The 128,488-nt window shown below is 44.6% G+C and overlaps 4 protein-coding genes and 2 long non-coding RNA genes across 20 annotated transcripts in view; 3 read left to right on the forward strand and 3 right to left on the reverse strand.

The window, feature by feature from the left end:
• The window catches only part of TPM3 (tropomyosin 3), an 80,640-nt gene extending 48,749 nt beyond the window's left edge, over nt 1-31,891 (reverse strand). For 9 of the 15 annotated variants that reach the window (XM_060757941.2, XM_060757942.2, XM_067472295.1 and 6 more), the window contains exons 1-2: nt 31,603-31,891; nt 28,968-29,093 (exon numbers count right to left, since the gene is read on the reverse strand). In XM_060757941.2, coding sequence (XP_060613924.2) covers nt 28,968-29,093; nt 31,603-31,890 — 414 coding nt within the window. In that variant the 5' untranslated portion in view covers nt 31,891. Of the gene's footprint in view, nt 1-12,303; nt 12,504-28,967; nt 29,094-31,602 lie in introns of those variants that run through there. The other 6 variants (XM_060757934.2, XM_060757937.2, XM_060757935.2 and 3 more) reach the window with 5 other exon arrangements.
• Nucleotides 12,542-40,554, forward strand: LOC137097699 (uncharacterized). Its single transcript, XR_010910369.1, has 3 exons — nt 12,542-12,801; nt 15,161-15,851; nt 39,610-40,554. It is a non-coding gene; the product is annotated as an uncharacterized lncRNA (long non-coding RNA).
• Nucleotides 40,555-45,975: 5,421 nt separating this feature from the next.
• LOC137097700 (uncharacterized) lies at nt 45,976-47,516 on the reverse strand. The gene is made up of 2 exons (XR_010910370.1): nt 47,473-47,516; nt 45,976-46,290 (listed from the first exon to the last, which is right to left on the reverse strand). It is a non-coding gene; the product is annotated as an uncharacterized lncRNA (long non-coding RNA).
• Nucleotides 47,517-54,571: 7,055 nt separating this feature from the next.
• On the reverse strand, nt 54,572-67,301 carry C12H1orf43 (chromosome 12 C1orf43 homolog). The gene is made up of 7 exons (XM_060757946.2): nt 67,079-67,301; nt 64,973-65,074; nt 63,296-63,413; nt 63,124-63,177; nt 60,204-60,370; nt 60,063-60,121; nt 54,572-57,311 (listed from the first exon to the last, which is right to left on the reverse strand). Exons 1-7 carry the CDS (start codon nt 67,271-67,273, stop codon nt 57,116-57,118), a joined length of 891 nt encoding a protein of 296 aa, XP_060613929.2. The 5' UTR covers nt 67,274-67,301; the 3' UTR covers nt 54,572-57,115.
• Nucleotides 67,302-68,191: 890 nt separating this feature from the next.
• On the forward strand, nt 68,192-120,494 carry UBAP2L (ubiquitin associated protein 2 like). Its single transcript, XM_060757947.2, has 27 exons — nt 68,192-68,296; nt 76,422-76,551; nt 76,833-76,910; nt 78,025-78,135; nt 78,255-78,426; nt 80,252-80,347; nt 80,460-80,505; nt 84,841-84,953; nt 88,105-88,157; nt 90,192-90,277; nt 92,205-92,391; nt 94,502-94,754; nt 97,739-98,046; nt 100,836-101,008; nt 101,167-101,359; nt 103,278-103,332; nt 103,441-103,621; nt 103,897-103,969; nt 106,051-106,324; nt 109,747-109,835; nt 110,946-110,999; nt 111,315-111,396; nt 111,581-111,798; nt 113,426-113,531; nt 113,802-113,869; nt 115,441-115,638; nt 119,697-120,494. The coding sequence occupies exons 2-27, from the start codon at nt 76,462-76,464 to the stop codon at nt 119,790-119,792; spliced, it is 3,453 nt and encodes a 1,150-aa protein (XP_060613930.2). The 5' UTR covers nt 68,192-68,296; nt 76,422-76,461; the 3' UTR covers nt 119,793-120,494.
• A 2,141-nt stretch (nt 120,495-122,635) lies between these two features.
• JTB (jumping translocation breakpoint) lies at nt 122,636-127,820 on the forward strand. The gene is made up of 5 exons (XM_067472298.1): nt 122,636-122,744; nt 124,476-124,519; nt 125,786-125,871; nt 126,002-126,081; nt 127,234-127,820. The coding sequence occupies exons 1-5, from the start codon at nt 122,677-122,679 to the stop codon at nt 127,388-127,390; spliced, it is 435 nt and encodes a 144-aa protein (XP_067328399.1). The 5' UTR covers nt 122,636-122,676; the 3' UTR covers nt 127,391-127,820.
• Nucleotides 127,821-128,488: the final 668 nt, after the last annotated feature.

Below are 128,488 nucleotides of genomic sequence, written 5' to 3' on the forward strand. Positions count from 1 at the left end.
ATAGAAAGCTGATAGTGCTAGATCTAAGAGAGGCCTATCTTCAGGCCTTGATAGACAGAAAGTTGATAGACCTAAGAGAGGCCTATCTTCGGGTCCCAATAGATAGTTCAAAAACAAGCATATGTGAGATCAAAAGATGCTGGCAGTCTTTAGGAAGTCTTTTCGAAAACTTGATTGTTCCAGTGTGCCTTCAATGACTGAACGAACAATAATCCCTGACCTGACCAATCCCTGCAAAAATGCCCTCGGAAGCACTTTATTTTACCTGCTAGTCCAATTAATACCTATTTTCGTCCCCTGGACCCCCTGTCCGGATATATTACATTGCTCTCTTGCTCAATGTTTTTAAACTTTTAATCTTTGCAACCGGCCCTGCCCGACTGTGATCGTTCTTTTTTTCCTTTTTGTGTTCAATTATTGCGATTTTATATTGTTTTTTGTATTTTTTCTTTGTGTTTTACTGTTGTGTTCCTATGATGTATATTCGTATTGCTGTATTGTTGGCCTCCCTTGGGGGAGACGGTGGCGGGGTATAAATAAAGTATTATTATTATTATTATTATTATCAATAATAGGTACCTCTTTTTCGGGAAGGTAGCAACACTCCATGCAGTCATGCTGGCCATATGACCTTGGAAGTGTCTATAGACAACGCCGGCTCTTCGTCTTAGAAATGGAGATGAGTGTTAACCCCCAGAGTCAGTTACCTATATGGGTTTGAGATTCTGACACAATTTCATACGAAAGAAACAATTTCATACGAAAGCTGACTGGCACAACCTGGGGATCACAACCAGACATAGTGAAGGCATCTGCCCTTGCGCTGTGCTACTCTGCTGCTGAGTACGCATGCCCAGTGTGGAACACATCTCACCACGCTAAAACAGTGGATGTGGCTGTTAATGAGACATACCTCATTATCATGAGGTGTCTGTGCCCTACACCACTGTTTAGTCGGTATTGCCCCACCTGACATCTGCCGGGAAGTAGCAGCCAATAGTGAAAGGACCAAGGCAGAGACATCTCCAGCTCATCCCATGTTTGGATATCAGCCAGCACGTCAATGACTTAAATCAAGAAATAGTTTTCTAAGATCTACAGAGACACTCGCTGGAACACCTCAGCAAGCGAGAGTCCAAAAGTGGCAGGCTCAAACCCAGAACCTCAACCAATGGCTGATACCCAATGAGAGACTCCCTCCTGGGCACTCAGAAGACTGGGCGACTTGGAAGGCGCTGAACAGACTGTGCTCTGGTACCACGAGAAGCAGAGCCAACCTTCAGAAATGGGGCTACAAAGTGGAATCCACGACATGCGAGTGTGGAGAAGAGCAAACTACAAATTACAATGCAGTGTGAGCCCTGACACATGCGCAATGGAGGACCTCCTTGCAGCAACACCAGTGGCACTCCAAGGGGCCAGATACTGCTCAAAGGACATTTAATCCACGACCAACTTGCAAACTTTGTGTTTTGTTTGTTTATTTGTTAAAAAATGCAATACAACTGTTTGCTTTGCTCCTGACATGATAAATAAATAAATAACCCATTTCCTCCTAATTGCAAAAAAGAGACTCCAAAAATGTGAAGAAATGCCAATGGAGGGACCCCCCCCCTTGCCTTGTGGGGAAGACACTCGGGGGGTCCGGGAACCAGATGCCGATGCCCCACCCTTTCTGTGCCAGTCATGCCTGAGCAATCCCCCTCCCCGCATCGCCTGGGTAAAGGGAAGGGTCTCCGAGTGCCCCGCTTGCTTCTGTCTGGACTACTCCTTCCTGAGCCTGGAGGGGGGGCCCTGGGAGAGGAGACGGACAGAGTGCCTCCCTCTCCAGACTCGCTGTCTCCCTCGCCGAGATGAAGGAGAGCCGGCTATAAATCTTCCTCGCTCTTGGCGAGAGGCCTGCTGACAAGTTATTTTTCCCAGCAAGACGGAAAGCCCTTCCCTTCCCAGACTTGGAAACTTGGGGGGCGGGGCGGGGAGAAGAGCGGAGGAATGACGTGGGGAGAGCTTCTGGCCACCCTTCGTTTGGGAAAGTGGCACAAAGAGTGGGGAAGACAACCCTTCTCCTCCAATGGGAACCCAAGCAGGGAACAGAAGGACCTCTGTACTCCGGAACCAACAAGTCAAGAGCCCCGGGGGCCCAAGGGTCTCGGGGGGGGGGGGGAGGCAAAAACACCAGGAATTCAAGTCCCCTTGGCAAGGCTTGCATTGCTATCCATCCACAACAGTGGTCCCCAAGAACTAGCCCCCCTTGGTGGCACAGCGGATTAAACTGCTGAAATGCTGAACTTGCTGACCAAAAGGTTAGTGGTTTGTATCCAGGGAGAAGGGTGAGCTCCCGCTGTTAGACCCAGCTTCTGCCAACCTAGCAGTTCAACAGAGGGGAAACAAACAGGCACATAAAATCACTCTTGACAAAAGATTCCCCCCAGGCACTTCCAAGCCATTGAATGATAATCAAGGTGATCAGCTGAAACATTCACACCCAGCTCCAGCAGACAAAAGTCCTTTGTCCCACCCTGGTCATTCCACAGATATATAGACCCTTTTCCCTAGTTCCAACAGACCTCACTACCTCTGAGGATGCTTGCCATAGATGCAGGCGAAACGTCAGGAGAGAATGCCTCTAGAACATGGCCATATAGCCCGGAAAAACCTACAACAACCCAAGGACATCACCACTCAACAAAAGTTTGCTCCAGGCACTGCCGGGCCTTTATATGCTAATGAAGGTGGTCAGTTGAAACATTCACCCCTAGCTCCAGCAGACAAGAGTCCTTTGCCCCACCCTGGTCATTATTCCACAGCTATATAAACCCATTTTTCCTACTTCCAACAGACCTCACTACCTCTGAGGATGCTTGCCATAGATGCAGGCGAAACGTCAGGAGAGAATGCCTCTAGAACATGGCCATATAGCCCGGAAAAACCTACAACAACCCAAGGACATCACCACTCAACCAAAGTTTGCTCCAGGCACTGCCGGGCCATTATATGCTAATGAAGGTGGTCAGTTGAAACATTCACCCCTAGCTCCAGCAGACAAGAGTCCTTTGCCCCACCCTGGTCATTATTCCACAGCTATATAAACCCATTTTTCCTACTTCCAACAGACCTCACTACCTCTGAGGATGCTTGCCATAGATGCAGGCGAAACGTCAGGAGAAAAATTGCCTCCAGAACATGGCCATATAGCCCGGAAAAACCTACAACAACCCAGTTCAAAACATGCCAATAAAAATAATCTATATCAGCGTTTCTCAAACTGGGGGTCGGGATTCTGAGGGGGTCGCAAGGGGGTGTCAAAGGGGTCGCCAAAGACCATCAGAAAACAGTATTTTCTGTTGGTCATGAGGGTTCTGTGTGGGAAGTTTGGCCCAATTCTATTGTTGGTGGGGTTCAAAATGGTCTTTGATTGTAGGCAAACTACAAATCCCAGCAATTACAACTCCCAAATGTCAAGGTCTATTTCCCCCAAACTCCACCAGTGTTCACATTGGGGAATATTGAGTATTCGTGCCAAGTTTGGTCCAGATCCATCATTGTTTGAGTTTACAGCGATCTCTGGATGTACGTGAACTACAACTCCCAAACTCAAGATCAATGCCCAACAAACCCTTCCAGTATCTTATGTTGGTCATGTTCTGTGTGCCAAGACTGGTTCAATTCCATCATTGGTGGAGTTCAGAATGCTCTTTGGTGGTAGGTGAACTATAAATCCCAGAAACTACAACTCCCAAATGACAAAAACAATCCACCCCCAACCCCACCAATATTCAAACTTGGGTGTATCTGGTATTTATGTCAAATTTGGTCCAGTGAATGAAAATACATCATGCATCTCAGATATTTACATTACAATTCATAACAGGAGCCAAATTACAATTATGAAGGAGCAACAGAAATAATTTTGTGGTTGGGGGTCACCTCAACATGAGGAACTGTATTAAGGGGTTGGCATTAGGAAGGTTGAGAAACACTGATCTATATAAATAAAAATATAATGTTCGTTTGTGGGATTAACATAACTCAAAAACCACTGGGCAAACTCACCCCAAATTTGGACACAATACACCTATCAGGCCAACGTGTGACCACCACTCATAAAAACACTGAAAAACACAACGGAAGGGACTTAAAAAGCCAAAAAAAGCCCCAAAATTACATCACAATGCACGCACAAAACCACACACACCTATGCAAAATTATATACACACACATATACACAGACTGGGCCACAGCAACGAGTGGCAGGGGACAGCTAGTAATGATAATAATAATTATAATTATAATAATAATCTTTATTTATAACCCACCTCCATCTAACCAAAGGGGAGTCGGGCCAGCTAACATGCGGCCGAGCCCAAAACCAATACAGCATAATTAAACACAAAACAGAAAAATTACATCACACCAAAATACATAAAATAACAAAATAAAATAATAAGTGCAAAATAACATAATAAAAATTCAAACACAAGTGTGAGTAGATCAGTAGGTACCACTTCTGTGGGAAGGTAATGGCACTCCATGCAGTCCTGCCAGTGGCCACATGACCTTGGAGGTGTCTGCGGACAACGCCGGCTCTTTGGCTTAGACATGCAGATAAGCACCAGAGTCAGACGCAACTAGATTTAATGTCAGGGGAAACCTTTACCTTTACTTTACTAGCTTCAGCATTACTACACTGTTGCAACGAGAGCGACTGGTCTTGCAAAACCCTCTTACAGTGCCGAGACTGATTAAATATGGTTTTCTATGGGTGAGAGGAGATGGCAACTATTGGGTGGCATATGTTCCTATCAGAAGCTAGAGCAGATGTGGTCTATCCAATGCAATGTTCTGAACCAGCACCCCAAATAACGAAACTGAATCTCGTAAACCTGCTGGTACTAATCTTGGAGAGTGGTCCCAGGTCAACAAAAGGTAGGGAACCACTGTTCTACTGCTTTACATTGCATGGACAGAAGAAGGAGATCCGGATAATGAGGTGGATCTGTATGCCTAGGAGTAGGTGTGGCTGTTGTCACACGCTTAATCCAGCCCCACTGGCTGTGGGAGTAACCACACACGGAGGCCCCACGGGAACAATCCCATGCGCCAGGGCTGGGCCGGACCTTCGACAAGGATGCCACCCCAACCCACCCTTTTCCCAGGCAGGACGGCCAAGGCTGGAGAGCAGCGCTTCTCCAACCGTGCTCCTCCAGATTGTTGCAGACTTCAGGTCCCACAATTCCTAACAGCTGGTAAACTGGCTGGAAATCCAAAACACCTGGAGGAGCACAGTTTGAGAAACACTGCCGTGAACAATGGGAACTGAAGTCCAGCACACCTGGAGGGCACAGAGAAGCTCCTGGGATCAAAAATGGTCCCCAAAATGTGGTGGTGGTGTGGATAACTAGAAGAGGAGAGAACTTCTGGCTTTGAAAGACAGGTATGTCTTTCTCTTAAAGAGGAAAAACACCCCTGGTACCTATTGAGGAGTTGAGTTCTCCCCACAGAGTCAATTTGCTCTTTTGAGGGGCCACCAAAAAGTCCCTATGGAGCAATTTGTGGTCTGTGGACCACCTGTGGTCCACAAGAACTCCAATATGGTTCACAGCCGCACCATTACTACAAGAGTGACTGGTCGCGTGAAACCCTCTTATAGTGTCGAGGCTTACTAAATATGGTTTTCTGTGAGCGAGTGGATAACTGGATGGCATACGTTCTGTCTCAGAAACTAGAGCTGATGTGGCCCATCCAGAGCAATCTTCTGAATCACCTGATGTGGTCTATCCAGTGCAATTTTCTGAATCAGCTGATGTGATCTATCCAATGCAATTTTCTGAACCAGCTGATGTGGTCTATCCAATGCAATTTTCTGAATCAGCTGATGTGGTCTATCCAGTGCAATCTTCTGAATCAGCTGATATGGCCTATCCAATGCAATTTGCTTAATCGGCTGATATTGTCTATCCAATGCATTTTTCTGAATCACCTCATGTGGTCTATCCAATGCAATTTTCTGAACCAGCTGATGTGGTCTATCCAATGCAATTTTCTGAACCAGCTGATGTGGTCTATCTAATGCAATGTTCTGAATCAGCTGATGTGGTCCATCCAATGCAATGTTCTGAACCAGCTGACGTTGTCCATCCAATGCATTTTTCTGAATCAGCTCATGTTGTTTATCCTATGCAATTTTCTGAATCAGATGATGTGATTTATCCAATGCAATTTGCTTAATCAGCTGATGTGGTCTATCCAGTGCAATGTTCTGACTCAGCACCCCAAATAACAGAACTGAATCTAAAATTGACCAAAAACTGATTTGTAACCCTTTTGGACCTAATGTTGGAGAGCGGTCCCTGGTCAAAAAAAGACTGGGACCCACTGCTGTGGAGGAACCAAGGGCCAGCAAAACACTCTTGGAGGGCTGCCTTTTGCCCTAGATCGAAGAAGAGCGCTGCTGGATCAAGCAAAGCCCTGCCTAGCGCAGCATTCAATTCCTCCTCCAGCCGCCCACAAAACCTGACCAAACCGGCCATTAGATCCTCCACAGGGACTCTCAGAAGGGCCAAATTACACAGGAAGCGGGAGGCCCACAATGGATCTGAGCAAGCCAGAGGGGGAGTTGAGGGCCGGCCCCACTTCTCCCATGACACAAGCTCCTCCGGCGGACACATGTGCCCGAGGGCTCAGCCCCTTTGCTCCCGGCCTCAACCGCCACTTCATTTCCTGAGCCCTCGGCCACACCGCCCAAATCCCATTCGGCACTCGCTTTCCGGGAAACGCCTTGTGTGAAGAACGAACGATTGCAGGCCGCCATGCTCCCAAAGCGACACAAAGGGACAAGAGCGCAAGGTTCCCTTTCGGTCTCTCTCACTCATGCCAAGAGGAGACCGCGATGGGCACAGCCTCGGGCGTCAGGGCCACTTCACCCAAACGCACACACAACAGCATCACGCGCTTCTCCTGGTTTAGACTATCCCAAACAAATGCCGCTCTCACCCCTTCTCAAAAGCAGCTGGTTTTACATGTGCAAAGTCCCAGGAGAAGCAGGGAATTCCGAGAAGAGCTCCAACATCTCTAACGTCCATGCCAACTACCACTTCTCCATCAGGAAAAACCAAAACAAAGTCTTTGATGGAAACACAAAGTTGAACCATTTTCTCCCATCCACAGAGATCCTCAAACTAAAGCCTGGGGGCCAGATACGGCCCTCCAAGGTCATTTACCCAGCCCTCGCTCAGGGTCAACCTAAGTCTGAAACGACTTGAAAGCACACAACAAAAACAACTGGCCCAGCTTACTTATCCGAACTTATCTCTATGTTCCACCTCGTAATTTAAGATCTACTCTCGGTCCCACCGACATCACAAACGCGTCTGGTGGGGACAAGGGACAGGGCCTTCTCAGTAGTGGCTCCCCGCTTGTGGAATTCGCTCTCCAGCGAGATTAGAGCAGCATCCTCCCTCCTCACTTTTAGGCAAAAACTAAAGTCGTGGTTTTGGAGCCAGGTCTTCGACTAGTGGACGTAGCAGCACTTTAGATAGGTTTTTAAATGCTGTATGTTATTGTTTATTGTGTATTTTTTTGTTTTTGAGTTTTATTTTAACTGTTTGTATTGATTATTTGTTATTGCTTTTGTTTATTGATGTGTTGTGGGCTTGCCCTCATGTAAGCCTCCCTTGGGGAGATGGTAGCGGGGTACAAATAAAGTTGTTGTTATTATTGTTGTTATTATTATTATTATTATTATTATTGGATACTGAACCCAGACCATAGGATTGTTATGACAATTGGAAACGGCTATGTGACTTTGATTAGGCGACTACGTTAGTATTGGAGTATGTGATTTTAATTAATGCTACCCTTTTCATTTACTATGTATTTGATTTTACATTGTTGTATTGATATTATGGCATTGAATTGTTGCCCATGTTAATAATAAATGATAATAAACCTTTATTTATACCCCGCTACCATCTCCCAAAGGACTCGGTGCGGCTTACAAGAGGCTGAGCCCAAATACATCAATAAAACATAACAACAATACAATAATAAAAACTCATAAACAAAGCAAAAACATTAACAATTAAAACCTGTGGCAGGGCCAAATGTAATACTTAAAATCTTAAAAATGCTGGGCATGACCAGGTGAAATAGGATAGATATTTTAGGGATAGGTGGGGCGTGCAGGCCATTCTAGATCTCTAGTAAAATGCATTTGGGACATATTGCTTGGAGTTTCCTTATTCTGGGAAGGCACACTAGAACAACCACGTTTTCAAGCTCCTTCTCAAGACTGCCAACATTGGGGCATGCCTGATGTCCTTGGGGAGTGAGTTCCAGAGTCGAGGGGCCACCACCGAGAAGGCCCTGTCCCTTGTTCCCACCAATCACGCTTGCGATGTTAGCTGCCCTGAGTCCCATCCCCCCGCCTGGGGGTGAGAAGGGCGGGGTAGCAATGGTGTAAATAAATAAATAAATAACAATCCTATCTCACCAGCCAAAAGCAGGCCCACACTTCCCGTTGAAATACTACTAAGTTTATATTTGTTTAAATTGTTCTTCATTTTAATTGTTGTATTATTTTTAAGCGTTTTTTGCACTACAAATAAGAAATGTGTTACACGTTACGTGCATAGGAATTCATTCATGTTTTTTTTTTTTTCAAATTATAATCCAAGAGTTTGAGGGGCTGTGGCCTGGCCCTCTGTTTACAAAGTTTGAGGACCCCTGACCTAGACGATGCAACGCTGACCCGGGGACATTGATCTATCTACCCAGCCAAGCGGAGTTCCCAAGGAGCCTGGCAGGACTCTCAACGATTCCAGGCCTGCACTCGAAACGCATTGTTCCAGCATACAGAGCAACTCCTTCCTCTTCAGCAGGTCGAAGAAGCTGCCACTTTGCTTGCACAGTGAAGGCGGGGAAGTGGGAACGCCTCTGCCCTTTGACCTCTTCCTAAAACAAAATGGGAGGGGTGGCGAAACACTATGAATGTGAAGGGAGCTGGAACGCATCCAGCATCCCATTTCCCAAGGCGGGCAAGCAGGGCACGTTGAGATCACAAACCCACAAAAGGTTTTCCAGGGCAGCAAAGCACTGAATAGAAGCTCCCCAACTTAAACTGTACATAAAGTCCGAAACCAAGCAAAGCAAATGACTTTTCCTGGGCTACAGCTCAGACCCGGCGTCATGAGGAAGGGCGTGATCTCCATTTTAAGAAAGCTACAACTCATCCCTGAATGGGCCGAGGCTGCAAAGAAGTCTCATGCCTCCTCCCCTCCTGGAAGATTTCATTCCAGGGGAGACGCCCTTCTGCTTAAGGCATTCAGGGAGCCACTTGGACCAACCGAAAAGCATTCCGGGAGGAGGACGGCCAACATTGCAAGGGGTAGCTGCTGCACAAATAATAATAATAATAACAACAACAACAACAACAACAACCTCCTTTTGGTCTGTCCTCAGCTCTAGTCTCAAAGTGATTTATTGTCATAATAATTGTAGCTGATTCTAAATGCTTACATTTCTTTGATCTGTTTTCCTTGCAAAATTGAGGGGTGGGGGGCTCACAAATTCAAAAGAACACATTAAATTTGAAACACACAAAAAGGAAATACGAAAATTAGAGCAAAACTCTGTTCGGGGCAGAAGCAGCACCAGCTTCCCCCCCCCCCCCAAAAAATCCGGAATTCCCCCCAGAATCCTCTGGATTTTCTGGATTTTTTTGGGGGGGGGGGGGGAAGCTTGCAAAGAGTTTTGGGAACTTTTAGGACTGAGGGCAGGCACAAAAGAAGAGAAAAGAGAAAGTTCTGGGTGGGAATGCAAATATTTGGAGCGGGGGCCCATAGGACTGTTGGGGGGGGGGCACAGACTGTTCTGGGAGGGTGTCGCAGGGAATTCTGGGTGGGACACAACGACCCAGGGCTTTGAGTCTCATTGTGGAGAGAGAAAATGGGAGATAAATAAACATAATAATTATATTGTCGAAAGCTTTCATGGCTGGATTCACTGGGTTGTTGTAGGTTTTTCGGGCTATATGGCCATGTTCTAGAAGCACTCTCTCCTGACGTTTCGCCTGCATTTCTGGGAGGCTTCCGTAGAGGTTGTGAGATGCAGGCGAAACGTCAGGAGAGAATGTTTCTTGAACATGGTCAGAAGGCTACAACAACCCAATAATAATAATTTCTAGTGGGGGGGGGGGGGGAAGGCAAAGAGCCTTGAAGGGAATGCAAGGAATTCAGAAGGAGACACACTGGATTTTGGGGGAAGCAAAAGGGATTGTGGGAGGGAGGTGCAGAGCGCAAGCAATAGAACTGTGGTGCACGCAGGGGATTCTGGGAGGAAAAAGCAGGGCATTCTGGGGGAACACAAGCCTTTTTGTAGGGAACAAAAGCAGAGGGCCCTTTGGGGAATGCATAGAAGTCTTGGAGAGGTGCAGAGGATTCTGGGAGAAGCTTCAGAAGACTGAGGTCCCTTCCACACTGACATATAATCCAGATTACCAAAGCAGATAACAACATAACAATAATACATCTTTATTGATATGCCGTTTTTCTCCCAGAGTGAGGACTCAAACTGCTTTCCAACCATGTTAAGAATACAATGCAAAATCAAACAACAGTAAACAACGTATAGATATAAATCATTGTAAGCAATCAAAGGGGCCTATACTGCCTTGATATCCCAGGATCTGATCCCTGGTTCTCTGCTTTGAACTGGATGATAATCTGCCAGATAATCTGAGATCCGATCCTGGGATCTAGGGAGAACGCAGAGCTTTCTAGTGAGAAGAAAAGAAGATGGTCCTGAAGAGAAGGGAAACCATTCAGAAGAAGACACATTGGACTCTTGGGGAGGTGCAGGGGGTTCTGGGAGAAGATGTAGAAGACCCTTGAGGGGAGGAATCTGCTTACTCTCTTCCTTTTCTCCTTCCTCCCTTTCCTCTCTCCCTTCCTCCCTTCTTTCATCTCTGCTTCCCTTCCCCTCTCTCTACTTCTCTTCCTCCCTTCCTTTCATCCTCTCCCTACTTCCCTTTCCTTACCTCTTTTCCTCACTTTCTTCATTTCCTCTCTTCCTTTTCTTCTTCCTCTCTTCCTTCTTTTGTCTCTGCTTCACTTCCTCTCTCCCTACTTCTCTTCCACCCTCCCTTTCATGCTCTCCCTTCTTCCCTTCCTCTCTCCTTTCCCTCTTACCTCTTTTCCTCCCTTTCTTCACTTCCTCTCTTCCTTTTTCTCTTCTCTTCCTCCCTCCATTACTCTTTCCTCCCTCCCTCATTCACTTCCTCCCTTCCCTTCCTTTCCTCCTTCTTCCTTTCCTCCTGCCTTTCTCTCCCTCCCTCCTTTCTTCTCTTCCTCTCCCTTCGCCCTCCTTTCTCTACTTCTCCCTTCTTTTCTCTCTCCCTTCCTCTCCCTTCTTCCCTTCCTTTTTCTCTCTATCCCTCCCTTCCTCATCTTCCTCTCTCCCTTGCTCCTTCCCTCCCTTTCTTCTCTTTCTCCATTCCTTCTTTCTTCTCTTCCTTTCTCCCTTCCCTTCTCCCTCCCTTTCTCTTTCCCTTCTTTTCCTCTCCCTTCCTTTCCTCCTCCCTTCCTTTTTCTTTCAATTCCTCCCTTCTTGTCTTTCTCTCCCCCTTCCCTTCTTCTCTTTCTCCATCCCTTCCTTCTCCTCTCCCTTCTCCCTCCCTTTCTCTTCTTCTCCTTTTCCTCTCTCCCTTCCTTCCCCCTTCTTCTTTCTCTCTATCTCTCGTCTTACTTTCTTCCTCCCTCCCTTCTTTTCCTTCTCTACTTCTCCCTTCTTTTCTCCCTGCCTTCCTCTCCCTCCCTTCTTCTTTCTCTCCATCCCTCCCTTCCTAGTCTTCCTCTCTCCTCCTTCTCTCCCCTTCTTCTCTTCCTCCCTTTCTCTACTTCTCCCTTCCTTCTTCCTTCCCTCCTCCCTTCTTCTTTCTCTCTATCTCTTCCTTTCCTCCTTCCTTCTTCTCCTTTTCCTCCCTCCCTTCTTTCTTCTCTCCCATTCCTCCCATGAACTGGAGATGCTGAAGGGCCAAGGCGGGGTTGGGTGACCATGTTCTGCACACAAAATACATGTGGATGGAAGGGGAAAGGATCCAGAGGGAGACTCCCTCCTTCCAGAGCTTTGGGACTCCAACTCCCACCATTCCTCACAGCCTCAGGCCCTTTCCTTTCCCCCCTCAGCCGCTTAAGCGGCTGAGGGGGGAAAGGAAGGGGCCTGAGGCTGTGAGGAATGGTGGGAGTTGGAGTCCCAAAGCCCTGAAGGGTAGGCCCGAGTGAGGCCTGCTGTTTCCTGCCGGCCTACCTGTTCTCGGGCGCGCCTCTCGGCCTCGGCCTCTCGCTGGAGGCGCTCGGCCCTCTCGTCGGCCTCGTCGGCGTGCTGCTGCAGCACCTGGATCTTGCGCTTCACCGCCTCGATGGTCGTGGCTCCCGCCATGGCCGCCCCGAGAATGAGGGAAAGGAAGAAGGAGAAGACGCCCTTCGCCTCCCCGCCCTCAAATACCCGAACACGCCCGGGTGACGTCGCCAGAGAAGGGCGGAGGAGGAGGAGGACCCGGATGCTACTGCTGCTCCTCCTCACCCCATCATCACTCCCAGGCCGCCCCGTTGCCATGGAAACGGGCCTAGGCCGCACTTTTCCTTCACTCTCCTGCCGCCATTCCGAAAGTCTTTTACGTCGGAAATTTCCACACACGTCGGGAATTCTATATATACAAAAAAGAACAAATGGCTGGGGGCAGATTCAAGGATTCACTGGAGGCCAAAAAGGCAGGTCTGGGTTGGAAAGGCCTGACTAAAAAAGGTAGGCCTCAGTTGGAAAGACCTGACTAAATAAAGGCAGGCCTCAGTTGTCAAGGCTTGACTAAAGAAGGTAGGCCTCAATTGGCAAGGCATGACTATAATATCTAGGCCTCCTCGGTTGGCAAGACCTGACTAAAGAACATAGGCCTCAGTTAGCAAGGCTTGACTAAGGAACGTAGGCCTCTGTTGGTAAGGCCTGACTACAAAAGGTAGGCCTCTCTATGCAAATCGTGACTACAAAATCTAGGCCTTGGTTGGCAAGGCTTGACTAAAGAAGGTAGGCCTCAGTTAGCTAGGCCTGACTACAAAAGGTAGGCCTCAGTTGGTAAGGCCTGACTGCAAAACCCTAGGCCTTGGTTGGCAAGGCTTGACTACAAAAAAGTAGGCCTCAATTGGCAAGGCTTGACTAAAGGAGGTAGGCCTCAATTGGCAAGGCATGACTACAAAATCTAGGCCTCAGTTGGCAAGGCTTGACTAAAGAAGGTAGGCCTCAATTGGCAAGGCATGACTACAAAATCTAGGCCTCGGTTGGCAAGGCCTGACTACAAAATCTAGGCCTTGGTTGGCAAGGCCTGACTACAAAAGGTAGGCCTCGGTTGGCAAGGCCTGGCTAAAAAATTAGGCCTCGGTTGGAAAGGCCTGACTAAAAAAGATAGACCAGACTAAGAAAGGTAGGCCTCGGTTGGCAAGGCTTGACTACAAAAGGTAGGCCAGACTAAGAAAGGTAGGCCTCAGTTGGTAAGGCTTGACTAAAGAAGGTAGGCCTCAGTTGGAAAGGCCTGACTAAAAAAGGTAGACCTGACTAAGAAAGGTAGGCCTCCGTTGGAAAGGCCTCACTAGAAAAGGTAGGCCTCAGTTGGCAAGGCTTGACTAAAAAAGGCAGGCCTCAGTTGGCAAGGTTTGACTAAGAAAGGTAGGCCTCAGTTGGAAAGGCCTGACTAAAGAAGGTAGGCCTCAGTTGGCAAGGCTTGACTAAAGAAGGTAGGCCTCAGTTGGCAAGGCCTGACTAAGAAAGGTAGGCCTCAGTTGGCAAGGCTTGACTAAAGAAGGTAGGCCTCCATTGGTAAGACCTGACTAAAGAAGGTAGGCCTCCGTTGGCAAGGCCTGAGTAAAGAATGGTAGGCCTCCTCAGTTGGCAAGGCCTGACTAAAGAACATAGGCCTCAGTTGGCAAGGCTTGACTAAGGAACATAGGCCTCTGTTGGTAAGGCCTGACTACAAAATCTAGGCCTTGGTTGGCAAGGCCTGACTACAAAAGGTAGGCCTCGGTTGGCAAGGCCTGGCTAAAAAATTAGGCCTCAGTTGGAAAGGCCTGACTAAAAAAGATAGACCAGACTAAGAAAGGTAGGCCTCGGTTGGCAAGGCTTGACTAAATAAGGTAGGCCAGACTAAGAAAGGTAGGCCTCAGTTGGAAAGGCCTGACTAAAGAAGGTAGGCCTCAGTTGGTAAGGCCTGACTACAAAAAGGCCTCTCTTAGCAAGGCCTGGCTACAAAATCTAGGCCTCAGTTGGCAAGGCCTGACTAAAAAACGTAGGCCTTGGTTGGTAAGGCTTGACTAAAGAAGGTAGGCCTCAGTTGACAAGGCCTGACTACAAAAGGTAGGCCTCCATTGGTAAGGCATGACTACAAAATCTAGGCCTCCGTTGGCAAGGCCTGGGTTAAAAAATTAGGCCTTGGTTGGCAAGGCCTGGCTACAAAAGGTAGGCCTCCATTGGTAAGACCTGACTAAGAAAGGTAGGCCTCGGCTGGCAAGGCCTGACTAAGGAACGTAGGCCTCTGTTGGCAAGGCCTTGGTTGGAAAGGCCTGACTACAAAAGATAGGCCTCTCTATGCAAGGCGTGACTACAAAATCTAGGCCTCAGTTGGCAAGGCCTGACTAAGAAAGGTAGGCCTCGGTTGGCAAGGCCTGACTAAAGAAGGTAGGTCTCAGTTAGCAAAGCCTGACTACAAAAAGTGGGCCTTGGTTGGCAAGGCCTGACTTAAAAAGGTAGGCCTCAGTTGGAAAGGCCTGACTAAAAAAGGTAGGCCTCAATTGGCAAGGCCTGACTAAGAAAGGTAGGCCTCTGTTGGCAAGGCATGACTACAAAATCTAGGCCTCGGTTGGCAAGGCCTGACTAGGCCTCAGAGCTTGAACACAAGTCAACAATAATCCATGCAATTATGCATACAGGCCCTCCTCGGCATCAACTACAACCCAGCATTGGCATTAGCCGCCAATTAAAGCCGGCTAAAGATGCGTCCGCAGTGAGGAATGAATGCAGTTTGACACCTCTGTGCAGAGACCCTCACTGATTGTCTTCACAACTTTAAGGGTACTCGTGGCTATTCCAGCTTGCTCATTGCAACACTCTCTTCCAACAGGCAAGGGTTCTTCCCACCCTGGACATCATTCCACAGAGGACACCTCCAGGCAACAACAGCCAGGCTACCTCCATGCAGAGACCCTCACTGATTGACTTTGCAGCTGCGAGGCTACTCAGTGCTAATCAAGCTTGCCAAGTGCAACATCCACACTTGCTTCAAACAGAAAAAGCTTCTTTCTCCAGCCCTGAACATCATTCCACAGAGGGTGCCTCCAGGCAATAATAGCCAAGCTACCTCTCTGCAGAGACCCTCACTGATTGGCTTTTCAGCTTTAAGGCAACTTGTTGCTCTTCAAGCTTGCTAAATGCAACATCCACACCTGCTGTAAACAGACAAGGATTCTTCCTCCCACACTGGACATCATTCCACAGAGGGTGCCTCCAGGCAACAACAGCCAGGCAACTTATATGGAGATTCCCTCGCTGATTGACTTTGCAGCTTCACGGCCACTCAATGCTAATCAAAGCTTGCTCACTGCAACATCCATACTTCAAACAGACGTTTCTTCCTCCTACCCTGAACATCATTCCACAGAGGGTGCCTCCAGGCAACAGAGGCCAGGCTACCTCGACACAGAGACCCTCACTGATTGACTTTGCAGCTGCAAGTCTACCCAATGCTAATCAAGAGGAAGCAAGCGGTGGAGGTCTTGCGGATGCTCTGGACCACACAGACCCCTTTTTGGAAGGTGAGAAACGTATTCGCTTCCCTCAGCATTCACAATTGAGGCTGTGGCAGGCCAAGAAGTGTGTGCATGTGTGTGTATATATACATACATACTATATACAGCAGCCTTACCCTCCTGTATAGTAGCAGTGTTAGACTATATACTATCGTACAAATAGGGAAAAGTTTGCTAGTCCAAAAATGTAAGTAGTCAAAAGCTCTTGTGCCTGGAATCACTGGCTTGCTGTGAGTTTTTTGGGCTGCATGGCCATGTTCCAGTAGCATTCTCTCCTGACATTTGGCCTGCATCTGTGAGCCTTTCCACACAGCCGTATAGCCCAGAATATCAATGCAGATAATCCACAGTATCTGCTTTGAACTGGATTATCTGAGTCCACACTCTTTCTGTTGTCTCAGCCTTGTTCTTAACTACGAGTCATTTGTAAGTCAGATGTTTGTATCTTGGGGACGGCATGTATTCTTTCTTTACTGCCATCGTGTTTCTTCTTGAAAGGGAAGGAAGCTTTGAAATGTATTGCTGGGCTCTGAATTTCAAATTTGCAAAGGTTTGCAATGGTTGAACGCAAACATGAAATAGCAACTCCCACTGACACTGAAAGGTAAAAGGAAATGCTGCTGGTTGAACATGGCTAACCCAGCCATTCCACACCAGGAAAACATCAGGGGAGAATCAAAACAGTACTGACCACTACGTAGAAACATTACAGTTGGCCCCCAGTACCCACTCTTTGGAGGGTTTCAGAGAGCTTCCGTTCACCCATTTCAAAGATCTCTGCTTGAGCGGTGATGACATGATCATCAGCATAGATGAAATTCTGTCACTTCTGGCAGTGGCTGGTCATTTTTGTGTAAATGTTAAACAGTGATGGAGCAAGCTTCGGAGAGCTTCTCTTCAACCATCTCAAAGCTCCCTGCTTGAGCGGTGATGGCACGATCATCAGCATAGATGAAACTCTCTGTCCCTTCTGGCTGTGGCTGGTCATTTGTGTAGATGTTAAACATGGATGGAGTAAGCATGCTCTCCTGAGGCAGGCCGTTCTTCTGTTTCCGCCATCTGCTTCTCTGGCCCTGGAACTCAACAAAAAAGCTCCTGTTTTGTGTCATGTTTCCTATGAAGCGGGTGAGGTGGTAATCCTTTGTAATATTCCTTTGTGATAGTCCTCACATATATGAGAGAAGCTTCCTCGCAGGATTGTAACACATCTGGGCGTCCCCTGGGAAACGTCTTTGTAGACGGCTGATTCTCTCACACCAGAATCAGCATGCAACGTGTTGATGGAGTTGCAGCGATTACCACTACAACTGATACGTTTCTAATTGGGAAAATCTGTTGACAGTGATGTTTGTGGTGAACGCCATGGAGCAGCCACAGAGGAAACTAGGGAAGGCACAACTATAGTATGAGGGTTGAATGAAAAGTAATGCCTCTATCTTAATTAACTCCTCAACAGATGGCAGTACTGGTATGCGGCAGGTACTGGCTTGTTCAGTAGACTCTCCTCCACAGTTCCATTTTGGCCGGAAGCCTTAGCAGACAAAGTAATGCCTCCATCTTCGTAACTCCTCAACAGATGGTAGGACTGGTATATGGCAGGTACTGGCTTGTTCAGTAGACTCTCCTCCACAGTTCCATTTTGATGGGAAGCCTTAGCAATCAAAGTAATGCCTCCACCTTCGTAACTCATCAACAGATGGCAGTACTGGTATGCGGCAGGTACTGGCTTATTCAGTGGACTCTCCTCTACAGTTCCATTTTGATGGGAAGCCTTAGCAGACAAAGTAATTCTTCCATCTTTGTAACTCCTCAACAGATGGTAGGACTGGTATGCGGCAGGTACTGGCTTGTTCAGTAGACTCTCCTCTACAGTTCCATTTTGGCAGGAAGCCTTAGCATTGAACAGTTGTGTTGTTACAAAGGTACAAAGATGGAGGCATTATTTTTCATTCAACCCTCGTACATAAGGATTGTGAAGGGAAAATGTCCAATGATATTGAATATTATATATATATATATATATATATATATATATATGTCGTATGACACTCTTATTTATTTTTTATTTATTTATTTTTTATTTTTTGTTGTTCATTCGTTCAGTCGTCTCCGACTCTTCGTGACCTCATGGACCAGCCCACGCCAGAGCTCCCTGTCGGCCGTCACCACCCCCAGCTCCTTCAAGGTCAGTCCAGTCACTTCAAGGATGCTATCCATCCATCTTGCCCTGGGTCGGCCCCTCTTCCTTTTGCCTTCCACTTTCTCCAGCATCATTCCCTTCTCTAGGCTTTGCTGTCTCCTCATGATGTGGCATTCAAAGTACTATTATTCAAACGTATATGCCGCCACTTCCCTAGGGCTCGGAGCAGCTTACAAAACAAACTGGAATCTAACACAAATTAAAACAACAGATCAAAGGTCAAAAGCCTGTTGAAACAAATATATAAGCCTTATAATGATTTGGTTTGACCCGCAGTTTGCTAATAACATTGAATTCCCGTGTTGGGAAAGAATGCAGGTCTCAAAACATGGAAACTTTGGGAAGTTGTGGGTTCAAGGATAGCCTTGGCCAGCCTTCTGTCCCGGTGGGAAGCGGATGCCAGCGTTGTCGGAGGGACATTTTCTGAAGATGCCCTTTGACCCCGGGCCTGGTCTCAGCGCCCCTCTCTCCATCCATCACTGTCCCTCTGTCTCCACAGCCATGAAGGCCTCTCTGGTCTTCCACATTCCTGGGCCCTTTCCCACCCAATTCTCCTACCATGAAGACAAACCCTCCGGAGGGTTGAGAAAGCATCTAGGTACATATATGGGCATGAGGACTCGGTTTCACCTCTGCCGAGCGGGATCTGGGGCTTCCGCGGGGGGAAGGAGGAGAAGGGCTGGGGAGCATTCCATTCCGGTGAGCGCTTGCCTCTTGCACAGCACACATCGAGGCACACACGCACACAGCCTGCCCCAAACCGATCGTCTTCCCTGATCATTCGGAGATAGGAGAAGCCAGGCCCCTGGTGTGTTTCCTTTTACTTTGCAATGTGGGTGGGAGGTCCATGCCACACTCCGGATGGCCATTTCAAGTCTGCTTTCAACCATTGCAAACCAAGTTCGAAAATCAATATTCAGAGTCCATCCATAGGTTTCAAAGGGACCGGTTCTCCTCCTGACAGCTTTCTTCCCTGTCGAACTTTGAAGAAATAGGATGGCAGTAACAACAACAACAACAACAACAATACAACAGCCAGCAGAGTCATCTTGTTTGCTGTGGACTCATCTTGTTGTGTTTCTAATAATAATAATAATAATAATAATAATAATAATAATAATACAACAGCCAGCAGAGTCATCTTGTTTGCTGTGTGGTTCTACTACTGCTGCTGCTGCTACTACTACTACTACTAATAATAATAATAATACAACAGCCAGCAGAGTCATCTTGTTTGCTGTGTGGTTCTACTACTGCTGCTGCTACTACTACTACTACTACTAGTAGTACTAGTGATCATGTTTGCTGTGGATTCATCTTGTTGTGTGTCTAATAATAATAATAATAATAATAATACAATAAACAGCCAGCGGAGTGATCTTGTTTGCTGTGGATTCATCTTGTTGTGTTTCTAATAATAATAATAATAATAATAATAATAATAATAATACAATAAACAGCCAGCGGAGTGATCTTGTTGGCTGTGGACTCATCTTGTTGTGTTTATAATAATAATAATAATAATAATAATAATAATAATAATACAACAGCCAGCAGAGTGATTATGTTTGCTGTGGATTCATCTTGTTGTGTGTCTAATAATAATAATAATAATAATAATAATAATAATAATAATAATACAACAGCCAGCAGAGTGATTATGTTTGCTGTGGATTCATCTTGTTGTGTGTCTAATAATAATAATAATAATAATAATAATAATAATACAACAGCCAGCAGAGTGATCATGTTTGCTGTGGATTCATCTTGTTGTGTGTCTAATAATAATAATAATAATAATAATAATAATAATACAACAGCCAGCAGAGTGATCATGTTTGCTGTGGATTCATCTTGTTGTGTGTCTAATAATAATAATAATAATAATAATAATAATAATAATACAACAGCCAGCAGAGTGATCATGTTTGCTGTGGATTCATCTTGTTGTGTGTCTAATAATAATAATAATAATAATAATAATAATAATAATACAATAACTAGCAGAGTGATCTTGCTTGCTGTGGACTTATCTTGTTGTGTTTATAATAATAATAATAATAATAATAATAATAATAATAATACAACAGCCAGCAGAGTGATCATGTTTGCTGTGGATTCATCTTGTTGTGTGTCTAATAATAATAATAATAATAATAATAATAATAATAATAATAATAATACAATAACTAGCAGAGTGATCTTGCTTGCTGTGGACTCATCTTGTTGTGTTAATAATAATAATAATAATAATAATAATAATATCTTGTTGTGTTTCAAATAATTATTATAATACTAATTATTGTAATAATAATAATACAATACAACAGCCAGCAGAGTGACCTTGTTTGCTGTGGACTCATCTTGTTGTGTTTCTACTACCACTACTACTATATTATTATTATTATTATTATTATTATTATTATTATTATTATATTGTGGATTTTCTGCCTTGATATAATAATAATAATAATAATAATAATAATAATAATAATAATATATAGTGGGTTTTCTGCCTTGATATTCTGGGTTACATGGCAGTGTAGAAGGGCCCTGTTAAATTTGGTTGGGTAGGCCTCCCGGAAGAGAGAGATAGTTCTCCAATGGTCTCTCAAATGGGCTGCGATGGCTGGCCAGGAGGAAGAGTGGCAAGCCGAGAGAAACCTTAGCTGCCCACTTGGAGTGCCTCGGCCTGTCTTTAAGGAGGCGAGAGCAACCTTAGACGCCAAGGAATGTCTCACGGGCGGCGGACACTAATGTGCAAATGCCAAAGACCACTGGGAGACGTGAAGCAGGGAGTGACAGATGCCAAGGGCTTTGCAAGGAGGATTCCGCCAAGTCACTTCCTCCAAGCCGCTCCAGATGGTCAGGAGCCCCACAGACTTGTATTCCTGTCCTGCTGAATCAGAGGCTGCGGGAAAGGAAGGCATGCCAGGGGGAGATAGAGAAAGGAAGGAAGACCACCCCCTCCCCATTGCAAGGCCTAGCCTGGGCGTCAAGGGTCAGCCTGGCTAGTATTATTATTATTATTATTATCATTATCATTATTATTATGTTAGAGATCTTAACCTTTTGTCAAATATGATCTTCGCGTGAATTTATTTATTTATTTGCATTATTTCTACCCCGCTCATATCAGCCCGAAGGCAACTCAGAGCAATTTTATTATTATTATTATTTGAGTCAATATTATTATTATTATTATTATTATTATTATTACTAGTAGTAGTAGTAGTAGTAGTAGTCGACCCCTGCCACATGTTGCTGTGGCCCACATAGGGGTTCTGTGTGGGAGGTTTCGCCCAATTCTATCGTTGGTGGGGTTCAGAATGCTCTGTGATTGTAGGTGAACTACAAATCCCAGCAACTACAACTCCCGAATGTCAAGATTCTATTTTCCCCAAACTCCACCAGTGTTCACATTTGGGCATATTGTATATTTGTCTAGAGTTTGGTCCAGCTACATCATTGTTGGAGTCCACAGTGCTCTCTGGATGGAGGTGAACTACAACTCCAAAACCAAAGGACACTGCCCACCAAACCCTTCCAGTATTTTCTGTTGGTCATGGGAGAACTGTGTGCCAAGTTTGGTTCAATTCTATCGTTGGTGGGGTTCAGAATGGTCTTTGATTGCAGGTGAACTATAAATCCCAGCAACTACAACTCCCGAATGTCAAGATTCTATTTTCCCCAAACTCCACCAGTGTTCACATTTGGGCATATTGAGTATTTGTGTCGAGTTTGGTCCAGATCCATCATTGTTTGAGTCCACTCTGGATGTAGGTGAACTACAACTCCAAAACCAAAGGACACTGCCCACCAAACCCTTCCAGTATTTTCTGTTCATCGTGGAAGTTCTGTGTGCCAAGTTTGGTCCAATTCTATTGTCGGTGGGGTTCAGCATGCTCTCTGATTGTAGGTGAACTATAAATCCCAGCAACTACAACTCCCAAATGACAAAATCAATTTTTTGAGTGAAGGACATACATTGGGTTGTTAGGTGTGCGTTTATGACTGTGTTGTGCCCGCTCTTGACCCTCAAGAAGAGGCGAGTACACAATCAAAAACTATCACTTTTATCATCCTATGATGTGAGACGGGGAGTTGTGTTGTGTGCAACTCCCAACCCAAGCTGCAATCAACAGCAGGAGAATCAAAGTGTGTGGATCCTTTTGCTCCCTCTGCAGGATGGGACTGGAGGAGAAGCCCGCCAAGAAGGCTGCCTTTGGCTTTGCAGGGCCTTTTCGTGCTATGATACCGCTTGTCCCCTGGGTCAACCATCAAGGCCCACCCCACAAACTATCAATCCCCTGCAACGGGGTGCAGATTCACACCCGATGTGCAAGTGAGCGGAGAAGGAAGGCTTCCTCTGAAAACCCTTCTTTATTTCGTGGTTAGTTTGGCTCGATGCGGTTGGACTGCAATCAGATTCAGTTAACCACCTCTCAACAAAGGATTCGCCCAGACAGTAACAAGCGACACGTAAAAACTGGCCTCAAAGCATTCCGTCCTGATGTAAACAAAGAACAACACTCAAACACAGGGGAGCTCCAGACAAGAAACAAATAGGGACAGCTAATCACCTCTCAACAAAGGATTCTCCCAGGCAGTAACAAGGCACACCTAAAAACCGGCCTAGAAGCATTCCCTCCTGACGTAAATAAAGAACAACACTCAAACACAGGGGAACTCCAGACAAGAAACCATCAGGGACAGCTCATCACCTCTCAACAAAGGATTCCCCCAGGCAGTAACAAGCCACACCTAAAAACTGGCCTAGAAGCATTCCCTCCTGACGTAAATAAAGGACAACACTCAAACACAGGGGAAATCCAGACGAGAAACAATCAGGGACAGCTCATTACCTCTCAACAAAGGAGTCTCCCAGGCAGTAACAAGCCACACCTAAAAACTGTCAGGCCATTCAATGCTAATCAAGGTGGCCAATTGAAACATTCACACCTACCTCCAACAGACAAGAGTTCTTTCTCCCACCCTGGGCTTTCCACAGATATAGAAACCCAATTTTCTTACAACCTCAGAGGATGCCTGGCATAGATGTGGGTGAAACGTCAGGAGAGAATGCTTCTCGAACATGGCCATACAGCCTGAAAGACCTACAACAACCTAGTAATTCTGGTTGTGAAAGCCTTCGACAATACAAAGATGTTGTTCCTAAAGCTAGCCAAGGTATTGCCACACATGGACAGGGCACGTCTTAAGCATGACAGTGGAAGGAAAATAATAACATATTAGACAACCATCAATTTGCTGACCAAAATCTTCAGCCGGCGGCGGTTGCCTCTCCCAGAAACTATATGTTGCTTAGACTTGGAACTGGGACTCTTCAGTAATTCCTTCCAAGCTTTCACCTGCCCTCAACCAGCACTGAACAAAATTCCTTTGGGGGACTACAACTCCCATCATCCTCTAAGCTCCGCGAACCACAGAGCGGAGATGCTCCACTCAACTCTGGTTCCTGTGCCTGTCAAATGTTTTCAGGGCGGTCAATCTGGACAGATAATCCCCTCCAAATGCCAGGCGACAGCTGTGCCGGGCGCTGACAGCCCCGACGAGCTTGACCGATGGGGCGGCCAGACCTCCTCTAACTGGGAAACCCAACCCCATTGTTTTCCTGGAAACGGCCGCCAACAATACGGGAGAGAGTCACCCCGGAGAAAGGGAGCGCAACCCTGGCATTCCTTTCCGGCTCGTCCCCGGACCCTGCTGTGGTCTCCACTCATCCCGAAGCTCAAGTGACTCAGAGTTTCCTCGGGCTATGAATGTCCTGCGATTCCAATTACCGCGGGCCGCACACGAGAGAATCCACTTTTAAGGGAAAGACTTGAGGGCTTCAACAAGAGCAGGGATGCTGTGCTGGCTGAAACAGAGGTACCCGTCCTAGCCTGGTCAGATTCTGAGTGCTCAAAAGACGAGGAAGGGGATGCTGGGAGAGATTCAGAGGGCCCAGAGGGAGATAGAAGTGGCCCGGTGTTAGGGATTCCTCATCTTCGGAAGAGGAAGGGGAGCAGGGAAATGTGAAGAAGAATAAGATGAGGAGGGTTTGAAAGTACTCACATTTCTAGAGAGACAAAAAAAAAAGAGAACAGACGGCGTTCAGATTTGATAGCTGCTAAAAACGCTGAGCTAATTGGGAGACGCCCTAGCAACTCCTGCTATAAACGAGAGGCAGGAGCAGTCAGCTTTCGCTGGTAACAACGACCCTGATACTGATGTTTTCAATGGAATCTGTTTTGTGTCTGCTGCTAAGGACTTAGTTCATTGCCCGCTGTGTGACGGAGGACAGTGCAGCAGAGGAGACAACAAGTCAGTTCTCAAGGGAAAGGAATGTCATTGAGTTAGATAACGGCCAGGTGGAGTTGTCTTTGCCTGCTCAGTCTTCCCACGGTGATTTGGTCCAGCTGGACCAAACCAATAAAGAAGAGAGCATTGAAGATCGTGAATTAATGAGCAGGCAAGAACGCTTAGATTGGAGGGTCAGGAGGAGTTCTCGTTTAGCTAATAAGAAAGAAGCCAGGTCAGCAAAAGGTCATCGTAATGCTTTCATGATGGCAAAGGGTATTTAGGCTTCTGACTGACCAAGAGAGATTGTCAGTTTAACGTGGCTCTTTCCATGAAAGCTTCTATGGATTAATCTTGGCTTTAAGCAGCACGCTTTGGGCTTCCTGAATCTTGGTTTTTTGGGTCTTGTGTTTCACTGTTTACCATGGACTCTTGTTTGATCATTGCTTAAAGGATTATGCTTCATGTTTTTACCTGTGGATCTTTGGAACTTTGCTTTTGCATTTAACCTTGGTCTTTGGAACTTTGCATTGCTTACTCTATGTTTTGACTTTGTTTTCCCTCAATAAACTACAAAATCTACAGCTCTTGTGTGGTGGTGTTTGGGAGCAAGGTGAAGCCTACTCTGAGTTGCAACAGAAAGTGCATTTCTAGAGAGACAATAAGAGACAGAGCACAGACGGCGTTCAGCTAGAATAGCTGCTAAAAACGCTGAGCTAATTGGGAGACGCCCTAGCAACTCCTGTGTGGGGAATTCAGGGAAATAAATCAGAAGCAGGAGTAGTCAGCTTTCGCTGATAACAACGACCCTGATACTGATGTTTTCAATGGAATCTGTTTTGTGTCTGCTGCTAAGGACTTGGTTGTACAATGAAAGGCTGGTGTTTCTTTTGGGACTTTTTTAGAGACTTTGATTTGTGTCTGGATTAAGACTTCCTTGTTTTCTTTTGCACTTTTCAATTGCATTTGCTTATCTTTTGCTGAAGTAAAGCATTTTTCTTTCACTTACAACATTGTCTAAAGGCTGTTTTTGGAGGGCAACTCTGGACACGTGGAGAGAGTTGTTTAGGAATCTTCTGGCAGTTCCCGGGAGACTGGAGAAAGCTATATCAGTTCTCATGAGAACCTGCCAAAAGTGCAAGCGGGGAGAATGGAGGAGACAAATGTTTGTCTAGGTCAAGACGCTTGGAATTATGGAGACAGGGTATGCAACAAAGATAGACTTGCTTTTACCAGAGGCTTAGAGATAATGAAACTTGTGCGCCAGCTGCACCCGTACCTTGGGAAGTCTTCACTTGGCCATGGTGGTCCACACTCTGGTTACATCCCTAATAGACTCCTGCAGCGCACTCTACGTGGGGTTGCCTCTGAAGACTGTTCGGAAGCTCCAACTAGTCTAACACTCAGCAGCCAAGTTGCTCACGGAGCGGGGTAAAGGGAGCGCACAACTCGCCTGTTACACCAGCTCCACTGGCTGCCAATTAGCTTCCGAGCACAATTCAAAGCTGGTTTTAACCTACAAAACCCTATACGGCTCTGACATGGTTTACCTATCCGAACGTATCTTCCCCTATAAACCATCAAGGACTTTAAGATCTTCCGGAGAGGCCCTGCTCTCGGTCACACCACCTTTGCAGACACGTTTGATGGGGACGAGAGACAGGGCCTTCTCTGTGGTGGCCCCCCGGCTATGGAACTTTCTCCCTGGTGAGATTAGGTCTGCCTCTCCCTCTCTCCTGTCCTTCAGGAGGCAGCTAAAATCCTGGCTTTGGAGTCAGGCATTTGCAGATTGATATAGACTAAGAGTTAATGACCACAATGGTCTTGACTGAGTTGTTTATTAATGTGATTAATTGCTTTATATGTATGTATTTTATTATGTTATTTATTGTATTGCATTTAATTTTGCTGTTAGCCGTTCTGAGTCTCTCCACGGAGGTAAAGAAGTACAGGATATAAAAGTTATAAATAAATAAAGTAAATGAGAAGAGAAGCAGGTGTGCGAGAAATGATGTTATGGGAGAGATGGAGGCCTTTTAAAGCGGTTTGTGCTGGGAGCAACGTTGTATTCAGGTGAACAACTCTCGGTTTTTGCTCCTATGTTCTTGGAATTCGTGGATTCAAATTTCTAAGTGTGTTCTTGCTTCTAGTTCATATGTGGAAAAGGTTGCCTGCCTTGGATTCATGCTATCTTGCTTATGGATATATTTGTGGATTGACTCTGGAGACTGTGTGTGAAAGGACTTTGGACTCTCAACATGCAATAATCGTGAAGTGTGGAAGAGCCCTCAGTCTGGAGAGCAGTTGAAATTGTGCAAAACGTGGCCCGCAGGTTGGGTGACGTTGCTCTAACCACAACGTTTGCTGGAAGAGATAAGTCTATTTCTGGAAGGAGGGCACTTCCTTTTCTCTGCCCGTTGCCTCCCCACAGCTTCCGCTTCTCCTATCAAGGGGTCAGGGCACAGGGAGGGGAGCGAGAGGTCGCTTGGCCCATTTGCCCATGGCTACTCATTGCACGCTGAAGAGCCTTTGCACGAAAAAATGCGCTGCAAATGTTGAGGGGCCCAGAGTGGAAGCTGAGGCCCCATCTACTCTGCCATATGACGGAGTTCCAGAATGCACAATCAAAGCATTCCTTACAGATGGCCCTCCAGACTCTGCTAAAAAGCCTCCAAAGAAGGAGCCTCCACCACAAGAGAGTTCCACTGCTGAACAGCTCTCTCTCACAGTCGGGAAGAGGTGGCATCTCCTTTCTTTCCTGTCGTTTGAAGCCATTGCTCCATTGCGTCCTAGTCTCCAGGGCAGCAGAAAGGAAGCCCCCTCCCTCCTCCCTAGGACTTCCCCTCACCTCTTGGTCCTGTCTGCAAATGTGATGATCATGCCTTCTAACCCTTCTTCTAAGTCATGAATCGAGATCCTGAACAAGAGCACCTCCCCATAGCCGGAGTTGAGCATTGCCTCCAAAAGCCGGACATGAAAGGGGAAGCCTTTACCTCTGTTCTGTGTATTTGTGTATCATAGTTATTCCACTGTATTAAAGACATTGAATATTTGCATACCTGTGTAGTAATCTGCTCTGAGTCTCCTCGGGGAGATAAAGTGGAATATACATAAAGTGTTGTTGTTGTTGTTAGAGCGGAATATACATAGTGTTGTTAGAGCAGAATATACATAAAGTGTTGTTGTTAGAGCGGAATATACGTAAAGTGTTGTTGTTAGAGCGGAATATACATAGTGTTGTTAGAGCAGAATATACATAAAGTGTTGTTGTTAGAGTGGAATATACATGAAGTGTTGTTGTTAGAGCGGAATATACGTAAAGTGTTGTTAGAGCAGAATATACATAAAGTGTTGTTAGAACGGAATATACATAAAGTGTTGTTGTTGTTAGAGCGGAATATACATATAGTGTTGTTAGAGCAGAATATACATAAAGTATATACATAAAATACCTTGCAGACCGCATCTCGGCCTACGAGCCCACGAGGACCTTGAGATCATCTGGGGAGGCCCTTCTCTCGGTCCCGCCTGCCTCACAGGCACGCCTGGCGGGGACAAGAGAGCGGGCCTTCTCGGTGGTGGCCCCCCGGCTATGGAACTCCCTCCCTGCTGAAATCAGACAGGCGCCCTCCCTTATGGCCTTCCGTAAGGGCCTGAAAACATGGCTCTTCGAGAAGGCCTTCAATTGAGTGCTATGTTATCGGAATGACGACCGGAATGGACTACGACTATGAGATTGATTATGACCCCAAAATAAGACGAAGCGGATTTTTAGCTTAATTAGATGTTTGTATTAGTAAGATGTTGTGTTGTGGTCTTGACTCTTTGTAAATTGTTGTTTTTTCTATGTTTTGTACACCGCCACGAGTCGCCCTAGGGCTGAGAGCGGCGGTTAACAAGTGCAAATAATAAATAAATAAATAATAAATAAAGTGTTGTTGTTAGAGCAGAATATACATAAAGTGTTGTTGTTGTTAGAGCGGAATATACATATAGTGTTGTTGTTAGAGCAGAATATACATAAAGTGTTGTTGTTGTTAGAGCAGAATATGCATAAAGTGTTGTTGTTCGAACACAATATACATAAAGTGTTGTTGTTAGAGCAGAATATATATAAAGTGTTGTAAGAGCGGAATATACATAAAGTGTTGTTAGAGCAGATTATACATAAAGTGTTGTTATTAGAGCGGAATATACATAATGTGTTGTTGTTAGAGCGGAATATACATAAACTGTTGTTGTTAGAGCGGAATGTACATAAAGTGTTGTTGTTATATTAGTCTATACTGCCATATAAACCAGTTCAAAGCAGATAATTTGGATTTTATCTAGCAGTATAGATGGGACGTCATGTAATCCAGTTCAAAGCAGGTCATGTGGATTATCTGCTTTGATAATCTGGATTATATGGCAGTCCAGAAAGGGCCCGAACTGCTTTGAGTCTCATGGAAGAGAGGGAAGTTGGTTAATAACGATAATTATACTACTGCTACTACTCATAATAACCCTTTCCAAGGGACCAGGCCAACAAGGTCAAGGAGGGACCAACAACCATGGCAGAGTTGCCAAGACATAACAATGACTCAGAGTCAAGGCAGTGCGCATGTGTTGCTACGTACGTCCGCCGCCTTCTTCTCCGCCAACTCGAGCTTCTCCTGCGCGTCTTTCAGGGCCTCCGAGTATTTGTCCAGTTCGTCCTCCGTCCCTTTCAGCTTCTTCTGCATGGCGGCCAGTTCGTCCTCCAGCTGGGAACAGGAAAGCGGGATGGAAGGAAGGAGAAAGAGAGAAAGGGAGGTCTTGCTTAGTGCTTGGTCTATCTTGGGGGATTCCTCCATGTTCTGTGAAAGTCCTTTTATGGTGGAGGTCACCCAAGCTTTGGGACACATCAATGGAGCCATTTCCATCCAAGTCTGAGCTGGGTTTCCTGACATTGTCCATGGCAGGCATGCCCAAAGCTCGGCCCGAGGGCCAATTGCGGCCCATGTTCAAAGTTCCACTGACCCACAGCCTCTGCCATAAAAATCAATAATATGTAGCCTGCCAGCATTGTTGTCCCTTCGCTGCCTCTTTCTACCTCCTTCCATTCCTTTCCACCCTTTTGTCCTTCCTTCCTTTTCTCTTTCTTTGTTCCCTGCCTTCCTTTCCTTCCACCCTTCCGTTCTTCCCTCCCTTTTGTCTTTCCTTCTTTCTTTCTCTCCCTCCCTTCCTTCCCTCTTTCTACTTCCATCCTTCCCTTCCACCCTTTCGTCCTTCCTTCCTTTCCTTGCTCCCTCTTTCTCCTTTCTTCTTTCCTTCCTTCTCACTTTCCTTCACCCTTCCCTTCCTTCCATTTTCTCTTCATCCGTTCTGTCCTTCCTTCCTTCCTTCCTTCCTTCCTTCCTTTCCACTCTTTCTCCTTTCTTCTTTCCTTCCCTTTGGTCTTTCCTTCCTTCTCTCTTTTCTTCACCCTTGCCTTCCTTCCTTCCATTTTCTCTTCCTCCCTTTTGTCCTTCCTTCCTTTCCACTCTTTAGTCTTTCCTTTCTTTCCTCTTTCCTCCCTCTTTCTCCTTCCTTCCATTTAATCTTTCCATCCTTCTCTCTTTCATTTATCCTTCCCTTCCTTCCTTCCATCCTTCCCTTCCACCCTTTCGTCCTTCCTTACCTCACTCCTTCTTTCTCCTTTCTTCTTTCCTTTTTGTCTTTCCTTCCTTCACTCTTTCCTTTATTCTTCCCTTCCTTCCTTCCATCTTCCTCTTCCTCCTTTTCATCCATCCTTCCTGCCTTTCCAATATTTCCTCTTCCCTCCCTCTTTCTCCTTCCTTTCCTTCATCCTTCCCTTCCTTCCTCCTTTCCATCCATCCATCCTTCTCTACCTTCCTTTTGTCCTTCCTTCCTTCCCACTTTCCTCCCTCCTTCCCTTGCTCCCTCTTTCTCCTTCCATCCTTTTCTTCTACACTTTCGTCCTTCCTTCCTTCCTTCCTTCCTTCCTTCCTTCCTTCCCCCTCTTCTTCCTTCCTTCCCTTTTGTCTTTCCTTCCTTCTCCTTTTCCTTTATCCTTCCCTTCCATCCTTTTGTCCTTCCTTCCGTCTTTCCCCTTCTTTCTCCTTCCTTCTTTCCTTCCCTTTTGTCTTTCCTTCTTTCTTTTCCTTTATCCTTCCCTTCCTTCCTTCCATCCATCATTTTCTACCTCCCTTTCATCCTTCCTTCTCTTCCTTTCGTCCTTCCTTCCTTCCCTCTCTCCCTCTTTCCCCTTCCTTTCCTTTTGTCTTTCCTTCCTTCTCTCTTTCCTTTATTCTTCCCTTCCATCCTTTCGTCCTTCCTTCATTCCGTCTTTCCCCCTCTTTCTCCTTCCTTCTTCCTTTCCCCTTTGTCTTTCCTTCTTTCTTTTTCCTTTTTCCTCCCTCCCTTCCTTCCATCCATCCTTTTCTACCTCCCTTTCGTCCTTCCTTCCTTCCCTCTCTCATTCCTTCCCCTTCCTTTCCTTTTGTCTTTCCTTCCTTCTCTCTTTCCTTTATTCTTCCCTTCCATCCTTTCGTCCTTCCTTCATTCCGTCTTTCCCCCTCTTTCTCCTTCCTTCTTCCTTTCCCCTTTGTCTTTCCTTCTTTCTTTTTCCTTTTTCCTCCCTCCCTTCCTTCCATCCATCCTTTTCTACCTCCCTTTCGTCCTTCCTTCCTTCCCTCTCTCCCTCTTTCCCCTTCCTTTCCTTTTGTCTTTCCTTCCTTCTCTCTTTCCTTTATCCTTCCCTTCCATCCTTCCTTCCTTCCTTCCGTCTTTCCCCCTCTTTCTCCTTCCTTCTTTCCTTCCCTTTTGTCTTTCCTTCTTTCTTTTCCTTTATCCTTCCCTTCCTTCCTTCCATCCATCATTTTCTACCTCCCTTTCATCCTTCCTTCTCTTCCTTTCGTCCTTCCTTCCTTCCCTCTCTCCCTCTTTCCCCTTCCTTTCCTTTTGTCTTTCCTTCCTTCTCTCTTTCCTTTATCTTTCCCTTCCATCCTTCCATCCTTCATTCCATCTTTCCCCCTCTTTCTCCTTCCTTCTTCCCTTCCCTTTTGTCTTTCCTTCTTTCTTTTTCCTTTTTCCTCCCTCCCTTCCATCCATCCTTTTCTACCTCCCTTTCATCCTTTCTTCCTTCTCCTCCTCCCTTTCGTCCTTCCTTCCTTCTCTCTTTCCTTCCTCCTTCCTTCCTTCCATCAGGGAGTGCTCTCATGCGCCCCCCAAGTTGGAAAGTTTGCCCTGTCCTTCTTTCCAGAGTCCCGGCGTGACCCCTGCCCTCCTGACCTGCTTGCTCCTCTCCTCGGCCTGCTTCTGCTCGGCCTCGGCCTGCTCCGCCCGGTCCAGGGCGTTCTCCTTGTCCAGCTTCAGCATCTGCATCTTCTTCTTGATGGCCTCCATGGTGGTGGTGGTGGTGGGGCGAGGGGCTGGAGCTGCGCAGGGAGGCTGGGGGTCTCCGGCTCTGGCCACGGTCTCCCTCCCCTCGGAGCCGGGGACGGGGCTTTTATGCCTGGCTGGCACCCCTCCGGGCTGGCACCGGCCGAGGGCAGCGTGGGAGACGTGGGCCCTGGCCATATTTGGCCTCCCCAGGGGACAGCTGGGCACCAGGAATAGAATGACCACCAGAAGGGAGGGAGGGAAGGGGCCGCTGCTCCTTTGTCCACCCACCCGGCCCTTGTCTTTTCACGGCTCGGCAGGTGCAAGAAGGCCCTCCAGGGGAGTGCATCGGGCCAGGGCCTTGTCCTCACCACGGCCGGGTCAGCGGATCACAGGGTCAGAAGAGACCCCCAAAGAGGGCCAGCCAGTCCCACCCCCTTCGGCCAGGCAGCAAGGCACCACCCAAGCCCTCCTGACCAATGGTCTCCCAGCCTCTGGAGATAGAGAGAGAGAAATAGAGAGAAGAATACCATGCTAGAGTTGGAAGAGAACCCAGAGAAGGCCATCCAATCCAACCCCCTTCTGCCAGGCAGGAGGACACCATCAAAGACCTTCATAGAAAGATAGATAGATAGATAGATAGATAGATAGATAGATAGATAGAATCATAGAATCATGGAATCCTGGAGTTGGAAGAGACCTCCAAGGACCATCCAATCCAACCCCCTTCTGCTAGGCTGGAGGACACCACCAAAGACCTTCATAGAAAGAGAGAGAGAGAGAGAGAGAGAGAGAGAGAGAGATAGATAGACAGACTCATGGAACCCTGGAGTTGGAAGAGACCTCCAAGGACCATCCAATCCAACCCCCTTCTGCTAGGCTGGAGGACACCATCAAAGACCTTCATAGAAAGAGAGAGAGAGAGAGATAGAATCATAGAATCATAGAATCCTGGAGTTGGAAGAGACCTCCAAGGACCATCGAATCCAACCCCCTTCTGCCAGGCAGCAAGGCACAACCCAAGCCCTCCTGACCAATGGTCTTCCAGCCTCTGGAGACAGATAGAAATAGAGAGAAGAATACAATGCTAGAGTTAGAAGAGACCCCAGAGAAGGCCATCCAATCCAACCCCCTTCTGCCAGGCAGGAGGACACCACCAAAGACCTTCATAGAAAGAGAGAGAGAGAGAGAATCATAGAGTCCTGGAGTTGGAAGAGAGCTCCAAGGACCATCCAATCCAACCCCCTTCTGCCAGGCAGCAAGGCACAACCCAAGCCCTCCTGACCAATGGTCTTCCAGCCTCTGGAGACAGATAGAAATAGAGAGAGTAGCACAATGCTAGAGTTGGAAGAGACCCCAGAGAAGGCCATCCAGTCCAACCCCCTTCTGCCAGGCAGGAGGACACCATCAAAGACCTTCATAGAGAGATAGACAGACAGACAGACAGATAGAATCATAGAATCCTGGAGTTGGAAGAGACCTCCAAGGACCATCCAATCCAACCTCCTTCTGCCAGGCAGCAAGGCACAACCCAAGCCCTCCTGACCAATGGTCTCCCAGCCTCTGGAGATAGAGAGAAATAGAGAGAATAATACAATGCTAGAGTTGGAAGAGACCCCGGAGAAGGCCATCCAATCCAACCCCCTTCTGCCAGGCAGGAGGACACCATCAAAGACCTTCATAGAAAGAGAGATCGATAGATAGATAGATAGATAGATAGATAGATTCATAGAATCATAGAATCCTGGAGTTGGAAGAGACCTCCAAGGGCCATCCAATCCAACTCCCTTCTGCTAGGCTGGAGGACACCATCAAAGACCTTCATAGAGAGATAGACAAACAGATAGATAGAATCATAGAATCATAGAATCCTGGAGTTGGAAGAGACCTTCAAGGGCCATCCTATGAAACCCTCTTCTGCAGGAAAGGCACAATCCAAACCCTCCAGACAGATAGACTTCCAGCCTCTGCTTCAAGACCTATAGAGAATGAGATAGATAGATAGATAGATAGATAGATAGATAGATAGATAGATAGATAGATAGATACATAGAATCCTAGTGTTGCAAGTCGCCCCAAGGAATGTCATCCTTTCCAACCACGTTCTGCCATAAGAGATAGAAAGAGAAAGAATTCGAATCCTAGAGCCGGAAGGGACCTAAAGAGAGCCATCTAGTCCAACTACCTTCTGCCATAACAGAGAGAGAGAGAGAGAGAGAGAGAGAGAGAGAGAGAGAGGTGGAATCCTAGAGTTGAAAAGGGCCCCAAAGAAGGTCATCCAGTCCAACCCCCTACTGCCATAATAGACAGACAGACAGACAGACAGATAGAGTTGGAAAGGGCCCCAAAGAAGGTCATCCAGTCCAACCCCCTACTGCCATAGTAGACAGACAGACAGACAGACAGATAGATAGAGTTGGAAGGGACCCCAAAGAAGGTTATCCAGTCCAACCCCCTACTGCCATAATAGACAGACAGACAGACAGATAGATAGATAGAGTTGGAAGGGACCCCAAAGAAGGTCATCCAGTCCAACCCCCTACTGCCATAATAGACAGACAGACAGAATTGGAAGGGGTCCCAAAGAAGGTCATCCAGTTCAACGCCCTTCTGCCATAATACACAGAGAGATCGATTGATAGACCTAATCTTAGAGTTGGAAGGGACCCAAAGAGGGCCATCCTGTCCAACTACCTTCTGCCACAATAGAGAGAGAATCCTAGAATTGGAAGGGGCCCCAAAGAAGGCCATCCAGTCCAACCCCCTTCTACCATAATAGATAGATTGTGATAGATAGGTAGAGATGGATAGATAGATAGGATCCTAGAGTTGGAAGGGGCCCCAAAGAAGGCCATCCAGTCCAACCTCCTTCTATCATAATAGATAGATTGTGATAGATAGGTAGATATGGATAGATAGATAGGATCCTAGAGTTGGAAGGGGCCCCAAAGAAGGCCATCCAGTCCAACCTCCTTCTATCATAATAGATAGATTGTGATAGATAGGTAGAGATGGATAGATAGATAGGATCCTAGAGTTGGAAGGGGCCCCAAAGAAGGCCATCCAGTCCAACCTCCTTCTATCATAATAGATAGATTGTGATAGATAGGTAGAGATGGATAGATAGATAGGATCCTAGAGTTGGAAGGGGCCCCAAAGAAGGCCATCCAGTCCAACCTCCTTCTATCATAATAGATAGATTGTGATAGATAGGTAGATATGGATAGATAGATAGGATCCTAGAGTTGGAAGGGGCCCCAAAGAAGGCCATCCAGTCCAACCTCCTTCTATCATAATAGATAGATTGTGATAGATAGGTAGATATGGATAGATAGATAGGATCCTAGAGTTGGAAGGGGCCCCAAAGAAGGCCATCCAGTCCAACCTCCTTCTATCATAATAGATAGATTGTGATAGATAGGTAGAGATGGATAGATAGATAGGATCCTAGAGTTGGAAGGGGCCCCAAAGAAGGCCATCCAGTCCAACCTCCTTCTATCATAATAGATAGATTGTGATAGATAGGTAGAGATGGATAGATAGATAGGATCCTAGAGTTGGAAGGGGCCCCAAAGAAGGCCATCCAGTCCAACCTCCTTCTATCATAATAGATAGATTGTGATAGATAGGTAGATATGGATAGATAGATAGGATCCTAGAGTTGGAAGGGGCCCCAAAGAAGGCCATCCAGTCCAACCTCCTTCTATCATAATAGATAGATTGTGATAGATAGGTAGAGATGGATAGATAGATAGGATCCTAGAGTTGGAAGGGGCCCCAAAGAAGGCCATCCAGTCCAACCTCCTTCTATCATAATAGATTGTGATAGATAGGTAGAGATGGATAGATAGATAGGATCCTAGAGTTGGAAGGGTCCCCAAAGAAGGCCAAATTTTTTGTCAATTCGTCCTGTGGTTTTTGAGTGATGTTCATCCCTCAGACGAGCATTACATTTTTATTTATATAGATATAGATAGAATGATAGAACATTGCATGTTTTTGTATCTCTCTTCCAAAAGAGCTGATGGCAACACATTACATCTGGCAGTCTCCAAAGCTCTCCTCTGGGTGGGATTAATCATAATGCGAAGATATGCTATGATAACTCCACGCTCACATGGAATTAATGACGTGGTAGGGGAACAAACCGTCTTTGCCGCAAGAGTCAGATTATAGCAGTCGAGATCCAAAAGTCTTCTCTTGCCTGACCTGCATTAAGAGTGCTTCCAAAGGCAGGCCCATGGCTTGGATCTTTGTGTGAATAATCAAAGAATGCCGTTCTGAAATAAAAGGAGCATAACAGAGAGGGAATGTAGCATTTTGCTAGTTTCCGATCACGAGGGGAATTCTGAAACCTGTGGGTTGCCTCTGACTGGAGGTTGCTTGTGGCCCCAGAATAATTATTGGGTGTTGTGGCTCACTTTGAGCCTAAGTTTCCTCAGGATGAGGAGGATGATGGGTTACAGATTTCTGAACCAGTTCCTGTCATTGAGGCAGACAGTGCTGATTCTGAAGAAGAGACGGCATTTCTGTTCCCCAGGGAAAGAAATGTTGTTTTACATGAGATTGGTTATGATTCTACTATGAGACGAAACGGATTATTTAGCGTAACTTTGTAATTGTTGTATTGTTAATATGTTGTTTGTAATTGCCTTTTTGTAAATTGCCTTTTATATGTGTTGTACACCGCCATGAGTCGCCCTAAAGGGCTGAGAATGGCGGTTAACAAATGCATCAAATAAAATACATCAGCGGTTTTCAACCTGGGGGTCGCGACCCCCAGGGGGGTCGTTTGGCAATTTTGGAGGGGTCGCGAGGCCGCCTCCTTAGACCCCGCCCCCAATGCCGCGCCCAGCCGAGGGCCCTCCTCGCACGAAGTCTCCCTTCCGGCGAGGCCGCGATCCAGCCGAGGGCCCTCCTCATGTGGAGGCTTCCTCGGCTGGGCCGCGGTCATGCCTTCTGGCGAGGCCGCAACACAGCCGAGGGCCCTCCTCGCGTGGAGGCTTCCTCGGCTGGGCCACGGTCCCGCCTTCCAGCAAGGCCGCAACACAGCCGAGGGCTCTCAAAACTACAACTCCCCAATATCGAGGTCGGTTTTTCCCAAACTCCACCACATTTGGGTATATTATTTGTGCTAATTCTGGTCCAGTTCAATCATTGTTTGAGTCTACAGTGCTTTCTGGATGTAGGTGAACTACAACTCCAAAACTCAATGTCAGTGCTCACCAAACCCTTCCAGTATTTTCTGTTGCTCATGGGAGTTCTGTGTACCAAGTTTGGTTCAATTCCATCGTTGGTGGAATTCAGAATGCTCTTTGATTGTAGGTGAACTATAAATCCCAGCAACTACAACTCTCAAATGACAAAATAAGTCCTCCCCAACCCCACCAGTATTTAAATGCGGGTATATTAGGTATCCGTGCAAAATTTGATCCAGTGAATGAAAATACACCTGCATATCAGATATTTACATTATGATTCATAACAGTAGCAAAATGACAGTTATGAAGTAGCAACGGAAATAATTTTATGGTTGGGGGTCACCACAACATAAGGAACTGGATTAAGTGGTCACAGCATTAGGAAGGTTGAGAACCACTGTTTTAGATAAAGATAGTGAAACTTCACAGCTGCAGGTGGATGAGTCGGCCCCATCTGGTAGTTCAGGGCCTCTCGGTTCCCAGGGTGACCTGGCTCAAGATAATGAAGATGGAGACTTGATTAGGGAGGACCATTTGCAATTAAGGCTTCGCCGAAGTGCACGCCTTGCCAACAAACGTGAAATTCAAGGTCAACGTAATGCTTTCATGTTGCGGAAACATATTTAACGATCTGATTCAAGTCTGTCCGTTGTCAGTGCCATGTTGCTTATACCCTGTTAACTTCTCTGAAATTGCCTCGGCTTTTGGGGAATGCTTCTAGCTCTATGGTTTTACTCTTGATTTTTTGGGGACTTTGCTGCCACGGATTCTTGTTTAACCAATGCTAATAGAGTTTACTTCATGTTATTTGCCTCTGGATCTTGGGAACTTTGCCTGTGCATTTAAGACTCTGTTTTGGCTATTGAACTTTTGCAACTTTACTTCTATGTTTTTGATTTTGCTTTTTCTTCAATAAACTACAAAACCTACAGCCTTGGTGTGTGGTGGTGTCTTGAGCAAGGTGAATCTATCCTGAGTTGCGACATTGGGAGCCCTGTCGTATTATTATTATTATTATTATTATTATTATTATTATTATTACTTTATTTGTACCCCGCTAGCATCTCCCGAAGGACTTGATGCGGCTTACAAAGGCCAAGGCCTCAATACACAACATAACAATACACTTAAAGCAAATTAAAACAATTAAAGCAGTATTAAAACAATAAAACAAGACGCAATAAACAATACATCAAAACACGATAAAACTGGGCCGGGCCAGAGTAAAGGGTACAGGATTAAAAAGTGCTGATGTGACAGGTGATGTGTAAGGCTTCTAGGGCAAGTGCAGTGTGCAGTGTGCGGCAATCTTAATTCTAATAAAGTGCTTCTGGGACTTGGTATTGGAGATTTCCTAATCCGGGAAGGCACATCGGAACAGCCAGGTCTTCAAATTCTTTCTGAAGACTGCCAATGAGGAGGGTGTTCTAGAGATGGGGGGCCACCACGGAAAAGGCCCTGCCTCATGTCCCCACCAAACGCGCTTGCGACGCAGGTGGGATCACGAGCAGGGCCTCTCCAGATGAACGAAGTGAGCGCGTGGGTTCGTAGACGGAGATGCGGTCACGCAGGTAGGCGGGTCCCAAACCGTTCAGGGCTTTGTAGGTAAGCACCTGCACCTTGAATTGGGCTCGGAAGATAAACGGCAGCCAGTGGAGCTCCTTGAACAGGAGGGTTGACCTCTCTCTGTAAGGAGCCCCAGTTAGCATCCTGGCTGCTGCTCGTTGGACAAGTTGGAATTTCCGAGCCGTTTTCAAGGGCAGCCCCACGTAGAGCGCATTACAGTAATCCAACCTAGAGGTGACCAAGGCATGGACCACTCCAGCCAGATTAGCCTTCGCGAGGTACGGTCGCAGTTGGTGCACGAGTCTTAATTGTGCAAAAGCCCTCCCGGACACCACCGATGCCTGAGCCTCAAGCGTAAGCGATGAGTCCAAGAGGACTCCCAGACCGCGGACCTGTGGTTTCAGGGGGAGTGTAACCCCGTCCAACACAGGTTGCCACCCTATACCCCGATCCGGTTTGCGATCGACCAGGAGGACCTCTGTCTTGATCTTCAGCTTGTTCCTCCTCATCCAGATAGACACGGCGGCCAGGCTCTCGTCCAGCACCTGAGAGGCCTCCTTGGAGTTGGGTGGAAAAGAGTAGTAGAGTTGTGTGTCATCTGCGTAGAGGTGGCAACTAACTCCAAAACTCTGGATGACCTCTCCCAGCGGTTTCATGTAGATGTTGAAAAGCATGGGGGACAGAATGGAGCCTTGTGGGACCCCACAGGTCAAAGGCCAGGGGTCCGAGCAGGCGTCTCCCAGCTTCACCATCTGGGATTGACCCTCCAGGAAGGACTGGAGCCACGACAGAACCATGCCCCCGAGACCCATCCCAGAGAGACGACCCAGAAGGAGACCATGATCGATGGTATCGAAAGCCGCTGAGATGTCCAAGAGAACCACACTCCCCCTGTCCAGCTCTCTGCGGAGGTCATCCACCAAGGCAACCAAGGCTGTCTCGGTGCCGTGGCCCGGCCTGAAACCAGACTGTGACTGATCTAGGTCGTTGATGTCCTCCAAAAAGCCCTGGAGCTGGGAGGCAACCACCCGCTCCAACACTTTACCCAAAAAAGGAAGGTTGGAGATTGGTGTGAAATTGTTCAGCAATTGTTCGTACTTTGTTGGCAGCGTGGGAGGATGCTTCATAAGGGATCTCTCTGTTTTTGTAGGCATTGCGGAGCATCGGGATTCGAATCCACGCTGGGGCATGGAAAACCAAGCAAAGCACACACTCTCAACCTCAGAGGGAAGGCAAAGGCAACCTCCTGAGCACACCTTGCCCAAAAACACTCTGATAGATTGGCCGTAAAGCAGGAAGAGTAAGACGAGTAAGATGAGTCAGACCGCCAAGGCTTCTTCTGGAGAGGTTGCTGTAGGATTGCCTGAAATGTGAAATTACCCAAAGGCGCCCAATGCCAAGATGCAATTGAGGAGAGAAAGGGATCCAATGGCATATTTGAAGTTAAGTAAAACCATCTTTGCAAAAAAGCTTCTACTAGAAATACTTTCCCTGTGAAGTCTTGAAACGGCTGCCGGATCCCTTTGTCTCCTTTTATGCCGAACGTGGTCCCTCTCTCTGTCTCTCTCTCTCTCTCTCTCTTTGCAACCGAAAGCCATATTAAGCCACTCCGCAGATTCAAAGCAGCGAAAGCAAAATGAGAAGGAGTGGAAATGCCAATTGGATTAAATCATTACGGCGTTAATAAAAAGCCGCACTTTAGGTCGGCGCCAAAAGCCACGCCAACCCCGAGGCCGGCCTTTGGCGCGCTGGAGAAATGTCACTCCAAGCCCACATCGCATGTTGACATGCTTCTGCAAGCGGTTCCAGAGAGAATGTGGCATCGGGGTCCTTCTTTAGCCAGACTTTGCAGGGGCGCTTCAACGCTTCAAAGGGTAAACATTCTCCCTTTTAATAAACAGCAAGTCCATTTGGACCTTTAACCCTCAACGAAGTATTTTCTGTACATAATTTCCATCCATTTGGCCCTTAAATCCCCAACAAAGTCTGTTTTTAATAAACCGAAGGCTCATTTGGCCCTTAAATCCTCAATTAAGTCTTTTGAAATACGTAAATGTTGCATTGGGACATTTTTTTAAAATGTAAAGTCATGGAATTCCAGTTCAGCGGAGCGGTTTTATTCTTTTTCCCTGTCTCCGAATGAGACGGAGTGGGAAGGCAATGAGGCAGCTGGTGCTGGGGGGCTGCCAGGGGATCAGAAACATGTCATTTGGGCATTACGGCAAGGAAAGGGACAAGGCAGAAACAAGGCAACCAATACGGCATCCTCGGGGCACGTCCGCTCCCTTGGGCCCAAGCCAGCCCGGCGGCGACGCTCTGATTGGAAAGGCTTTCTGTGTAATGCGGGTGGCTTGGCAGCCGCGGCCGAGCCTCTAATTGCAATTTAATTGCCGGGCGTCGTCTGCACTCAAGGGCTTTGGCTTGGCAAGGGACCGTCCGGAGCAAACCTTAATGGGAATTCTTCCTCTTAAGAGAGATGAGGAAGGGAAGCATACAGCTATTGGACAACAAGTTGAGCGTGAGCCAACAGTGTGATGATGCAGCTAAAAAGGCCATTATAGTGTGTAGATCAGGCATGGGCAAACCTCAGCCTTCCAGGTGTTTTGGACCTATCTATTGGGACCTGAAGCTAGGCCTCTCTTAGGTCTATCGCTATCAACTTTCTATCTATCAAGACCTGAAGGTAGGCCTCTCTTAGGTCTATCTATCTATCTATCTATCTATCTATCTATCTATTTGGACCTGAAGGTAGGCCTCTCTTAGGTCTATTATTCTATCTATCTATCTATCTATCCATCCATCCATCCATCCATCCATCCATCTATCTATGAGGACCTGAAGCTAGACCTCTCTTAGGTCTATTGCTATCAACTTTCTATCTCTACCTGAAAACTATCCCAGTTATATCCTACTTTGTCCATGTCCAGCATTATTTTTTAAATTTTAAATAGGTTTTAAATGCTTGTTGTTATTGTTACTGTTTATGGTTTACTTTTGTTTATGAGATTTATTTTAACTATTGTATTGATTGTTTTCTTATTGCTTTTACTGTTGATGTACTTTGGGCTCGGCCTCATGTAAGCCGCACCAAGTCCCTTGGAGAGATGGTAGCGGGGAATAAATAAAGTTTTATTATTGTTATTATTATTATCTATCAAGACCTGAAGGTAGGCCTCTCTTAGGTCTGTCTATCTATCTCTCTATCTATTGGGACCTGAAGACAGGCCTCTCTTAGGTCTATTATTCTATCTATCCATCTATCTATCTATCTATCTATCTATTGGGACCTGAAGGTAGGCCTCCCTTAGGACTATTACTCTCTCTCTCTCTCTCTATCTATCTATCTATTGGGACCTGAAGATAGGCCTCTCTTAGGTCTATCGCTATCAACTTTCTATCTATCAAGACCTGAAGGTAGGCATCTCTTAGGTCTATTACTCTGCCTATCTTATCTATTGGGACGTGAAGATAGGCCTCTCTTAGGTCTATCACTATCAGCTTTCTATCTATCAAACCTGAAGGTAGGCCTCTCTTAGGTCTATTGCTCTATCTATTTATCTATCTATTGGGACCCGAAGATAGGCCTCTCTTAGTTCTATCTCTATCAACTTTCTATCGATCGAGACCTGAAGGTAGGCCTCTCTTAGGTCTATTACTCTGTCTATCTCTCTCTCTCTCTCTCTCTCTCTATCTATCTATCAGGACCTGAAAGTAGGTCTCTCTTAGGTCTATCAATCTATCACCCATCTCTCTATCTATCTATTGCAGTGGTTCCCAACCTGTGGGTCACCAGATGTTTTGGCCTTCAACTCCCAAAAATCCTAACAGCTGGTAAACTGGCTGGGATTTTTGATAGTTGTAGGCCAAAACACCTGGGAACTCACAGGTTGAAAACCACTGATCTGTCAGAACCTGAAGGTAGGGCTCTCTTAGTTCCATCACTCTGTCATCTATCTGTCTGTCTGTCTGTCTGTCTGTCTATCGGGACCTGAATAGATAGGTAGGTATCTCTTAGGTCCATCACTCCATCATCTATCTATTTATTTATCGGGACCTGAATAGATAGGTAGGCATCTCTTACGCCTATCTATCTATTGGGACCTGAAGGTAGGCCTGTCTTAGGTCCATCACATCTATCTATCTATTGGGATCTGAAGGTAGACCTCTCTTAAGTCCATCACTCTGTCATCTATCTATCAGGATCTGAAGGTAGGTCTCTCTGGGTCCATCACTCTATCATCTGTCTATCTATCTATCTATCTATCTATCTATCTATCTATCTATTGGGATCTGAAGGTAGACCTCTCTTAAGTCCATCACTCTATCATCTATCTATCTATCGGGATCTGAAGGTAGACCTCTCTTGTCCATCACTCTGTCATCTATCTATCGGGATCTGAAGGTAGACCTCTCTTAAGTCCATCACTGTCATCTATCTATCAGGATCTGAAGGTAGGCCTCTCTTAGGTCCATCACTCTATCATCTGTCTATCTATCTATCTATCTATCTATCTATCTATCTATCTATCTATTGGGATCTGAAGGTAGACCTCTCTTAAGTCCATCACTCTATCATCTATCTATCTATCTATCTATCTATCGGGATCTGAAGGTAGACCTCTCTTAAGTCCATCACTCTGTCATCTATCTATCGGGATCTGAAGGTAGGCCTCTCTTAGGTCCATCACTCTATCATCTATCTATCTATCTATCTATCTATCTATCTATCTATCTATCTATCTATCTATCTATCTATTGGGATCTGAAGGTAGACCTCTCTTAAGTCCATCACTCTATCATCTATCTATCTATCTATCTATCTATCTATCTATCTATCGGGATCTGAAGGTAGACCTCTCTTAAGTCCATCACTCTGTCATCTATCTATCGGGATCTGAAGGTAGGCCTCTCTTAGGTCAATCGCTCTATCACCTTTCTATCTATTGGGACCTGAAGATCTATCACTTTATTATCTTTGTATCGGGACCTGAAGGTAGGCATCTCTTAAGTCCATCACTCTATCATCGATCTTTTTATCAGAATCTGAAGGAAGGCCTCTTTTAGGTCCATCATCTAACTATATTTCTATGATAATAATAAGATCAGGGAGATTGGTCTAGATGTTTGCTCATGCCTGTTCTAGATCAAAGGAAGTCATGGTGGGCCTCTCTTCTGCTTTGGTCAGATCTCTTCACCTGGAATAGCACTGTGTCCAATTGTGGGTCCCACCATTTAAGAGAGATATTGACAAGATGAAATTATTATTATTGATACTAATATGTTTGTTAATGCCCTGGTTTCTCTCTCTGCAAGGAGACTCAAAGCCGCTTGCATTAAAAGCATTTCAGTACAATTAAAAATCTGCAAATATATAATTAAAGTTGTCCAGAGATGGGCCACCAAGATAGGAAAAAGGTCTGGAAACTAGGAATCCCCTTGAGGAACGGCTTGAAGAGCTGGGCATGTTTAGCTTACAGAAGAGGCGCTGGAAGAGTCTGAATGGCCATAGACAGGACTGGATGGCCCACGAGGTCTCTTCCAACTCTAGGATCCTATCCTTTGGTTTGAAATAGCTGCAGAGCAATGCCTCCGCTTGGGTGCCCGCTCTGCCTCGTGGTCAGAAGGAGCCCGGGCATTTTCATCCAAGGCCATTCATTGTGTCCGGCCACCCGATCCGGGCCTCGACAGGTGCTGCCCCCTCCCCACGCCCCCCCCCCCAAATGTCCCCAGATGCCCAGACAATGCCATCTGGTGCCCAGAGGAATGCCATGCCCACCCCTCTCCCTCCTCCTGGAACTTCAACCCAGAGAGAATGAGAGAGAGAGAAATTGCACACTGCAGATGCAACCGGCCTGCCTTGCTGGTCTTCCTCCAGGCCCAGGACCAAAGCCTCCCCTTCTTCAACTGGGTTCCCTGGTAAATAATATCGATTACGCCAGAAGAGAGAATAGAATACGAATGTAAGAGAAAGAACGGAACTATATATGGAAGCATGAAATCATAGAATGATAGAGTTGGAACAGACCCCAAGGACCATCCAGTCCAACCCATAATAGATCGATGGATACATAGATATATAGATAGGTAAGTAGATAAATAGATAAGTAGATAGGTAGGCAGATAGGTGGGTAAGAAGGTAGGTAGATACATACATACATACAAACAGAATCCTAGAGTTGGAAGAGCCTGCAAGGGCCATCCAATCCAACCCATAATAAATAGACGGGTAAATGGATTGATAGAGAGATGGATAGATAAGTGGATACATAGATAGATAAACACATACATACATACATACATACATACATACATAGAATCCTAGTATTGGAAAAGACTGCAAGGGGCAACCAGTCCAACTCATAATACATAGATAAGTAGATAGATAGATAGATGAATAGATAGATAGATAGATAGATAGATAGATAGATAGATGAATGCATGGATGGGTGGGTGGGTGGATGGATGGATGGATGGATGGATGGATGGATGGATGGATGGATGGATGGATGGATGGGCAGCTAGGTAGATAAGTAGGTGGATTGGTGGATGGATGGATAGATAGATAGATGAGAGAATGGATGGATGGATGGATAGATGGACGGATAGACAGACAGGTAGATAGATAGATGCATGGATGGATAGGTAGGTAGGAAGATGCATGGATGCATAGATGGATGGATGGATAGATAGATGCATAGATGGATGGATGATGGATGGATGGATAGATAGATAGATAGATTGATTGAATCATACAGTTGGAAGAGACCCCAAGGGCCACCCCGTCCAGCCCATAGATAGATGGATAGATAGAGTAGATAGGTAAGTAGATAGGTAGGTAGGTAGACAGACCTCACAACCTCTGAGGATGCTTGCCATAGATGCAGGCAAAACGTCAGGAGAGAATGCTTCTAGAACATGGCCATATAGCCCGAACAACCTACAACAACCCAGATAGATATATTTCTTGGAAGAGACCCCATGGGCCCTCCAGTCCAACTCATGATAGATAGATAGATAGATAGATAGATAGATAGATAGAGCAGATAGAGCAGATAGATGCATAGATAGATTGATGTATATATAGGTAGATGCATGGATGGGTGGGTGGATAGATAGATGCATATGGTTGGTTGGTTGGATGGATGGATGAATGGATGGATGGATGGATGGATGGATAGATAGATGGATGGGTAGATGATAGATGGATGGATGGATGGATAGGTGGATGGATGGGTGGATAGATAGACAGATGCATATGTTTGGTTGGTTGGATGGATGGATGGATGGATAGAGGAGAGGATGCAAGGGAGGAGAGCAGGACAGAGTCAAATATAGTTGCAGACACATTTACTGAGGAGGCCAAGCTGGGGCAAGAGGTCCCAATGTGACCGTCGAGCCTATAATAATAATAATAATAATAATAATAATAATAATACGATGTCACACAGTTTCCATTCCTGGGATACCAATGTCATTTCCTAATGTCTTGTAACATAAAAACACGGAAGAAAGTGTATTAAACTGCAGAATCTCTGTTTTGTTTTGTTTTGTTTTGTGGGGCCTCTAGTTTTCCAATGCACATCTCAACCAATCGAACCAAAACGAAGTTGTGTCCCTTTGCAGTCATTGGGATAGCGGCAAGGCGAAGGTTTGCTGGAAGGGCCGGTCCTGGTCCTGGTTGCGAAGCCAACGCCGAGAGGGCCCTGGCGCTGTAAGAATATGTTTGATATTTAGTTGGTTTCCCAGTAGAACAACCTAATATCAAACATATCAGACAGAAGCAGGGGAACCATCAGTCGAAGGGGGTCTGCGCAGGAGAAGGGCTCCGGATCTGGAACGAGAAGAAGGGAGGAAAAGGGAGCGTTGGGGTCCAAAGCCCACCCAGTCCAACCCCCTTCTTCCCTGGAAGGAAGACCCATCTGCCCCACTTGGGGAAGGACTCCCAAGATTCTGGCTTAAGACAGGATGGATGCATTTGGACCACAACTTTCGCTGCCCCGCCTCAAGGCCGTGGCAAACTGGGGGCTGTAGCATAGCGTTCTCAGCCGAACTACAGCTCCCAGGACGCCATAGCCTTGAGCCAGGGCAGCGGACGTGGGACAAAACGGCACTCCCTCCACAGTGTGAATGCTCCCAGTTTGGGAAAGGGAACAGCAAGGGACCCTTACCTGGGAACGTCCTTCTTCCTTCCTTCCTTCCTTCCTCTTTTCTCCTTCCTTCCTCTCTTTCTACAGTGTACACTTTCCAAGTTTTGGAAAGGTTACAACAAGGAACCACTACCTGGTACCTACCTCCCTTCCCTTCCCTCCCTCCTTTCTTCTTTTTCTCTTTCTTTCCTTCCTTCCTTTCTTCCTTCTTTCCATGCCTCTTTCTTTCTTCGCCTGTTTCTCTTTCCCTCCTTTATTTCCGTCTAACTTTCCTCCCTCCTCTTCCTTCGCTCCTTCCCTCCCTCCTTCCTTCCTTCTTTCCTTCCTTCCCTGTTCCTTTCTTCCTTCTTTCCTTCTTCCTTCCTTCCTTCCCTCCCTTCTTCCTTCCCTTCTTCCTTTCCTCCTTCCTTCCTTCCTTCCTTCCTTTTTCCTTTTAACTTTCCTCCCTCCTCTTCCTTCCTGCTCTCCCTCCCTCCCTCCCTCCTTCCTTCCTTCCTTTCCTCCTTTCCTTCCCTCTTCCTTTCTCGCTTCTTTCTTCCTTCCTTCTTTCCTTCCTTCCCTCCCTCCTTCCTCCCCCCTCCTCCCCTTCCCTTCGTTCGTCCTTTCCCTTCCTCTTCCTTCCTTCCTCACTCCCTCCTTCTTTCTTTCCTTCGCTCCCTCCTTTCGTTTCTTCTTTCCTCTTTCCTTCCTTCTTCCTTCCATCCTTTTCCTTCTCCCTTCCTTCTTTCCTTTCCTTTTGGTCTTTCTTTCTTTCCTCCTTTCTTTCTCCCTTCTTCTTTCCTCCTGTCTTTCTCCTTCCTTCCTTCCTTCCTTCCTTCCTTCCTTCCTCCCTTCCTTCCTTCTTTCCTTCCTCCCTTCCTCCTTACCTGTCTTCTGTGGCCCCCTGTCCCCCTCTCTCTCTCTCTCCACCATCTGATGCCAGCCTTGCCCTTGTTTGCCCCCCTTTATAGCCGGCCCTGCTTGCCCCCCTGGGTGCGGCAAGGGGTGGTCCCTCCCTCAGTGGCCTTTGGGGAAGGGGTGTGCGTGTCCCACACGTGGCTGCGTTCCCATTGATGCCCCCTCCCCTCCCCTCGATGCCCTTGGAGCCCCATTACCCTGATCAATAGCCTTCGACCGGATGCTCTGCACTCGCTCACAGGCCTCTGGGCCCCTCTATTCCACATCGATGGCCTCTGTTGCAGTGTGCCTTCCCTCCTGGGATGGGTTGGACTACAATTCCCATTGCCCAGCGATGAGGGTTGTCTTGCCATATCTCTGGGTGCATCCGCACTGTGGAACGAATGCAGTTGGACAGCGCATCCGTGCAGTTGGACCACAATAATAATAATAATAATAATAATATGCTATAGTATTATAATAATAATAATAAGTTATGGCTTTGCAAGGGCAAATCTGGGCCCTCCAGGTGCTTTGGACTTCAACTCCCACAATCCAATCCCTCCTGGCAGATGGCTATCCAACCATAGATGATTGATAGACAAGCTCGAGAGGGAGATGATAGATATATCAAGGAGTCCTAAAGATAGGGACCCCAATGGCCATCCAGTCCAATCCTATTCAGCTATGAAGGGAGACACGATTCAACCCCTCCCGACAGATGGCCATCCAGCCCCTGCTGAAAGACTTCTGGAGAAGGAAGGCAACTCCGCCAGGCTCCAAGGGACCTTCCTTGAATGTGGGCCTTGCCCAAACAGGAGGGAGCCTGCATGTTCTATGGCCCCCACAATCCCTCCGCAAGGTCACCCATGTGTCCTGCCTGGCAGAGCGTGCAAAAAGGCCGCGGGGAAGTCTCCATCGCTAGATGGCGGGGATCGATGCGCCAGCGCGGAGCAGCAGGAACAGACCGGAGGGCCCGGCATCGAGGGCAAGCAAGGAGCATTCGGGGAGGTCAGCGCATGGAATGTGGCCGCACACACAAAGATACGGCTATATACATAGATAGATAGATAAGTAGGTAGGGAGGTAGGTAGGTAGGAAGATAGGGAAATAGATATGTAGGTAGATGGGTGGGTAGGTAAATAGGTACATACATAGGTAGGGAGGTAAGTAGGCAGGTAGGGAGGTAAATAGGTAGGGAGGTAAATAGATAGGTTGATAGGTAAATAGGCAGGTTGATAGGTAAATAGAAAGGTAGGTAGGTAAATTGATAGGTACGTAGATAGGTGGGTAAGTAGGTAAGTAGGTAGGTAGGTAGGTAAATAGGTAAGTAGGCAGATAGGTAGGTAGGGGGGTAAATAGGTAGGTAGGTAAATAGATAAGTTGATAGGTAGGTAGGTAAATAGGCAGGTCGGAAGATAAATAGAAGATAGGTAAATTGATAGGTAGGAACATAGGTGGGTGGGTAAGTAGATAGGTGAGTAGGTAGGTAGGTAAATAGGTAGGTAAGTAGGCAGGTGGGTAGGGAGGTAAATAGGTAGGTAGATAAATAGGCAGGTTGGTAGGTAAATAGAAAGGTAGGTATGTAAATTGATAGGTAGTAAGTAGGTAAGTAAATAGGTAGGTAGGTAAATAGGTAAGTAGGCAGGTAGGGAGGTAAATAGGTAGGTAAACAGATAGGTTGATAGGTATGTAGGTAGGTAAATAGGCAGGCTGGTAGGTAAATAGAGAAGTAGGTAGATAAATTGATAGGTAGGTAGGTAAGTACATAGGTGAGTAGGTAGGTAGGTAAATAGGTAAGTAGGTTGATAGGTAAATAGGTAGGTAAGCAGGCAGATAGGTAGGTTAATAGGTAGGTAAATAAGTAGATACATGGGTAAATAGTTAAGTGGGTAGGTAGGAAAACAGGTAGGCAGGTAGGTAGGTAAATAGAAAGGTATGTACATAGGTAAGTAGTTAGATAAGTAGATAATTAAGTACACAGGTAAGTAGGTAGGAAGGTACGTAAATGGATAGGCAGATAGGTAGGTAGGGGGGTAAATAGGTAGGTAGGTAAATAGATAAGTTGATAGGTAGGTAGGTAAATAGGCAGGTTGGTAGATAAATAGAAGATAGGTAAATTGATAGGTAGGAACATAGGTGGGTGGGTAAGTAGATAGGTGAGTAGGTAGGTAGGTAAATAGGTAGGTAGGCAGGTGGGTAGGGAGGTAAATAGGTAGGTAGATAAATAGGCAGGTTGGTAGGTAAATAGAAAGGTAGGTATGTAAATTGATAGGTAGTAAGTAGGTAAGTAAATAGGTAGGTAGGTAAATAGGTAAGTAGGCAGGTAGGGAGGTAAATAGGTAGGCAAATAGATAGGTTGATAGGTATGTAGGTAGGTAAATAAGCAGGCTGGTAGGTAAATAGGTAGGCAGATAAATTGATAGGTAGGTAGGTAAGTACATAGGTGAGTAGGTTGATAGGTAAATAGGTAGGTAAGTAGGCAGATAGATAGGTTAATAGGTAGGTAAGTAAGTAGGTAAATAAGTAGGTACATAGGTAAATAGTTAAGTGGGTAGGTAGGAAAACAGGTAGGCAGGTAGGTAGGAAAATAGAAAGGTAGGTACATAGATAGGTAGGTAGTTAGATAAGTAGATAATTAAGTACACAGATAGGTAGGTAAATGGATAGGTAGATGGATAGAGAGGTAGATACTAGATATGTTGATTGGTAGATAGATAGGCAGACAAGAAGGACCCCGGGAGCAGCCTCATGCTGGACTGCTTTCTGGAGGATTCTTGCAAAACGATGCTGTATTGGTTTGAGCTTAATGCGCCATCGAATCTAATGCGCAGCTCAATTTTCAAAACCAAAAACCAAAGTATTTGCTGCTGAACAGAATACGCAGCAGCAAAAAAGTGCCCCCCAAGGTGCACCTTGGAGTTCAGTACTAAAGTGTTTGGACGCCAAAGCTTCCAGCGATGGAAAGGGAAACCTTGGGGTGCAGAATGAGTGCACTTGGATTGCCTTGGTTCAATGCAGTGGAGTCCTGGGAGATGCAGTTTTGCAAGGCCTTGAGCCTCCCCTGCCAAAGGAAGTGGATGCCTCACCAAACTACGAATCTTAGAACTCATTGAGTCCCTAAAGGAGAGGTGAGGTCCTTCCAGGAGGAGCTCCTGAAGCAGCACAAAGATCGTTGTATGATGCAGATTGGATCTGCAGCCTAACGTTTGGAGAGAGGTAAAGGAACCAAAGAAGGCGAGCATTAGAATTGGGTACATAGAATATATTGAAGAGCGGATCAAGAGCAGATCGTTGGCCATTGACCTTGGCGCGTCCTGGCTGCAGGGCCCATCACTCTGATGCCGGGTTCCAGTTATTGACAAGGCCTGGCCAAATGGGGCCGGCCCCCTCCGCGGTCATTATCCGCCCCGTCGAGTCCGGTTGCCGTCACTCAGCCCATCAGAGGGAGGAACGTGGGCCCCATTCCAAGCCGAACCCCATCCCATCAGGGGTGCATCTACACCGGAGACTGAATCCTAGAAGAGACCTGGTGGGCCATCTAGTCCAACCCCATTCTGCCAGGAAAAGCACAATCAAAGCACCCCCAGCAGATGGCCATCCAGCCTCTGCTTCAAAGCCTCCAAAGAAGGAGCCTCCACCACACTTTTTGTCATTTGGGATTTATAGTTGCTGGGATTTATAGTTCGCCTACAACCAAAGAGCATTCTGAACTCCACCAACGATGGAAGTGAATCAAACTTGGTACACAGAACTCCCATGACCAACTGAAAATACTGGGTTTGGTGGGCATTGACCTTGAGTTTGGGAGTTGTAGTTCACCTACATCAAGAAAGCACTGTGGACTCAAGAAATGATGGATTTGGACCAAACTTGGCACGAATACTCAATATGCCCACACTGGTGGAGTTTGGGGGAAATAGACCTTGGCATTTGGGAGTTGTAGTTGCTGGGATTTATTGTTAGCCTACAATCAATTGTTGTTTATTTCTCATATATCATAATTAAAATGTATACCAAATAAAGAAGAGAGAATGAATGTGGTCTGACGCTATTTGAACCATGCTGTGGAATCCTTGGATGTACTGTTTTGCAAGGTCTTTTGCCTTCTCTGCCCGAGTCATGGCATTGCAACCAAACTACAACTCCCATTGTCCCATAGCACTGAGCGAGGGCAACTACAAGTGGAGCCCAAGCTGTATTAATCTCCCCCCCCCCCAAGTGGGGATATTTTTTCCCCCAAAAGGCCATGCATTGCTGCAGGGCGAGCAAGCGTTGTGCGGTTCTTGCAACGAATCCATTCCTTGATCCAGGGCAAATGTGCTAGGATTAAGAATGCATGAGCACTCTAGCAATTGATGCAGTTTGGCACCACTTGAAGCTGAAGGAGATGGAGTCCTGGGAGTTGTAGCTTCTCAAGGTCAAAGGGTTTGCCTACACCAGGCATGAGCAAACTTGGGCCCTCCCTCCAGGTGTTTTTAACTGTAACTCCCACCATTCCAAACAGCCTCAGGCCCTTTCCTTTCCCTGCTGAACCGCTTAAGCTAGATGTGACAGATCTGACAGAGGACTACCTTCAGGTCCCGATAGAGAGATAGATAGATAGATAGATAGATAGATAGAGAGTGATGGACCTAAGAGAGGCCTACCTTCAGGTCTAGGTAGGTAGATAGATAGATAGATAGATAGATAGATAATGAGTGATGGACCTAAGAGAGGCCTACCTTCAAATCTAGGTAGGAAGGTAGATAGATAATAGAGTGATGGACCTAAGAGAGGCCTACCTTCAAATCTAGGTAGGAAGGTAGATAGATAATAGAGTGATGGACCTAAGAGAGGCCTACCTTCAGGTCTAGGTAGGTAGATAGATAGATAGATAGATAGATAGATAGATAATGAGTGATGGACCTAAGAGAGGCCTACCTTCAAATCTAGGTAGGAAGGTAGATAGATAATAGAGTGATGGACCTAAGAGAGGCCTACCTTCAGGTCTAGGTAGGTAGATAGATAGATAGATAGATAGATAGATAGATAATGAGTGATGGACCTAAGAGAGGCCTACCTTCAAATCTAGGTAGGAAGGTAGATAGATAATAGAGTGATGGACTTAAGAGAGGCCTACCTTCAGGTCTAGGTAGGTAGATAGATAGATAGATAATGAGTGATGGACCTAAGAGAGGCCTACCTTCAAATCTAGGTAGGAAGGTAGATAGATAATAGAGTGATGGACCTAAGAGAGGCCTACCTTCAGGTCTAGGTAGGTAGGTAGATAGATAGATAGATAGATAATGAGTGATGGACCTAAGAGAGGCCTACCTTCAAATCTAGGTAGGAAAGTAGATAGATAATAGAGTGATGGACCTAAGAGAGGCCTACCTTCAGGTCTAGGTAGGTAGATAGATAGATAGATAGATAGATAGATAATGAGTGATGGACCTAAGAGAGGCCTACCTTCAAATCTAGGTAGGAAGGTAGATAGATAATAGAGTGATGGACTTAAGAGAGGCCTACCTTCAGGTCTAGGTAGGTAGATAGATAGATAGATAGATAGATAGATAATGAGTGATGGACCTAAGAGAGGCCTACCTTCAAATCTAGGTAGGAAGGTAGATAGATAATAGAGTGATGGACCTAAGAGAGGCCTACCTTCAGGTCTAGGTAGGTAGATAGATAGATAGATAGATAGATAGATAGATAATGAGTGATGGACCTAAGAGAGGCCTACCTTCAAATCTAGGTAGGAAGGTAGATAGATAATAGAGTGATGGACCTAAGAGAGGCCTACCTTCAGGTCTAGGTAGGTAGATAGATAGATAGATAGATAGATAGATAATGAGTGATGGACCTAAGAGAGGCCTACCTTCAAATCTAGGTAGGAAGGTAGATAGATAATAGAGTGATGGACTTAAGAGAGGCCTACCTTCAGGTCTAGGTAGGTAGATAGATAGATAGATAGATAGATAGATAGATAGATAATGAGTGATGGACCTAAGAGAGGCCTACCTTCAAATCTAGGTAGGAAGGTAGATAGATAATAGAGTGATGGACCTAAGAGAGGCCTACCTTCAGGTCTAGGTAGGTAGATAGATAGATAGATAGATAGATAATGAGTGATGGACCTAAGAGAGGCCTACCTTCAAATCTAGGTAGGAAGGTAGATAGATAATAGAGTGATGGACCTAAGAGAGGCCTACCTTCAGGTCTAGGTAGGTAGATAGATAGATAGATAGATAGATAATGAGTGATGGACCTAAGAGAGGCCTACCTTCAAATCTAGGTAGGAAGGTAGATAGATAATAGAGTGATGGACCTAAGAGAGGCCTACCTTCAGGTCTAGGTAGGTAGATAGATAAGAGTGATGGACCTAAGGCCAGTTGTCAACCATGGACTTGACCAAATCTGTAATGGTGAAACTAACAAACTTGGAGGGTCAATAGGGTCCCAATAGTTAGATAGATGATGTATATTTGATTTTAATATGACAACTGGCCACTGTAGTTTTAAATATATTGTTCAATGTATTGTCGAAGGCTTTCATGGCTGGAATCACTAGGTTCTTGTGGGTTTTTTCGGGCTATATGGCCATGTTCTAGAGGCATTTCTCCTGACGTTTCGCCTGCATCTATGGCAAGCATCCTCAGAGGTAGTGAGGATGCTTTCCATAGATGCAGGCGAAACGTCAGGAGAAATGCCTCTAGAACATGGCCCTATAGCCCGAAAAAACCCACAAGAACCTAAATATATTGTTATTTTAAATGTGTTACTGTAATTGTGAACTATGATATTTTACTGATGGTATGTGTTTTTATGGTTGGAAACCGGGCTGGGTCCCTCAATAAGGTGAGAAGGTCGGTATAGAAAACTTTGAAATAAATAAATAAATAAATAAGTGGCTGAGGGGGGGAAAGGAGGGGCGTGAGGCTGTTAGGAATTGTGGGAGTTGGGATCCAAAACACCTGGAGGGCTGAAGCTGGCCCATGCATGGTCTACACAGTAGAACAAATGCAGCTCCACAATATGAAGTGATACAAACATAGGTCGAGATATGGACAGAGGATTGAAATTGCAACGAGACAGACACTGGATGAACTCAGTCAAAAAAGAAGCGCCTTTATTCAAAACCGTGTTGTATCAATGCCCCCCTTTGATCCCTTTTGGCTTTTTGTGAGAGAAACTAAACCCACCAAAGGGTCAGCACAGGATAACAAACAGTATAATTGGCTGGAGTGTTCTGAACATCGAGAAAACCAAACTGCTGTTCCAGCAGTCACCAGCCATCCCCTCTCCAATGCCAGAGATACAGCTTCATGGTGTCACATTAGGAAATGTGGACCATTTCCGCTCCCTTGGCAGCCACCTCTCCACCAAAGTCAACATCGACGCCGAAATACAACACCGCCTGAGCTCTGCAAGTGCAGCATTTTCCAGAATGAAGCAGAGAGTGTTTGAGGACCGGGACATCCGTAGGGAGACCAAGGTGCTTGTCTACAAAGCTATTGTCCTCCCAACTCTGCTCTATGCCTGTGAGACGTGGACTGTCTACAGACGTCACATGCAACTCCTGGAACGATTCCATCAGCGCTGCCTCCGGAAAATCCTGCAAATCTCCTGGCAAGACAAGCGGACAAATGTCAGCGTGCTGGAAGAAGCAAAGACCACCAGCACTGAAGCGATGGTCCTCCAACATCAACTCCGCTGGGCCGGCCACGTTGTCCAGATGTCTGACCACCGTCTCCCAAAGCAATTGCTCTACTCTGAACTTAAGAACGGAAAACGGAACGTTGGTGGGCAGGAAAAGAGATTGAAAGATGGGCTCAAAGCCAACCTTAAAAACTCTGGCATAGACACGGAGAACTGGGAAGCCCTGGCCCTTGAGCGCTCCAGCTGGAGGTCGGCTGTGACCAGCAGTGCTGCAGAATTCGAGGAGGCACGAGTGGAGGGTGAAAGGGAGAAACGTGCCAAGAGGAAGGCGCGTCAAGCCAACCCCAAGCGAGACCGCCTTCCACCTGGAAACCAATGCCCTCCTCACTGCGGAAGAAGATGCAGAGCAAGAAGAGGGCTCCACAGCCACATGCGGACCCACAAGGAAATCCATAATGGAAGACCATCTTACTCGTCCAACGAGGGATCGCCTAAGTAAGTAAGTAAGTAAGTAAGTGTGGGAGTTGTAGTACACCGAGATCAACTCTGCCACTCTCTGCATTGCAAGAACAAGAAGGGAAAGGGGACCCCTGCTGGCAAAACAAAGGCACAGCAGGCCCAACTCTGTTTTATTTATTGTGCCAGAAGCGAATTGAGAATACAGTTAAAGATCTATTTAAAAACATGATACTAAATGTCCTTTGAGCAGAAACTGGCCAGTTGGAGTGTGAGAAGGTCCTCCGTTGTGCATGTGGCAGAGCTCAGACCGCATTGTAGTCAGTGTCACATCCTCAGCTGCTGCAAGAAGATCACAGACAGACTCCAAGCAGAGGCACAACACCCTTGCTTGGATGATCCACTGGTAGTTGTGCCACAAAGACCACCTGCCTGCGACAAAGAACTGGTGGGATCACAAGCCAGAAATAGTTACGGAAAACAAACACGTCAAACTCCTCTGGGACTTCCGAATTCAGACTGACAGACTTTTGGAGCACAAGAAACCTGACCTCAACAACGTGGATCATCGTTGTTGCAATCCCAGCAGAATGGACAAGAAGCCACTGGAAAAGCTGACACGATATGAGGATCTGAAGATCGAACTGCAAAGCCAGTCAAGGGGGTCCCAGTGGTGATCGGCACACTGGGTGCAGTGCCTCAAGACCTTGGCCTGCACTTAAAACAATCGGCACTGAAAAAATCACCACCTGTCAGCAGCGTCCTTCACTGATACATCACACAGTCCTAGACACTTGGGAAGCGTCCGACGTGTGATCCAACACAACAGCCAGGAGAGTGACCTTGTTTGCTGTGGACTCATCTTGTTGTGTATTTAATAGTAATAATAATAATAATAATAATAATAATGTGTCCGACGTGTGATCTAACACAACAGCCAGGAGAGTGACCTTGTTTGCTGTGTGCCAATCTTGTTGTGTATCTAATAATAATAATAATAATAATAATAATAATAATAATAATAGTGTCCGACGTGTGATCCAACACAACAGCCAGCAGAGTGACCTTGTTTGCTGTGTGCCAATCTTGTTGTGTATTTAATAGTAATAATAATAATAATAATGATAATAATGTGTCTGACGTGTGATCCAATACAACAGCCTGCAGAGTGACCTTCTTTGCTGTGGACTCATTTTGTTGTGTTTCTAATAATAATAATAATAATAATAATAACAACAACAACAACAACAACAACAACATCACGCAGTCATAGACGCTTGGGAAGTGTTCGACTTGTGATTTTGTGATCTGAAATCCAGCATATAGAGCTTGTTTGCTGTGACATACTGTGCTTTTGTGTCAATAATAATAATGATAATAATCCCACTTTTTAATGTTTTCATAAATTTCATTCAGGGCAGAGGACTGAGTTCTGTGTAAAGGCCCAATAGGAAGGCGCTCTTCTTCTTGGAGAGAGAGAGAGAGAGAGAGAAGGGTAAATAAATAAAGGAGGCCAGAGAGTGTTGTCCTATGTCCTCAGAGGGTGCTCTCCAGCGTGTTGTAGTTGTCCTTGAAGCTCTTGAGCTCCAGGAAGTGCTTGGGCCGCTTGCTCTTCTGGCTGGACGGCAGGTAGGTCACCTGGATGGTGGGGCCCGAGAGGTCCGGAGACAGCGTCAGGTCCTTGGCCGCCGACTGGTGCTGCCGCTGGCTCCCACCGCCCCGGGCCTTGATGCTGCAGCCAGAGAGAGAGAGAGAGAGAAGGGCACTCAGGGGGGTCTCCCAAAGGCCATCCAGTCCAGCCCCCTTCGGCCAGGAAGGAGGACACCATCCGATCCATCCCACTCAGCCTCTAATCCCTCTAGCGAAGGAGACTGCATCATACTGCAAGGCACTCTACCTTCCATGACAATGGGAAGGGATCCCCAAAGACCATCCAGTCCAGTCCAGAGTAGATAGATAGATAGATAGATAGATAGATAGATAGATAGATAGATGATAGAGTGATGGACCTAAGAGAGGCCTACCTCCAGATCCCGATAGATAGATAGATAGATAGATAGATAGATAGATAGATGATAGAGTGATGGACCTAAGAGAGGCCTACCTCCAGATCCCGATAGATAGATAGATAGATAGATAGATAGATAGATGATAGAGTGATGGACCTAAGAGAGGCCTACCTCCAGATCCCGATAGATAGATAGATAGATAGATAGATAGATAGATAGATAGATGATAGAGTGATGGACCTAAGAGAGGCCTACCTCCAGATCCCGATAGATAGATAGATAGATAGATAGATAGATAGATAGATAGATAGATGATAGAGTGATGGACCTAAGAGAGGCCTACCTCCAGATCCCGATAGATAGATAGATAGATAGATAGATAGATAGATAGATGATAGAGTGATGGACCTAAGAGAGGCCTACCTCCAGATCCCGATAGATAGATAGATAGATAGATAGATAGATAGATGATAGAGTGATGGACCTAAGAGAGGCCTACCTCCAGATCCCGATAGATAGATAGATAGATAGATAGATAGATAGATAGATAGATGATAGAGTGATGGACCTAAGAGAGGCCTACCTCCAGATCCCGATAGATAGATAGATAGATAGATAGATAGATAGATAGATAGATAGATGATAGAGTGATGGACCTAAGAGAGGCCTACCTCCAGATCCCGATAGATAGATAGATAGATAGATAGATAGATAGATAGATAGATAGATGATAGAGTGATGGACCTAAGAGAGGCCTACCTCCAGATCCCGATAGATAGATAGATAGATAGATAGATAGATGGATGGATGGATGGATGGATGGATGGATGGATGGATGGATCAATCGATAGATGGATAGAGGGATGGATGGATGGATAGATAGATGATAGATAGGTAGGTAGATAGGCAGATAGATAGATAGATAGATAGATAGATGAGTGATGGACCTCAGAGAAGCCTACCTCCAGGTCCTGATAGATAGATAGATAGATAGATAGACAGACAGATAGATGGATGGATAGAATCCTGGAGTTGGAAGGGGCCGAAGAAAGGTCATCTAGTCCAACCCCCTTTTGCCATAATAGATAGATAGGTAAGGGCCCCAAAGGCCATCCAGTCCACCCCCTTCTGCCATAATAGGTAGGTAGGTAGAATCCTCGAGTTGGAAGGGGCCCCAAAGAAGGCCATCCAGTCCAACCCCCTTCTGCCATAAAAGGTAGGTAAGTAGGTAGATAATAGAGTGATGGACCTAAGAGAGGCCTACCTTCAGGTCTTGATAGATACATAGAGAGAGAGAGAGAGAGAGAGAGAGAGAGAGAATGAATGAATCCTGGAGTTGGAAGCGGCCCCTTCTGACATAGATAGATAGAGGGCCCCAAAGACCATCCAGTCTACCCCCTTCTGCCATAATAGGTAGGTAGGTAGATAGATAATAGAGTGATGGACTCAAGAGAAGTCTAGCTTCAGGTCCCGATAGATGGATAGATAGATAGAATCCTGGAGTTGGAAGGGGCCCCAAAAAAGGTCATCTAGTCCAACCCCCTTCTGCCATAATAGGTAGGTAGGTAATAGAGTGATGGACTTAAGAGAGGCCTACCTTCAGGTCCTGATAGATAGACAGACAGACAGACAGACAGATGAGTGATAGACCTAAGAGAGGCCTACCTCCAGGTCCCAATAGATAGATAGAATCCTGGAGTTGGAAGGGGTCCAAGGAAGGTCATCTAGTCCAACCCTCTTCTGCCATAATAGATAAATAGATAGAGGGCCCCAAAGACCATCCAGCCCATCCCCTTCTGCCATAATAGGTAGGTAGGTAGATGATAGAGAGATGGACTCAAGAGAGGCCTAGCTTCAGGTCCTGATAGATAGATAGAATCCTGGAGTTTGGAAGGGTCCCTAAAGAAGGTCATCTAGTCCAGCCTCCTTCTGCCATAATAGATAGATAGATAGGATCCTAGAGTTGAAAGGGGCCCCAAAGAAAACCATCCAGTCCAACCCATTCTGCCATAATAGATGGACGGATGGATAGATGGTTAGGTAGGTAGATAGGTAGGTGGATCTATGTATAGATGCATTGATAGATAGGTAGATAGAATCATAGAGTTGAAGGGGCCCCAAAGGTCAACATCCAGTCCAACCCTCTTCTGCCGGGTAGGACACCATCTGATCCCTCCCAAAATATGGTCATCCAACCTTGGGTTAAAGACCTCTAGCAAAGGAGACTCCACCAGACTCTATATTCTTCTACAGTCAGGACCCCCAAAAGCCCACCCAGTTCATCCCCCTTTTGTGATGCAGGGAGGCACCATCCAATCCCTCCCGACAGATGGCCACCCAGCCTCTGCTTATAATCCACTCGAGAAGGAGACTCCCACCCAGGCCACCTGTTCTCCAGCAGCACTGACAGCCAGGAAGGTCTTCCCAATGAATCGGAGGCCCCAACCTGATGGACCCCCAGCACCCCAACTCACATGGCGGCCAGCTCGAACAGCGCTTCCTGGTACTTGAGGTATTCCGCCTTTCCGAAGGTCTGGCAAAGATAAAGAGATACGATGAGGGGTGGGGAGAGGGGAGAGGGCTTGGGACCCCCACCCGGCCTTGCCTGCACTGACCCCGGTGCCGCAGCGGGCGCAGTCGTAGCCGTCCAGGAGGGTGTCCAGCAGGCTCTTGCGGACGCCCTTGAAGGGGGTGCTGGCGTTGCGCAGGTCCACCAGGTACGAGCGGAAGTTCTTCCCAATCAGGGACTTGGGGTGCCGGCCCTCGGCCGAGAACGGGATCTCTACGCGGAGGACAAAGAGAGAGAATGGCGGCCTCACTCAACTACCAATCCCAGGATTGCACAGCATTGAGATACACAAACCTGATGTATAGACAGACGAGTAAAACTATGTCACACAATGGGTTGTTGTACGTTTATTGAGCTTCCAGAAGCATTCTCTCCTGACATTTCACCTACATCTGTAGCAGGCATCCTCAGGGGTTGTGGTCTCACAACCTGCCGTACATGCGGGCGAAATGTCAGAAGAGAATGCTTCTGGAACATGGCCACACAGCCCAAAAAACATACAACAGTCCAGTGATTCCGGCCATGAAAGCCTTCGACAATATGTATGCAACCCAATATTTGTTCCTGTGTTATCAATGCCATTTCCTAATTGAGTCTATCGCAAAGCCCTATTCCTTCATGAAGCTGCTAATGTCTATGAGGCTGGATGGTCATCTGTCGGGAGGACTTGGATTGTGCCTTCCTTAGTGGCAGAAGGGGGGTGGACTGGATGGCCTTGTCTGTCCGTCTGTCTGTCTATCTATCTCTATCTATCTATCTATCTATCTATTATAGCAGACTGGGTGGCCTTTGGGGGTCCCTTCCAACTTTAGGATTCTATCTATCATAGCAGAAGGGGATTGGACTGGATGGCCTTTGGGAGTCCCAACTCTAGGATTCTATCTGTCTATCTATCTATCTATCTATCTATCTATCTATCTATCTATCTATCTATCTATGCATCTATCCACCTTTAGGATTCTATAATAATAATAATAATAATAATAATAAGTTCTTGTGGGTTTATTCGGGCTATAGGGCCATGTTCTAGAGGCATTTCTCTTGACGTTTCGCCTGCATCTATTGCAAGCATCCTCAGAGGTTGTGAGGTCTGTTGGAAATAGGGGGGAAATATACGTCCTATACACCCATAGCTCTGTTTCTCAATTATTCTAGTGCTTATGAGGCTGAGTGGCCATCTGTTGCGAGGGATAGGATTGTGTCTGTCTATCTATCAATGGATCTGTCTATCATAGCAGAAGGGGGTTGGACTGGACGGCCTTTGGGGGTCCCTTCCAACGCTAGGATTCTATCTATCCATCCATCCATCCATCCATCCATCCATCCATGAATCAATCTATCTATGCATCTATCCACCTTTAGGATTCAATAATAATAATAATAATAATAATAATTGCAATAATAATAATATTTATTTGCAACCTGCCCTATCTCCCCAGGAGGACTCATACATCCTATACATCCATAGCCCTGTTTCACAATTATTCTAGTGCCTATGAGGCTGGGTGGCCATCTGTCGGGAGGGATCGGATTGTATCTATCTATCTATCTCTATGGATCTATCTATCACAGCAGAAGGGGGTTAGACTGGATGGCCTTTGGGGGTCCCTTCCACCTCTAGGATTCTATCTATCTATCTATCTATTGGGACCTGAAGCTAGGCCTCTCTTAAGTCCATAATTCTATTATCTGCCTACCTACCTATTATGGCAGAAGTGGGGTGGACTGGATGACCTTCTTTGGGGCCCTTTTCAACTCTAGGATTCTATCTATCTATCTATTTTGACTGAAGGGGGTTAGATTGGATGGCCTTTGGAGGTCTCTTACCGTAGGATTCTATCGATTGATATATCTATCTATTACAGCAGAAGGGGGTTGGACTGGATGGCCTTTGGAGGTCCCTTCCAACTCTAGGATTCTATCTATCTATCCATCCATCCATCCATCCATCCATCCATCCATGAATCTATCTATCTATCTATGCATCTATCCACCTTTAGGATTCTACAATAATAATAATAATAATAATAATAATAATAATATTTATTTGCAACCTGCCCTATCTCCCCAGGAGGACTCATACATCATATACATCCATAGCCCTGTTTCCCAATTATTCTAGTGCCCATGAGGCTGGGTGGCCATCTGTCTGGAGGGATCGGATTGTATCTATCTATCTATCTATCTATCTATCTCTATGGATCTATCTATCACAGCAAAAGGGGGTTGGACTGGATGGCCTTTGGGGGTCCCTTCCAACTCTAGGATTCTATCTATCTATCTCTTGGGACCTGAAGCTAGGCCTCTTTTAAGTCCATCACTCTATTATCTACCTTCCTACCTACCTATTATGGCAGAAGGGGGGTGGACTGGATGGCCTTCTTTGGGGCCCTTTTCAACTCTAGGATTCTATCTATCTATCTATCTATTTTGATTGAAGGGGGTTGGACTGGATGACCTTTGGCGGTCCCTTCCAACGCTAGGATTCTATCTATCTATCTATCTATCTATCTATCTATCTATCCATCCATCCATCCATCCATCCATCCATCCATCCATCCACAAATCTATCTATCCATCTATCCACCTTTAGGATTCTATAAAATTATTATAATATTTATTTGTAACTCACCCTATCTCCCCAGGGGGACTCATACATCCTATACATCCATAGCTCTGTTTCTCAATTATTCTATTGCCTATGAGGCTGGGTGGCCATCTGCCGGGAGGGATTGGATTGTGTCATCTATCTATCCATGGATCTATCTATCATAGCAGAAGAGGGTTGGACTGGACGGCCTTTGGGGGTCCCTTCCACCTCTCGGATTCTATCTCTCTATCTGTCTATCTATCATAGCAGAGGGGGGTTGGACTGGATGCCCTTTGGGGGTCCCTTTCACCTCTTGGATTCTATTCCACAACTCTCTGTCCCCACGCCCGACTTCCACCACGGGATTGTGCCTCACCGGACTCTCGAACAGCATCCAGGGCCTTCATCCTGTAGACGTAGTTGTAGGAGCCTGCAAGGAAGCCAGGGGCCCAAGTCAATGTGGCGGAGGGTGCCGAGGGGCCCTAATACCCCCCCCCCCCACGGTCCCCCCCCCAACCCAGGAGCCCCGGGGACCGTCAATACGCTACAAGGGCTGCGGGGAGACTCCAGTTGCAGGAGGCGGGCGTCATCCGGGGCCAGCAGCTGGGGCTCGTACTTGATGTCCTGCACTCGCGAGAGGCGCAGCTCAATCTCGTCCTTCAAGCCCTGCGCGCATAGAAAGGCAGACACAACATTATTATCCTCACTATTTTATTTCTAATAATAATAATAATAATAATAATATAGCTCATCAACCGAATGGTGGTAAGCTACTGTAAGATGTGGCCAGGCTGTAAACAATAGGACAAGGGAATGGGATAATGCAGTGTTTCTCAACCTGGGGGTCAGGATCTCAACCTGGGGGTCGCAAGGGGGTTTCAGGGGGGTCGTCAAAGACCACCAGAAAACATATATTTCTGATGGTGTTAGGAACCCCTTTGGCAGAGAAGGCTGAAGATCTCTCCGCCTGTCCTTCTCTTCCTTTTTGGTGCTGGTGAACTACAACTCCCAGAATTCAAAGACATCTCCACCCAACGTCATCAATATTCAATGTTGGTCATTTAGGTAGTTTGCCAAGTTTGGCGCAGATCCATTGTGGGCTGGGTTCAGAGTGCTCTCTGATTGTAGGTTAACTACAACTCCCAGCAACTACAACTCCCAAAGGTCAAAGTCTATTTCCCCCAAACTCCACTAGTGTCCACATCTGGGCATATTGGGTATTCGTACCAAGTTTGGTCCAGATCCATCATTGTTTGAGTCCACAGTGCTCTCTGGATGTAGGTGAACTACAACTCCCAAACTCAAGGTCAATGCCTACCAAACCCTTCCAGTGTTTTCTGTTGGTCATGGGAGTTCTGTATGCCCTGGTTGGTTCAATTCTATCATGCTATTTGATTGTAAGTGAACTATAAATCCCAGCAACTACAACTCCCAAATGTCAAGGTGTATTTTCCCCAAACTCCATCTGTGTTCATATTTGGGCATATGGAATATTCGTGCCAAGTTTGGTCCAGATCCATCATCGTTTGAGTCCACAGTGCTCCCTGGATGTAGGTGAACTACAACTCCCAAACTCAAGGTCAATGCCCACCAAACCCTTCCAGTATTTTCTGTTGGTCATGAGAGTCCTGTATGCCCCAGTTGGTCCAATTCTATCATGCTATTTGATTGTAGGTGAACTATAAATTCCAGCAAGTCCTGTGTGCCAAGTTTGGTTCAATTCCATCGTTGATGGAGTTCAGGATGCTCTTTGATTGTAGGTGAACTATAAATCCCAGCAACTACAACTCCCAAATGACAAAATCATAATTTTTTGAGTGATGGTCACTCCTTGTGTTGTGAGATGTTTTGTTGCCAAATTTGGTGTGATTTCATTCATTGGTTCTTTTGTTTTTAAGGTACTCATTATGCACAGAGCATTTGTATATAATAATAATAATAATAATAATAATAATAATAATAATATAGTTCATCAACCAAATGGTGGTAAGCTACTCTAAGGGTGTAAACAATAGGACATGGGAATGGGATGATGGGTTTGGGCGATGCCTTCCTGCCCGGCCAATGGGGTTTGGGTCTAGATGGCCTTTGGGGTTCCCTTCCCACGCTAGGATCTTGCGATGCCAGGCCCATTTTGTACCTTTTGCTTTTGTCGTGTGCCTTTAAGGCGTTTCAATGTACGCTATTGGTAAAGGTAAGGGAATTCAAGAGGAATGCAAGCCAACCTTGGGGGCGTGCTGCCCCACCGGAACGTGGGGTCCTCGGCGGGACTTCATGGCAAAGCGCATGATCTGCCTCTTGACGAAGATGAAGAGCAGCACAAAGACCTGGAGGAGGACGGGAATGATGATGATAACAACAATAATAACAACAACAATAACGACGACAATTATTATTATTAATAAGCAGGGGATGGATGGCCATCTGTCGGGAGGGCTTGGATTGTGCTTTTCCTGCCTGGCCGAAGGAGGTTAGACTAGATGCCCTCTGGGGTCCCTTCCAACTCTAGCATTCTATTATCATTCTTATTATTATTAAGCAGGGGCTGAGTGTCCATCTGTCGGGAGGGCTTTGATCATGTCTTCCCACGTAAAGGCAGAAAGGGGTTGGACTGGATGCCCTTTAGGGGTCCCTTTGGACTCTATTATTCTATGTTTCTATTATTCCTATCATCATCGCCAATTATTTTAAAGCGGAGGCAGGATGGCCATCTGTCGAGAGGGTTTTGATTATGTCTTCCCACGTAAAGGCAGAAGGGGGTTGGACTGGATGCGTTTTGGTGGTCCCTTCCAACTAGCATTCTGCAGTATCATTCGTATTCAGCAGTAGCTGGATGGCCATCTTTTGGGAGAGCTTTGCTTGTGCATGAAGGCAGAAAGCGACTGGGTTGAATGGCCCTTGGGGACTCTCTTCCAAGTCTAGGAACCTATAATTATTATTGATAAGGGGCTGGATGGCCATCTGCGGAGAAGGATTGACTTGTGCCTTTCCTTCCTGTCAAAAGGGGGTTGGAGTGGATGCCCTTTGGCGGTCCCTTCCAACTCTAGCATTCTCTGGCATTATTCCGTATTATGCAGTAGCTGGATGGCCACCTGTCGGGAGGGCTTTGCCTGCGCCTTCCCTCATGAAGGCAGAAGGGGGTTGGACTGGATGCCCTTTGGGGGTCCCTCCCAGCTCTAGGATTCTATTGTTGTTAAGCAGGGACTGGATGGCCATCTGTGGAGAGGGATTGAGTGGTGCCTTTCCTTTCTGGCAGAAGAGGCTTGGGCTGGATGCCCTTTGGGGACTCCCTTCCAAGTCTAGGATTGTTAAGCAGGGACTGGATAGCCATCTGTGGAGAGGGATTGGTAGGATGATGATGATGATGATGATGATGATGATGAAGTGGGCTGGATGGCCACCTGTCAGGAGGGCTTTGCTAAGCGGGGACTGGATGTCCCTCTGTGGAGAGGGATTGGTATGATGATGATGATGATGAAGTGGGCTGGTTGGCCACCTGTCAGGAGGGTTTTGCTTGTGCCTTCCCACATGAAGGCAGATGGCCCTTGGGGGTTCCCTCCCAACTCTACGATCCTATTATTATTATTGAGCAGGGGCTGGATGGCCCTCTATGGGGAGGGATTGAGTTGTGTCTTTCCTTCCCGGCAGAAGAGGGTTGGGCTGGATGCCCTTTGGGGGTCCCTCCTAACTCTTGGATTCTGTTATTGTTAGGCAGGGACTGGATGGCCATCTGTGGAGAGGGATTGGTATGATGATGATGATGATGAAGTGGGCTGGATGGCCACCTGTCGGGAGGGCCTTGCTTGTGCCTTCCCACATGAAGGCAGAAGGGGATTGACTGGATGCCCTTTGGGGACTCCCTTCCAACTCTAGGATCCTATTATTATTATTATTATTATTGAGCAGGGGTTAGATGGCCCTCTATGGGGAGGGATTGAGTTGTGCCTTTCCTTCCTGGCAGAAGGGGCTTGGACTGGATGCCCTTTGGGGGTCCCTTCCAAGTCTAGGATTCTGTTATTGTTAAGCAGGGACTGGATGGCCATCTGTGGAGAGGGATTGGTAGGATGATGATGATGAAGTGGGTTGGATGGCCATCTGTTGGGAGGGCTTTGCTTGTGTTTGGGGAGTTCCCTCCCAATTCTAGGATCCTATTATTATTATTATTGAGTAGGGACTGGATGGCCATCTATGGGGAGGGCTTTGATTGTGCCTCTCCTTCCTGGCAGAAGGGGGTTGGACTGGATGCCCTTTGGGGGTCCCTCCCCACTCTAGCATTCTCTCCTTCTGCCTTTCGGGGCCCTGTTTGTCTTCCCGCGGCCTTTTGTCCTCACCAGGCTGCCGTAGGCCATGAACAGCACCACATTCACGCCGGAAAGCCAGTTGCTGGAGGAAGAGGAAGAGGAAGAAGAGGAGGAAGAGGAAGAAGAAGAGGAAGGCAGCGAGGAAGACGACGAAGGGCGGGAGGAAGGCGGCGAGGAAGAGGAAGAGGCCGCCATCCCGGCGCCCTGAGGGCCCCCGCGCAACATGGCCGACGCCCCCGTCACGTGACGCTTAGGAGTGAGAGGAAAAAATCACGTGATACATTGAATCCAGCCTCACTTCCGGGTTTGTGGCCCAGTCGCACGAGAGCCGGAAGTGACTCAAGACACACAAAAGGACTTCACCTCTTTGGAATTTGACAAGATGGAACCCGTAAGCCCCGCCCCCTTCCCCTTCAGTCTCAATGTGAACATAGAAAGGGGGCGGAGCTTTGGACGGAAGCCACTCCCCTCTTCTTCAATCTCAATAGAACGGGGGTGGAGCTTTAGACGGAAGCCACGCTCCTCTTCACAATCAATCTCACTAGAAAGGGGGCGGAGCTTTAGACGGAAGCCACGCCCCTCTTCCCCTTCAATCTCAATAGAAAGGAGGCGGAGCTTTAGACGGAAGCCGCGCCCCTCTTCTCCTTCAATCTCAATAGAAAGGAGGCGGAGCTTTAGACGGAAGCCGCGCCCCTCTTCTCCTTCAATCTCAATAGAAAGGAGGCGGAGATTAAGACTTAAGCCACGCCCCTCTTCTTCAATCTCAATAGAAATGGGGCGGAGCTTTAGACGGAAGCCCCGCCCCTTTCACGGCAATCTCAATGTGAACATAGAAAGGAGGCGGAGCTTTAGACGGAAGCCACGCCCCTCTTCGGCAATCTCACTAGAAAGGGGCGGAGCTTTAGACGGAAACCACGCCCCTCTTCTGCAATCTCACTAGAAAGGGGCGGAGCTTTAGACGGAAATCACACCCCTCTTCCCCACCAATCTCAATAGAAAAGGGGTGGAGCTTTAGATGGAAGCCACGCCCCTAAGTGGAAAACAAACCCTGGGAAGGCCAAAAGGGGGCGTGGCGGAGGGATTTTTTTCGCTTTCCGCTTTCCTCCCCCGTCACGTGATGCGAAGCCGCTCCTGTTTTTCCCCCCGTGTCACGTGACGCTAGAAAAGGGGCGTTCCGGGCCTGGCTTCCCGTCAGTGTGTGTGGCGGCGGCGGCGGAGGAGGAGGGAGCGGCGGAGGAGGAGACGCAGGTGAGGCGGAAAGGAAGGAGGAAGGGGCGCCTTTAAGGCCAGGCCCCGCCCCCTCCATTTCCTCCCAGAGAGAGAGAGAGATCCCCCCCCTCTCTCTCTTTCTGTAGATAGTGGTCTCGGAGAAGGAAGGAAGGAAGGAAGGAGAAGCCCTCAGAGGAACACCTAGAGGCAATCTATACATAGAAATATATACATAGAGAGATCCTCACCGGTTAGTATGGAGAAGCCCTCTGTCGGCGAGAGGAGGAAGGGGGCGTGAGGAGGAGGAGGAGGAGGGCAGTTCCGGTCTGGAGCTCCGCTGCGGCCTAGTCGGCCGGGGTGAAGCCGGGGGCTCGCCTAGCGCGCGCGGCCGGCCGGAAGTGAGGGGGCGGCCGGCTTTCGAACCGGACCTTTCCCCTCCCCGGAAATATTTCTTTATTTATGCATAATACATATTCTCTATTCATTCCCTTCGACTTCCAGTACTTTCTTCCCTCCTTTACAGTAACTTTATATGTGTGTATGTATATATATATATATATATATTCTGTAATTATTATCGTGATTATATATATATATATATATATATATATATATATATATATATTGTCTTTATTCCCTTCGACTTCCAGTACTTTCTTCCCTCCTTTACAGTAACTTTATATGAGTGTATATATTCTGTAATTATTATCGTAATTTATATATATATATATATATATATATATATATACACACACAGTCTCTCTGTAAATATATATTTTGTATTTATTCCCTTCGACTTCCAGTACTTTCTTCCCTCCTTTACAGTAACTTTATATGTGTATATATATATATTCTGTAATTATTATCGTAATTATATATATATATATATATAGTCTCCCTATAAATATATATTCTGTATTTATATCCTTCGACTTCCAGTACTTTCTTCCCTCCTTTACAGTAATTGTAATTATATATATATATTCTGTAATTATTACCATATATATATATATATATAAAATTCTCTTTGACTTCCTCTCCTTCCCTCTCTCCCTTTACCGTAATATATATATATATAGAGAGAGAGAGAGAGAGTCTCTCTCTTTCTATTTATATATATACTGTATTCATTCTCTTCGACTTCCAGTACTTTCTTCCCTCCTTTACAGTAACTTTATATGTATATATATATATATTCTGTAATTATTACCGTAATTATATATAATGATTTATATATATATACCGTATTTATTTATTTTTTATTTACTTTATTTGTATACCGCTCTTCTCAGCCCTTAGGCAAGAAGTTATATATATATATATATATATATATATATAATACTTATTCTCTTTGACTTCCTCTCCTCTGTCTCCCTTTACCGTCTCTATAAATATATATTCTGTATTTATTCCCTTCGACTTCCAGTACTTTCTTCCCTCCTTTACAGACATTTTATAAGTATATATATATATATATATATATTCTGGTATTATTACCGTAATTATATAAATCATATATATATATATATATATATATATATATATATAAAAAATGATTTTATATATATATATATATATATATATATATATATATATAATTATTACCATAATTTTATATATATGTGTGTGTGTGTGTGTATATATATATATATATATATAAATCATATATATAATTATATATATAATATGTATATAATACTTATTCTTTTGACTTCCTCTCCTTCCCTCTCTCCCTTTACCGTAATATATATATATATATATATATATATATATAGTCTTTATATTTATATATTCTGTATTTATTCCCTTCGACTTCCAGTCCTTTCTTCCCTCCTTTACAGTAATTTTATATGTATATATATATTTCTGTAATTATTATCGTAATTATATTTATATATATATAAATAATTCTTATTCTCTTCAACTTCCTCTACTCCTTTCTCTCCCTTTACCATAATATATATATATATAAAGACTATATATATATATATATATATATATATATATAGTCTTTATATATTCTGTATTTATTCCCTTTGGCTTCCAGTACTTTCTTCCCTGCTTTACAGTAGTTTTATTCTCTAATTATTACTGTAATTATATATATATGTATATATATATATATAGTACTTATTCTCCTCAACATCCTCTCCTTCCCTCTCTCCCTTTACTGTAATATATACATATATATACATATATATTTGTATATATAGTCTCTCTCTTTCTCTCTCTCTTTCTATATTTATATATATTCTGTATTTATTCCCTTCGATTTCTCGTACTTTCTTCCCTCCTTTACATTACTTATATATGTGTGTGTGTGTATTATTTATTACCGTAATTATATATAATATTTATTCCCTTTGACTTCCCGTCCTTCCTTCCCTCCCTCCCTCCCTTTATTGTATTTATTTATTTAAGACATTTATCTGCCTCCCTTCTCACCCCGAGCGGCTTACAAGTAAAAAGAAAATACAATATATTATATTATTAGCATAGCACAATATTAATATTATTTATTGCATTGTACTTTAACATTATAGTGCAATATTATTAGGAATATTACATTTAATATACAATATATTATATTATATAGTCTCTGTATATAGTCTGTATTTCTTTGTTTTGTCTTCCCATCCTTCCTTCCCTCCACTATAATATATATTTGTGTGTGTATACACACTACATTATCGTATTATATACATTTTTCTCTATACATATTTTATATTTATTCCTTTCTGCTTCCAGTCCTTCCTTCTCTCCCTTTACCATAATTATGTATACTTTATTCTGTATTTATTATCACAATTCAGTCTCTCTCTATATATATTCTATATTGATTCTTTCGAATTCCCATCCTTCCTTCCCTCCACCGTAAATATTCATACATACATACATTCTATATTACCACAATACTCTCTCTCTCTCTCTTTCTATATATATATATATATATATTATTTATTCCTTTTGACTTCCTGTCCTTCCTTCTCTCCCTTTACCGTGATTATATTTATTTCTATATTTATGACTCTAATATATATATATGTAGTCTCTGCTCTCTCTCTATATGTATGTTCTATATTCATTCCCTTCAACTTCCTCTCCTTCCTTCCCTCCCTTTACTATAAATATAGAATGCCAAGTCTGCAAATTTAGTGTTTTCTTTGTTTGTTTGTCTGTTTTTTAAATGCAATACAACTATTTTGGTTCGCTCCTGACACGATAGATAAATAACTATAAATATAGATAGATTGGGTACTCTACCTTAGTTGGCTTTGAATGGCTTCAATGCTGATTATTTAATGATAATTATTTAAATCACTTCTTTTAATTCGTCGCGTAATGTATCTTATGGTTTGTTGTTTATATGTTTATTTTTGTTTTATACAGGCAATGCATGTTTACCTTTTATTGTATTGGAAGCCGCCCTGAGTCCCTTTGGAGTGATAGGGCGCACTATAAATACAGTATCGTTATTACTATATAGTATTTATTCACTTTGACTTCCCGTCCTTCCTTCCTTCCTTTCCTACCTTCTTTTCTTCCCCCGTCTTGTTTGTTACGTTTCTTCCCCTTTGCCCCTTCTTCTATATATTCTATATATTTCTCTCACTCTCTCCATATATATATATATTGTTATTGTTTTGCTTTGCTATGAGTTATTTATTGTTGTGTTGTTGTTGTTGTGTTTATTGTCTCTGTTGTATTTGGGCTCGGCCTCTTGTAAGCCGCACCGAGTCCTGCGGGAGATGGTAGCGGGGTATAAATAAACGTTTATTATTATTATTATATATTTTATTTATTTCCTGTATTTATACCCCGCCCTTCTACCTTATTTCTGTCATAGCTTCTAAGGTGTAAATATAACACAGCCCTGCCCTTCTACCTTATTTCTGTAATAGAATCCAAACTCAAAGATATGTTGAGAGGCTTTATTGCAGGCCTGGGCCAACTTTGGCCCTCCCTCCAGCTGTTTTGGGCTCCCAACTCCCACAATTCCTAACAGCCTACCCATCCAAAACAGCTGGAGTTTGGGAGTCTTTGAGCTAACCTTTCAAAAGGATATTAAATAATAATATTTAATAATATTATTATTAATAATAATATTATTATTTAATAGTAATAATAATAATGAGTGCAGCCTTCCCCATCCATTCGGATGTGTTGGGCAATGGGTGCCACCATCCCCAGCCATGAATTGTGGCAGGGCCCCAGGTTGGGAAAGATTGTTTACATTGGGAAGGACCCCCACCGTTGTGGAAGGGTTCCATCTTTGCACCAATGCGCTGCTGGTGTCCCTTTTTAATGAATGGCAAAGAGAAAACCTAGTACTCAAATTGATGTTCTCGCTGACTCTTTGGCAGAATTTGAAGCTAGGCCTAGTCATGAAATCAAGTCTGTTGGGCAGTTCCGGTCTGGAGCTCTGCTGCAGCCTAGTTGTCCAGGGTGAAACCTGGGGCTCGCATAGCACATGCGGCCGGCCAGAAGTGAGAGGGTGACCGGCTTTCGAACCAGACCGTCCCCATCGTGGTCAACTGTGAATTGCACATATAGGTTGTAACTATAGTTTCCCGAGTGGTCACCTGTAAATTCGCACATCCCCGCTCATCCTCCCCGCTTGTCATGCCTCCTCCTTCTGGCTGCATTTTGCGGCGGATGAAGAGAACTGGAGGCTGTAGCCCCTTATACTTATATGGGGAAAGTTGGCCGAGATGAAGCCGGGGGCTCGTCTAGTGCACGCGGCCGGCCAGAAGTGAGGCCAGCTTTTTAACCAGACTGACCTAACCAGACCTACGTTGCTTACCTGTAGCTGTAGTTTCCCGAGTGGTCACCTGTGAATTTGCACATCCCCGCCCATCCTCCCCTCTTGTCTTGCCTCCTCCTTCTGGCTGCGTTTTGTGGCGGATAAAGGGAACTGGAGGCTGTAGCCCCTCCCACTGGCTACTTATATGGGGAAAGTGGGCGGGGCTACCGCAAAAAATGTTTAATAACTCTCTAGAAGGTTCCGAAAGCTGTTCTGCGCAGGTCACTGTGATCTAGTTGGCTGGATGAAGCCGTGGGCTCGTCTAATGCACGCGGCTGCCCAGAAGTGAGGCCAGCTTTCTAACCAGACCTTTACCATCGTGGTCAACTGTGAATTGCACATATAGGTTGCTTACCTATAACCGTAGTTTCCCGAGTGCTCACCTGTGAATTCACACATTCCCGCCCATCCTCTCCGCTAGTCATGCCTCCTGGCTGCGTTTTGCGGCAGAAGAGAACTGGAGGCTGTAGCCCCGCCCACTGGCTACTTATACTCACTGGCAAAAGTGGGCGGGGCTACCGCCAAAAATGTTTAATAACTATAGAGGGTTCCAAAAGCTGTTCTGCGCAGGAATTACCATATGTGTGAATTCACAGGTGACCCCTCGGGAAACTACGGTTACAGGTAAGCAACCTATATCCCCCCCCCCGGAGATATTTATTTATTTATACATAATTCATATTCTGTATTTATTCCCTTCGACTTCCCTTACTTTCTTCCCTCCTTTACAATATATATATATGTTTTGTATTAGTGTTGTTATTGTTTTTACTGTTGTATTGTGGGCTCGGCCTCATGTAAGCCACACCGAGTCCCTTGGGGAGATGGTAGCGGGGTACAAATAAAGTTTCATTATTATATATCAAGACCTGAAGGTAAGCATCTCTTAGGTCTATCTATCTATCTATTGGGACGTGAAGATAGGCCTCTCTTAGGTCTATCACTATCAACTTTTTATCTATCAAGACCTGAAGGTAGGCCTCTCTTAGGTCTATTACTCTGTCTATCTAACTATCTATCTATTTGGACCTGAAGGTAGGCCTCTCTTAGGTCTATCACAATTCCTAACAGCTGGTGGATCATGCCTGGGGTACATGCTTAAGAAGTCATATCTATCTATTGGGATCTGAAGTTTGGCCTCTCTTAGGTTTATCACTCTTATCATCTATCTATCTATCTATCTATCTATCTATCTATTGGGACCTGAAGATAGGCGTCTCTTACGTCTATCGCTATCAACTTTCTATCTATCAAGACCTGAAGGTAGGCCTCTCTTAGGTCTATGACTCTATCTATCAAGACCTGAAAGTAGGCCTCTCTTAGGTCTATGACTCTATCTATCAAGACCTGAAGGTAGGCCTCTCTTAGGTCTATTACTCTGTCTATCTAACTATCTATCTATTTGGACCTGAAGGTAGGCCTCTCTTAGGTCTATCACAATTCCTAACAGCTGGTGGATCATGCCTGGGGTACATGCTTAAGAAGTCATATCTATCTATTGGGATCTGAAGTTTGGCCTCTCTTAGGTTTATCACTCTTATCATCTATCTATCTATCTATCTATCGATAGCGATAGACCTAAGAGACGCCTATCTTCAGGTCCCAATAGATATCTATCAAGACCTGAAGGTAGGCCTCTCTTAGGTCTATCACTATCAACTTTCTATCTATCAGAACCTGGAGGTAGGCCTCTCTTAGGTCTATTGCTCTATCTATCTATCTATTTACAGGGATAGTATTATTATTATTATTATTATATTTATTGCTTTCCATTTCCAGTCCTGAATGGCAAAGAGAAAGCCTAGAATTCGATGTATTTCGATGTGTTGTATGTATTTTACTGTGTTGTTATTGTGTTTTGGTTTTATTTATTGTAATATGTTGTTGGGCTTGGCCTCATGTAAGTCTGTTGGTGCCTGCTGTGGAGCTTCTTGTTTGCTAGTCAAATCAACGTTTTGTGCCACGCAAATAACTTCCTGAACATTAGCTTTAGGAGAACGACCACTCCTCTTGGTGTCCCCCCAGAAACAGCGAGGGTCTCCCTCTGGGCAGCTAAATCAGGGAATCCCAACTGGATCCCCCCCCCCAAGAGGGAGGGTCTTCCTCCAGGGGCAAACCAAGAATGGGCAACCTGGAAGTCCCTGAATAGACTCAGAAGTGGAGTGGGCAGATCAAAACACAACCTGGCAAACTGGCACTACCTAAAAGAATCCCAGAATCTTGTGTGACTGTGGAGCAGGACACACAACTCTGCATCAGTATGTTCGTCCATTGTGCCCTGCCTCATGCACAGAGGAGGAATTGTTGGGGGCTACAGACAATGCCGTTGCTGTTGCCTGTTTTTGGTCAAAAGATATTTAGCTGCCTGCGCTCCTTCTATTTTTATCGGTTTTATACTAATTTATGCGATGCTTTTGATACTAAATAAACAAATAACATTAGCCTTGTCAGGTGTGATTACTGTGGCGCAGTGGGTTAAACCCTTGTGCTGGCAGGACTGAAGACGGGACAGGTCGGAGATTCGAATCCGGGGAGAGCGCAGATGAGCTCCTTCTCTCAACTCCAGATTCTATTATTATTGTTGTTATTGTTATTGTGCTTTTCCTAGGATTCTATTATTATTATTGATTGTACTTTTTCTAGGATTCTATTATTATTATTATTATTATTATTATTGTGCTATTCCTAGGATTCTATTATTATTGTTGTTGTTGTTGTTGTGCTTTTCCTAGGATTCTATTATTATTGTACTTTTTCTAGGATTCTATTATTATTATTATTATTATTATTATTATTATTGTGCTTTTCCTAGGATTCTATTATTATTATTATTATTATTATTATTATTGATTGTGCCTTTTCCAGGATTCTATTATTATTATTATTGTGCTTTTTCTAGGATTCTATTATTACTGTTGATTGTGCCTTTTCCATGGTTCTCTTACTATAATTCTTGATGGTGCTTTTTCTACATGCAAACGTTGACTTGTGTATGTATGTGGGTATTTCCATAGGCGGGCTCTTGCTTCCACAAACTGCTTGAACCTGCAGTGCTGAGGAGTGTTGTTTACTGAAAGGGTTAGAACAGGCAACACTGCATTAAAGTGTACACCTTGGGTCTTGTTCCACGTTCACGTCTATGTCTATGTCTCTTTGGGAAAGTCTTGTGCTCATGTTCGTGGATTCATCTTTTGGAAGAAGTTCCTGGATTTACATGCCTATAAATATAACCCTCCCCAAACTGCGCCCCCCCCCCCCCAGGACATGTTTCCTAGGGCCTTGCATTTGCTACCCTTGGCTTCCCCCGTTTTCTGAGCGTGGTCTCTCTCTCTCCCCCCCCCCCCCCCCTTGTCTTTGCAGAGTTCGACCTTGTAAATACTGTTATTTGTATATACTGTAAATGATGACCTCGGTGGGCACGAACCGGGCCCGGGGCAGCTGGGAGCAGGCGCAGGCGCAGAACCAGGCACAGCACAAGCAGCGGCCTCAGGTGAGCCAGCGCCCGCACGCTGCGTTACAATGTCAACCCTACCTAGGATGAGTTTAGGCAAGGTTTGTCCTACAGAAGGACAGTGAAGACAAAGATCACTGAAAAAAATGTATTTCTTTATTTATTTACAGTATGTCTGTTCTGCCCTTCTCACCCTGGGTGGATTACAATGCACATATATGCATGGGAAACATTACATGCTGATTAGACATACAACGTTGCTTGGTGGGCATGTGCTTGTATCCCAGTGTTTGACCCCCCGCTGTCCTTTCTCCTGGCAGGCCACTGCAGAGCAGATCCGGCTTGCACAGATGATATCGGACCACAACGATGCCGACTTTGAGGAGAAGGTGAAACAGGTGAGTCACAGGGTCGGATGAGACCCCAAGGGGGGACACACCCGGTCCCAACTCCTTTCCTTCTGCCAGGCTGGGAAAGCACAATCAGAGCACACCCAACAGATGTACATTCAACCTCTGCTAAAAGATCTCCAGAGAAGGAGATAGATAGACAGACAGACAGACAGACAGAATCGTAAGAGTTTGAAGGGATCCCAAAGGCCATCCAGTCCATCCCCCTTCTTTCTGCCAGGCTGGAAAAGCACAATCAGAGCACACCCAACAGATGTCCATCCAGCCTCTGCTAAAAGACCTCTAGTCAAGTAGATAGATAGATAGATAGATAGATAGATGGATAGATGGATAGATGGATAGATGGATAGATGGATAGATGGATAGATAGATAGATAGATGGATAGAATCGTAAGAGTTTGAAGGGACCCCAAAGGCCATCCAGTCCATCCCCCTTCTTTCTGCCAGGCTGGAAAAGCACAATCGGAGCACACCCGACAGATGGCCTTCCAGCCTCTGCTAAAAGACCTCCAGAGAAGGAGATGGATAGATAGGTAGATAGAATTTTAAGAGTTGGAAGAGACTTCAAAGACCACCCCATCCAACCCCTTTCCTTCTGCCAGGCTGGAAAAGCACAATCGGAGCACACCCGACAGATGGCCATCCAGCCTCTGCTGAAGAGAGAGAGAGAGATAATCTTAAAAGTTGGAAGAAACCCCAAAGGCTATCCAATCCAACCCTTTTCTGCCAGGGTGGGAAAAGCTCAATCTAATCCCTCCTGACAGATGGTCTTCCATCCTTATATAGGAATTAGAAGGTTAATGGGGAGAAATAGGAGTATAAAATCAGACTCCTGGAGTTGGAAGGAACGTCAAAGGCCATCCAGTCCAACCCTTTTCTGCCAGGTGGGGAGAGCACAATCAAAGCCCTCCCGACAGATGGCCACCCAGCTTCTGCGTAAAATTCCCCACAGAAGGAGCTTCCAAAGAAGGTTCCTAAGGTTCAGGTGGCCTCTCCTTCCCTGTCATTTGAACCCGTGGCCCTGAGTGTGGGTTTTCCGTGGGGCTCCTTGGCGCAGTGGGGCTGGCTTTGACTGACCGTTGAGTTTTTCCCATTCCGACAGCTGATCGACATCACAGGCAAGAACCAGGACGAGTGTGTGATCGCCTTGCACGACTGCAACGGGGACGTCAACAGAGCCATCAACGTGCTCTTGGAAGGGAACCCGGACACGGTGAGGGCTGGCCGGAGGGCGGGCGGGCAGGCGGGGAAACCCTTGGCTGGGCGGAGGGAGAGTGTCCGTTGGTTTGGGAAGGGCCGGAGGGGGCTGACCCTTTCCCTTCTTGCCCGCAGCACTCCTGGGAGATGGTGGGGAAGAAGAAGGGCCTCTCGGGGCAGAAGGAGGCCGGCCAGGCGGAGCCCAGCGAAGAGGGCAAGGAGAACCGGGAGCGCGAGCGAGACTTCAGCCGGCGACGGGGAGGAGGGCTGCCCAGGAGGGGACGGGGCACCAGCCGCGGAAGAGAGTGTACGCAACACCACACAGACACCGCCCCCCCCCACTTCCGGGAAGAGCCAAGGGGGAGGGGGGGAATCCTGGCAGGGAAAGCACCATTGAACCCCTCCCGGCAGATAGCCCTCCGGCATTGGCTTAGAAACCTCCAGGGAAGGAGATGCCGTCATCCCCATCTATTATTATTATTATTAGTAGTAGTAGTACTAGTATAGAGTCATAGAGTGAGAAGAGACCCCAAGGGCCATCCAGGGCAAGCGTCTTCTGCCAGGCAGGAAAAGCACAATAATAATAATAGTAGTAGTAGTAGTAGTAGTATCCTAGAAAAAGTACAATCAATAATAATAATAATAATAATAATAATAATAATAATAGAATCCTAGGAAAAGTACAATCAGTAATAATAATAATAGAATCCTAGAAAAAACACAATAATAATAATAATAATAATAATAATAATGGAATCCTAGAAAAAGTAAAATCAATAATAACAACAGTAATAATAGAACCTAGAAAAAACATAATCAGTAATAATAGAATCCTCAAAAAAGCAAAATCAATAATAATAATAATAGAATCCTAGAAAAAACACAATCAGTAATAATAGAATCCTCGAAAAAGCAAAATCAATAATAATAGTAGAATCCTAGAAAAAGTACAATCAATAATAATAATAATAATAATAATAGAATCCCAAAAAAGCACAATAATAGTAATAGAATCCTAGAAAAAGTACAATCAATAATAATAGAATCCTAGAAAAAACACAATAAGTAATAATAATAATAATAATAGAATCCTTGAAAATCAATAATAATAATAATAGAATCCTCAGAAAAGCAAAACCAATAATAATAATAGAATCCTAGAAAAAGTACAATCAATAATAATAATAGAATCCCAAAAAGCACAATAATAGAATCCTAGAAAAAAACACAATGAGTAATAATAATAATAATAGAATCCTCGAAAAAGCAAAATCAATAATAATAATAATAATAGAATCCTAGAAAAAACACAATGAGTAATAATAATACTAATAATAGAATCCTTGAAAATCAATAATCATAATAATAGAATCCTAGAAAAAGCACAATAATAATAATAGATTCCTAGAAAAAGTACAATCAATAATAATAATAATAATAATAGAATCCTCTGAAAAGCAAAATCAGTAATAATAATAATAATCTTGTGTACTAATTTTGTTATGCATCATAAAATAATAATAGAAAGAGAGCCCAAGAGCTATCCAGGCAGGAAAAGCACCACCGAATCCCTCCTGGCAGACGACCATCCAGCCTCAGCTTAGAAACTTCCAGGGAAGGGGATGCCATCATTCTCATCTATTATTATAGATTTATTATTATTATTATTAGTAGTAGTAGTAGTAGTAGTATAGAGTCATAGAGTGGGAAGAGACCCCAAGGGCCATCCAGACCAGCCTTTTTCTGCCAGGCAGGAAAAGCACAACAACAACAACAACAATAGAATCCTAGAGTTGGAAGAGACCCCAAGGGCCACCTAGTCTCATCTCCTCCTGCCATGCTGGAAAAGCGCAATGTAATCTATCCCGACAGATGGTCATCCAGCCTCTATTTAAGGGCCTCCAAAGAGGAGCTTCCCCCAGGCTTTGAGGCAGAGAGTTCCACTGCTGAACAGCTCCCCTTACGTTCAGGAAGTGCTGCCTCATCTTCCGGTGGTGTTTTGTTTTCCCCAAAGAGAGCATTTCATACCCCGCAGGTGTCACCAGAGAGGGCAGCACCGGGGAGGGTTCCTGGGGTCGCCGGGTGCGACAGTCAAGCCGCATGTTGCCATCTTTTTGTGTGTGCCTTTGCAGTTCGGGGCCAGGAGAACGGGCTGGACGGCGGCAAGACGGGCGGATCCTCCGGGCGAGGCACGGAGAGGGGGCGGCGCGGCCGTGGGCGAGGCAGAGGTCAGTGGCCGGCACAGGGACCGAGTGGTGGGCCGGAACACATTCCTAGGTTCCCAATTTGGGTCCTGGGGGAGAATTGCGATGTCATGCCGGTCTCTTCCTGTGTCCGCAGGCGGCTCTGGACGGCGGGGAGGACGGTTCTCGGCCCAAGGCATGGGGTAAGACGCCCTTCTTTCCCTGATTTACGATACAGCGCCAAGAAAGTATGGGTTTGGGGCTGTTTTGGTCTTTGGTCTGCCGGATATTTTGAATCTGGGTTCCCAGAATCCCTGACAATCAGGAAGTTTGTTTATTTATTGATTTACGACGTTTATATCCCACCCTTCTCACCCCGAAGGGGACTCAGAGCGGCTTATAAGTTACATGTGCATACAAAATATTATATTATTAGCATAGCACAATATTAACATGATATATTACTATTTTGTACTAGACCAGTGTTTCTCAACCTGGGGGTCGGGACCCCTGGGGGGTTGAGAGGAGGGGTCGGAGGGGTCGCCAAAGACCATCAGAAAACACGGTATTTTCTGCTGGTCATGGGAGTTCTGTGTGGGAAGTCTGGCCAAATTCTATCATTGGTGGGGTTCAGAATGCTCTGTGGTGGTAGGTGAACTATAAATCCCAGCAACTACAACTTCCAAATGTCAAGGTCTATTTTCCCCAAACTCCACCAGTGTTCACATTTGGGCATATTGAGTATCTGTGTAGAATTTGGTCCAGATCCATCATTGTTTGTGTCCACAGTGATCTCTGGATATAGGTGAACTACAACTCCCAAGCTCAAGACCAATGCTCACCTACCCCTTTCATTATTTTTTGCTGGTCACGGGCGTTCTGTGTGCCAAGTTTGGGTCAATTCCATCTCTGGTGGAGTTCAGAATGCTCTTTGATTGTAGGTGTACTATAAATCCCAGCCAACTACAACTCCCAAGATCCAGAGAATAAAAATATATCCTGTCTATCAGATATTTACATGTCAATTCATAACAGCAGCAAAATTCCAGTTATGAAGTAGCAACGAAAATAATTTTAGGGTTCGGGGGTCACCACAACATGAGGAACTGTATTAAGGGGTCGCAGACCTAGGAAGGTTGAGAACCACTGATCTAGACCACTAGACTGTAGTATTATTAGTAATATCACATGTAATACAAAATATATAATTATTATATTGTATTATTAGTATTCTATTGTATTGCAATATTATTAGTAATATTACATGAAAAATAAAATATATTATTATATTTTATTATTATTAGTAATCTATTGTATTACAATATTATGATCAATATTATATGTACATACAATATATTATAATTATTAGCATACCACAATACTAGTATTATATATGACTATATTGTACTATGCCACTAGACTGCAATATTATTAGTAATATTACATGTAATATAAAATATATAATTATTATATTGTATTATTATAGTATTATATTACAATATTATGATCAATATTATATGTACATACAATATATTATAATTATTAGCATTCCACAATATTAACACATATTACTATATTGTACTAGACGACTATTTTGCAATGTTATTAGTAATATTACATGAAATATAAAACATATTATTATATTGTGTTATTATTAGTAATCTATTGTATTACATTATGATCAACGTTATATGTACATACAATATATTATATTATTAGCATAGCACACTATTAACTTTATATATGACTATATTGTACTATGCCACTAGACTGCAATATTATTAGTAATATTACATGTAATATAATATACATAATTATTATATTGTATTATTATATTACAATATTATGATCAATATTATATGTACATACAATATATTATAATTAGCATAGCACAATATTAGTATTATATATTGCTATATTGTACTAGACCACTAGACTGTAGTATTATTAGTAATATCACATGTAATACAAAATATATAATTATTGTATTGTATTATTAGTATTCTATTGTATTACAATATTATGATCAATATTATATGTACATACAATATATTATAATTATTAGCATTCCACAATATTAACACATATTACTATATTGTACTAGACGACTATTTTGCAATGTTATTAGTAATATTACATGAAATATAAAACATATTATTATATTGTGTTATTATTAGTAATCTATTGTGTTACAATATTATGATCAACATTATATGTACATACAATATATTATAATTATTAGCATAGCACAATATTAGTATTATATATGACTATATTGTACTATACCACTAGACTGGAATATTATTAGTAATATTACATGTAATATAATATATATAATTATTATATTGTATTATTATAGTATTATAGTACAATACTATGATCAGTATATGTGTATACAGTATATTAGAATTATTAGCATAGCACAATATTAGTATTATATTTTGCTATATTGTACCATACCGCTAGACTGCAATGTTATTAGTAATATTACATGTAATATGAAAATATAGCATATTATTATCAGTATTTTGTATTATTATTGTATTACAATATTATGATCAATATTATATGTACATACAATATATTACAATTATAATATTATATATTATAAGTATATTATAATATTATGTATTATAATAATACATTATAATATTACATATTATAATAATGTATTATAATATTATATATTATATTAATATATTATATATTACATTAATAATAGCACAATATTAGTATTATATATGACTATATTGTACTATGCCATAAACTGCAATATTACTAATATTAATGTAATTATTATATTGTATTATTAGTATTATTTGTATTATATTGTATTACAATATTATGATCAATATTACATGTACATGCGATATATTACAATTATTAGCACAATATTAGTATTGTATATTACTATATTGTACTAGACCACTATACTGCAATATTGGAAAACATTGGAGGATCATTCCTCTTTTGGAATGAGAGGAATGAGCAGGCTAGATGGACTACAAATCCCATTGTCTCCCGTTGGCTCACTGCGGAGAGAATTGGGGAGCTGTGCAAACGTGGTTTGTCATGTCTTCAGAAAAGCGATGTGTGGTGTGTTTCCTTTCCCCGTGTCCCCCGCCCGCATACCAGTAGACCCTTCCTGGCTGCCCCATAGCCACCAAGGGGGGACAGCGTATGCCACAGCAACCCATGCGAGTGTCGGCAACACCGGCCGCTTGGCTTTGTGGCTGACCAGTGCTCCGCAAATCTCAGACAAGCCTCTGCCCTGGCCCAAAACACCATCTCTTATGCCTTGTGTATATTGCTTCTATGCTTTGATGTTTTATACCTTATTGTTATGTTGTTTATTTTATTGCAATTTGTATTTTTGTATTGTAATTTGTTGTGCGGGCTTGGCCCCATATAAGCCACTCCGAGTCCCATTGGGGGAGATGGTGGCGGAGTATAAATCAATTATTATTATTATTATTATTATCATTATCATTATTATTATCTCTATCCAGGCAAACCTCTAAAAGGAGGCCTTCTTTTCATGTATAATAATAATAATGATAATGATAATAATAATAATAATAATAGTGAGTAATGCCATAGAGTTGGAAAAAGCCCCCCAAAGAGCATCTAGTCCAACCCTCATCTGCCAGGAAGAAAGGCACAACTCAATCCCTCCTGACAGATGGCCACCCAGTTGCTGCATAATAATAATAATAATAATAATAATAATAATAATAATGAATATTGCTATAGATTTGTAAGGGAACCCCCCAAAGGGCATCTAGTCCAACCCTCTTCTGCCGGGAAGAAAGGCACATCTCAATCCCTCCCAACAGATGGTCACCCAGCTACTTCATAATATAATAATAATAATAATAAGTAATGCCATAGAGTTGGAACAGAACACCCCCCCCCAAAGGGCATCTAGTCCAACCGTCATCTGCCAGGAAGAAAGGCACAACTTAATCCCTCCTGACAGATGGCCACCAAGCTACTGTGTAATAATAATAATAATAATAATAATAATAATAATGTCATAGATTTGTAAGGGAACCCCCAAAGGGTATCTAGTCCAACCCTCTTCTGCAGGAAGAAAGGCACAACTCAATCCCTCCCGACAGATGGCCACCCAGCTACTGTATCATAATAATAATAATGAATAATGCCATGGAGTTGGAAAAAATCCCCCCAAAGGGCATCTAGTCCAACCCTCATCTGCCGGGAAGAAAGGCACATCTCAATCCCTCATGACAGATGGCCACCCAGCTACTTCATAATAATAATAAAATAAATAATAATAATAATAATAATTAATAATGTCATAGATTAATGTCATAGAATAATGTCAAGGGAACACCCCTCCCCCCCAAGGGCATCTAGTCCAACCCTCTTCTGCCAGGAAGAATAGCACAACTCAATCCCTCCTGACAGATGGCCATCCAGCTACTGTATCATAATAATAATAATAATAATGAAGAATTAATTAATAATGTCATAGATTCAAATTGGGTCTCTTCTCTCTCTTTTTGCCTCGGCAGGACCTTCAATCCTGCGGACTACGCCGAGCCCGCAAACACAGAGGAGGGCTATGGGAACAGCAACAGCAACACGTGGAACAACACCGGGAGCTTTGAGCCGGACGACGGGACGAGTAAGTGGCACTGGGGCCACCACTGGCGTTGTGGGATGGGAGGGGCCCCCTCAGAGGCCATCCAAACGCTCCCCTTTCCGTCAGGGCACAGACTGGGGGCCCTGGGTGTTATTGGGCGTTTCCAGTGTGCAGGGATGGTGGGAATGGGGCCTTCCGTATGGGAAGGAGGTCCCCGCCTGCCCGTTGGGGGCCCTCGGAGAGCAACGTCCCACCCCCCGCTTTGTTCTGTTGTGCTGCGGAAGGGCCTCCCACGTCTCGCCCAACATTGAACCCCATTCCATATTCTCATTCTTAGTGAGTAGTGTGTCCAAGTCCTTTCTTTATAATTTCCACAATATCCACAGGTACGGAGGGGGAAGCGGAGGCGGGGGGCGCTGGAGGGGGCGGGGGAGGGGGTGCCTTGGCTGCGCCCCGCCTTTCTTGTTAAAGTATACAGAATTTCACTGTGTTTTATTTTTGTCCTTTTCTTTTTTCCCCCCTCTTTTTCCATTCTGTTTTGTTTCAGGAGTTGATTACATTAGGGGTGAGGGGTCAAATTATCCCCGAAAATTTGACACTGCTCCTGGTACGAGAAATCCAGGTGCACTTAATTGCCCCGGATCTCCTTCTCTTCCTACTATTTATGATTCCTCTTTATTTGGCTTTGGAATAAGTCGGAATATATCTGTGGATATGTCATTGTCTCGTCCCTTCCCTCTCCCCATCTCTCTTTCCATCTCTCTGAATGGGCCTCTTGCTTGAACTCATGCGGGCTCCCGCCTTTCCCCACTTGCTTGGAGGGGGGGGGGGCAGGCTGGAAGCATTCGGGGAGGGTCTCGTTCCACTCCGGCCTGACGCCGCCTTGGCACCCGGCACCACCCCAGAGCCCAGTAGTGCCAACCAAGCAGTTGATTGAAGAAAGCAAATATGAAAAAGCCAAAGGCAATGTCCAAAAAGCAATAGGATAAAGGCTTTCAAAAGGCAATAGTCCAAACAGCACGGTTCTGTTCAAAAGTGACAAGGTGCATGCAAAAACCAGGAATTCACAACATAGGCATATAAATCCGCAACCGGGAGCGCAGGAACTTCTTCCAAAAGATGAATCCACGAACATGAGCACAAGACTTTCCTAAAGATCTTAGACATAGACTTGAACGTGGAACAAGACCCAAGGTGTATACTTTAATGCAGTGTTGCCTGTTCTAACCCTTTCAGTAAACAACACTCTGATTTAAGGCCCACAAGCCATGAAGTCATGCCTTTGACATCTGGCCTGTTTCAAGGAATTCTCACGGAGTCCCTGTATAATTGATTAATCAATTTTTGTAATTAAAAATACTGAGTTAATTTTTAAGATTTCTGACAGAAACGTCAGGACAGGATGCTATAGGAAGACGGCCATACAGCCGGGAAAACTCACAGCAACCCAGTGATTCCGGCCATGAAAGCCTTTAACAACGCATAACAATAATAATAAACATCATAAATAAAATCATAATCAACAACTCCAGCAGACAAGAGTTCTTTGTCATTCCACAGTCATTCCACAGATATATAAACCCATTTTCCTAGTTTCAACAGACCTCACGACCTCTGAGGATGTTTGCCGTAGATGCAGGCGAAATGTCAGGAGAGAATGCCTCTAGAACAGTGTTTCTCAACCTTCCTAATGCTGTGACCCCTTAATACAGTTCTTCATGTCGTGGTGACCCTCAGCCATAAAATTATTTTCATTCACTGGGGGGGGGGGGGTTGATTTTGTCACTTGGGAGTTGTAGTTGCTGAGATTTATAGTTAACCTACAGTCAACGAGCATTCTGAATTTCACTAATGATGGACTTGAACCAATCTTGGCACACAGAACTCCCATGACCAACAGAAAATATTGGAAGGGTTTGGTGGGCATTGACCTTGAGTTTGGGAGTTGTAGTTCACCTACATCCAGAGAGCACTGTGGACTCAAATAATGATGGATCTCGACCAAACTTGATATCAATATCTAATATGGCCAAATGTTGAACACTGGTGGAGTTTGGAGTTTGGTCCTTGATAATTGGGAGTTGTAGCTGCAGGGATTTATAGTTCAACTACAGTCAAAGAATTGAGCCAAATTTCCCACACAGAACCCCCATGACCAACAGAAAAGTGTGTTTTTTAATTATTTTTTTAGCGACCCCTTTGACACTCCCTTGCGACCCCCCCCAGGGGTCCCGACCCCCAGGTTGAGAAATGCTGCTCTAGAACATGGCTCTAGAAATAAGAACTGCTTATTTACAGCAAGATAAGGACATTCGACTAAATAAGCCCGTGATGGTGAACCTATGACACGCGTGTCAGCACTGACAAACGTGTCAGCACTGACACGTATGGCTATTTTTGATGACATGTGGCCACATACAGAGAAGTAAACCTTATAAGAGCCAATGTAATTCCATCCTTAAATTTGTAAAAAGCTCTACAAACTTAACATCTGCACGTTTGAGCATTGTTCACTCCATAACTCAGCATGGAATATACATTTTTCTTATTTAAACTATAAATATTGCAAAATTATGGGGTTTTTTTCTCAAAGTTGACACCCCACCCAAGTTATGCTCATGTTTTTGGCAAATTTTGACACACCGAGCTCAAAAAGTTGCCCATCACTGAAATAAGCAGTCTTCCTTGGCACTCCAAACGGGTTGAATCATGAGCTTCAGGGCGCTGCGTAACCTCTCCCAGCAACAGCCAATTGCTTAATAACGAGCTGGCTGTTTGGAGTCCATATAGCCCGAAAAAACCTACAACAGCATACAATTTAAAATACACCAATAGGCACACATTAAAACCGCATTAAATGTAAACAACAGTGTTTACAAAATTTGCAGTTAAATCCCCTTCCCTGAGATTCTCTCTGGGGGCAAGTCCAGCCTTCCGGGGTCCCATCCGGGGTGCTTCCGTGGGTCTCTGTGTGGGGCGTCTTGCGTGTGGTGCTCCCATGTTCCTCCCTCCGCTCCTCCCTCGGCCCCCGCTTGTGTTTGTCTGGGCGTGGGGCTCCCGCTGCTTTGCTGCTTGCCGTGCTCCCGCCAACCTTCCCGCCGCCGCTGCTGCTGCTGCCGCTGCTGCTTTTCCCGGGGTTTCCGGGGGGACTCCCTCGCCGCTGACCCTGCCTCTCTCCCGGCTCCTTTTGCAGGCGCCTGGAGGACGGCCACCGAGGAGTGGGGCACCGAGGACTGGAACGAAGACGTAAGCACCCCTTCCCTACTCCAGCCAGGTCCCACACCCTTTGACCCCATGACCCTGGGCGGAATGACACACAAGAGGGCTTCGGTCCTCTATCCAGACTTAGATACAGGCAGTCCCTGAGTTACAAACTCTCCTCTATTTATATGATAGAATATATATAGTAGTTTAAGGTTACTAATATACAGTAGGCTAAGGTTGCTATTTATAGTATATATAGTATAGTATATAGTGTGTGTATATAATAATAATAATAATAAACTAATATATACATAGACTAATATTATAAACTAATATTATATATATATATAATAATAAAGTAATATAACCCTAACCCTAATATAGTAATAATAATAAACTAATATATACATAGACTAATATTATAAACTAATATTATATACATACATACATATATATATATATATATATATATATATAATAGGGTATGGTTGATATAAATAGTATATACTGTATATAGTCTATATAGTATATATAGCAGGCTGAGGTTGATATTGATATATAATCTAATATATATATAGACTAATATCAACTAATATTATATATATATTGTATATAATAGCAACTAATATTATACATATTATATATATAATAAACATATATATATATATATATATAATAGGCTAAGGTTGATATAAATAGTATATACTGTATATATAGTATATATAGCAGGCTGAGGTTGATATTGATATATAATCTAATATATATATATAGACTAATATCAACTAATATTATACATATTATAGATATAATAAACTATTATATATATATAATAGGCTAAGGTTGATATAAATAGTATATACTGTATATAGTCTAAATAGTATATATAGGAGGCTGAGGTTGATATTGATCTATATAGTATGTAATTATATATACTATAGTATATGTCTAGTATAGTATACATGCTAGGATAAGGTTACTAATATTTAGTAGGCTAAGGTTGCTGCATATAGTATAGTATATAGTGTGTGTATGTGTATATATATGTACACACACACACTATATATAGAGAGAGGGGGGTAAGGTTGGTATAAATAGTATATACAGTATATAGTCTATATAGTATAATATACCCACACTATATATAATCTATATAATATAGTATAAATAAAATAGTGTATATATATATTTATATCTATATCGAGTGAGAAAGAGAGTATAGTACACATAGTACGCTAAGGTTACTAATATATAGTAGGCTAAGGTTGCTGTATATAGTATATATTTTGTGTCTGTGTATGTATATATATGTGGTAAGGTTGGTATAAATAGTATATACTGTGTATAGTCTATATAGTATAGAATACCCATACTATATATAATCTATATAATATAGTATACATAGAATAGTGTGTATATATATACATATATATATAGAGAGAAAGAGTATAGTACACATAGTAGGCTAAGGTTGCTGTATATAGTATATATTTTGTGTATGTGTATATATATGTGTGTGGGGTAAGGTTGGTATAAATAGTATATACTGTATATAGTCTATATACTATAATATACCTACACTATATATAATGTATATAGTATAGTATACATAGAATAGGTTATATATATATCGTATAGTATAGTAAACATAGTAGGCTAAGGTTACTAATATTTAATAGACTAAGATAGCTATATACTGTATATAGCGATCTTAGTCTATATACACATGCACGAAATATCTATCTGTCCACACATGCACACACACTACATATATACTCTCTATATATGTATATAGTATATTTTATAATATGTATAGTAGGCTAAGGCTGGTAATATTCATAACCACAATTGATTACATTGTTTGGGCTTTTGCGGCTCAAGAAACTCGTTCATGGCGCCCAATCAGGAAACCTTTGGGGTCAGTGAACGCTGCATCTCTTTTGCTGCCGCATTGACTTCAACCTGTGGCCTTGCAATGAATGACAAACATGGTTTGGAGTTTGCCTCTCTTGGCTCAAAGGCACAAGCTCAAGCCTCGACTTTCCTCTGAGTCTCCTTTCCGCTCTCCTCTCTTCCCAGCTTTCGGAGACCAAGATCTTCACGGCGTCCAACGTCTCCGCCGTGCCGCTTCCTGCGGAAAATGTGACCATCACGGCCGGACAGAGGTGAGCATTAGTGGTGCTTTTGGGGCTGGGAGTTTGGCCCTTTCCTTTTCCCCTTCAGCCGCTTAAGTACTGGGCCCATAACCATCAATTAGCTGGCCCAAGGGCTGATGCTTATACAAATAAGTTTCCCAACGTGGTCAACTGTGAATACGCACATATGGTATTTCTGCGTCTGCGCAGAACAGCTTCGGAATCTTCTGATAAATTTGAAAACGTTGGTGGTTGGCCCTGCCCACTCTCCCCTCGAGAATATATATAGCCCGTGGGGGGCTAACCACCTCCAGTTCTCTTCTGCCGCAAAACGCAGCCAGAAGGAAGAGGCATGACAACAGTGGGGAGGATGGGCGGGGCTGTGCGAATTCACAGGTGACCACTCGGGAAACTACGGTTACAGGTAACCTATATTTTTCTGCTCCAGCTGAGCGGCTTTTATCTTTATTTACATTTCAACTATTTACAATTGAATTGAACTTACACATTACTGATAATTGTCGAACGAGAAAGAATAATGGTGACCGTTGACATATATTGTTCCTTATCACCTGATTGATTCAAGACCAGCTCTGCAGTTGTGACATATAGTCTCACTTCCTCTGTGATCTGTGCATGCTGTTCACATTCCAGTTGCTAAACTCGTTCTTAACGTATGCAATCATATAACTATTTTCAGGATATGTCAGGGTAGTGTTAGCAGACCGCAGAATATCTCGGCCCCTTTTACTATCAGTGTGATTAAAAACTAAAAAAAAATTACACAGGAGTCTGTTGCTTTTAGTAGAAAAGAAAATATAGTTCAATTCACTGTAATTCAGTAATACTGTGCAAAACAGAAGAGTTGTTCTCACCAATGTATGACAAACAATACCTCTGGTGAGTCTTCTTTTTAAAATGACAACATGCAAAAACATAACAAAATAGAGAGACTGAAATATTTGCTATCAGTAGAAAGTCCCTAAAAGGTAAAGGTAGTCCCCTGACATTAAGTCCAGTCATGTCTGACTCTGGGGTGTGGTGCTCATCTCCATTTCTAAGCCGAAGAGCCAGCGTTGTCTGTAGACACCTCCAAGGTCATGTGGCCGGCATGACTGCATGGAGCGCCGTTACCTTCCTGCCGGAGCGGTACCTATTGATCTACTCACATTTGCATGTTTTCGAACTGCTAGGTTGGCAGAAGCTAGGGCTTGCTGTAAATAAGCAGTCTTCCTTGACACTCCAAAGGGATCCAGTCTTGAGCTTCAGGGCGCTGCGTAACCTCTCCCAGCAACAGCCAACTACTTAATAATGATTTGTCCATTTGGAGTGCTAAGGAAAACTGCTTATTTACAGCAAGATAAGGACATTCGACTAAATCAGCAGTCTTCAAACGGCTTCAGTCTTGAGCTTCAGGGCGCTGCATAACCTCTCCCAGCAACAGCCAACTGCTCTATAATGAGTTGGCTCTTTGGAGTGCCAAGGAAAACTGCTTATTTACAAGCAAGACAAGGACATTCGACTAAATAAGCAGTCTTCAAATGACTTCAGTCTTGAGCTTCAGGGCGCTGCGTAACTTTTCCCAGCAACAGCCAACTGCTCTATAATGAGTTGGCCCTTTGGAGTGCCAAGGAAAACTGCTTATTTACAGCAAGATAAGGACATTCGACTAAATAAGCAGTCTTCCTTGGCACTCCAAAGGGATCCAGTCTTGAGCTTCAGGGCGCTGCGTAACCCCTTCCAGCAACAGCCAACTGCTCTATAATGAGTTGGCTCTTTGGAGTGCCAAGGAAAACTGCTTATTTACAAGCACGACAATGACATTCGACTAAATACGCAGTCTTCCTTGGCACTCCAAATGGCTTCAGTCTTCAATAACTATAACTCTGTCAATACATATCGACACGCAAGCTGGGCGAGGGGGCCTTGCTGACGCGGGGGCTGCTCTTCCCTCCAGGATCGACCTGGCGGTGCTGCTGGGCAAGAGCCCGTCGTCTTCCCTGGAGACCGAGTCGCCCAACCTGGACTCCTCCTCCTCCTCCTCGCAGGCCCCGGCCCTCAGCCAGCCCCTGGTCTTCAGCAACTCCAAGCAGAGCGCCATCGCCCAGCCCGGATCCGGCGCCGCCTTCGCCCACCACGGCATGGTAAGCAAGCCGGGAAGGAGGGAAGGAAGGGAGCGCATATCACCAGGAGGCATGGGCAATCCGTGGTTCTAAATGGTTCTAAAGCCCTTACAATACTAGAGGGTTCGGGTGCGTTTTCTTCTAAAGTGTTGCTAAAGTTCTGGTGGTGAAAATTTCAGAACTCTAACAAAACTTTCAAAATTTAATTATATCGTTATTGGTGGTTTTTATGACAGAACCATTTAAGAGCTGCCATTTATAACAAAATTTTGAAAGTTTTGTTAGCGTTCTGAAATGAAAAGGTGATTAGCTGGCCCTGATTGTTTCTTGTCTGGAATTCCCCCATTTTCTGAGTGAGTGTTGCTCTTTGTTTACTGTTACGTTTTATTGTTATGCTCTATATTTACTGTTATGATTTTATTGTTATGCTACCAATATTTGAAAAAAAAAAACCTCTCTAAAATCATAACAGTACATAAAGAACAACACTCAAAAAACAGGGGAACTCCTGACAAGAAACAATCAGGACCAGCTAATCACCTCCCAACAAAGACAGTAAGAAGCCAGACTTTCAAAATTTCATTATTATTTCGTTATTGGTGATTTTTAGGACAGAACCAATTAAGAGCTGCCATTTTGAAATTTTGAAAGTTTTGTTAGCATTCTGAAATGAAAAGGTGATTAGCTGGCCCTGATTGTTTCTTGTCTGGAATTCCCCATTTTCTGAGTGAGTGTTGCTCTTTATTTACTGTTATGATTTATTGTTATGCTACCAGTATTAAAAAAATCTCTAAAGTCATAACAGTACATAAAGAGCAACACTCAAAAAACAGGGGAACTCCAGACAAGAAACAGTCAGGACCAGCTAATCACCTCAATTTTGAAAGTTTTGTTAGCATTCTGAAATGAAAAGGTGATTAGCTGGCCCTGATTGTTTCTTGTCTGGAATTCCCCCGTTTTCTGAGTGAGTGTTGCTCTTTATTTACAATATTACGATTTATTGTTATGCTACCAGTATTTTAAAAAACTCTCTAAAAATCATAACAGTACATAAAGAACAACACTCAAAAAACAGGGGAACTCCAGACAGGAAACAATCAGGACCAGCTAATCACTTCCCAACAAAGGCAGTAAGAAGCCAGACGTTCAAAATTTCATTATTATTTCGTTATTGGTGATTTTTAGGACAGAACCAATTAAGAGCTGCCATTTTGAAATTTTGAAAGTTTTGTTAGCGTTCTGAAATGAAAAGGTGATTAGCTGGCTCTGATTGTTTCTTGTCTGGAATTCCCCCATTTGCTGAGTGAGTGTTGCTCTTTATTTACTGTTAGGATTTGTTGTTATGCTACCAGTATTAAAAAAAATCATTAAAATCATAACAGTACATAAAGAATAACACTCAAAAAGCAGAGGAACTCCAGACAAGAAACAGGACCAGCTAATCACCTCAATTGTGAAAGTTTTGTTAGCGTTCTGAAATGAAAAGGTGATTAGCTGGCCCTGATTGTTTCTTGTCTGGAATTCCCCCATTTTCTGAGTGAGTGTTGCTCTTTATTTACTGTTATGTTTTATTGTTATGCTACCAGTATTAAAAAAATCTCTAAAATCATAACAGTACATAAAGAATAACACTCAAAAAGCAGAGGAACTCCAGACAAGAAACAATCAGGACCAGCTAATCACTTCACAACAAAGGCAGTAAGAAGCCAGACGTTCAAAATTTCATTATTATTTCGTTATTGGTGATTTTTAGGACAGAACCCATGAAGAGCCGCCATTTATAACAAAATTTTGAAAGTTTTGTTAGCGTTCTGAAATGAAAAGGGGATTAGCTGGCCCTGATTGTTTCTTGTCTGGAATTCCCCCGTTTTCTGAGTGAATGTTGCTCTTTCATTATTGATTATTTTTAGGACAGAACCAATTAGGAACTGCCATTTGTCATGAAATTTTGAAAGTTTTGTTAGAGTTCTGAAATTTTCACCACCAGAACTTTAGCAGTTGAAATTTTCACCCCCAGAACCCGGATCAAATGCTCATCTTTTGGGGCTGAATTGCCTCTCCAAAACTGAAGTGTGCATTAGATTCCCACCAAGTGGTCATCTTGACGGTCCTCCTCCTCGTCCTCTTCCAGGTCAGCATGCTGGGGAAGGGCTTTGGCGACGTTGGCGAGGCCAAGGCCGGCGGCACCGGCGGAGGTAGCGCCGCCACCACCACGACCACAGGCTCCCAGTTCCTGGAGCAGTTCAAGACGGCCCAGGCCTTGGCCCAGCTGGCCGCTCAGCACCCACAGCCCGCCGGGAGCAGCGGAGGAGGTGGCGGCACAGGCACAGGGACCTCCTGGGAGATCGGCGCCTCCAGCCAGGCCTCCTCTCTCGTCCAGTACGGTAAGGTTTGCCGACATAGAAGCAGAAGGACGGGAGGGCTCCCCAGGGGACACCCAGCCCTACCCCTTCCTCCCAGGCAGGAAGGCACCATCAAAGCCCTCCCGGCAGGTGGCCATCCAGCCTCTGCTTAAAGGCATCTAGAGAAGGAGACTCCATCATCGGTATTATTACTATTATTATTAGTAGTAGTAGTATGCGTATTATTATTGTTATCATTATTATTAATAGTAGTAGTATGAGTACTATTATTATTATCATTATTATTATTAGTAGTAGTAGTAGTATGAGTATTAGTAGTAGTAGTATGAGTATTATTATTATCATTATTAGTAGTAGTAGGATGAGTATTATTATCATTACTATTATTATTAGCAGTAGTAGGATGAGTACTAGGATGAGCAAGCTGGAATGTGTCCAGAGGAGGGCGACTCAAATGATCAAGGGTCTGGAGAACAAGCCCTATGAGGAGCGGCTTAGGGAACTGGGCATGTTTAGCCTGAAGAAGAGAAGGCTGAGAGGAGATATGATGAGAGCCATGTATAAATATGTGAGAGGAAGACACAGGGAGGAGGAGGGAGCAAGCTTGTTTTCTGCTTCCTTGGAGACTAGGACGCGGAACAATGGCTTCAAACTACAAGAGAGGAGATTCCATCTGAACATTAGGAAGAACTTCCTGACTGTGAGAGCCGTTCAGCAGTGGAACTCTCTGCCCCGGAGTGTGGTGGAGGCTCCTTCTTTGGAAGCTTTTAAGCAGAGGCTGGATGGCCATCTGTCAGGGGTGATTTGAATGCAATATTCCTGCTTCTTGGCAGAATGGGGTTGGACTGGATGGCCCATGAGGTCTCTTCCAACTCTTTGATTCTATGATTCTATGATTCTATGACTATTATTATCATTATTACTAGTAGTAGGATGAGTATTATTATTGTTAGTAGTAGTAGAATGAGTATTATTATTATTATTAGTAGTAGTAGTAGTAGGATGAGTATTATCATTATTATTATTATTATTATTATTAGTAGGATGAGTATTATTATCATTACTATTGTTAGTAGTAGTAGTAGCATGAGTATTATTATTATTATTAGTAGTAGTAGTAGTATGAGTATTATCATTATTATTATTAGTAGCAGTATGAGTATTATTGTCATTATTATTAGTAGTAGTATGAGATTATTATTAGTATTATTATTATTATCATTATTAGTAGTAGTATTAGTAGTATGAGTATAAGTATTATTGTCATCATCATTATTATTAGTAGTAGTATAAGTATTAGTAGTAGTAGTATCATTAACTGGCAGCACAGTTTACTGCTTGGATTTACGACTAGGATTTGCAAAGGCTGTGAAAATGCCTTGGCTTGAAAGAGAGGCACTTGCTCCACCCGATGCGTGGGGCGTTTCCTTCCCCCCCCCCCCCGCCCGCATACCAGTAGACCCTTCCTGGCTGCCCCATAGCCACCAAGGGGGGACAGCGTATGCCACAGCAACCCATGGGAGTGTCGGCAACACCGGCCGCTCGAATTAGTGGCTGACCGGTGCTCGGCAGGGCTCAGACAAGCCTCTTCCCTGGCCCAAAACACCATCTCCGCTCAGGCATGAAAGCAGGAGATGGATGGCCATTTGTTGGGAGGGCTTTGATTGTGCTTTTCTTCATCGTCGTCTCTGTGAATTCGCACATCTCTCCATCTCTCCTTCTCTGGTGGCTCTGAGTCCCCTTGGGGAGATAAAGTTTTGTTGTTGTTTTGTTGTTTTAAGCAGAAGCTGGATGGCCATCTCCTGAGAGAGCTTTAATTGTGCCTTCCTTTATGGACTGGATGGACCTTGGGGTCCTTTCCAACGCTTGGATTTTTTTTTCTCTCTCTCTCTCCTCTTCTCTTGATGTCTTTAAGCAGAAGCTGGGTGGCCATCTGCTGAGAGAGCTTTAATTGTGCCTTCCTTTATGGTAGTTGGACTGGATGGACCTTGGGCTTCCTTCCAACTCTAGGACTTCCTTTCTCTCTCTTTCTCCTCTGGAGGTCTTTAAGCAGGAGATGGATGGCCATTTGTCGGGAGGGCTTTGGTTATGCTTTTCTCCGTCGTGGTCTCTGTGAATTCGCACATACGGTGTTTCCTGTGCCTGTGCAGAGATAGAATCTTCTAGAAAGCTCTTGATACGTTTGATGTTGCTTGGGAGTCCCTTCCAACTCTAGGATTCTATCTCTCCATCTTCTCTGGTGGCTTTTAAGCAGAAGCTGGGTGGCCATCTGCTGAGAGAGCTTTAATTGTGCCTTCCTTAATGGTGGTTGGACTGGATGGACCTTGGGGTTCCTTCCAACTCTAGGACTTCCTTTCTCTCTCGTTCGCCTTCTCTCGAGGTCTTTACACAGGAGATGGATGGCCATCTGCTGAGAGAGCTTTAATTGTGCCTTCCTTTATGGTACTTGGACTGGATAGACCCTAGGACTTTCTCTCTCACTCTCTCGCCTTCTCTGGAGGTCTTTAAGCAGGAGATGGATGGCCATCTGCTGAGAGAGCTTTAATTGTGCCTTCTTTTATGGTATTTGGACTGGATAGACCTTAGGACTTTCTCTCTCACTCACACACCTTCTCTGGAGGTCTTTAAGCAGGAGATGGATGGCCATTTGTCGGGAGGGCTTTGATTGTGCTTTTCTCCATCGTGGTCTCTGTGGATTCACACATATGGTATTTCCTGTGCCTGTGGCCATCTGTCGGGAGAGCTTTGATTGTGTCTTCCTTTATGGGAGATTGGAGTGGGTGCCTTCCAATTCTAGGATTTTCTCCCTCGTTTCGTCTCTGGAGATCTTCAAGCAGAGGCTGGGTGGCCATCTGTTGGGAGGGCTTTGATTGTGCTTTTCCTGCAGGGCAGATTGGGGGTTGGGCCAGATGGCTCTTGGGGGTCCCTTTCATGGGTAGCATCCTATATTCTTTGTGGTGGAGGGCCCTCGTCATGTGCTTGCCCTGCTTTCTTTCCGGCCGCAGACCTGAAGAGCCCCTCGGAGCCCGTGACCCACGGCCCCTTCGGCAAGCGGCAGGCCTTCCCCTCCTCCTCCTCCTCCTCCTCGTCGGCCATGATGGACGCCTTCCTGCAGGACAAGCCTCCCGCGGGGCACGCCTCCTCCTCCTCCTCCTCGGTCCCCCCACCCCCCTCCTGCTCCCCGCTGGCCGGCAAGGCCCCCCCACCGGCCCCCCAGATGTCCCCGGGATCCTCGGACAACCAGTCCTCCAGCCCCCAGCCCGCCCAGCAGAAGCTCAAGCAGCAGAAGAAGAAGGCCTCCCTCACCTCCAAGGTAACCACGTCGGCATCATGGGCAACCCATGCTTCTAGATGGTTCCAAAGTACTTACAAAACTAAAGTTCTGGTGGTGAACACTAGGGGGCGCTGGTGCTTTGCTTCTACAGTGTTGCTAAAGTTCTGGTGGTGAAAATTTCAGAACTCTAACAAAAGTTTCAAAAATTCGTTATTATTTCATTATTGATGATAATGATAAAAATCATCAATAATGAAATAATAACGAATTTTTGAAACTTTTGTTAGAGTTCTGAAATTTTCACCACCAGAACTTTCATTATTATTTCATTATTGATGATTTTTATGACAGAACCAATTAGGAACTGCCACTTATAATAAAATTTTTATGACAACCAATTAGGAACTGCCATTTATAATGAAATTTTGAAAGTTTTGTTAGAGTTCTGAAATTTTCACCACCAGAACTTTCATTATTATTTCATTATTGATTATTGTTATGACAGAACCAATTAGGAACTGCCATTTATAATGAAATTTTGAAAGTTTTGTTAGAGTTCTGAAATTTTCACCACTAGAACTTTCATTATTATTTCATTATTGATTATTTTATGACAACCAATTAGGAACTGTCATTTATAATGAAATTTTGAAAGTTTTGTTAGAGTTCTGAAATTTTCACCACTAGAACTTTCATTATTATTTCATTATTGATTATTTTATGACAACCAATTAGGAACTGCCATTTATCATGAAATTTTGAAAGTTTTGTTAGAGTTCTGAAATGTTCACCACCAGACCTTTAGCAACACTGTAGAAGCAAAGCACCAGCCCCCCCTGGTTTTCACCACCAGAACTTTAGTTTTGTAAGTACTAAAAACAGGATAGGACAGGAAGGTATATAGGTAATTATGTAAGCATAGATTGCCCATGCCCACGTAATTACCTATATACCTTCCTGCCCTATCCTGTCTACCTCCCTCCCTCCCTATCCTATCCTATTTATCCATCCTATAGCACTATGTAACACGGTTTTCGTGCCTGGGTTGTAAATGTCATTTTCTAATTGGTTCTATTATTTAAAAAAATGAGAATATCTGTTATGCTGCCAAAACACTGTCGTCGTGGGACTGTCAGGAGTCAATTTCTGATGGCATGAAGACATCACAAATTCCCTCCGTGACCTCCTGACTGAATGATCCTGACTGAATTAATTCTCTCTGTGATATTCTGAAGCCAGTAGAGGATGCTGGAAACCATGTTATGGAACTTGTGAAGCAACAAGTCCTAATAAGGAAACTGAAAAGAGGGGGAGATGGGCAGGAAAGGTGTATACAAGGAAGTGGTGGTGGGGAAAAAGTCAGTAGTGTCTTCCTTTGCTGCAGAGATACAAGCAATACATCCATTTCAAAGCAAGCCAGCTTGTGAGTGGATATTTAATATTGCTATTTAGATCCTACAGACTGACCGCTCTAGAGATACAAGCCATATATCCATTTCAAAGCAAACCGGCTTCTGAGTGGTTATTTAATATTTAGATCCTACAGTCTGACAGGGACATTTCAAAGCACTAGTTGAAGTCCCAAACACATGGAGGACCCATGTTTACCCATGCCTGATCTTCCTGAGTTGGGTGGTTGTTGGGGGCTGAATGTGGCTGAATGGCGTGAGAGCGAGAGTGCGCGGCGCCCTGGCCTTGCTCTGCTCCTGCTCCGGACTCAATGCGCTCCTCTCTCCCCGCGCAGATCCCTGTTCTGGCCGTGGAGATGCCTAGCTCCGCGGACATTTCAGGGCTCAACCTGCAGTTCGGGGCCTTGCATTTCAGCTCAGAATTAATTCTCTCTGTGACATTCTGAAGGTAGCAGAGGGTGCTGGAAACCTTGTATTGGAACTTGTGAAGCAACAAGTCCTAATAAGGAAACGGAGAAGAGGGGGAGATGGGCAGGAAAGGGGTATAAAAGGAAGTGGTGGTGGGGAAAAGTCAGTAGTGTCTTTCTTTGCTGCAAAGATACAAGCAATATATCCATTTCAAAGCAAGCTGGCTTGTGAGTGGATATTTAATATTGCTATATAGATCCTACAGTCTGACAGGGAGATCCCAAAGCACATTTTGTTCTAGTTGAAGTCCCAAACACATGAAGGGCCCATGTTTACCATACCTGATCTTCCTGAGTTGGGGTGTTGTTGGGGGCTGAATGTGGCTGAATGGCGTGAGAGCGAGAGTGTGCGATGCCCTGGCCTTGCTCTGCTCCTGCTCCGGACTCAATGGGCTCCTCTCTCCCTGCGCAGATCCCTGCTCTGGCCGTGGAGATGCCTGGCTCCGCGGACATTTCGGGGCTCAACCTGCAGTTTCGGGGCCTTGCATTTCAGCTCGGAATTAATTCTCTCTGTGACATTCTGAAGCCAGCAGAGGATGCTGGAAACCATGTTATGGAACTTGTGAAGCAACAAGTCCTAATAAGGAAACTGAAAAGAGGGGGAGATGGGCAGGAAAGGTGTCTAAAAGGAAGTGGTGGTGGGAAAAAGTCAGCAGTGTCTTCCTTGGCTGCAGAGATACAAGCAATATATCCATTTCAAAGCAAGCCAGTTTGTGAGTGGTTATTTACTATTTAGGTGCTACAGTCTGACAGGGAGATCCCAAAGCACATTTTGCTCAAGTTGAAGTCCCAAATGCATGAAGGGCCCATGTTTACCCATGCCTGATCTTCCTGAGTTGGGTGGTTGTTGGGGGCTGAATGTGGCTGAATGGCGTGAGAGCGAGAGTGCGCGGCGCCCTGACCTTGCTCTGCTCCTGCTCCGGACTCAATGGGCTCCTCTGTCCCCGCGCAGATCCCTGCTCTGGCCGTGGAGATGCCTGGCTCCGCGGACATTTCGGGGCTCAACCTGCAGTTTGGGGCCTTGCAGTTCGGCTCGGAGCCCGTCCTCCCGGAGTACGAACCGGCGCCCGCCTCCAGCGGGTCCGGCAGCCAGGCCCCAGGGAGCCTCTACACGAGCAGCGCCAGGTAGGCCTTTGTGGGGAACCTTTGCGGGGAACCTTGCGGGGAACCTTTGCGGGGAACGCTGGGTCGCCTTCTGCCAAAAGCGCTCCTTTGTGGGCTGCAGGGAAGCTAGAACCTGGCAGCGGGAGTCCCTGGGTGAGCCCCTTGCTCTCTTTCCACAGTGAGTCCTTGTCCTCGATGGCGCCCACGAAGGGCCCGGAGTCGGGGTACCCGAGCGGCGCCCTGCCCTCCGTGGCCACGTATACCTCCCAGAACAGCGCTCAGGGACCCCTCTACGAGCAGAGATCCACCCAGACCCGGCGGTACCCCAACTCCATCTCCTCCTCGCCCCAGAAAGACCTGGCCCAGGCCAAGGTAGGGCTCTCGTGCTCAATGTGGGGAGATGTTCGGTTCTTTGGTTGCGGTGAGCCTTTGAACGCCCCCCAGAATCTCTCGTCCAATCCAAGACTAGAAATTAAGAGATTCAAAAAGTCAATAATGTAATTCTGGACTATGTATTGTCGAAGGATTTCATGGCTGGAATCACTAGATTCTTGTGGGTTTTTTCGGGCTATAGAGCCATGTTCTAGAGGCATTTCTCCTGACATTTCGCCTGCATCTATGGCAAGCATCCTCAGAGGGAGTGAGAGCCTCTCACTCCCTCTGAGGATGCTTGCCATAGATGCAGGCGAAACGTCAGGAAAAATGCCTCTAGAACATGGCTCTATAGCCCGAAAAAACCCACAAGAACCTAGTAATTCTGGACTGTTCTGGGGATGCTTTTCCCTAATCCTCGTGTGCTTGTTTCTATCCAATGTGTCTCTTGCTTAAGTTTTAATCATATTGAATTTTACTTGGTTTTTAACTCTGCAAGAGCTCGTTCGTATGGTATTTTATGTAGTATTTCAAGGGTGCATCTTGCCATTGATTTATGTAGCCATTTAGTGATTATTATTATTATTATTATTATTATTTAATGAGAATAATTTATTTAATAATAATAATAATTTAATCTGTGTGTTTTTTTTCTTTTTAATCTGTGTGTTTTTGTTCTGTTAGAATTGTAACACAATGGTATGGTTGCTGATGACACGATAAACAAATAAATAAATAATTTAATTGTGATAATAATAATAATTTATTAGTAATAATAATTAATTTAATCTGTTGTAGGTTTTTTCGAGCTATATGGCCATATTCTAGAAGCATTCTCTCCTGACGTTTCGCCTGCCTCACTACCTCTGAGGATGCTTACCAGAGATGCAGGCAAAATGTCAGGAGAGAATGCCTCTAGAACAGGGGTCCTGAGACTTTTTTTTTTAACAGAGGGCAAGGTTGCAGTCTGTCTGACAGTTGGAGGGCCAGATTATAATTTTTTAAAAACATGACTGAATTCCTATGCACACCGCACATATCTTATTTGTCGTGCAAAAAAAAACACTTTAGAACAATACAATAATTAAAATGAAGAACAATTTTAACAAATATAAACTTATTAGTATTTCAATGGGAATTGTGAGCCTGCTTTTGGCTGATGAGATAGGATTGTTGTTGTTGTGTGCTTTCAAGTTGTTTCAGGCTTAGGTTGACCTTGACTGAGGGCCGGGTAAATAACCTTGGGGGGCCGCATCTGGCCCTCGGGCCTTAGCTTGAGAACCCCTGCTCTAGAACATGGCCATATAGCTCGAAAAAACCTACAACAACCCAGTGATTCTGGCCATGAAACCTTCGACAATAAATTAATTTAATGATAAAAATAATTTGATGATTTTGATGATAATTAATTTAATGATAATAATAATAATTGAATGATGATAATAATTTAATGATAATAATTATTAATTTAATGATAGGAATAATAATAATTTAATGATAATAAGTAATAATTATTTATTTCTCCATCGTGGTCTCTGTGAAATCGCACATATGTGCGAATTTCACAGATGACCACTCAGAGAAACACGGTTACAGGTAGGCAGCCTTTACTTCATGTGCAATTATTAGAAGGTGTAAAATTACTATTACTAAAATTACTTGAAGGAGCTGGGGGTGGTGACGGCCGACAGGGAGCTCTGGCGTGGGCTGGTCCATGAGGTCACGAAGAGTCGGAGACGACTGAACGAATGAACAACAAAAATTACTATTATTAATTGGTGACTTTATATATACCAATAGTTGTGTTGTAATGTGTACACACTGGAAATAATAATAAAACGACAACAAAAACGACAACTTTGCTCGTATCCGGTGGTCGAGGCCGGGGCTGACCGTTCCTCTGCCTTTCTGTCCTTAGAATGGCTTCAGTTCGGTGTCGTCCTCGCAGTTGCAAACCACGCAGGCGACCGAAGGTAAGTGGAGTGCAAAGACAGAGGGTGAGTGACGGCTGGCTCCGTGGGAACAAGACCGTGGGCCATGTGGGGTAAGTGGTTGCCTCTCCCTTTGGCCCTGTGTTGTAGGTCCCTCAGGCCCCACGGTGAAGCCGGACTCCCCCTCGGCGCCCAGCCTGGCGGCCCCGCTCTCGGACGCGACCTCGGCGGCCTCCCTGCTGACCACCGCCCCGCAGCAGCACCCCTCGGTCCTCAGCGGCCTCAACCACGCCGAGGAGATGCCCAGCGCGGCCTCCTCGCAGCACAGCAGGTAGCAGCAGGGAGGGAGAGAGGGTGGGATCCCGGGCGCTTTGCCCCATCCCCATCCTATCGTGTTGAATTGGGTCTCATGCACCATTTCCAAAACCTTGGCAATAATTACAATCCTTGTCACAATAAGGCAAAATAAAATACGTGCAACAAACAATAACATCAAATAAAATGTGATCAATAACCAAATAATACAATAAGGTAATGACAATATAATATCAGATGGCCCAAAGCCGGCCTGTTTCCCCCTGACCGGCTCTCTTTCTCCCCCAGCAGCACGTTGTCGGCCCCGCAGAACAGCCTCTCCTCCTCCACTTCCTCCGGACGCACATCCACTTCCACCCTCTTGGTAAGAAGGCTTTCTCCATGTCGTTGGGACCCTTTTCTGTTAGACAGTCCTGGTGGTTGAATGGCCATCTGTTGGGAGGGCTTTGACTGTGTTTTCCCTACCTGGCTGAAGGGGGTGGACTGCATGCCCTTTGGGGCCCCCTCTTCCAGTGGAGTCTCCTTCTCTGAACAATTTCTGAACTGAGGCTGGATGGCCATCTGTTGGGAGGGCTTTGACTGTGTTTTCCCTACCTGGCTGAAGGGGGTGGACTGAATGCCCTTTGGGGGCCCCTCCTCCAGTGGAGCCTCCTTCTCTGGAGATGATAGACAGCTATCTGTCAGGAGGGTTTAACTGTGTCTTCCTGCCTGGCGGAAGGAGGCTGGACTAGATGCCCTTTGAGGGTCCCTTCCAAATATAGCAAAGGATATGGCAGTCCAGTGGAGTCTCCTTCTCTGGAGGGTGAATGGCCATCTTTTGGGAGTGCTTTGACTGTGCTTTTCCTGACTGGCTGACCGGATGCCCTTTGGGGGCCCCTCTTCCAGTGGAGTCTTCTTCTCTGGATGTTATTACATGGAGGCTGGCTGGCCAACCGTTGGGAGGGCTTTGGCTGTGTTTTTCCTACCTGACTGAAGGGAGTGTACTGGATGCCCTTTGGGGTGCCCTCTTCCAGTGGAGTCTCCTTCTCTGGATGTTGAATGGCCATTTGTTGGGAGGGCTTTGACTGTGTTTTTCCTACCTGGCTGAAGGGGATGGACAGGATGCCCTTTGGGGCCCCTCTTCCAGTGGAGTCTCCTTCTCTGGATGATGGACAGCATTCTGTCAGGAGGGCTTTAACTGTGTCTTCCTGGCTGGCAGAAGGAGGCTGGACTAGATGCCCTTTGAGGGTCCCTTCCAAATATAGCAAAGCATATGGCAGTCCAGTGGAGTCTCCTTCTCTGGAGGGTGAATGGCCATAGTTTGGGAGTGCTTTGACTGTGCTTTTCCTACCTGGCTGAAGGGAGTGTACTGGATGCCCTTTGGGGTGCCCTCTTCCAGTGGAGTCTCCTTCTCTGGAGGGTGAATGGCCATAGTTTGGGAGTGCTTTGACTGTGCTTTTCCTACCTGGCTGAAGGGAGTGGACTGGATGCCCTTTGGGGGCCCCTCTTCCAGTGGAGTCTCCTCTTCTGGAGGTTGAATGGCCATCTGTTGGGAGGGCTTTGTGTCTTCCTGCCAGGCTGAAGGGGGCTGGACTAGATGCCCTTTGGGGGACCCAGTTCTGGAGGTTTCAAAACTGAGGTTGGATGGCTGTCTGTTGAGAGGGATTAGATTGTGTCATCCATGGCCAAGGGGAGCTGGACTAGCTGCCCTTTTTGGAGGGGGGGGGGGTCCATTCCAACTTATAGTATAGACTGGAGTCTCCCCTGGAGGTTTCAGAACTGAGGTTGGATGGTCATCTGTCGAGAGGGATTAGATTGTGTCGTCCATGGCGGAGGGAAGCTGAACTAGATGCACTTTTGGGGGGGGGGGTTCCATTCCAACTGCTTGGGAGTCCAGTGGAGTTTTCTTCTCTGGAGGTTTCAGAGCTGAGGCTGGATGGTTGTTTGTTGAGAGGGCTTTGATTGTGCATTCCTTCCTGGCTGATGGAGTTTGGACTAGATGCCCTCTGGGGGTCCCTCTTCCAGCAGATGATTGTATGGGAAGGCTTTGTTTGTGGGGGCCATTTCCATGTGTTTGGAATGCTCTATGGGGGGGTTCTATTCCAACTGCTTGGGAGTCCCGTGGAGTCTCCTTCTCTGGAGGTTTCAGACCTGAGGCCGGATGGTTGTTTGTTGAGAGGGCTTTGATTGTGCATTCCTTCCTGGCTGATGGAATTTGGATTAGATACCCTCTGGGGGTCCCTCTTCCAGTGGATGATTGTATGGGAAGACTTTATTTGTGGGGGCCATTTCCATGTGTTTGGAATGCTCTATGGGGGATGCAATCTAATCCCTCTCGACAGATGGCCACCCAGCTTCAGTTCCGAAACCTCCAGAACTGGAAGAGGGTCCCCCAAAGGAATAGAGGGCGCATTGTTTTGTTGCCCTGACATCCTTTGTGTTGTTGCCCCCCTTCTTCTCGCTCAGCACCCGAGCGGGGAGAGCGAGGCCGGGCTGCACTCCTCGGCCAGCACCTTCTCCGCCTCCTCTTCCTCCTCCTCCTCGGTCTCGGCCGCTCCGCCGCCTCCTCCGCCGGTGCCCAGCGCCAACGCCGTCAACACCAACGCCTCCTCTTCCTCCTCCTCCTCCTCCTCCGGCCTCAGCAGCAGCAGCAGCAGCAGCGCCAGCAGCCTGGGCCTCAGCCTGGGCAGCAACTCCACCGTCACCGCCACCAGCCGCAGCTCTGTGGCCACCACCTCAGGTACACCCACCCGTGGATCCGTCCACACGGGTTTTGCAGAGTCAACAGTTGGACTCACAGTTCTAAGCTTCGAGATATGACGATAGACAGAACTCCCTTAGACCAAAATTACCATATATACAAACTGAAACTAAATCCAGACAAGACAGAGGTACTCCTGGTCAGTCGCAAGGCCGAACGGGGTATAGGGTGACAGCCTGTGCTGGAGGGGGTCTCACTCCCCTTGAAGGCGCAGGTTCACAGCTTGGGTGTGACCCTGGACTCATCGTTGAGCCTGGACCCCCAGGTTTCAGCGGTGACCAGGGGAGCATTTGCACAGCTTAGGCTCGTGCGCCAGCTGCGCCTGTATCTCGGGAAGTCTGACTTGGCCACGGTGGTACACGCTCTTGTCACATCCCGCCTGGATTACTGCAACGCTCTCTACGTGGGGCTGCCCTTGAAGACGGCCCGGAAGCTTCAGCTGGTTCAGCGCGCGGCAGCCATGTTACTAACTGGAGCGGGTGGCAGGGAGCACACAACGCCCTTGTTGTCCCAACTCCATTGGCTGCCGATTTGCTACCGGACCCAATTCAAGGTGCTGGTCTTGGCCTACAAAGCCCTAAACGGTTCCGGCCCAAAATACCTTTCTGACCGCATCTTGGCCTACGAGCCCACGAGGACCTTGAGATCGTCTGGGGAGGCCCTTCTCTCGGTCCCACCTGCCTCACAGGCACGTCTGGCGGGGACGAGGGAGAGGGCCTTCTCGGTGGTGGCCCCCCGGCTGTGGAACACTCTCCCGGCACACATCAGACAGGCGCCCTCCCTCATGTCCTTTCGAAAAAGCCTTAAGACATGGCTGTTCGAGAGGGCATTTAATTAAGTGCTAAGCAACAACATTACGGTAATGAGAACTGGAATGGTATAAGGAAAATGAGACTGGCTATGATTCTACTAAGAGACGAAGCGGATTTTTATGTAGTTTGTATTTGTCGTATAGTTATATGTTGTTGATACTGGCCTTTGTAACTGTCTTTTTATGTGTACTGTACACCGCCATGAGTCGCCCGTAAGGGCTGAGAATGGCGGTTAATAAGTGCATCAAATAAATAAATAAATAAATAAATATACATACATATATATATACACACACATATGAGTATAATATACTACAATCCTATTTGTCTTTATATATGTGTATGTATTCTTTTTGACTGAAATTTTCAGACATATATATATGAGAATATACAGCTCTCTTATAGTTTTCAGACACACATACATGTATCTATTAGGGCTGGGCGGTTTCGTTTCGTTAATTCGTAATTCGTTAATAATTCGTTAATTTTTTCATTTACAAAACAATAACGAACCATTCTGGAGCAATTATTTTAAAAAAACGAATTTTCAAAAACGTTTTGTAAATGCTTCGCATTTCGATATTGTATTCGTTTCGTTATTGTTTTGAGGTCGTTTCGTTATTATTTCCGCATGTCTGGGCCAGTTTTATGGTTTAATTAGTGAAAAAAAAATTATAATATCACACCAACAGTCAAGAACAGAGGGAGAGGGAAGCTTCAGAAGGTTTTGGAGGTTTTTTAGCGTATTTCGCGGTCGCGTCCGCCATTAACGAATCGATTCGTTATTGTTTCGGAAATCGATTCGTTAAATTTTTACCATTTACGAAATTTTGTAAATATCGAACTTTTTAAAAGGAAAATTTTGTAATTATTTTAAATATCGAAACAAAAAAACCCCCCAAATACAAATCGATTTTAGAAACAATTTTTTCCGTTGTTACCCAGGCCTACTATCTATCTATGACATTTATATGCCGCCCTTCTTACCCCAAAGTGGCTTACAAGGGTAAATACAATTTTCCCATTGTGGTCAACTGTGAATTGCAGATATGGTTATTCCTGCGCAGAGTAGCTTCGGGACCCTCTAGCAAAATTACCAAACATTTTTGTGGGTAGCCCCGCCCATTCTCCCCCAAGAGTATATATAAACAGTGGGCGGGGCTACCGCCAAACATGTTTGATAATTTTGCTAGAAGGTTCCGAAGCTACTCTGTGCAGGCACAGGAATAACCATATGTGCAAATTCACAGGTGACCACTCGGGGAACTACAGTTACAGGTAAGCAGCCTATATATATTATATGATCACCATAGCACAATATTAGTATTATATATTATACTATACCCTTATACTGTTATATTATTAGTACTATGACATGTAATATAAAATAGATAATTATAATATCGTATTATTATTACTACTATTGTATTACATTATAACATTATCAATATTAAATGTATATACAATATATTATATTATATTATTAGCACAGTGCAGGAGACAAGGTGGAACTATCTTCCTGGCCCCCTCTCTTCACTCTGGTCCATATATATATGGTCCCAAATGATAGCTGTATATTCTCACATATATTCTATATGTGACTGTAAATAGAAGATCAACTGCTGTCCTCTCCTTTTTGCCTTGTATTTTATTCGTGTTGTCTTTTGAAATGGTCATATGACTAGTCAAATAAATAAATATTATTATCATCATCACATATATGCTATCCTTTGGGAATGACATTTGCACACACACACGCACACAATATATACTGCTATCCCTTTGGGGACACACACACACACACACACATATATACACATACATACTGTGTGTGTTTATATATGTGTGTATGTGTATGTATATAGCTATCCTTTTGACCAAAGTTTACACACACACACACACACACACATATATATATATGTGTGTGTGTGTGTGTGTGGATATGGATATGAATATGCAGGTATACTTTTGATTAAAATCTCAGTCCAGAAATAATAGCTGTATATCCAAAGAGAGATAAATAGATAGATATAGCTGTATATACTCATACATATATTTATATATATATATATAATACAGCTATTCTTTTTGACTAAAAATCTGCAGATATATATATATATATATATATATATATATATATATATATATAAACAACACATAACACCTTATTTATACCCCGCTACCATCTCCCCAAGGGACTTGGTGCGGCTTACATGAGTCCGAGCCCAGAATACAACAATACAGCAATAACAATACAAGCAATTTAAAACAACAAAGCAGCAAAACAATAACATAAACATTATCAAATAAGACAACACATATCTATCTATCTATCTACCTACCTACCTACCTACCTACCTATCTGTGGGACTGGATATCCAGCTATCCCTTCTTGGAGAGGAATTGCAAACTGGGAATCCCCCAGTGTCCTCCTGGGGAGCAGGGTGTGGCCATTGGGAGAAGCCCATGGGCCAAACTGGGGCCTGAGGTCGCCCCTCCTTGCCTGAGATGCAGGCTGGGCCCCCTCTCTGCCTGGCGCTCGCTCCTTCCTCCTTCTAAGAGGTGCCCTCTTCCTCTTCCTCCTTGCAGGGAAGGCTCCTCCCAACCTGCCTCCCGGGGTGCCCCCTTTGCTGCCCAACCCCTACATCATGGCCCCAGGGCTCCTCCACGCCTATCCGGTAAGTACACCACACCTCCTTCCTATTATTATTATTATTATTATTAATAATAATAATAATAATACCCTGCTTTTTCTCTCCACAAGGAGACTCAAAACAGCTATGTATCTATTATTAGTATTGGAATGCATTGTTATTATTATATTATATTATTGTTCATGCATAATTAAATTAGTATTATAATAATTATTTATACCCAGCTTTTTATTTTATTTATTGTCATCTATTATTCTTGTTTGGGTTATTGTTGTTTCGGTTATTGTTATTATTATATTATATTATTGTTCATGCATTATTACATTATTATTATAATTATGATTTATACCTTGCTTTTTATTTTATTTATTGTTATCTATTATTCTTGTTTGGATTATTGTTGTTGTGTGTATTATTCTTGTATGCATTATTATATTGTATTATTCTATTTATTTGATATTCTAATATTTATTATGATCGTATTTTCTTTTCACCCCGAACGGAGGCTTGACTATTATGTATCTATTATTGACTATTATGTATCTATTATTGACATTATGTATCTATTATTATTTTAGAATGTATTGTTATTATTATATTATATTATTGTTCATGTATTATTAAATTATTATTATTATTTATACCCTGCTTTATATTTTATATATTATCTATTATTCTTGTTTGGATTATTGTTGTTGTGTGTATTATTCTTGTATGCATTATTATATTGTATTATTCTATTTATTTGATATTCTAATATTTATTATGATCGTATTTTCTTTTCACCCCGAACGGAGGCTTGACTATTATGTATCTATTATTGACTATTATGTATCTATTATTGACATTATGTATCTATTATTATTTTAGAATGTATTGTTATTATTATATTATATTATTGTTCATGTATTATTAAATTATTATTATTATTTATACCCTGCTTTATATTTTATATATTATCTATTATTCTTGTTTGGATTATTGTTGTGTGTATTATTCTTGTATGCATTGTTATATTGCATTATTCTATTTATTTGATATTCTAATATTGATTATGATCGTATTTTCTATTCACCTTGACCGGAGTCTTGACTTCCTGGTGGTTTCTCACGGGTCTTTTCCTTCTGTTTCCAGCCGCAGGTTTATGGCTACGATGACCTCCAGATGCTCCAGACAAGGTTCCCCTTGGTGAGTTGGAGGAGGAGGGCTCTCTCTTCGGGGCCCCCCAAAGAAGGCCATCTAGTCCAACCTCCTTCTGCCATAATAGGTGGAGGGATGGATAGGATCCTAGAGTTGGAAAGGGCCATAAAGGAAGATACAACCAAAGCCCTCCTGATAGATGGCCCTGCTTCCAATCCTCCAGAGAAACCTAGTGTTGACAAAACCTTGCTGTTTAGTCTGGGGGGCAATTGGGGGGGGGGGGGTCAGGTCTCCTGGGGGTCTCCAATGCTGGGCTCCTCCCTCCCTCCTCTTCTGACCCTTTCTTTCCTTCCCTCCTTGCAGGACTACTACAGCATCCCATTCCCCACGCCGACCACCCCGCTGACCGGGAGGGACGCCAGCTTGAGCAGCAACCCTTACTCCGGTACGGCCGCCTCCGGCTTGTTTGGTGTGTGCCTGTCCCTTTAAGGGGCTGCCCCTTTGCTGCACTGGCCCTTTAAAAGGAGCGCGTTGGGTGGGAAAGGGGAGGAAGCGGGCCCCTCCTCCTCTGGTGTGTTTGCGCTGACCCAAACGTGGGCTGGGCGTTGACCTCTGCCGTTTGATCCCAGGCGACCTGGCGAAGTTTGGTCGGGGCGACGCCTCCTCGCCGTCTCCGGCCACGACGCTGGCGCAGCCGCAGCAGAGCCAGACGCAGACGCACCACACCACCCAGCAGGCCTTCCTCAACCCGGCCCTCCCACCCGGGTACAGCTACACCAGCCTGCCCTACTACACCGGCGTCCCGGGACTGCCCAGCACCTTCCAGTACGGGCCGGCCGTCTTCCCCGTGAGTCCAGTTGGGGGGGCAGAGTGGGTGCCCCAAAGGACATCTGGATCACACTCCGCAGACAGACTCCAAACACTGGCCTGGGGCTTCCTCTCTCTTAAGAGCCTCACACTGAAGCCTGTCTCCCACTGAGGCAAACTGAGGCCTTTTTTCACTGAGGTGTTCTCTCAGACTGACACCTTTCTCCCACTGAGGGGAACTAACACTGAGGCCTATCTCACACTGAGGTGTTTCTCCCACTGAGGCAAACCAACACTGAGGCCTACTTCACACTGAGGCCTTTGTCCCACTGAGGCGAACTAACACTGAGGCGTTCTCTCAGACTGACACCTTTCTCCCACTGATGCGAACTAACACTGAAGCCTACCTCACACTGAAGTGAACTAACACTGAGGCCTTTTTTCACTGAGACGTCCTCTCAGACTGACACCTTTCTCCCAGTGAGGCGAACCAACACTGAGGCCTCCCTCACATTGAGGCCTTTCTCCCACTGAGGCAAACTAACACTGAGGCCTTTTTTCACTGAGGCGTTCTCTCAGACTGACACCTTTCTCCCACTGATGCGAACTCACACTGAGGTCTACCTCACACTGAAGCCTTTCTCCCACTGAGGCAAACTAACACTGAGACGTTCTCTCAAACTGACACCTTTCTCCCACTGAGGCGAACCAACACTGAGGCCTACCTCACACTGAGGCCTTTCTCCCACTGAGGTGAACTAACACTGAGGCCTTTTTTCACTGAGGCGTTCTCTCAGACTGACACCTTTCTCCCACTGATGCGAACTCACACTGAGGTCTACCTCACACTGAAGCCTTTCTCCCACTGAGGCGTACCAACACTGAGGCGTTCTCTCAGACTGACACCTTTCTCCCACTGATGCGAACTCACACTGAGGTCTACCTCACACTGAAGCCTTTCTCCCACTGAGGCGAACTAACACTGAGGCCTTTTCTCATTGAGGCGTTCTCTCAGACTGACACCTTTCTCCCACTGAGGCGAACTCACACTGAGGTCTACCTCACACTGAAGCCTTTCTCCCACTGAGGCGAACTAACACTGAGGCCTTTTCTCACTGAGGCGTTCTCTCAGACTGACACCTTTCTCCCACTGATGCGAACTCACACAGAGGTCTACTTCACACTGAGGCCTTTCTCTCACTGAGGCAAACTAACACTGAGGCCTTTTCTCACTGAGGCGTTCTCTCAGACTGACACCTTTCTCCCACTGAGGTGAACCAACACTGAGGACTTTTCTCACTGAGGCGTTCTCTCAGACTGACACCTTTCTCCCACTGAGGCGAACTCACACTGAGGTCTACCTCACACTGAAGCCTTTCTCCCACTGAGGCGAACCAACACTGAGGCGTTTTCTCATTGAGGCATTCTCTCAGACTGACCTTTCTCCCACTGATGCGAACTCACACAGAGGTCTACCTCACACTGAGGCCTTTCTCTCACTGAGGCAAACTAACACTGAGGCCTTTTCTCACTGAGGCGTTCTCTCAGACTGACACCTTTCTCCCACTGAGGCGAACTAACACTGAGGCCTTTTCTCACTGAGATTTTCTGAGAAATCTGATGTTGCCTTCCTAACACGGTGCTGGGGCCCTTGTCCCTTTCCACAGGTGGCCCCCACATCTTCCAAGCAGCACAGCGTCAACGTCAGCGTCAACGCCTCGGCCACCCCTTTCCAGCAGCCCAGCGGCTACGGCTCCCACGGATACAGCACAGGTGGGGAACAATAGGCCCGGAGTTGTGGGTATTTGCTGCTGGATCTCGTGCACAACTGCAAAATGTGCCCTCTTTGTTATTTGTCCCCCCAAAAAGTGTGCACTACAGTTGATTCCTGCAGACAGAGAATTTCATCTATGCTGATGATCATGCCATCACCACTCAAGTTTATGATTTTTTGTCATTTGTCTTTGGGGTCTGGGCTTTGCCTTTGGGGTCTCAACGGCTCAACCAACCGGCTGCTCATTGTGTTTCCTCTCCTTCCCTCAGGTGTGTCGGTGACATCCAGTAACACGGGTGTGCCAGACATCTCTGGCTCTGTCTACTCCAAAACGCAGGTGAGTCTTTGGGTCAGAGCTGGGCACACCTTCTCCTCTTTTCCTTCCCCCTTACTCCACAGTGTTTTGGCAATGTCTCTCACAACAAAAGGGGAATGAAAGGGCTCCCAGAAGCATGAGAGGCAAGGTCTTTTTGAATTCAAGCACATCCTCCACAAGACTATAGTCCTCATTGAGGACTTAGGTAGGCAGACGAGTGAGTTGGCATGTTAAAAACCCAACTCTGCACAAGACTATAGTCCTCATTGAGGACTTAGGTAGGTAGATGAGTGAGTTGGTAGGAAACAACCCTTCTCCCGTGGTCCTCTTTGTCTACCCGCCTTCCTTTCTCTCCTATCACTTCCTTGTGAGACTGATGCTTCTCAGGGACAGGTCTCTATTTTGCATGGCAAGACCCAGAGTCCCTTGTTTTTGTCCTTCTCCTGTGAGCATGGAGAGGGACGAGGTGTCTGCTGCGAGTTAGATAAATAGCTAGGCCCTGTTTTACTTTCCCATCTAGATGTCTGGTGTTTTGAATGAAGTCTTTTGTTACTTTTGAAGCTTGGCCTAATGGCTCTGCTGCTAGCACTCAAAGCTTCTGATCTGTTGCTGTTACTGCTTTGTCTTTACGAATGCTTTTTCCTTTATTGCAGATCCCCTCCCAACACAACCCTCTTAGGCCCTGTTTACTTTCCAGTCTCATTATTTAGTTATTTAAGTGACATCTTATATAATTTTTCAAAGCTTTGGCAGCTCGATTACTCTACTGCTGGCACTCGAAGCTTCTGAACTGCTGCTGTTGCTGCTTTACGTTTTTGCAAATCTCCTCCCAACAAAATCCTCTTTGGCTCTGTTTACTTTCCAGTCTCATTATGTAGTTCTTTGAATGATGTCTTCCGTAATTTTGCAAAGCTTTGGAAGCTCACTGGCTCTACTGCTGGCATTCGAATCTTCTGAACTGCTTCTGTTGCTGCTTTACGTTTTTGCAAATCCACTTCCAACACAATCCTCTTAGGCCCTGATTACTTTCCAGTCTTGCTGTGTAGTTCTTTGAGTGACATCTTCTATAATTTTTCAAAGCTTTGGGAGCTCAATGACTCTATTGCTAACATTTGAAGCTTCTGAACTGCTGCTATTGCTGCTTTACATTTTTGCTAATCTCCTCCCAACACAACCCTCTTAGGCCCTGTTTACTTTCCAGTCTTGTTATGTAGTTCTTTAAGTGACATCTTCTCTAATTTTTCAAAGTTTCGGAAGCGCAATGGCTCTACTGCTAGCATTCAAGCTTCTGGACTGCTGCTGTTGCTGCTTTGCCTTTACGAATGCTTTTTGCTTTTTTACAGATCCCCTCCCAACACAACCCTCTTAGGCCCTGTTTACTTTCCAGTCTCATTATGTAGTTCTTTGAGTGACATCTTCTATAATTTTTCAAAGTTTTGGGAGCTCTATGACTCTACTGCTAGCATTTGAAGCTTCTGAACTGCTACTGTTGCTGCTTTACCGTTTTGAATGTTTTCCCCTGTTGGAGATGCTGACTGCCCCCGAACTGTGTGCCATGTCACCCTCTTTCCCTCTTCCTCTTCTTCCCACAGCAATCCTTTGAGAAGCAGGGTTTCCACACTGGGACCCCGGCGGCCTCCTTCAATCTGCCCTCGGCCCTAGGCAGCGGTGGACCCATCAACCCGGCCACAGCGGCAGCCTACCCGCCGGCGCCCTTCATGCACATCCTGACCCCGCACCAGCAGGCCCACTCCCAGATCTTGCACCACCACCTGCAGCAGGATGGGCAGGTAAGGCCCAAGGAAGCTCCGCCCCTCTCCCCAGGCCCCTGTTGACAACATTATTATTTTACTGACACAAAAATACAGTAAAATAATAATAATAATAAACTTATTATTAATTTATTATTATTATTTTACTGACACAAAAATACAGTAAAATAATAATAATAATAATAATAATAATAATAAACGCTATTTATTATTATTATTATTATTTAACAGTAATAAATAATTTATTATTATTATTATTATTATTATTATTATTTTCCTCCATCTGGACACTAGTCTCCTCTGGATGGAGCTTAGGCTCACATTGGCCTTTTGCGCTGCTGCATCACCCTCTTGGCTTATGTTCAGCTATTGTCAGGAGTCAATTTCTGACGGCATGAAGACATCACACATTCCCTCCGTGACATCCTGACTGAATCATCCTGGCTGCCTTTTCTCTCTGTGACATTTTGAAGTCAGCAGAGGGCGCTGGAAACCATGTATTGGAACTTTTGAAGCAACAAGCTCTCATAAGGAAACTGAGAAGAGGGGGAGATGGGTAGAAAAGGTGTATAAAAGGAAGTGGTGGTGGTTTTTTTGGTCGTGTCAGGAGAGACTTGAGAATCTGCAAGTCACTTCTGGTGTGAGAGAATTGGCCGCCTGCAAGGACGTTGCCCAGGGTGATTTAATGTTTTATCATCCTTGTGGGAGGCTTCTCTCATGTCCCCGCATGAGGAGCTGGAGCTGGTAGAGGGAGCTCATCCGCCTCTCCCCGGATTCGAACCTGCAACCTGTCAGTCTTCAGTCCTGTTGGCACAGGGGTTTAACCCCCTGTGCCACCACTGTGGTGGTGGTGGGAAAAAATCAGTAGTGTCTTAATATAAGACTGTAGGTTTTATATAGCAATATTAAATGATCACTCACAAGCCGGTTTTGCTTGGAAATGAATATATTGCTTGTATCTCTGCAGCAAAGAAAGACACTACCGACTTTAATGGTGGAAGTTACTCACCAACCTGTATGATCTCAAGAACTAAAAAAGGGAAAGTTGTGGGCAAAGTGGGTTTGGGCCTGACAGGGGTGGCAGGGAAAGTAGACATGCCATTTAGTGGGGTGCCGGATGTTTACCGCGAGTACCTGGATGTTTTTGATGAGAAGGAGTCCCCATTAGCTGCTCCTGTGCTGTTTAGACCAAAAAAGGATGGCACCTTGAGACTTTGTACTGATTTTAGAGGTCTGAATGCCATATGTATTTCAAACCAATACCCTATGCCTTTAGAGAAAGATATGTTGGGACATTTGTCAAAGGGAAGGATCTTCACGAAGTTGGATCTGAGGGAAGCCTATTTTCGGGTGAGAATAAAAAAAGGGGATGAATGGAAGACGGCATTTAAGTTTCCACGAGGGGCATTTCAGTACAAAGTGTTACCTTTCGGCTTGACTGGAGCTCCTCGAGTGTTCATTCAGATGATAAACGAGGTCCTACGCCCATTGTTGTATAAGGGAGGTTTGGTTTACTTAGATGACACCTTAATCTCTTTCCGAACGTTGGAGGAACACATTCCGCTAGTGAAGCAAGTGTTACAAAGCATAAGACAAGCACAGCTCTATGCAAAATTATCAAAGTGTGAGTTTCACAAAGAAAAACATAGACACCGGCAGCATCCACCTTAACTACGTTTCATGAGCTAATTTACATGAAAACACCTAATTAGCTTTGGCGCTCGAATATCTGCTGCCCTCACCCACTCAGAGTCATTGTATTAACACAAAAACACAGTAAAATAATAATAAACATTATTATTAGTATTATTAATTTATTATTATTATTATTTTAATAACACAGTAAAATAATAATAATAAACTCTTTATTATTATTAATAACAATAATAAATAATTTATTTTTATTATTATTATTATTTTCCTTCATCTGGACACGAGACTCCTGGATGGAGCTTAGGCTCGCATTGGCCTTTTGTGCTGCAGCGTCACCCTCTTGGCTTATGTCCAGCCATATATATTACTAAGTTCAAGCCATGGCTGTATTAATAACATAAAGGTATATAATAATAATGGTATTATATTACTATGGTCAAGCCATGGCTGTATTACTTTCCTCCATCTGGACACGAGACTCCTTTGGGAGCAGTCTAGAATCACGTTGGCCTTTTGCGCTTCTGCGTCACCCTCTTGGCTTATGTTCAGCTATAGATATTACTAAGTCCAAGCCATGGCTATATTAATAACATCAAGGTATATAGTAATAATGGTATTATATTACTATGGTCAAGCTGTGGCTGTATTATTTTCCTCCATCTGGACACTAGTCTCCTCTGGATGGAGCTTAGGCTTGCATTGGCCTTTTGCGCTTCTGCATCACCCTCTTGGCTTACGTTCAGCTATAGATATTACTAAGTTCAAGCCATGGCTGTATTAACACAAAAACACAGTAAAATAATAATAATAATAATAATAATAATAATAAACATTATTATTAGTATTATTAATTTATTATTATTATTATTTTACTGACACAATAACACAGTAAAATAATAATAATAATAAACTCTTTATTATTATTAATAACAATAATAAATAATTTATTATTATCATTTTCCTCCATCTGGACACTAGACTCCCCTGGATGCTTAGACTCGCATTTATTTATTTATTTATTAACTTTATTTGCATACCGCTCTTCTCAGCCCTGAGGCGACTCAGAGGGGTTTACAACAGTTTCGGTATACACAATACAAAATCATTAGGCATTTAAAAGCAATAGCATCACAAATCATTAAACATCAGCATCAATACATCACTACATCAATATAACAAATCCGTCAGGTCTCGTCAATGAAATCAGAATCCAAACTCATCCGATATTCCGTGTTTCGATATTCAGTCAGTCAATCACACTGCTTAGTCGAATGCCTGTTCAAACAGCCAGGTCTTTACTTTCCTCTGGAATGCCAGCAAGGAGGGGGTCGATCTGATATCTGCAGGAAGGGTGTTCCACAGTCGAGGGGCCACCACTGAGAAGGCCCTGTCTCTCGTCCCCGCCAGGTGCGCTTGTGAAGCCAGTGGGATCGAGAGCAGGGCCTCCCTAGATGATCTTAATGTCCTTTTGCGCTGCATTGGCCTTTTGCGCTGCTGCATCACCCTCTTGGCTTATGTTCAGCTATAGATATTACTAAGGTCAAGCCATGGCTGTATGACCTTTGTGTATCTGGACACGAGACTCCTTTGGGAGCAGTCTAGAATCACATTGGCCTTTTGCGCTGCAACGTCACCCTCTTGGCTCATGTTCAGCTATAGATATTACTAAGTTCAAGCCATGGCTAGATTAATAACATCAAGGTATATAGTAATAATGGTATTATATTACTGTGGTCAAACCATGGCTGTATTACTTTCCTTCATCTGGACACTAGACTCCTCTGGATGGAGCTTAGGCTGGCATTGGCCTTTTGCGCTGCTGCATCACCCTCTTGGCTTATGTCCAGCTATATATGTTACTGTGGTCAAGCCATGGCTGTATTACTTTCCTCCATCTGTACACGAGGCTCCTTTGGGAGCAGTCTAGAATCACACTGGCCTTTTGCGCTGCTGCATCACCCTCTTGGCTTATGTCCAGCTATATATGTTACTATGGTCAAGCCATGGCTATATTAATAACATCAAGGTATATAGTAATAATAATAATAATGGTATTATATTACTATTGTCAAGCCGTGGCTGTATTACTTTCCTCCATCTGGATGGAGAGTAGTCTCCTCTGGATGGAGCTTAGGCTAGCATTGGCCTTTTGCGCTGCTGCATCACCCTCTTGGCTCATGTTCAGCTATAGATATTACTAAGTCCAAGCCATGGCTATATTAATAACATCAAGGTATATAGTAATAATGGTATTATATTACTATGGTCAAGCCGTGGCTGTATGACCTTTGTGCATCTGGACACGAGACTCCTTTGGGAGCAGTCTAGAATCACATTGGCCTTTTGCGCTGCTGGGTCACCCTGTGGGATCCTGTTGAGTTTCTTGACTCACTCCCGGCCTTGTTGCCTTTCTCCTTTGGCAGAGCGGGACCGGTCAGCGCAGCCAGGGCAGCTCCATCCCGCAGAAGTCTCAGGCCAGCAAGTCGGCCTACAACAGCTACAACTGGGGCGCCAACTGAGCGGCGGCAGCAGCGGCGGCATCAGCGGGAGGCCACACTTCAACCCAACGACCGGCAGACGGACGGACGGACGAGCGACAGACAGACAGACAAGACGGACAGACGGACGAGCGAAAAGCCCCCCCCCTCCATCCACCCACCCACCCACATACCCACTCACCCATCCATCCATCCAGGAAGAGGAAGCGGCCCCATTTGCCCCCGAAGGAAGGAGGCGGGCCCCCCGAGCGCCTTGGCCCCAAGCCGGGCTCTGCAAATCATACGAAGCCCCTTGCCCCCCGCCCTGGGCCCCCTCCCCCCCTCCTCTTGTATGTAATATAGGATTTGTATCTTTTCATTTCTCCTCCTCTTTTGCTTTCTTCTTCCTTTCGTTCCGATTACGAGCCGTTTGTTCCGCCGGAGGGGCCTTTTTCTTTTTTTTTCCGTTTCCCTTTTCGGTTGTCGTTTTGTTTTTCTACTCCTCCCTTTTTCCCCGATCCCTTTTTCCGCCCCGATCAGATAAACAAACAACGAGACCGCGGATCCAAAGGAGTCAACACCCCCCCCCTTCCCCCCTCCCCCCCTTTACTATTAGGAATAAGAGCAGTAATTGATATGAACCGCGTTGTAAGATTAATTAGTTGAAGTGTTTTTTTTGTACTGTGTTCTAAATTTAATGGATAAATGTGTCTTGTATATAAAAATGAAAACCCCACTCTCTTGCTCCACGCCTCCCGAATTTCTTTCCCATTCCAACCTCCGGCAGGCGAAAGCGTCCGCACTGGCCGGATTGTTCCTAGTTTGCTCCCTATTGATGCTGCCGCGTCCAATGAGGAAGCTTGCGTCCACTACAAAGCTTGGCCGAGGCAGAGTTTTGGGCTTTCGAGTGGGAGAAGGGAGGCAGGATATAATCTGGGATGGGACAGGTTCATGCCTGCCGCCTGTTTAATTACTATTATCAGTATTATAACTTATTACTATTACTATTATTATTATTATTATTTATACTCCGCTTTTTCACTCCACAAGGAGACTCAAAGCAGCTATGTATCTATTATTATCTATTTATCTATCATTAGTATTACAATTTATAATAATAATAATTATTATTATTATTATTTATACGGTTTTTCCTCCACAAGGAGACTCAAAGTGGCTATGTATCTATTATCAGTATTAGAACATATTGTTATTATTATTATTATTATTATTATTACTATTATTATTATTTATACTCCACCTTTTCTCTCCATAAGGAGACTCACCTAAGTATCTATTATTATTATTATTTATCATTGGTATTACAATTTATTAATATTATTATTAATAGTAATAATAAAAATATTCCCCCTTTTTCTCTCCACAAGGAAACTAAAAGCTGCTATGTATCTATTATCAGTATTAGAACATATTATTATTATTACTATTATTATTATTTATACTCCACCTTTTCTCTCCATAAGAGACTCACCTATGTATCTATTATTATTTATTATTATTATTTATCATTGGTATTACAATTTATTAATATTATTATTAATCGTAATAATAATAATATTCCCCCTTTTTCTCTCCACAAGGAGACTAAAAGCTGCTATGTATCTATTATTATCTATTTATCTATCATTAGTATTACAATTATTATTATCTATTTATTATCATCATTATTATTATTATTATTATTATTATTATTATTATTATGCCCCCTTTTTCTCCGCACAAGGAGACTCAAAGCAGCTATATATCTTTTATTATTTATTTATCATTAGTATTACAATTATTATTATTATTATTATTATTATTATTATTATTTCCCCCCTTTTCTCTCCATGAGGAGACTCAAAGCAGCTATGTATCTATTATTATTTATTAATCATTAGTATTACAATTTATTATTATTATTATTATTTATACTCTGCTTTTTCACTCAACAAGGAGAATCAAGGCAGCTATGTATCTATTATCTATATATCTATTATCAATATTAGAACATATTATTATTATTTACACTCCACTTTTTGTCTCCATAAGGAGACTCAAAGCACCTAGGTATCTATTATTATCGATTGTCTATTGTCTATTTATCTATTATTAGTATTACAATTTATTATTATTATTATTATTATTATTATTATTGTTATTCCCCCACTTTTACCCTCCACAAGGAGACTCAAAACAGCTATGTATCTATTATTATTTATCTATCATTAGTATTACAATTTTATTATTATTTATGATTATTTATACTCCGATTTTCACTCCACAAGTAGACTCAAAGCGGCTATGTGTCTATTATTAGTATTAAGGTAAAGGTAAAGATTTATAAAGCGGTGCCTAAATTTCCTACTTGACTGTCTTTCGGGCTGCATAGGTCAACAGCAAGCTAGACTAATGGTCGGGAGCTCACTCCAACCCGAGCTGGCTTCGAACTCATGACCTCTCGGTCACTACATTCTCTCTCTATATATATATATGTATATATATAGGCTTTTGCAATTTGTTTTTCCTTGGATTGGAAGAAAATATTATAATATATAATATTATAATATTTTCTTCCAATTCAAGGAAAAATTGCAAAAGCCTATATAGCAGGCCTGGGCCAAACTTGGGCCCTCCCTCCAGGTGTTTTGGACTCCAACTCCCACCATTCCTAACAGCCTACCGGCTGTTAGGAATGGTGGGAGTTGGAGTCCAAAACACCTGGAGGGAGGGCCCAAGTTTGGCCCAGGCCTGCGATGGGGAACCTGTGGTGTTGGGAAGGAAACATCCTGACTAGGCCTCTTTGAGGTTTTCTCTCTCGCTCCGCCCCCTTTTTCTGTCTCCACCCCTCCGCGCATGCGCAGTGCGTAAAGCGGCGCTTCCTGTTTCCGGCGTGAGGGCGGAAGTGGCTCCTGTTTTGAAGAGGATGGGGCCAAGATGGCGGCTGGTGGTGGTGGGGCTCTTCGCGGGGCTCCTCCTCCTCGCGGCCTCAAGGTAAAGGCCCCATATATATATATCTATATCTATATAATGTCCAGGGAGGGAGAAAGAAGCCTTGCCTGTGTGTGAAGCCAGTGTGGGTGTTGCCATTGGCCAGCTTGAGTGGCCTCGCAGCTGCAAAGTCAGTCAGAGAGGCTCTAGAGGTGGCCTGGCTGGTGTTGCCTGGAGGAGGCACCCTCTGGGGAAGCCATGGTGGATGTTGCACCTGAGTAGCCCATTACATTTGCAAAGTCAGTCAGTGAGGGTCTCTGCATAGAGGTTGCCTGGCCTCTGTCGCCTGGAGGCACCCTCTCTGGAATGATCTCCAGGGTGGAAGAAAGAAGCAAATGTGGATGTTGCAACGAGCAAGCTTGAATTAACACCTGAGTAGCCATTACATTTGCAAAGTCAATCAGTGAGGGTCTCTGCATACAGGTTGCCAGGCTGTTGTTGCCCGGAGGCACCCTCTCTGGAATGATGTCCAGGGCTGGAGAAAGAAGCAAATGTGGATGTTGCAAAGAGCAAGCTTGAATTAACACCTGAGTAGCCATTACATTTGCAAAGTCAATCAGTGGCGGTCTCTGCATACAGGTTGCCAGGCTGTTGTTGCCTGGAGGCACCCTCTCTGGAATGATGTCCAGGACTGGAGAAAGAAGCCATTTCCGTTTGAAGCAAATGTGGATGGTGCAGTGAGCAATCTTGAATTAACTCCTGAGTAGCCATTACATTTGCAAAGTCAGTCAGTGACGGTCTCTGCATAGAGGTTGCCTGGCTTCTGTCGCGTGGAGGCACCCTCTTTGGAATGATGTCCAAGTGGGAGTATCCCTGAAGCTGCAAAGTCTAATCAGTGAAAGTGTCTGCAGAGAGGTAACCTGGCCATTGTTGCCTGGAGGCACCCTCTGTGGAATTATTTCCAGGGTGGAAGAAAGAAGCCGTGTCTGTTTGGAGCAACTCTGAAAGTTGTACTTGGCAAGCTTGAATAGCATTGAGTAGCCATGAAGCTGCAAAGTCAAGAAGTGAGGGTCTCTGCATTGGGGTGGCCTGACCTCTTTTGTCTGGAGGCACCCTCTGTGGTATAATGTCCAGAGTGGTTAAAGGACCCTGGTCTGTTTGAAGCAAGTGTGGATGTTGTAGTTGGCGAGCCTGATTAGCATAGAGTAGCCTTGCAGTTGCAAAGTTAATCAGGGAGGGTCTCTGCATAGAGGTAGCCTGGCTGTTGTTGCCTGGAAACACCCTCTGGAATGATGTCCAGGTTGGGAGGAAGAACCTTTGTCTGTGTGAAGCAAGTGTGAGTGTTGCAGTGAGCAAGCTTGAATAGCATTGAGTAGCAAAGTCAATCCATGAGGGTCTCTGCATAGAGGTGGCCTGGCTGTTGTCGCCTGGAGGCACCCTTTATAGAATTATTTCCAGGGTGGGAGAAAGGACCCTTGTCTATTTGAAGCAAGTGTGAGTGTTGCAGTGAGCAAACTTTATTAGCACGAGTAGCCTTGCAGCTGCAAAGTCAATCACTGAGGGTCTCTGCATATAGATGGCTGGGCTGCTGTTGCTTGGAGACACCCTCTGTGGAATGATGCCCAGGATGGGGAAAAGAACCCTTGTCTATGTGACGCAAGTCTGAATGTTGCAATGAGCATGAGTAGCCTTGCTGCAGCAAAGTCAATCAGGGAGGGCATCTGCAAGGAGGTAACTGCAAATTATCCGGTTTTGTTTCTTTTCTGATGGCCCTTTTCTTCTCTCTCTTTGCAGTTTGGCTGAAGTGGCCTCTGAGAACGAAGGGAAGAAAAGCCAAGGTGAGAAGACCGTCCCTTTGGTGCCTTTTCGGCCGTGCAAACCGGGACGCAGGTGGCCAAACAACATCAGAAGCTGGCCACAATCACAAATATTATTAATGAGGAGGAATAGATGAATTCAGTTACTAATGACAGCAAGGTCGATTTGTGCTGAGCTTAGTGAAACATACAATTTAATTGATGAGTGCCCACAATCCCTGTTTTTCAATGTTTTTAAAGCTTAATATATTATTATGGGGCTTAATAGTTTGGTTATTATTAGCATAATTAATATTATTATTATGGGGCTGAGCAGTCCCGTTATTTGTATTATTGTTATTATTATGACATTTATAAACCAGGAGAATATTATTATATTATTGTAGGGCTGAATCATTGGGTTATTTATTATTATTATTATTATTATTATTATTATTATTATTGGACTGAGCAGTTCCGTTATTTATATTATTGTTATTATGACTTTTATAAACCAGGACAATATTATTATGGGGTTAAATAGTTGGATTATTATTATTATTATTATTATGGAGTTGAGCAATTCCGTTATTTATATTATTGTTATTATTATGACATTTATAAACCAGGACAATGTTATTATATTATTATGTGGCTGAATATTTTGGTTATTATTAGCACAATTAATATTATTATGGGGCTGAGCAGTCCCGTTATTTATATTATTATTATTATTATTATTATGACATTTATAAACCAGGACAATATAATTATATTATCATGGGGATGAATAGTTGGGTTGTTATTATTATTATTATTATTATTATTGTTATTATTATGACATTTATAAACCAGGACAATATTATTATATTATTCTAGGGCTGAATAGTTGGGTCAATATTATTATTGTTGTTATTATTATTATTATGGGGCTGAGCAGTTCCGTTATTTATATTATTACTATTATGACATTTATAAACCAGGACAATGTTATTATATTATTATAAGGCTGAATAGTTTGGATATTATTAGCATAATTAATATTATTATGGCAATGAGCAGTTCCGTTATTTATTATGGGACTGAATAGTTGGGTTAATATTATTATTATTATTATTATTATTATTATTATTATTATTATGGGCTGAGCAGTTCCGTTATTTATATTATTGTTATTATTATGACATTTATAACCCAGGAACAAAAATCGTGAACATCAACATAGTGTTGTTGCTCTTTGACGTTGTTGCTCCTGTTTCCTCTGTTTTCCCTTTTGCGTTCGGTGTCTATTCCCGGATGTGCTGGCAGGCGCTGTGCTGGGGACGACGCCGTGTTGGCGGACGGGGGACTTTGTGGTGACGCTGCAGTGCGCCCCGTGCACCAGCTTCCAAAGCGTAAGTGCCTCCTGGCTTTGGGCCCAATGCTGCCATGCTTGGCTCCCATCCTCTGCGCATGGCAAACTTCCTTGGCACTCCAGAGAGTTCTGCGCGGCTTGAACAACGGTCTCTTCTTGCTTGCTTGCAGAAAACGATGCCCGAGTGCGGAGCGACCGGCTTCGTGGAGCAGATCAACTGCAGCGCTTCCAAGAAAGGAGAATTCAAGAGGTAGGCGCATTCGGCCATTCGATGCAAACGTACACAATCCGCCTCCTTTCAGAAGGGTCGCCAAAGACCATTGGAAAACATACCATGAGAAAACACAGTATTTTCTGTTGGTCATAGAGTTTCTGTGTGGGAAGTTTGGCCCAATTCTATCATTGGTAGGTGAACTATAAATCCCAGAAACTACAACTCCCAAATGTCAAGGTCTATTTTCCCCAAACCCCTTCTGTGTTCCTAGTTGGGCATATGGAATATTCATGCCAAGTTGGGGTTCAGAATGCCCTTTGATTGTAGGTGAACTATAAAGCCCAGCAACTACAACTCCCAAATGTCATGGTCTATTTTCCCCAAACTCCACCAGTGTTCACATTTGGGCATATTGAGTATTCATGCCAAGTTTGGTCCATATCCATCATTGTTTGAGTCCACAGTGCACTCTGGATGTGGGTGAACTGCAACTCCCAAACTCAAGGTCAATGCCCACCAAACCCTTCCAGTATTTTCTGTTGGTCATGGGAGTTTTATATGCCAAGTTTGGTTCAATTCCATTGTTGGTAGAGTTCAGAAAGCTCTCTGATTGTAGGTGAACTATAAATCCCAGCAACTACAATTCCCAAATGTCATGGTCTAATTTCCCCAAACTCCACCAGTGTTCACATTTGGGCATATTGAGTATTCATGCCAAGTTTGGTCCAGATCCATCATTGTTTGAGTCCACCGTGCTCTACTTGGATGTAGGTGAACTACAACTCCCAAGATCAATGTCCACCAAACCCTTCCAGTATTTTCTGTTGGTCATGGGAGTTCTGTGTGCCAAGTTTGGTTCAATTCCTTCCTTGGTGGGGTTCAGAATACTCTTTGATTGAGGGTGAACTATAAATCCCAGCAACTACAACTCCCAAATGTCATGGTCTAATTTCCCCAAACTCCACCAGTGTTCACATTGGGGCATATTGGGTCCAGATCCATCACTGAGTTCACAGCGCTCCCTAGATGTAGGTGAACTACATCTCCCAAACTCAAGGTCAATGCCCACCAAAGCCTTCTCGTGTTTTCTGTTGGGCATGGGAGTTTTGCGTGCCAAGTTTGGTTCATTCCCATTGTTGTTGGGGTTCAGACCGCTCTTTGTCCTTGACCCGGTTCCTTTCCTTGCAGCTGCCGCTCGGCGGCCATGGAGGCGCGGCTCTTCTGGAAGTTTGAGGGCGCCATGCTGGGGGCGGCGGCGGCCTTTGCCCTCCTGGTGGTCTGCCGGCAGCGCCTGCTGGACCGCAAGGCCCTCGAGAAGGTCCGCAAGCAGATCGAGTCCATCTAGCCGGACGCAAGGAGAGCGGCCGGAAGAGCTTCCTGCGGATGGGCAGCGCCAGAGAGGACAGGACAGGCAGGGGGTGCGCCTCTTGGGGGTCCCCGGGGGTCTTGCGTGGGGCAGAGTTGGGACTCGGCCCACACCTGGATTGGCCTCAGGATCACACTGGGACCCCCTCCCGTCCTGGGATTGAGATACATCTCAAGTCTGGACTCATTTCCCCCATTTCTGGATTGACAGAAGACTGATATCCGGAATCTATTTTCCGCCCTGGATTGGGATAAGAGTCAAATCCGGTTCCATTTCCCTCCCTGGGTTGGAGTAAGACTCAAATCTGGACCCATTTCTCTCCCTGGATTGAGATACATCTCAAGTCTGGACTCATTTTTCCTTCTGGATTGGGATAAGAATAAAAGCTGGGTCTGTTTTCTTCCCTGGATTGGGATAAGACTCCAATCTGGATCTCTTTCTCCCCTTGGACTGGAGCAAGACTGAAATCCTGACCCATTTGCTTGAGGTGGATGGACAGAGAGAGAGAGAGGGATGGATGGATGGATAAATACAGGATGGAAGGACCAAGATAGATAGATAGATAGAAAGAGAGAGAGAGAGAAATGTGATGGATGGATAGATGGATAGATGATGGGTGGATAGAGATAGATGATTGATAGATAGATAGATGGATGAATACATAAATAGATGATGGAGAGAGAGAGAGATGATGATGGATAAATAGATGATGGATAGGCAGAGATAGAGGAATAGAGAGAGAGAGAGATAGGAAGGAAAGAAGATAGATAGATAGATAGATAGATAGATAGATAGATAGATAGAGAAATAGATAATGGATAGATAGATAGATAGAGAAATAGATAATGGATAGAGATGGATGGATAGAGGTAGATAGACAGACAGACAGACAGGAATAGATAGATAGAGGGATAGACAGATAGATGAATAGATAAATTAGATAGAGAGAGATAGAGGAATAGATAGATGAATAGATAGATAGAGGAATAGATAGAGAGACAGGTGGATAGAGGTGGATGGAGATAGAGAGAGAGAGAGAGATGATGGAGAAAGAGAGGATGAATGGATAATGATGGA

Source organism: Anolis sagrei, chromosome 12 (assembly GCF_037176765.1).
Source record: "Anolis sagrei isolate rAnoSag1 chromosome 12, rAnoSag1.mat, whole genome shotgun sequence".
NCBI classification, from domain to species: Eukaryota; Metazoa; Chordata; class Lepidosauria; order Squamata; family Dactyloidae; genus Anolis; species Anolis sagrei.

Excerpts from the sequence above, each read along its gene's own strand:
- C12H1orf43 (XM_060757946.2), bottom strand. The coding sequence starts at position 67,273 with ATGTTGCGCGGGGGCCCTCAGGGCGCCGGGATGGCGGCCTCTTCCTCT. Across the intron at positions 60,371-63,123 it reads GGATGCTGTTCGAGAGTCCG|AGATCCCGTTCTCGGCCGAG; the intron begins GTGAGGCACAAT and ends TCCTCCGCGTAG. Across the intron at positions 60,122-60,203 it reads GCGCCCGCTGCGGCACCGGG|ACCTTCGGAAAGGCGGAATA; the intron begins GTCAGTGCAGGC and ends TATCTTTGCCAG.
- JTB (XM_067472298.1), top strand. The coding sequence starts at position 122,677 with ATGGGGCCAAGATGGCGGCTGGTGGTGGTGGGGCTCTTCGCGGGGCTC. Across the intron at positions 122,745-124,475 it reads CTCCTCCTCGCGGCCTCAAG|TTTGGCTGAAGTGGCCTCTG; the intron begins GTAAAGGCCCCA and ends CTCTCTTTGCAG. Across the intron at positions 126,082-127,233 it reads AAGAAAGGAGAATTCAAGAG|CTGCCGCTCGGCGGCCATGG; the intron begins GTAGGCGCATTC and ends CTTTCCTTGCAG.
- UBAP2L (XM_060757947.2), top strand. The coding sequence starts at position 76,462 with ATGATGACCTCGGTGGGCACGAACCGGGCCCGGGGCAGCTGGGAGCAG. Across the intron at positions 94,755-97,738 it reads CTCCTCTCTCGTCCAGTACG|ACCTGAAGAGCCCCTCGGAG; the intron begins GTAAGGTTTGCC and ends TTCCGGCCGCAG. Across the intron at positions 113,870-115,440 it reads CTGTCTACTCCAAAACGCAG|CAATCCTTTGAGAAGCAGGG; the intron begins GTGAGTCTTTGG and ends TTCTTCCCACAG.